The 141,251-nt window shown below is 42.9% G+C and overlaps 9 protein-coding genes across 13 annotated transcripts; 8 read left to right on the plus strand and 1 right to left on the minus strand.

Moving 5' to 3' along the window:
• The first annotated feature begins 5,789 nt into the window (after nt 1-5,789).
• Nucleotides 5,790-13,581, plus strand: notum1a (notum, palmitoleoyl-protein carboxylesterase a). The gene is made up of 11 exons (XM_041957093.1): nt 5,790-6,372; nt 9,251-9,303; nt 9,402-9,497; nt 9,856-9,916; nt 10,000-10,058; nt 10,156-10,258; nt 10,367-10,558; nt 10,668-10,765; nt 10,901-11,048; nt 11,136-11,183; nt 11,285-13,581. The coding sequence occupies exons 1-11, from the start codon at nt 6,044-6,046 to the stop codon at nt 11,586-11,588; spliced, it is 1,491 nt and encodes a 496-aa protein (XP_041813027.1). The 5' UTR covers nt 5,790-6,043; the 3' UTR covers nt 11,589-13,581.
• A 3,500-nt stretch (nt 13,582-17,081) lies between these two features.
• Nucleotides 17,082-17,993, plus strand: LOC121620541 (myeloid-associated differentiation marker-like protein 2). Its single transcript, XM_041956625.1, has one exon. The coding sequence runs from the start codon at nt 17,082-17,084 to the stop codon at nt 17,991-17,993; it is 912 nt and encodes a 303-aa protein (XP_041812559.1).
• A 1,516-nt stretch (nt 17,994-19,509) lies between these two features.
• LOC121620540 (pyrroline-5-carboxylate reductase 1, mitochondrial-like) lies at nt 19,510-23,102 on the plus strand. The gene is made up of 8 exons (XM_041956624.1): nt 19,510-19,645; nt 19,874-19,945; nt 20,054-20,124; nt 20,296-20,475; nt 21,528-21,749; nt 21,871-21,963; nt 22,333-22,496; nt 22,809-23,102. The coding sequence occupies exons 2-8, from the start codon at nt 19,879-19,881 to the stop codon at nt 22,975-22,977; spliced, it is 966 nt and encodes a 321-aa protein (XP_041812558.1). The 5' UTR covers nt 19,510-19,645; nt 19,874-19,878; the 3' UTR covers nt 22,978-23,102.
• A 1,065-nt stretch (nt 23,103-24,167) lies between these two features.
• Nucleotides 24,168-40,322, plus strand: LOC121620543 (transcription factor MafG). 2 transcript variants are annotated; one of them, XM_041956627.1, is made up of 3 exons: nt 24,168-24,320; nt 35,742-35,814; nt 35,914-40,322. In XM_041956627.1, exons 2-3 carry the CDS (start codon nt 35,779-35,781, stop codon nt 36,364-36,366), a joined length of 489 nt encoding a protein of 162 aa, XP_041812561.1. In that variant the 5' UTR covers nt 24,168-24,320; nt 35,742-35,778; the 3' UTR covers nt 36,367-40,322. The 2 variants fall into 2 exon arrangements, with proteins under 2 accessions (XP_041812561.1, XP_041812562.1); XM_041956628.1 differs by lacking the exon at nt 24,168-24,320 and adding an exon at nt 24,919-25,086.
• A 2,747-nt stretch (nt 40,323-43,069) lies between these two features.
• Nucleotides 43,070-51,253, plus strand: LOC121620866 (ethanolamine-phosphate cytidylyltransferase-like). 3 transcript variants are annotated; one of them, XM_041957108.1, is made up of 13 exons: nt 43,070-43,314; nt 47,942-48,030; nt 48,542-48,703; nt 48,845-48,911; nt 49,014-49,098; nt 49,177-49,218; nt 49,792-49,939; nt 50,078-50,160; nt 50,250-50,327; nt 50,405-50,470; nt 50,558-50,623; nt 50,720-50,808; nt 51,004-51,253. In XM_041957108.1, the coding sequence occupies exons 1-13, from the start codon at nt 43,184-43,186 to the stop codon at nt 51,116-51,118; spliced, it is 1,221 nt and encodes a 406-aa protein (XP_041813042.1). In that variant the 5' UTR covers nt 43,070-43,183; the 3' UTR covers nt 51,119-51,253. The 3 variants fall into 3 exon arrangements, with proteins under 3 accessions (XP_041813042.1, XP_041813043.1, XP_041813044.1); XM_041957109.1 differs by having other exon boundaries at nt 49,807-49,939; XM_041957110.1 differs by having other exon boundaries at nt 49,810-49,939.
• A 2,526-nt stretch (nt 51,254-53,779) lies between these two features.
• On the plus strand, nt 53,780-64,067 carry LOC121621262 (guanine nucleotide-binding protein G(o) subunit alpha-like). The gene is made up of 10 exons (XM_041957658.1): nt 53,780-53,818; nt 54,295-54,430; nt 54,514-54,605; nt 54,705-54,797; nt 55,654-55,814; nt 58,568-58,696; nt 61,552-61,681; nt 61,797-61,868; nt 63,152-63,239; nt 63,877-64,067. The coding sequence occupies exons 1-10, from the start codon at nt 53,780-53,782 to the stop codon at nt 64,065-64,067; spliced, it is 1,131 nt and encodes a 376-aa protein (XP_041813592.1).
• A 670-nt stretch (nt 64,068-64,737) lies between these two features.
• On the minus strand, nt 64,738-65,860 carry LOC121621350 (neuropeptide B-like). The gene is made up of 2 exons (XM_041957784.1): nt 65,594-65,860; nt 64,738-64,949 (listed from the first exon to the last, which is right to left on the minus strand). Exons 1-2 carry the CDS (start codon nt 65,849-65,851, stop codon nt 64,821-64,823), a joined length of 387 nt encoding a protein of 128 aa, XP_041813718.1. The 5' UTR covers nt 65,852-65,860; the 3' UTR covers nt 64,738-64,820.
• Nucleotides 65,861-71,198: 5,338 nt separating this feature from the next.
• On the plus strand, nt 71,199-77,011 carry LOC121621236 (B-cell receptor CD22-like). The gene is made up of 9 exons (XM_041957629.1): nt 71,199-71,317; nt 71,394-71,741; nt 71,834-72,091; nt 72,251-72,508; nt 74,412-74,499; nt 74,586-74,640; nt 74,833-74,954; nt 75,063-75,122; nt 75,213-77,011. The coding sequence occupies exons 1-9, from the start codon at nt 71,263-71,265 to the stop codon at nt 75,262-75,264; spliced, it is 1,296 nt and encodes a 431-aa protein (XP_041813563.1). The 5' UTR covers nt 71,199-71,262; the 3' UTR covers nt 75,265-77,011.
• A 1,016-nt stretch (nt 77,012-78,027) lies between these two features.
• rnf213a (ring finger protein 213a) lies at nt 78,028-107,393 on the plus strand. Of its 2 annotated transcripts, none has more exons than XM_041956208.1 (67): nt 78,028-78,164; nt 80,060-80,178; nt 81,230-81,384; nt 81,784-82,467; nt 82,574-82,752; nt 82,833-83,000; nt 83,157-83,359; nt 83,460-83,749; nt 83,835-84,091; nt 84,239-84,445; nt 84,530-84,728; nt 84,818-84,873; nt 85,122-85,296; nt 85,392-85,550; nt 85,662-85,760; nt 85,861-85,983; nt 86,150-86,327; nt 86,560-86,733; nt 86,846-86,998; nt 87,094-87,713; nt 87,955-88,114; nt 88,210-88,427; nt 88,645-88,782; nt 88,900-89,064; nt 89,544-90,828; nt 90,948-91,129; nt 91,248-91,403; nt 91,499-95,056; nt 95,153-95,277; nt 95,400-95,516; nt 95,596-95,720; nt 95,813-95,935; nt 96,042-96,103; nt 96,335-96,488; nt 96,570-96,711; nt 96,804-96,995; nt 97,114-97,244; nt 97,343-97,500; nt 97,611-97,817; nt 97,995-98,182; nt 98,283-98,403; nt 98,496-98,596; nt 98,689-98,871; nt 99,081-99,247; nt 99,347-99,449; nt 99,542-99,656; nt 99,803-100,004; nt 100,155-100,351; nt 100,468-100,590; nt 100,686-100,796; nt 101,008-101,250; nt 101,339-101,414; nt 101,525-101,559; nt 101,647-101,747; nt 101,854-102,010; nt 102,220-102,394; nt 102,790-102,884; nt 103,019-103,270; nt 103,490-103,622; nt 103,942-104,025; nt 104,103-104,283; nt 104,527-104,728; nt 104,832-104,909; nt 105,027-105,224; nt 105,420-105,509; nt 105,672-105,850; nt 106,491-107,393. In XM_041956208.1, exons 2-67 carry the CDS (start codon nt 80,079-80,081, stop codon nt 106,642-106,644), a joined length of 15,621 nt encoding a protein of 5,206 aa, XP_041812142.1. In that variant the 5' UTR covers nt 78,028-78,164; nt 80,060-80,078; the 3' UTR covers nt 106,645-107,393. The 2 variants fall into 2 exon arrangements, with proteins under 2 accessions (XP_041812142.1, XP_041812143.1); XM_041956209.1 differs by lacking the exon at nt 78,028-78,164 and adding an exon at nt 78,174-78,311.
• The last annotated feature ends 33,858 nt before the right edge of the window (nt 107,394-141,251 follow it).

Here is a 141,251-nt window from a genome sequence, read left to right on the forward strand (position 1 = left end):
TACTGGTGTTTGTAAGAGGATATGCATCCGATCACATCAAAGAGCAGCGCGGACTTGGCAGCCACATGAGTTATGTACGGTCTATCCCACTTCAGCCTCTTGAAGATATGCAGTCATTCTCTACATCCCCTCTGCTGAGAGTAAACAAACACGCTCTAATCCTTTGAAATGTTGTCTTCTTTTGAAAATCCTAAACTCTGGCTCCCAGTCAGAGGATGGTCAGGGGCCCGCAGACACGTCTTGATCCTCGGGGGCAACGACAGGAGAGTCTGTATGATGTGGGGAGGAGAGGCCGTCTGCTCCTGACCTCCAGGTGAAGACAGGCGGCGGTCCTGTGGAGCCGACGCTGGGCAGAGTGGCAACGCTGCCAGCCGGAGGAGCTGGTTATAAATATCCACCTCACACGGCAGTTTCCTCCAAAAGCAAACACTTCAGGTTCTGCCTTGTAATTTATCACTGCGCTCTCCCCCATGGAGGGAAAATCAAAGGAGGGGAAATGTTAAGTTGAAAGATCGCAGTGTGTACAGTCGCTTTTATTTTCCATGCTTCATTTCATCACTTCATGTTGCTTATTAATATTTATTGAGCTCTATCTGGTTTCACAAAGTGCGCTGGATTCAAGAATCTTCACCAAAAAAAAAAAATCTTGTCTTGAGATATGCCAGAGAAAATTTAAAAGCAAATACCTCGCAGCACCAAGCGTTGTGAGGTAGCTTTGAATACAGATACTGTATGTACGCCACACAAGCTTATGTGCGTCTCAGATGTGCTTCTTAGTTTGAGGCTAAGGGTGTAAAGGCGTGGGATGATGATTTCAGATTCCTGGGAGAAAATTCCCAGGCCTGGAAGAGCCCGTGGAAAGTAATCAAGTAGCAGAGTGATGTCACTTTGATGAAAGGCAGCCTGTCAGACAGTTGGCGACGATGGGTGCTCTTTGGCATGGGCCACAGCCCGCCATACACCAAAATATGACATCAAAGCAGGTACCAGGCCAGGCCAAGAGGCTGGCACTGATCATTGTCTTCTTTGATTACAGTAGCCTCATCTTCTTGCTGAGAGGATAAAAGAAAACGGCTGCTTGGTGTTAAGGGAGTGTCAGAAATAATGAGGCGCATACCTTACGCTAATGGTGTCCCAGTGGCTCGGTGGATGGAAGCGCATACCACGCGCTCGCAACACATGGGCTGGTTTCTCGGCCAAAAGATCCGCTTGGTCCGTAATTTTATTCAAGGAAAAGGTGCGTTTCAGTTGGTCGCCTTTCAATGGCGTCATATCCCCTTTACCACCTTTAGTTGTAAGGACTTCCAGAGAAACACAGGAAGCGCCGGGTGATACGTCAAAGAGCGAGGAAGGAAGTTAGCGAACTAGCTGGCTAGCCACGCTGTTGTTTGTATTGCTTGTGATGAAGCATGAATATTTGTTTCCATCTACAATGAAGACACCAACTCCCATGATCCCACGCGACATCAAACTCTGTCTCTTGTTAATGTTTTGATTCAGAGACCCCTAGTGGCAGAAATTCATGTTGTCCACAACTCTCTCTCCTTCATTTTTTGCATACTTAATAAAATCAAAATAAAACAAAAATATTTCAAAATAACTGCAATTCTCAACTCTTCCTACGTAGCTTCTTCCTGGGCTGCAGCCTCAAAAAACGTTTCACACACAGCTCTCACATAATTGAATAATGACCATGTTTTACAGCAGGGTGTGGACTTCAAAAGAATTTCCCCAAAGAGACTACCAGGTTAAAGGACAGAAAATGAATAATGTGTTGTGGCTCTACTGTCATGACCTGTAATAAGGGCTTTTCCATGTCCTTTGGCAAATCTGCGGCATAAATAAACATTTCCGAGACAAAAGAGCCCGATTCTCCTGCTGTCTCGGTGGAGATGAGAATAAGCGCAGGGGAAGGAGGGCTGTCGCCTCTCTGATGATAATAATAGCAGGTTTCGATGGTAATTGGTCTCTGCTCCCTCCTCCGTCTACCTGGCAGAGGGCATCGCAAAGGGTGATTCAAGCACCAGGCATGAATGGAAAACTCCGGGAGGAAGGCCGCGCACTCACGCGCCGGCACCTCCGAGACAGCCAGATCCACCTCGCTCGTCCTCCTGCACACCAGCACGCGCCGGGGAAAACATACACGTACCCGAAACACCCATCCCGGCCCCTATGAGCGATGTGACCGTTTACGGGCAGCAGCAGCTATTTTGTGACCATCACTCAAATGAAAGATGGACAACAAACAGCTGTCCTGTCAGCTGAGCTATTTGATTACCCCATGGTGCCAGAGAGACCCCTAATGCAAGCTGTCCTATCTTGAAAGAGTTCATTTTTATCAAACAGGGCATCATCTGTAACCAATAGACGGCCTTCTCTTACGAAATGAGAGCCTGCTTGACAGATGTCTCCTGCCTCTTGTTCTCCGTCTTACTCCCCATTTACATCCACATCTTAGATGGCACTTCTTGACTTAAGTCAGGATCAAGGCTGTTTACTGATTCTCTGGGTAGTATCAGGAACATGTGGGTGTGTGTGTGTGGGGGGGGGGGCACATGAAAGGGACTCCACGGTGTGTTAACACCTAAAAGCTCTGTACATGTTTGTTTTGGGTTTGAAACAATAGTTCCAACATGAAATTAAGGGGACCTGCTTCCGGAGGCTTGTCTCAGGGTGACACAGAACAGAAGCTGAAGCCGAAAATGTTCTCAGAGAGGCAGACGGCCTAAAACGTCAAAGCTCTCTAACATTACGGCCAGAACAGCTTGTTAATGAAATCTGTACGTCTGCATAAGCGCAATATCACAACTCAGCTCTTACCTATCAGTGACAAGCAATAAACAAAGCACCCGGCGCAGCAGAGAAGTGTTAACCACGGAACTACAATCTACACAAACCTCTGAAGGTTTCAACAACTTTTCCACTAATTCGTAGCACCTGAGTGTTGTGTTCCATGCATTTCCACTTCCCCGTTTGTCCTGGCTTTTAGCAGATTTGCACACTTAAACACTTTGTGGCCATAATGCCACTAAGTCTCAGGCTTTGCTGTTGTGACCTTTATGGGATTTAGTGCTGCAGCTGAGTCCGACCACCTCTAACCTGCTATCGTATGTTTTGTGCTGGTGCTGTGCCGTTTGCGCTCTCTGCGCAGGAGAGGGTGGCAATTTAAAGGAATTTAAAGAAACTCCTCTATGAAATATAAAAGTTTTATAGATGGTGATCTCTCCTTTGTTCTTCCAATGAGGACCTCCACCTGTTTCTGATGATGTGAGCCAGAGCCTGTCCCTTTCAAGAGGCTGATCCCTCCTGATCTCTTTGATGTAACCTGACCTAACAGTTCCAACTAGCGGGATTTGATGATCACGGATGGACCCTCGACAACAGCATGTGCAAATCAAAACTACCAGGCATGGGGAGACGGACGATGGGGATGTATGAGCAGAACTGGCAGGCTGCGCAGACGGAGAGCGCTCACAGAGCTATGATGTGTCTAAACGCCAGGCAGGCAACAGTCACATGATCAATGCTGCCAGCCCAGACTTAAGCAGTAAAACCTGTGGATCTGTGAGGGCACATGCAACTGATCGGAGATGAAAGACAGGCTTTGACTTTCACAGGAGGCCTGGAGTCGGGGTGGGGGCTACAGGGGCTACAGGAGCTACGGGGGCACTTCTGAGGGACTGCCATCAGAACAGCTGGGTCATTTTCAAATGACCTAAATCTAGGATTAATCCATTCGGACTTGCATGGTTAAATTTGTGTCCGTGCTACACACAGACGATGGGAGGCAAAGAAAAAAGGGAGAGAGAGAATTACCAGTGAAAGCCAGAAAGGCTTAACGCTTGGAGTTCAAACAAGGTGCACAGTAGAGAACAAACCACTGTGCAGCAGCAGCAGCAGCTCTCACACTGTCAGGTAAATTTAACGCGGAATCCTTCACGTTCACTCTCTGAATCCAGAGAGGTCGCTCGAAGCCGGAGCATCTGCGGCTCGCACCCCTAACTCCTCCGGGTCAGAGGACGTTTCGACACACCGCCGGGGCATCTCTTCATGGTAGTGTGTGTGTGTGTCAGAGGCCAGCGTCCATCTGCGAGTGATTTAAGGGTTACATTTCTGGGGATGACGTGTGATAAAACAGGGAGGTATGGGTCAAAGTGACTAGGCTCAATCTGTGACAGAGCCTCTCCTCCTGGGCTCGACCACATGTTTTAATCTATACAAGGATCTGTTTGAAGTTCCCAATGAATACCATCAGTCCCGCTGGTGACTTCATATCCATCTTACCTGGCCCAGAACAGCTCGACGTCCTTTAGGCACCCTGATTAACCACAGGGATGGAGGCTCTCTTTGTGAGAGGAAGTGGACCAGTTTGACAGATGATGTTGTGCAAGCATCATCTAAAATATCCAGATTTGCCCTTTCTGACTGAGTTATAGATACGATGAGGTGTGAATATATCCCTTAAAAACATGAACACCTAATCATGGGGGAGAGCTGATCAAACTAATCTTGATTTAATGGTAAATTAACTAATTGATTGACACAATCTTGTAAAAAAAAAAAAAAATCACAGTCCCCGAGGAGAAAGGTGTCAGACTGAATTTGTACAATGATGGTTTCCTTCAATGGTTCTCACAAAGACTTATATCTGAAAAAAAGGGGGCCCCAGTGTGAGGCCCCTGAGGCCACTCCAGTCTCATCACCAGAACTAATACTGCACCGGTTAGACCATATCAATAAGCTACCTGAGAGTAAGCTTTGGTATAAATGTGTACAGGTGTGAAAAGTTTAGTGCGCATTTGTAGTTATTTGCATCAGAATTACCATTCATCTCTGCAATGCCCATAAAACTACACTGAATTGCGATGTCGGACTGTTTCACGCGGTAAGAATGAGCTCAATCAAAGGGAAAAAAATTACCGAAACACCACCATGAAGTGTTACCTTGATGATTCATCACCGCTAAGCTGCAGGCTACACTTTGACTTAATCGTGTCCTCGAAATGAGAGGTTGTTGGAGGGAAGCCTCCCTCATCCGTAACGAGGCATTCCTGCGTTAAAAAGCTGGCTCCCCATCAGGATGCTCTGCTCGACTTAAAATATACAGTAGACCAGGAAAGTTTGGAAGAGACTAAAGAGGGACGGAGGAGGCGAGACGAAAGGGGGGGAGAAAGAGTGATGGTCGCTTTGATCTTTGGAGGCCCCCGTCTGGATTAAAAAAGTATCCAAGTCCCCGTTTCCTAAACCTTAAGAAAACATGAGCAACTCGGCCGAACTGAAAGTGATTTTAAAAGAGGCAAGTTTGTTTTTCCTGTGGGGAAAATTATGATCATATCATATCATACTTTAATTTGCAACAATAATAATATTAATAATAATCATCATAATAATAACCAAGTAACTTTTCCTGAGATTGAAATTTCTCCTCTTGGCCGAATATTGTTGGAGCTCTGCGCGAGTTTTGATGATGCTTTGTTTTTTTCCCCCACTTGATTTTCAAGCAAGTGTGTAACAAGATGCGCATTCTCACTTCATAAATTTGTGGCGGAATGGGAAATGGGCATTTCAAGGCCAATAAAAGCCACCACATCAAATAAAACTTCGCGGATCAAAAGAACCAACGCATGGACATTTTTTTCCCCTCTATAAATTAAAAAGGGGGGTAGTCTGCCACGCTTGATCATGCCCCGAGTCCTGCCCCGCTCCTGCGATTGGCTGGACGGACACACAAGGGGGGAAAGTTTGAATAAAATACAAGAGCATGGCACGAGTGTTGTCGTTCAGGCTTGTGCGCTTGGTCCAGCAGCGCTTGAGTTGTGTAGCAGAGAGGCTGAAAGTTTTGAAACACATCCAGAGAATTCAGCGGATGACTGTGACTGATCTCAAAGGACTTTTAATTTAGTTGACATTCAGTTTATGCGCTTCTGGGAGCGGGTGACAAGTGCTGCGGCGTCTTTTAAACCGTGCGTAATTTCTCCTTCAGATCCATCAGCAGCATTTAGTGTTTTTTTTGTGGAGAAAGGACATCTAACGCGAGGATACGATGACAGCGACCAGAATGGTTTCATCAGTGCTGCTGCTGGTGCTGATGCAGTCCGGAGCTCTTTGCGCACGGAGGTTCCGGGGTGGCCGCAACCCACAACCGCGACGCGCACCACCTCCTCCCACATACCGGGCGGACCGGGGTGACACCACGGAGAGCTTCCCTCTGGATTTCACCGCCGTGGAGGAGAACATGGATAACTTCATGACGCAAGTGAAGAATCTTGCGCAGTCCCTGTACCCGTGCTCGGCGCAGAAGCTCGACCACGACATGAGGCTGAACTTTTTGGAGAACACATCAGTCACCTGCAACGACGGCAGCGCCGCGGGGTATGTACCGACTGTGAATGCACATGCACGGTGTGATAAATCAGGATTCCCGTGTGATCGGATCACCGACAGGTCAGAGCAGGGTCAGCTGTGCAGCAGTGCACCCTGGAGCTGGTAGGAATTGTTTTTGTTTTTTCGCTTTAGCAGGGCGCACCCCGTCCTGCTGGTCATCCCGCTGCCCGAAGTAACCCACATGTATCTGGCCTGAGGACAACAATGCTCGGCTTAATGGAGGCTGCACGCGAAAGACTCAAGCCCTCGTGATCCGGGCTGCTTTATTGCAGAAAAAACGGGGCTCGATCCCAAAAATAATCAAAAGCTGCCAATGAAATAAAAACACGTAAATAAAGAAGAAAAATAAATGTGGCATTTTCGAAAGAGAGCAGTGCTCCGGGACACAGTAAGTCGGGGTAAGACAGACAGCTGCTTTGCGTCAGCGAAGCGTGAAATTTGCGGATAGCCACATGGCCTATGCTTCATTTCCTTTGCTCCAAATTAGAATGCAGGATTTGCTCTGCAGAAAGTTTAGTTTTAAAGTTTTCAGACCCCCGCCCATCTCTCTCCAGTGATTGCGCCCATGCTGCTGAATTGTGATTTTACAGCCGTTGAACAGTATGGATTCTCTACTTGGCTCCTGCAAAAAACGTGTACAATGTGCTGCCAGCTGCTCAAAAGAGTTTAGAGTTTGTTTCTGGCGGTATTACTTTTTTTTTTCTCTGAGGTAAAAACAGTGGATCACTAAATTTGTTTGCAATGATATTCACTGGTGACATTTTTCAGCAGAAATCCATTTGGCGCATGAGTTCTCCACTAAAGCGGGATAAGCCATGGCACTAAAATGTATAGACGGCAGACATTTATCATTCATTAGGTTGCAGGAAGTCAAATTGTGTACTGTAGCTTAAACAGATTCTCATACAAATAACTGAGTTCTGGCAGGTGTTACATTTAAAAAAGCTGTAAAAGGTGCAATTTGTCATATTTCTACATGTCTTTACATGATCTTTAAAAAGCCACAGCTTAAAGACCAGTGGATTTAACTTGTGTCACAAGTTTTAGTGTTAAAGTATTAATTTCATGCCTTTTATTTAGCAATATAGACACACTGAGAAGCACTGTTGAATCAAAATCATGTTGTGTAGCCATTATTATCTGGAGTTTCCAGTGTTGTATAAATGCTTTGCTGCTAATGCTGTTCGTGCCACATCAGGCGGCTTTGATGACTGTCTGCCATTGTGCATAAGAACTCATCTGGGACCAGTTCAGCGATGGGCAGACTCCACTGAAATGGGCTTTGCTATACATGTCTCTTTATGGATTTTCTATCCCGTCTAATTCCTGTTAAACCCCAAAGTGGTAGACAGAGCTGTCTGTTAGTGCCGTAAAGCTCTTTAGAGACGCAGCATGAGGACGAGAGCAGGGGACAGTTACTGGCAGATGGCCATTTCATTCATGACCGTGGCCGTTGTCAGTTGAGCTAATCCATCAGCTACTACCAGCATTTTCCAGAGAGGTGTTTGCTCCACTTACAGATAAAGGAGGGTGCAAATAGAAAAATCATTCGCCAGACAGGAAGGTGGAACAGTGTGATTCATCTTCTTGGGTTGCACTTGTTAGAGCGCCTTTCCCTCTTGGCTCGTTCAGCCTGCCAAGCCCGCCTTCGCTTTGTTGTTTGGAGGTAGTGAGCGGAGTGCACTGTCCTCAGCCTGCATCATTGACTGTGGCTTGCAATAATAGCACAAGACACTAACTGCAGCCAAAGTGTGATTCAGTGTCTGAGCAAACAGCTCAGAGCTTCAGCCAAGTCTGTTTTCTCTAAAGCCCCTGAAATGTTTTTGGCATTCTCTTGAGTTTAGTCATTGGTAAAGTCGGGTGGATACTGATTGGATTTGAAAAAAAAGAAAAAAAAGAAGCACATTTGAAGCATTTTGCTTCTGTGGCAAAAGCTATTTTACACACCAGCATTGTTTTTTATTTTCCTCCTCTGTGGTTTTTACTTGCTGGTACTGTACTGAATAAAAAAAGGATGATGATGCATCTGACATGAGCACGTCCTGCATCATGGGAGAATCACGATATCATTGCCCTCTTCTGGGCTGACGACACACAGCACACATCTACTCTAGCGTGCGTTCACTTCTTTCTAAAGTCTAGTCCAGGGTGCATTTAAGGGCCATTATCTTGGGCATATGTGGGTCCCATGCGGAAGACAGACTGTTTGTTTACATCTGCGCAGGCCAAATGCTGTTGTGTTATTTCACCTTATCTCTTATCATGTGATTCCTATTGGCGGGAGCCTCGATTTGATCCACATTTGATCCAGGTGTGAGGACACTGCTGAGGAATGATGAGCTCAGAGCGGAGAGACCACAATGCTACATTAACCACGGCGAACACCATCTCCTACTGGCATCTAGAGCACAAACAGGATAGGGGACAAGACGATGTTTATCTCCCGTTTGATCACTGTATCAGTTACTGTACACACAACCTCATTGTTCTCCCCGTGCGCGCTTGCTGAATTCAGGCTGGCCGGATTTCACTTTTGCTGTTTTCTGTCACCTTTCAGAGATAGGAATCAAGAGAGTAACAGGACATCCTTGTTTAGATGAAAGCGATGAGGCCATATGTGTTTATATTCCATGCTTGGACACCGTAGAAACAGTGAGGGTATTTCTTTTCAGTGTTTATCTCATCTTTCTCAAGAAAGAACACCATATCAAAATTGTGGTTGTATGTATCTGTTGTTTATATATGTTGTAATGCAGGTAGTGTACAATTCATTTGAAGGAATTTAACATCATGGTCACATATTTTGTAATATTTGCATGCAAGTCAAGCATATGATGTGTTGATTTTTTTTTATATCCTCTCGTAGGTATTACCTGAAAGAATCTCGAGGCAGCAGACGGTGGTTGATATTCTTAGAGGGTCAGTATTAAGGATTAATTCAACTTCATAATGTTCGTTTGTGCTCCTTTAATGCCAAAATTAAGACATGCTCCATGTTTTTGTGTGTCTCCGTCCAGGCGGCTGGTACTGCTTCAACAAGGAGAACTGTGACAGCCGATACGAGACCATGAGGAGGCTGATGAGTTCATCCAAGTGGCCCCAAACTAAAACAGGTCAGCCTCAGCTACTCTGTATAGTTCACTATGTGCACCTATAAGTACTGCTCCACCTGCAGCAATTCCTGCCCCCCTACCTTGGTGATAAAAGTACCCAGATCCCACTGCAATGCCTCAGTCATTAAAAGGATCGGATGTATCTGTGCTCATCTGCAGTGTTATTGCAACCGACGCCCCGTCATAATGTAGCTGCGGTGTAGGGTTACCTGGCGCCCGCTGCTGTAGGAACAGAGACGCCTCCCTCTCTCATTGCAGTGTAATAACTGTAATCCATGTGGTAATGATGATGAGGAAGAGGAGGATGTGTCTGGGAGTGCCAGGACGGCTAATGATACATGTTGATCTGTCTCTGCAGGCACGGGGATCCTGTCTCCGCTGCCCGAGGAAAACCCTCACTGGTGGAATGCCAACATGGTGTAAGTTGACTCACGTTTGCACGCTCATCCGAGCTCGACTTTTAATCATAGCTCGCGACTTTAACTTCATGTTGGTTGCGCAGGTTCATCCCGTACTGCTCGAGTGATGTGTGGAGCGGCGCTACAGCCAAAACAGAGCAGAGTAAGACATGACTTAACCATCAAAGCATACATTAAGGTGCAACCCTCTTTAAGGAAAGCGTTATTCTACAGCTCTGTTCTCTTTGTGTGGTGTGCAGGTGGCTACGCCTTCATGGGCTCGCTGATTATTCAGGAGGTTGTGAAGGACTTGCTGAACAAAGGTCTGGACAACGCCAAAGTCCTGCTATTAGCAGGAAGCAGGTATGTTCGTGTGTGAGCATTTTGCTTCTGACTTAAAATGCAAAATCTGCATTTCGTTCCTCTTCCTGTACTGAGACTCATAAGAATATGTTGTATTTCTGCGTGCAGCGCGGGCGGAACTGGAGTCCTTCTGAACGTGGACAGTGTGGCAGAGCTGCTGGAGGGACTGGGCCACACTGGGATACAAGTGCGAGGCCTGTCAGACTCTGGCTGGTTCCTGGACAACAAGCAATACCACTGCACAGACTGCGTGGACACGAACAGCCGCACTCCCACTGAAACAATCAAGAGAGGCATCAAGTATGGGAGCCAGTGAATATGCTCGTAAAATGTGTCAGGTGGACTGTTTTCATTAATGTGACGAGCTCATCGGTTTGCTAATATCTGTCCTGCTCACCTGTCCCGTCAGGTACTGGGGAGGAGTGGTTCCAGAGAGGTGCAGGCAAACCCACGAAGGAGAGGAGTGGAACTGTTTCTTTGGATATAGAGTGTTCCCGTCAATTAAAAGTGAGTTAGGGGTTTCTCACACTGTTCACGCTAATGTCAATATGCTTCCTCAACATGCAAACCCCAAGCACCTGCGTAGTACATGTTTGAGTACATATATACTATATATAATCTTCCATCATTCTCCCTGTGCAGGCCCTGTGTTTGTTGTACAGTGGCTGTTTGATGAGGCCCAGCTGACAGTGGACAACATCCAGCTAACAGGCCAGCCTGTGCAGGAAGGCCAGTGGCGCTACATCCAAAACTTGGGCATTGAGCTGAGGAACACACTCAAAGATGTCCCGTAAGGCCCGATCTCTGCGTAAACAGATGTTAATTTAAGTATGATTTTTTTCATGGATTCAGACTGATTATTAATTCCTAATTTCAGGGCCATGTTTGCTCCAGCGTGCCTATCACATGAAGTCATCACCAGAAAGTGAGTATGTCCAGTATATCTGAGTATTAGAAGCAGGGGACGGTTTGTGTTTGAGGCTCTCTGCTCGTGAGCTGACAGCGCCCTCTTGTGCTGTGTTGCAGTTACTGGATTGACGTGCAGGTTAAAGGCACCTCTCTGCCCCGAGCGCTGCACTGCTGGGACCGCAGCCTCCACGACAACAGGAACAACAAGGCGCCGCCCAAAGGCTGCCCTGTGCATCTGATTGACAGCTGCCCCTGGCCACACTGCAACCCCACCTGCCCCACCATCCGAGACCAGTTCACAGGACAAGAGATGAACGTCATTCAGTTCCTCATGCACATGGGCTTTGATGTGCAGAAGATGGCCCAGCAGCAGGGCATGGACCCCAGCAAGCTACTGGGCATGCTCAGCAGCGGCAGCTAAAGGGACACGAGTCACACACAGCATCTCCAAGCTAAGCCCACGCAGGGCTGGCTGGTCTCTCTGGCCAGTCTCCCATGCCTGATACCTCCAAGCACCCATCCACCCTCACAACCCATTCTACCTATAGTAGATTCCCCTCTGACCTCTTTACTTTAGTCCAAGCCTCGGTCAAACACAGGGGCATAAATTGGTTCCTCAATCCCTTTCCTCGCAACTGGTGACAAGTACAGGGGCAACACGCCACCGCGACAAGGCCCAACTCTCTGCTACTCTCCATTTGAATTATCTTTTGCTTTGAAAAAGAAAAAAAATCACGAATGTAATCCAGTTTTAAGGATGCTCTTTGATGTTTTGTTTTCGTTTTATATTATTTTCATCCTTCCATACAGATTCTATTTAGTCATTGTTAAAGAAAAAATGCCACAATGATGTAAGGATGCTGTCTTTGTTAAAGTAGCCACTATAGAGTATATAAGGGTATAGTTTGTTCAAGCTGTTTTGTAGGTGGGTTCCCACAACATCTCATCACACAAAAAACCGACATCAAGGCAGAAACAGGGACATCATACAATGAAAAGCACTGGATCAGGAAGGAAACTTTGTATTTATCGTTAAAGCAACAGTGTCACCAAATCTCCTCTAATCGACTCGTGGTACAGACCAGCCTCAGTGGTGGAATGTAACCAAGTACATTTACTCAAGTAAAGTATTTAAGTACACATTTGAGGTACTTGTACTTTACTTGAGTCTTTTCTTTTCATGCAACTTCTCCAGATATCCGAGGGAGCTTCACTTTCTTGTTACTTTACAAATTGAGAATTTTGCAGACAAAGTTTTAAAATATGGCGTTTCGTTATAAATGAAACTACCCAACAGTTTATCCAAGTACATCTGGAATGATTAGTCAATCAGCTGACTATTCAATCTGCTGATTGACATAAAATTAATTGGAAACTATCAGTTAAGTCATTAAAAAAAATCTGCATTGAATACTTTTACTATTAATGCTTTAAGTACATTTCCCTGATTATTCTTACATACTTTTACTTAAATACCATTTTGAATGCAGGAGTATTATTAGAGTGCGGTATAAGTACTTTTACCTGTAAAGGATCTGAATGCTTCCTCCACCACTGACCAGGCTGGATTAACACACTTGTTACAAAGTCAGGCTGCTGAAATTAAAGCTGCAAACAGACAAATATCAGATGTTTCTCCTTGCTAATGAAATGAAACAGTCAAAAAGAACAAAAGACACACTCTACATCACTGCTGTGATTGTCATCCCCGCAGAGGTAACTCATTCCCAACAGTGCTGAAATCTAGGCGGCGTATTTTCAGTCGTTGAGTCATTGCCTGAAGCTGATTGTGGTGCTAAAGTAAACCTGGAAACACTTCAAGGTCTATGAGTACCTACACACACACCACAGTGCCATTACATGTAGTCGATACCTCTTTCTCACAGGCCACATCGTCACACGAGGACTGTTAAAGCCCGAGCAGAGGGTACACGTTCATGTTAAATCACCTCAGTAGTCCTCAGATCAATGCAATGAACATTTAAAGGGAGAAAAATATCGTGTATTGTATATTTTTTTTAAGTATTTGTATAGGTTCTTTCAAGTGTTCACCATTGTAACTCCCTTCTTATATTTCATAATAGAGATCGCTTTTTAATATAATGACGATGTTGTATGTAATGATGTCTTTATAAATGTTTTTAAAGGACCTCTATTTCGCATCACACCAGAGAAGGAAAGGTATTACTAATTGTAATTTTATTCTGTAACATATTTTTTAACAGAAAAAAAAAACTCAAGCTACATTGGTAATTTACATATTTATTTTGTTATGTAAATCATATTTATAAGTGCATTTTTCACAGAGAAGTGATTCTTTGTAAATTGTAAATACATTGCTGTTTTTTCTCTTTGTGTTGATTGCATGTCTTTGTATCAGACCTAAAAGAAAAGTCCCATTACATATGCTACAAGGTAAATACGGCTGTACGGTCTTGTTATTATTATTGTTGTTATTAATAGTAGAATAGGTACCAGTGGTATCTGCACAGTTCTCATTCCTGTTTCACACTCACAGCACAAAAACCTTTAGCAGGAGGTAAGGTCAACTGCTCCCTCGGGGTCCTAACGTGGTTTGTCACTATTTTGACATATCTGATAATAGATATAAGGCTTAGTGTACACACACACACTGACAGTCAAAGGTTTCTGCAGCATCTCATATTGTAGCAGCTTTTCGTGAATATCAAGGAATGTGGTCAATCTCCTAAAATTGGAAAATATTTCAGAGAAGATAAAGTGAATTGAGGAATGTTGGCATTTTTATGTCATTGAAAGTGACCCATAACTAAATGATGTCTACAATACATTTTCCAGTTCTGCAGCACCAAAGGTCTTAAATTCACTAGCTAAAGCAAGTCTGTGTCTTTTTGTTTGGTGCACTCACTGGCTTTCTGATAAATAGGCTGCAGTTATTTGTCCAATACGATGTCCAGATTGCACTGTGTCGGCTCTGGACTCACCACGGGGTCAGGGTTCAGTTTCTGACTCGGGGACAGTTCGACATGTGGTGAGGAGGAGCCGGAGGTCGAGCCACGGCCATCTTTACAAACCCATATCAGCCTCTGATTTTGCTGTCGATCCAAGTACATACGTAATGTGCCACAGTGGTAAAAGAAGCCATATCACCACAATATCATCTGTTTATTTTTTCCACAAGAAAACCTTGGACAAGAATGTGTTTTGGAGTAGATTATGACTGAATGTCTCTTCTCATATATCCATAGCAAGACGAGAACAGGATGAGGCAAAAGCGCTGCCTGTAGCTCTGCCACAATACTGCAAATAACAGGAAGCAAAACATTTGAAAACCTCTTGATTTTTTTGTGGAAAAGAAACATAAATGATATCACATTCACATGGAACGGTAAGAGAGAAGAGCTGCCTGATTTCCTGAGATAAAATCCGCCATCGACTGCCTTTCTTTCACTGTGGAACGACATGATTCATCATATTTCACCTTGTAGATTTACCACTTCACAAGGGAAACAGCAGTATTATTGAGGGGCTGAGCGTAATCACCCAGAACAGCTGATCAATATTCCAGCTGGCTAATTCCTGAGACTGCGCAGAAGCTGCAGTACAGTTAGTTGCTGTCAGACGGCTTTTACAATAAAAAATGATGCTTTGTACACGGAGAACAAAAATGCGGTGCAATGGTTCAACCAGACTGACAAAAGAAAGGCCAAAAAGAGACAAAGATACCTGTGAACATTTACATAAGAATGTAAGAAATCACCAGTCATTTAGCTTAGCATCAGACTAGGAACAGGTTCCTGTTTCAGTGTCAACTGCACAATAATGCAGATAACATGCTGGAATTAACAGGTGTGTTGATCCAGCAAAGCTATTCTAAAAACTTCAGAATAGAAAGAGAAGGTTAGTCTGAGGTTAGCACTACTGGACCTGGATCGCTGGACATCAGCTGAATATACTGGACTGACAAATCACAGTGTAAACCTCTTCAATCAAAGCACTGAGAAGACTGCAGAGGCCCTCAAGAGAAGCAGGTTCCCAAATATTTAGGGCCCATTTACACCGTTGTCGTTCAACAATGATCGAGGGTCACTAACACTGTTCTGGACTGGATTTCAGACCCTGTTGTAACTAACTTAAGTCAGGTGAACTGTTGTTAAAACTGACTCAGTACTGCACTCCTGTAATACTGTCAGACTGACTATGGACAGTTTTTCAAAGAAAGGATAAAAATCATGCATTCTTCCTAGTCAAAACCTGGCAACTACATTACCCACAATGCAACTCCACCTCCACGCTAGTAGTAGCCACTGTAGCCTCAAGGTGCTGGCCTCAAGCAGAGATGAGGAGTGGGCTACAGAGGTCTGCTGGCCCAGTTTCTTTATACTCCTCAGCCCCGTATGTTTGTCACTTTCAGACTTGCAGTCTTCAGCCCCAAGGAATGCTGCCTCATATGACATCACTTGAGTCAATTTCAACACGTTTCACACAGCATCCTCTGGAACCACAGGAGGCTTTACACAGCTTTTTTTTTTTTTTTTTAAACATTCTGGTGTGTAATATCAGTGGAGTTCTCCTTTAAGAGAATATAGAAAGTGCCTGATGTGACCTTAGACAACGATAAGACAAACATTTTGATTGGCAGTGTACAATTACAACTACTTCAAAGACTATTTCAGGCAGCGGTTTTCTCTAAGAATCACCTTGCACACTGTAAATCAAAAATCACAGCACACTAATATCACAGGTTAAAGTATTTTAAGTAACTGGTAATCCATTTCCACTTCCCTCTGACTTACATCGCTCAGATCTGTCATCACTGATGCATAATCATCCCTCTGGACCTGTATGTAATTTCTGTCTCTAATGGGAGTCTTAGCCTCCCTCCCTGTCATTACACTGCGTATAAATGCCAGTTTCTTACTGAGGGAGCTCTGACTCAGCCTCTGTGGGTGCTCCCAAGAAATACGACTCCCCTACTGCCTGCCACATGTAGCCTCCCACCCCTCTGTGGAATATAGACCCCCTATTTATAGAGCTGGCGAGGCCTGTAACCCTGGGCTCGGCGCAAACTTTCATTTAAACAGCCAGCCCCAGCAATCCGCTGAGTGCACACTGACACACACAGGACATACAGGAGGGAGAGGGTGTGTGTTTGTGTGAGTACGAAACAGTGGCAGACTGAATCCAAGAAGCAACAGGAGACAGAAACAGGGAGACGAAGAGCAAGAGACGGAGCCAAACAGTTTGAATGATTTTGACGGCCACTTAAGGGCCTACAGTGAAAAAAAATTACGAGGATCGAGCCACTGAGTAATGGAACTTGACTGACAACAACAAACCAATCCACCTGTCCGGCGCCGAGGGCTATTGTTGGAAGACTGATCTCTGGATGCGACTTGTAGGGGACCTCACTTCAATTTGAACGTCTGATACACTGGACAACTCTGTGACTGAAGGGAACAAGCGAGGGACAACCAAGATTTCAGAGGACGTACACTACAGCTTTGAGTAAGACCAGGATCAAATTCTTAATCTCTAAAAACTTCTTAAAATCACAATAAATCCTTCATGTGATTTAATTTATAGACTTGTGCAGCCAAGTGGAGACGTTACTTGAAAAACAAATAAAAAACAAACAAACTTTTGTATTTCGACATCTGACTAAATATCCTTCACGATTGCAAGCTACTGTACACACTTGTACATAACAGTGTCTGAATGTAACTTGATCTTAAACACACCACTGTAATTACAAAGCAAGCTCAGGGAAAAATTACAGACATTTGTAATTAAGGGCCATCTATAAAAAGGCAACCGAGGAAAGGGTGAGGTCTGTGACGAAAGGAGAGTGGGCAGCAAGGACTTCAAGACTGACAACAGGGCATCAAGAGTCTCACCAAGGAAAACAGCTGCTTCTGGGGGGACCATACGAACCATGGATCCTCATGGAGAACACTACCTTAACAAAGAGGCTGTGTTGTCACCCTTAGGTGCAGCACGAATGTGCCAGTTGCTACTTGGTTGCACCATAATGGCCCTTGTGTCCCACAGTGCAGGCTACAGCGCCACCTATGGCACCTTCTGCATGTTCGTGTGGTGCTTCTGCTTCGCCGTTACACTGGTCGTGTTCACCTTGGACATTACGCGGCTCCACACGTGCATGCCCATATCCTGGGATAACTTCACTGTGGCCTTTGCCATGCTGGCAACACTCATGTACATCACTGCCTCCGTGGTCTACCCTGTGTACTTCCTCCACACAGACTGCCCTGATGAGGGCTGTGAAGTCCAGATATACCGCATTGCCGTCACTGTCTGCTCCAGCGTCTGCTGCTTCCCTTACGGTGCCGAGGTGTTCCTCACTCGAGCCAAGCCAGGGGCCGTGGTGGGTTACATGGCCACCGTGTCCGGCCTACTCAAGGTGGTCCAAGGTTTTGTGGCCTGCATTATTTTCGGGGCCCTGGCCAATGACAGCGAGTACAACCTCTACATTGCCACCCAGTACTGCGTGGTGGTGTACAGTCTGTGCTTCTCTGTCACTGTGATTGTGGTCATACTGACAGTTTCTGGGAGGACCTCTGCCCTGCGGTTCCCCTTTGACCGGTTTGTGGTTGTCTACACCTTCTTCGCTGTGATCCTCTACCTCAGCACTGCACTGATCTGGCCCATCTTCAGCTTTGACAAGAAGTACGGCACCATGACTCGTCCTGAGGACTGCCCACGTGGAGATTGTCCCTGGGACAGTAAGCTGGTGGTGGCAGTGTTCACAAACGTGAACCTGATCCTTTATTTTGTTGATCTTGTTTACTCCCAGAGGATTCGCTTTGTCTCCAGATCTGCTGTCTGAAAAAAAAAAAAAAAAAAACTTTCCCTCCTCTAGACTGTGGACACTCAGAGACAAATAAAGACAGTGTGAGGCCACAACCGCCATGCTCTCCACAGTCCTCTCTGTGAAGGACACATTTACTTGGATCCATCGATTCATGGTGTTGTTTGCATGTGTGACATTTTTTATTATCAGTATTTGTCTAGAATTGATTCTGTTGGTCACAAAACTGACAGTTCAGCGCATGCTACAAGCGTAAAGGCCTTTCTCCAGTTCTGCAGTGACCCACCAGGAAGAGCCTGCCAGGTGCGCCGATGAGCTGATCTCAGCAGCTTTGCCCACAGAGGACCCTGGGAAGCACCAAACACATCCCCCCACTCCAAATACCTTTGGTGGTCATATACAGGACAGATCTACGGGAGTGTGGGATAATGTTTAGAATATCAAAACAATGTCATGTCAGTCAATCTCATAGAGGTTGAACAATTTATTATTATAAGTATTATTGTGTGTATTTTGTATTGAAAGCCATGCTGAATATCTCATAGAGATGCATTGTATATGTTTAGTACAGTATGCAGTGAGCATAGCTTTTGGTTTTGGCTTTCAAGCCATTTTGCCATTTAATTTTTTCCAATCTGTTTTTCACATCCTCATATACGTATAATGCCTAATGATCAGGTTTATTGGGCTTTTCCTGTTATCCACCGAATGTTAAATGTATCTGATACATGAATTTTTAAGGCAAAATTTTGACAAAAGTATTAAAATGATTATTTTGGATAAGCCCAATCTTCTTTTGCTATGTTTCTAACATTTTCAATGTTTAATAAAATATCAAACTGGATGTTTTGCTGGTTGTTTTGATTCTTTGCTCGGGATGTCTTAACTGATATGTGAACCTTTGCTTTCAACTTTGAGCAGACAGAAGACTCCTCCATTTCACAGTGAAATCAGAAGTCTCATTTGTGTGTTGTTAAGGTTGTAATTAAAATTGAAATTGTCAGTTATGTTGATTGTTAGAGTTGATTCATGGATCAATTAAATCAAGTTAGGAGGATAGTTCAATATTTAAAAGTGTGCTATTGAGTATTCTGTTAAATTTTAAACCTTTGTCTGACTCCCGCTTTCAATGCAAGAGCTTGAGCTTTACAACCCCTGGTGAAACACTGAGCAGCTGAAATCAAAGCCAAGGCCTATGAGTTTAAAATAATGAAATGTAGTTGCTGAATGGAGCACTGAAAAAACAAATGTATTAGTTACTTCAGGCTGTTAATCAGCCTTCAAATTGACTTTCTGGGTCAGGATGTCTCCATTCCCAGGAAATAGTCACCACCATGCCTTTCAAGCTTTTCGCCAGCAGATGATAGTAAAGCACCGACACCCTGACCAACTTTTCTGCCCCGAGGCTCTACCTGATGCAACTGGCTTTCCTTCTCCGCAAAGCCCGCCCCAAAGCCACCCCAATGCCACTGTGATTGGCCCAGTGTGTTATTTGCGTCTAAAGCTGCAAGCTCATTGGCTTGCTCGCTTGCCAGTCAAATGTTCCTCCACAGGTACAGTAGAGCGCGAGGCAGCTGGGCCACGTTGACAGTGCTGTAAGTACAAAGTGTGTTTAGGAAGCGGTCGCTGAATGAGTCGGACGGTCAACTGAGGAGCTCTGAAGTCTTAACGTAAGTGTTTTCTCTGCGGATACATGGCTGCTGCCGCCATCTTTTCAGAAACGCTTGCCTCGCTAATAAGGAAGTAAGAGTTTGTTTAAAACCGCAGCGCAGCGGCCACGGAGCTGTAAAGAGGCTAAAAGCCGCGCACCGGTTGTCTTTGGCTTTGAAAATCATCAGCTTTTGTTGGGATAAAACGGATTAATCGCCGCTAAAGTTGTCCCCTCTGTGCACACGCAGGTAGGATGAGTGTGGGGTTCATAGGTGCGGGCCAGCTGGCCCACGCTCTGGTAAGAGGCTTCACAGCTGCAGGTGAGTTTTCAATCATACTTTGACCGTTCAGATGTGTGCTGTTGATGTATGTTGATTGCAATCAGACACTGAAATGATTTCTGGACCTGTTTATTTTCCCATTTTAAGGCGTGATTGCCACCCACAGAATCACAGCCAGTTCCCCAGACACAGATCTCCCTACTGTACAGGGACTGCGGGTGGGTAGGCAATTAGGGATGTCAGTGCTTTATTCCATCAGCGATTCTGTTTAATTGCAAATATGTTTTTGTTTGTGGGTTTTCAAGGTTTATAACATTGTTTTGCTTGCTTGTAATTGATTCCTATGTTTGTTTGTTGTTTTGTTGTTGTTGTTGTTGTTGTTTTTGCAGAAACTGGGTGTCAATTTCACCACCAGCAACAAAGAGACAGTGAACAAAAGCGATGTTCTCTTCCTGGCTGTGAAGCCACACATCATTCCGTTTGTGCTGGATGAGATTGGACCAGACATCGAAGATCGGCATCTCATTGTGTCGTGTTCTGCAGGCGTCACCATCAGCTCTATAGAGAAGGCAAGTCACAGCCCCCTGAACAGAAATCATTAATAGCAGAAATGGGCAAAATTGACAAAATCACTTTTTCTACACACTACTTACAATATCTTGGGTGAAACGTGTGGTATTTAAAGGTGATAGGGACCAATAATGTGGATATGATGGCCAGCAGGTAGATGCAGTCATGGCTTGTTTACTCATCTGCAAATGTCAAATAACTTCAGGAAACTGAATCAGTAAACTTTATACTACCTATTAAGACCCAGAAAATACATTATTTAAACTATGATGTTGCACAATTTTATGATGATCAATATCTGGGATGATTTGTAGTTTTATGACATCGCATTTGTTAATCATCAATCATGTTTTTGCATATCTCTCAGCACTAGATGATGGCTAACGCTTGCAAATGTCCAGTTTTGTTGTTCATTCTAACACGAGGGTCTTGCTGTATTTCTGTGCTCTGATCTCAGCAGACCCTCGGGCAAACAGTCACATGTTGTAGCATAACATCCGGTCGCTGCTTTGACTCCAAACACCCCTGCATTTCCTTTTAAGACTCGGAGATGTTGTCTTAAAAAGACAACACATCACATGGTGGACAAATGCAAATGAAAAGTCAACTACTCTGTCGGCTCAGTGTGTAAACTTTGATCCATGTTAGTTTTATGAAAGTTTTAAAACTTTAAATGAACTTTTGTTCCTACGATTGCAGGACAGTTCATCGTAGAGCTGCAACAATTAATCAATTAGTTGTCACCTTTCAAATTAATCGCAGACTCAGCATCAGTTTGAGTAATTTAAAAAAAAAAAGTCAAAATCCTCTGATTCCACTTTCTTAAATGTGGATATTTTCTAGTTTCTTTACACCTCTATGACAGTAAACTGAATATCTTTATGTTGTGGACCAAAACAAGACATTTTAGGACATCAACTTGGGCTTTAGGAAACACAGATCAACATTTTACAGACCAAACAACTTATCAATTAATCGAGATAATAATAATCAGATTAATCAAGCGTTAGATGCAGCCCTGATTCATTCAATACATTGCTATCCCTTACAGAAGCTGTACCAGTATCGCCCTGCTCCAAAGGTGATGCGTTGCATGACCAACACTCCAGTGGTGGTGCGTGAGGGGGCCACTGTGTACGCCACGGGCACCCACGCAGATGTAGAGGATGGCCAGCTACTGGAGCAGCTGATGGCCAGCGTAGGATACTGCACTGAGGTGGAAGAGGACCTGATTGACGCCGTCACCGGCCTCAGCGGCAGCGGTCCTGCTTACGTGAGTCTTTTACATAATGTTGAGTGTGTTTTGCAGTCTCGTCTCACCCATAGCAAATGTGAAAAATGCTTCTTTTGGATTGTTTTCCCTCATCTTTTCGATTCTGATTGCGGCGCCGCAGGCGTTTACAGCTGTAGATGCTCTCGCTGATGGTGGAGTGAAAATGGGCCTGCCCAGGAGACTGGCTGTACGCCTCGGAGCCCAAGCCCTGCTGGTATTACCTCCATCTTTTTAACAAACTCATGTGTGACATGTATCTGCTCTCTCTGCTTTTGTTCCAGTGTCATAAAGTTATTATTGGTTCGGTTGTTTTTAATTAAGGTTTTCAAGCTTTGCTGTGCTTTTGAAAAAAATCAGTTTTATCAGCTTTATTTTTGTACATAGGGTGATTGTAGTATCCTCATGGGAAAATATAAACAGTTTAATGTACAGTGTCCCTGTAGAATCTATAAATCTAGATAGAGTCTTGCCAGGTGTCAGCTGCAGACTGTCTTGGTTCTAGATACAAACTGAACACACAGTATCTGTGTACATAATCAGCACTGTTAGTCTAATGTGGATCCCCCTTTTTGTTCCTTTTAAGGGGGCTGCTCGAATGCTGTTGGACTCCCAGCAACACCCCGGGCAGCTCAAGGACAATGTGTGTTCACCAGGGGGCGCCACCATCCACGCCCTGCATGTCATGGAGAGCGGCGGTTTCCGCAGCCTCCTGATCAACGCTGTAGAGGCCTCCTGTGTTAGGACAAGGTGAGTTGAAGAAATGTGTGAGACAAAAGCAACAAATCATATTTCCTGTCAAAGGAACTAAAAAAGCTTTTAAGTTAATTGTGATACGCAAATGCCCAAAGGGTGATATATTTCTTTTGAAGTTTATAATTCAGACAGTAGATGGAGCTACATACAAATAATGGTACAATGACAGTTTTGCCTTTCTCTGGTTACTAATTACTTCGTGATGATTATGACGCTTCTGTACTATGCTTAACTATGTGTTCTGCTAAATATGCATATTTTATACTATGTTGTAAATATGTCTGTGCTCCACCCTCCTCTAAAAAGGGAACTTCAGTCTTTGGCCGACCAAGAGAAAATCTCCCCAGCAGCCATTAAGAAGACAACTCTGGACAAAGTGTTGCAGCAGCCAGGAGTGACTGCAGATGCTGTTGCAGTCAGATCTCATGGGATCAGTATGTTCAACAGCAAGAACCCGAGTACCAAGAAGAAGTGATCTTGGAAACAGCACATTTTAAAATGACCTGTGACATCAGTGAAGATGCAGTACATGCTGTAAATAAACCACTGCTTGCAGATTAGTGTTGAAAAATAAGATAACCTAGTGGATTACTTTCTATATAAAAAAAACAACTAAATTTGGGATAATATTGTAAAACCTAAGCAATATATTCTGTTTGTAATAAAATGTCTTTCTTTGTGAGGCTTTGTTTTATATTTCTAACTGGCTGCCTCTTTATTTAAGGTTTATAATCCCTTTGCTGTGACATCATTTCTCCCTGTCAGTAGTATTTTTATTTATTTTTTAAAGGTGCACAAAAAAAAGTGCCTTAGCACGGACAAGGGCAGGGAAATTGTGACGATTTTGACATGATACATAGATGTAAAACAAAACAAACACAACTGGAGTAGTAGTTGTACTAATAATAACATCATACAGCGACTGTCGGGTAATGTTTTAAGGGAAATGTGCATTTCTGTGCAAGATTGTATGTGTATGGGAGAGAAACAGAAAAGGTATTGCTAATAATTTGTGTTATAAATAATAAATAGGCAATAACAAGGAGATAGTAATTGATATATATGTCAGCTATTGTGGTATGAGGAGTCTGGCAGAGCTTGAGAGCTGTCTATTAAACAGGTGAAGTATGTGGAAGTGGGGGCAGTAATACCGCCGGCAGATTGCTACCTATCAGTTGAGGAAAGATCTCGCAGCAGACAAAGAGTAATAATTTCAACATGCAGTTGATGCGGATTTCTAAATCCTATTTCAGTCAGTCTCCGCTGATGGTAGCTGGCAAAGTTTTCTGAATAACTGTTCAATTCAGTGTTATGCAGTGAAGTGGTGAAGACCTGCACCATGTTATTACAGTTTATCTTGTAGTTATGCATGTTTTAAAATTATGTTTTAAAACAATGTGCTAAATGCTATATTTAGTGATGCAATGAAACCTTGCACTATAAAAAACAAAACAAAACACGTGGATGTGATTTATTTGTGCATATGCGCATCTGCTGGCAGTGCTGTTTTCTACTCACCTAATAGTCTTCGCGGCCACACTAACAATCGGTGGTACATTTTTGGTTAAAAGGTTTTTTTTCTTGTGAGGAAAGAAGATCCTTCATGAATGAAGACACGTGACCAAACACGATGACGTCTGGCTTCGATACAAGAGAAAGGAATCAACAAGGAGAGCACGAGCTGGCGTTTGGAAGCGCTGTCGCTTCTGTCGGTGAAACCGAAATTTATCCGCGCTGCTGATGTTCACTCACGGTCGCGACGGTCGAAGAAGAGGAAACTGACAGCAGCGACTTCAGACGGCGTCATTTTTAAGTCAGGTGGGTCTGCAAACCAAACAGAGTCGGTGTTGTTATGCTGAGTGTGCATGCCTTCGCCTCGCCGCTGACAAGCTGGCCGCGGCTAGCTTCGTGGGCTAGCACGCCTAGCTTCGCACAAACACGCTCGCCGACGTAGCCCGATTTGTAAAAGACGCGGTTTTCAAACTAAGAGTGTCCGCATTGCTTCAGCGACTAACACGCGTGTTCTCACTCGTCAGGGGTGTATTTTGAAAGCTCGTACCGGAAGCGCCGGTGTAGTCGCTGCGAGCTGACGACGGTCGCGCTGCTACTATGCTGAGATGGCAGCTAATCTTTTGTACACACTCATGATGTGCGACTAAAACATGTCAGTCAGATTTGCTGTTTGATGTCGCGCGACGGCCAACCGTTTGGCGCGCGAACGGCTATTTTTCCTCTCCCCCCACCTCCCCGGTTGAGGAATCGCTCCTTGCGGTGTAATGCCACAGTTATAGTAGGAAGGCTGAGCACGGGGATTTCCTCGCTTGCTTGTTTTGTAGGCGGGGAGTTGTTTGCCACTTTCACAAGCAGCCGTTGAGAGGTCGGAGACTCGCGGAATGTCACAACTGTGCAACTAGGCTGCTTTTGTGCTAAATAGTTTGCCAAGGCGTCGCGTGCCCGCCGGATCGCCGCGCTCCTTTGGTTGGTTTGTCAACTCATGCGCTTCTTGCTGCTCAAACCTGCTGCTTCATCACCTCGTTGTGAAAAGGAGCGAGCGCGAGCCGAGGCAGCGGTTTAGCGAGATCAGGTTGGTTTCTCAGTGTTTTTCCTCATGACATGTCTGTCAAAGATGAACGGGATCGCTGATTTTGAGCGATGTGTGGTGCTTTTGTGCGGCTCTGAATGCATGCATGGATTCCGTCTGTTAGGAAATGCGTCCAAGCCGTTTCGTTTTGAATTGGTTCACCTGAAGTGACAATTCATTTAACCAGTGGTTAAATTGTAACAATGGCAGAGCCAAACCTAACCCGCCGTCCTTGGCTTTGATATCATCCAGGCAGTTAACCACACTATTGTTTTATTATCACAGCCAACAAACAAGTAGCGGTATTTTTATCGTGCTGAATCATCACAATGATGTTTTTAGACGTTCTCAGAATCCACCCCGAAATATGGCACCACCGGACAAAGGTCTGCTCGGTGGATAAGGGTCGATGTTTATCACCAAGCCGCCGTTATTAAGGAGATGGATCGAAATGGTGCTGATCTGTCGCGCAAGTCAGTCATCAAGCCGTGAGCATCAAGTGATGACCATCATGCATTTATCAATAGCCTCATCTACATTCAGCTGAGAATGTGCGTTTTATTGCAGCGCTGTCATGGTGCACATCAACAAACACGGTGTGAGTACATTTAGACTAAGTGCTTAAGTGTCAACTGCGATGTCAAATCCATTTTAAAAATGCATGATAAGCAATATATTATGCCTGTGTTGTTATAATGGAGTCTTGCAACGAGTGGCTGTTTAAATTGGGTCATGTGTAATTATGGGATGTATGGGAAGTTGAAAACAACACATAATTTAGGTAGCGTTTGAAATAAAATCCTTGCATAGGAAATAAGTGTTTTGGTTTGTGCAGGGTGCTGTAAATGCCTCTTATTTTTTGTTATTGAATTGTATACTAAATATAAACACAGTGTGCTTGTGACATTATTTAATGTGGTATCACACTTCATTTCTTTTATTTTTGGTTGGCAGATGCTCTTGTTTCCCTGTGTGTGACATGATGAAATTTGCTGCCTATTAGAGTGCACGCTTATGGAGGGCAGGTAATGAATTATCCATGGAGAATCTCTGTGCAATTTGAAAAGTCACCTTGGAAACTGTTGAGCATATATAGGCAGCACTAAACCGATAGAAGTTACCCATTCTTGCTCAGATATCCAACTTATTTCATCATCTCTGTTCATGCGAGCAGGGCATTGAAGTGTGTTTAGCAGACAGGCCAGCCCTACATCAGAAGCTCAGCTTTGCAATAAAGCGTAATGCCCATCGCTGCCTTTCTCTGCAGGTAACCAGAACAGATGAGGGCCCGTATAAGAGCCCAATGGGGATGGCAATGGTGTGTGGATGGAGGCAGGGAGTGGTGGAGATCAGCTCTGAGATTTATCGCCTCTTACACTGAGGTAGCGAAGATAAAATAAGGCTGGATACCATAGAGGTGAACCGAGTGCACAACTCATACCCAGTGGCATTGCTTAGAATGGGCAGACGGTGGAGGGTAGAGGAGGATATTTGAGGTTGACGAAACAGGAGGCAAGACTTTGCACAGCATAGAGCACAGTCTGGCCACCAACACCTCTGTATGGCCAACACAGCTGTGCCTTGGGAGTAGTTACGCCTATTCAGGACAATTAATAGCCTCCAGAAAGGAACACAAATGTGGGATTTGTCCACAAAAGTGCTGCTTAAGCTGCACTGGGAAATGGGAATGCCTGGAAGGAAGGGAGAAAAAGATCAATATAGTTTTTTTTTCCCCCTTTTTTTGCAATAGGGAGGGAATGTTGGTGATGAAACCTCTTGCAAGTGTGGTGCGGATTATGATTGCTTAGCATTGCGATATGCCCGCTCCACTTCTCAAAGCAATACTTTCATCCAGACAGAGTAGCAAGTGTGTTTGATGAATTTCTGTTTGGAACTTGAGTTAGACTTGGCATGTTCATTACCGCTCTCTGTGTGTTCATAATTTAGATTAGCCAATATCGGACAGAACATGGAGAGCATAAGCGTAGCACCAGACACTCGCTGCTGTTTTTCATGTAACCTACTTTTATCTCGGCTGATGAATGTTTGGGACACATCAGTGGTGAACTGACATTAAAAACAAGTGATTAAACTGGACCCATGCTTGTGTAAGAAGCTGAGTCAAATGAAACTAGTGAATGACACTGTGAAGAAATCAAGAGTTTCTCCGGAGTTTATGGAGACAAAATTAGACTTTTCTCCCTTTGTTCTGACATGTCCTGGGCTAGATATGTATAAACAATTTTTAAGGAGGTTAAAGATAGTGAGACCCTGTTCTAAGATAAGTAGTGTGTAACCTACATTGAAAAGAAGCACAGGCAAATCATTAAACTGCCACTAGTACTGCCTGTATTGGTACTTAATAAACACCTACTATATTTGTGTTCTGCTTAATTATATTATGAGATATAAGCAGCAGGATATAGCATTAATATTTTTTGTAACTTGCTTTGTCTTTTTACCGACACAAACAGAGAAAATTACAATTAAGTTTTACAAATGTGAGGCACTTACTAATGTGAATGCTCACTTACAAAAGCAGAATCCCAAAGATCAATATATATCTATAAAAGCTATCCCTGGCATTCTCTATCAGTGAATACAACATTGAGGTATTTATTTGATATTTATTCAGCTATATATTTAGCCGTGGTACACAGGGTGAGTAGGTTGTAGTTCAGTTTCTTGCTCGGGAAAGAATATTTCTGCTCATCTCTGGATGGACTCACTGGCCGCTGTGGGGATCAAACTTGTGACCTTACTCTTACAAAATAATGTTTTTAACGATTAGACCAGTTCAGCATTTTTTTTCCTCCACTGCATCCTTTGATATGTGATTAAATTAGTTATTTGTTCCAGTACTCCGGCTAAACTTCAGGCTAAAATAAATGTGGCACTGAGAAGGGGGGTTACATTGAGGACTCCACATTGCATTCACATTCTTGGTACTGAAAGCATGATTATTAATTCAAACTGTATGCTGGAGTGACATATTTGTTTTTTTTTTTTTTTTTTTTAGTTTTTTTTTCTTTTGGACCACATTGAGTGTGAGGCTCCATCAAATATCCTGTAGGCAGACCTCATCAATCACTTGGCATAATTTGAACTGAGCGTTGGCAGTGTTATTAATAGAAATTAGCATCTATGCTACTTTCAGGTAATAAGTCTGGTAACTGGCTGCACTTGAATCAAAGCACTCCATGGGAGGAATAAGATGATAAATTTGTTTTTCTTTCTTTTTATCTTAAATTCAGTGATGCTGCTCCACTCTGCTTGTTTGATGGCATTATCACAGAGTGGTGTTTCAGTTGAAGAGAAATCATAGCTTTGCAGTGATACCTATCAAAGACGTGAATTAATCCCATATTATTTTGTATTCAGTAGCGTTAAAATGTGTTGAACTGCTCTAGTTTAGCCTTTTGTGCGGCAAATGTTCTGTTGTAGATGTTAGGTCAATGCAATATGCATTTAATATGTATGCAACCAGTGTAGTAAAGCTCCTGGATATTTTGCCAGTGTGTGGGTTGCCTGCAACCCTTACTTCCTCTGCCAGTGCAAGGCCGAAGTATCAAGAGCTATTCTCTTCCTGTTTAATCAAGTCCTCCAGGCAGATGCTGTGGAAGGCCAATGAAGTCTCTTCTCCTGTCATACTGCTTGTACTAACAGAGCAGCTACGAGAGTAAACAGCAGCTACTGAGCTTGGAAATAGACTCTCTATGTATCGAAACATTGGTTAATGCAAACCAGTCTAACCAGAGTCCCTTTAAATAAGCTTCACATTATCAGTGACTTCAGAAAATGCAAAATCCTTGAGGGCGGTGATTCATGTTTTCACTTTAAACCACATGAACTGGATGCAAATTTCAGACATACATGTATCACATGTTTTTCTGTATGGTATAACTTACTGGGCTCTGTATTGGACTCTTTCAGTGCCACAGTTTGTTATTGTACATCATCTTCTTGTGTCTGTTTTCACGTTATGACAAATCATCGGTGTGCAGTCAGTATGTAAACCTTCGTAGAAGAAATTATAATTATCAAATGTGGAATATTGTGCACCAGGAAGCTACATAAAGTTCAACAGATGTTAACTTTCATCACTTGCTGTTTGTCTCATCTTCCAGCCAGATATTAAATAGAGCAATATTGACAAATATCTTTGAAATTTTAACAAAAATTTGACAAGCACGAAGAGCAGACTTACCACATGTTTGACTAGATTGTTACCCTTAAACCATTTGCCTTTATCCTGAAAGGCTAGTCTAATCTTAGTTTAAGAATAATTGAAGTAGTTCACATTTTAAATGTAAATACCACAATTGTGATTATTTATTATCTCCTTACATTGACTTCTCTAAATGAAGCTATCAAAATAATTTTACATTAGACTGAACATTTACCCTGGTCCTAGTTAAAATGCAATGCTTTGTAAAATTAGAAACGTGTAGGCTACAAAAGGGACTGGCCCAGATTTAGGTACTAATAAATAAGATGACAGTCTAATCATAAGCACACATGCAATTTCCCCGACTTTTATTATGCAGCAGGTAGAAATTTGGTCTTTTTCAAATCTTCATTTACAGTATAAGGGGAAAGGGCACTTCTGAAGCAAAAATTCAGATCCTTGGATAATTGCAAGTTTCCTTTCAAAGCAAATTATTTCTATTAATGTTAATTATAGTATGTTTTAATCCAATCATTTATTAAGTAGGGGTGGGGAGGGGAAGCGATTCTTAGATGCATCTCAATTCTCCCTTATAAGATTATATCTCAATGCTGATAGGTCAATTGTCGGAAATGTATTTATTTAATTCATTTTAATTATGGATCATTATAAATCCATTATCTTTTAAAAGTAGCAAGTAGTCAGACAGTGAAAAAAAATTAACCCCATATAGAAACTTTGATGCATCAAGATGCATTGATAATCGTTTTATAATCACATTGTGGCCCTCTGAATCAGAATTGAATCGTGAGGTGGCGAGAAATCCCCACCCCTCGTATTCAGCATCTTTTTTTTTTTTTAATTTCCCTTGACTTGCAGGTGAGAACAACATTAGCTGCAATATTAGTACAGACTGTTGCTACCAACTGTTTAACCCTTCAGTTACAGTCAAGTGTACATACTTGTACGGGTCAGGCATAAGATTTTGGTGAACTGCTATTTTAGCATTGCCCTGAGCTTCCATTGGTCAAAAGTATCAGCTCAATATTTCCCCTCTGCTACAAGCGTATCACATTTCCCTCTGAAAGCTGCTGAATGATTTCCCCTCTCCCTCTTTTTGTCACTCTTATTTCACGCTCTGAATACTTAGTAGTTAATAGCTTCCCTCCCCTCTTCCCATTGTACCTTTCCCTGACACAAACACACACCGTTTTCTCCGTACGCAAGTTTACCAGTTTTCCAGTAACTCTTCCAGAGCTATCAGAGGAGTCTGATTTTTAATTTGCAGTTAAATGGCGCTCAACACATGCAGCGTGCTTGATAATTGACTTCACTCAGCTGAAGGGAGGAATGATTAGATCTGAATATCTACTGTAGGCGATCTCTTCAACTCCAAACTAGAAGGGAGTAAATGTAGTGGCTCTGATCAGGCATGAAGAATGGCTATTTATGGTGTACAGGGTGACTAGGTTGGCTGACTGCACTAACAATCTCAACCCCGACAGAGCAAGTGGACGACAGAACAAATAAGCGGAAAGTATAAATTAATGAGCCAAAGCTTAATGAGAAAGTGCTTTTCAGTATCTTTGTGGTCATCATTCTATTTCCTGCTGAAAGTCCATGATAATCGAGCGAGAGGCTACAAGTCTCATACATTATTGATCAGGGAAACTGAATAGGTGATCATACTGACTTCACATCTAGCTCTCTTCTTTTGTGTCGTGTTAATCACCTGAAGCCCTATTCGCACGGGACTACCATCTCCCCCCTCCCCCCGGGATTTTTTGTTTTTTTTGCGTCTTTTTTTCCTGCTTCTTTCCCGATCGAAAATTACGGAGATGCCAATTATAAATTTTGACGGCATTTTGGGTGCCATTTCAGGAGTCTCGTTGCTCTTGTCATTCAGAAAGTGGATGCTACGCTGAGCCTTGGCGTCATATCCGAGGAATAATGTTAGTATATTTAAGTGAGTACAAACTGCGGTTATCCCGTGTGAATTTGCTGCACAAAACACAGACGTGGGAGATAATTTCTAAATCATATAAGATCCCTCGCCCCCTGGCACTAGTCCCATGCGAAAAGGGCTTAAGATGTGCAGGTTTTGGAAAGACAATGGACAAGGATGCTAAGCTATTCCATCATCTAAGGCCTTATTTGTATTTGGGCCAAAGCTCATATGTCTCTTCTCTTGGCTGTACAAACCTTTACAAGTCTGGACTGGCCACAGCAGAAGAAAGAAATTTAAACTCGGCACACGAGCAAAACGAGCCGCGTTGTTTGCCCTCTCTTTTGGAGCGAAATGCATTGTTTGGTGTGAGATGATGTTCAGCTGTTAGTTTCACAGAACTGAGTTGCCATTGTCGGATGCTGCCTGTGCTTTCCTGAAAACAGTGCTTCATCAGCATGCACCTCCACTGTCGAGTTTTATTCACTTCATTAGCGAGCTGCCAGTGCCAAGTGCTCGGACGCTTCTTCTCAAGAATTGATCATGACAAGTCAAATTTATATGTGCTTGTGTAGTTTTGGTAATCTGTCTCGGTGTGGATACATGTGCATGTGATTAGTTATGTGATATACAATCCGCTGTCATGTCTCAGTAAAGCCTCCTCCCCAGCCGTGTTTAGTATTCAGAGAGCAGGCGCTGTCGTAATCTGGATTCTGAGGCAGGTTGCTGGGGTTTTTGTTTGCTCTTATGGCCCTGATAATCTTGTTACACTGCTGTCAAGTGGAGCTGGCTCTCCCTGCAGCCCTGAACCACCATGCGTGCCACCTCGAGTACCAGAAATCCAACCCCCCTCCCCCCCTCGCCGCCCCACCAGCCCACCGCCATTTTGAGACAGCCGTTGATGGAAGAGCCTTGGATGTATCCTTGAAGAATCACCTCCTGAGCATCTTTATTCAGCCTCCCACCCCCGCCTCTGTCTCCCACCCCCACCTTAGGCAGCGAACGACAGTGATAAATATTCATCAGGGGACGCAGTGCGTGGATGCTGTAGCCTCGGTTCCCCCTCAACAAAGGGTCCCCTAGCTAATGGTGTCCATCTTTGGCAGCCCCCCTGGAGAGATCCTGTGGAGGGGATGAGATCATTAAAGCATGACACGGGCTCAAGGCCGGACCTATCATGTCACATCAGCATTTATCCCACCAGAGCCCCCCCCCTCTCCTTTTGAGTCTCAACCCAAGCCAACCCCACCTTCGTGAGCTACCCTCTATAGATTCAGATGAACACAGACAGCTTTTGAAGGTTGGCCGGGGTTGTTCGCGTCGTGTTAGTTCAACTTCACAACTTCCTAATTGGCACCTTGGTTTTGGTCCTTGCTGAGATCAGTATCTTTTTTTTTTTCCCCTCAACCTGTTCTTCTCAAGCTCCTCCAAATGTGTCGAGCATGCATTTTTCACAAGGCTGTTTGCTCTCTCTCTCTTTTCTTCTCACCCTCTCTTTCCCGCTCTCTCCTTCTCTGTCCGTCTCTTTCACCATCCCCTCCTTCCCTTTCTCTGGGTGACCACACTCAGCGATTTCTATTTCCTGTGGGTGTGATGTCTCTCCTCCACAAGCAATCAGCTCTGATTTGTCAGCGTTCTTCCAGGCGATTCATAAAAATTCAGCAAGCACCTACAAAAGACGTCTGTGTCCCTGCTCTTGCTCCCTACCTCTGCTGCCCCTGTGCTCCAAGCTGCAGCTTTTGCCTCCTGTTCCTTTTGCTTGGCACACACAAAAGACCTGAAATCATTAATAGGAGGTAATACATGCGTGCAAGGAAGACACTGGTGTCTCGTTTGCGACTCATAAGAGGATGAACTTGTCAAATGCAAGGGCATTGTGTTGCAAATCAGTGCAGCAAGTCTGAAATTTTGCTGTCACTTTTTTTTTGTGAAAATTACAGGTGTGTTTTTCCCTTTCTTTTGCTGTGTGTGTTTGTGTGAGCAGGCCTCTTTGTCTCTGTGAGGTATGACATGCCTGGTAGTGGAAGGGAGCAGCTGTGCATTGGACCTTGTCTGTGTTGTGCTGCCATGCCCTGTCATTGGTAGCCGTCTGTTGGCAGCAGCCTGTGCTGGAGGGTTGCAGCCTGGGCGCAATCCTTCCACGGTGTCATATGGTGAGCTTTCAGCCATGCCAAGCCATGCCTACTGTGTTACCCTACACAGCTGTGTGACCGAATACGCCTCTTCAACCTGGACAATGTGCCATCTTTCTGCATTTTCAAGATTGTTGAAATGTTGGGTCTAGGTGGCTGAGGGGAAAATGATAGGCTTGTATGAAATTTGGAAGAAGCAGCCTTTTTTTTTCCTGCTCTCATCCTAGTAGCTATTAGCGGAGTACTTTCCTGTCTATTTGTCCATTATCTGTGCATCATCAGGCAGACCATTATCCCATTATGTTTTGCATCTGTGGTCCAAATGCTTACTGGAAATGAGTCACCACAAAGGCCAGTGAAAGGTAGGTGTTACTATCAGTCAGCTATTCATAGCCAGCCCAACGGGGATGAAAGTATCACATTTAAAAAGTCCTCCACAGAACGTGAAAGGCCTTTTTATATGGGCATCTGCAGCACAGGGAAACATTGCTGTTTTATGAGGAGCCAGAGGACTTTTTGAAGTGAAAGCATCAAGAATGCGAGTCACAATCTGACCCCATGTTTTGTCCCCAGCCTGTGTGATAGTGTCGTATTCAGGTCATTTTTAACAAGCGTCTGTCTCTCCCTGTTTGGCTCAGGTGACCGGTCCACCTGTAGCACCCTTTTGTTGCCATGGAAATATCCTGGCCATCTTAGTGCACCTCAGAGCTACATTTCATCTCTTATTTTTTTTCCCCCTTCCCTCTCTGAGCTTCTCTGCACACATCATACATGATTACTTGCTTAGCGGGCGTGTAGGCTGTAAAGACATGCACACACGACAGTCTTCGACAGTAGGTTTTTTTTTTGGTGTGTGTGTTTAGGGCTGGGCGATGTGACGGTATATACTGTGTTTCCACTGCAAGAGATAATCGCTTAGTGTCTCTGCTATATGTTCGAGGCAGGCTGTGTAATGAATCAGGGCTTGATTCTTGCATGATTTTGTGATTGTTGCGTGGTCTTGTAATGGAGAAAAAACACAGCATGACTGCTTACCAGGTTGTGATGTGACGTGAGAGCAATTGGTGGCCTCTCTAAGCTAGTTGAACACCACCAAAGAATAGAGTGACAAGAAAACATGCAAGTGGAGACTGGAATTGTAAATACAGAGCAGGAGGCAAACATTTTTCTCAGTTATATTGAAGCTGGAGTTACATGATTACCAGACATTTGCACACTGTGATAGACTTTAGTCAGCTTTCTGACATCCACAATGAAAAAATCTTTATATATATTACTCTAAAATACAAATACATTATATATATATATATATATGACTGAAGTCATATAAGTCATTTTGGCCTTATCACCCACCCCTGCGCTGTTTCCTGTTTTGATGCGAAAAAGTTGTAATAGCCCACATGTATTTGTTTATGTGCTCAGCACAAACACACTCTGTTGGGCTGTGTAAATCAGCTTACAGAGGCAATGTGCTGGCTGGGCTGATTGTGGTGGGTGCCTGTGTCGCTGACACAGCATTTACCGTGTGTAGTGTAAAGCACCCAGAGCCACAACTCTGTGTGCGTGTGTCCGTGTGTGCGTGTGCGTGTGTGTGTGTGTGTGTGTATCCTGAGACAGAGCTCACACCGTGGAAGGCACCCAACCTTCTTTCTGTCTTAACACCAGTAGGTTAGATTTCTTGCCTGCGCAGCTTCCCTTGGTGTTCCCCTCAGTACTGACATGACAGAATAAACTGCAGTGCAGCCCTGTTACTCTGGATGGTAGCTGAGGCTCTGCAGTAGTTACAGCATATCCCTCTTTCATTGATTTATGGGATTATAGTAGCACATCAGCCAAATCTAGACAGGTGTGACTGTCTAGACTGGATAGCTCCAATAGTAGACAAAAGCCTGCCCTGTGTCCCTCATGCGAATGTGTTTTAGCTGAGGTTGTATGTACAGTAGAAAGGTTGAAGGCTTTGTTTTAGTCCAGCCACGTCCTCTGCTGTTTCTGCTCTGAGAGGCTGCACTTAACGAAAGTGACTTGAGTTTTGTTTTCCAAGAAATCATTTGTGAATCGCTGCCAGCCAGCTAAATGTCATCCTCCTTGTGACTGGCCTCGCTGCAGTTTGAATTCAGTGCAGGATTCAAGCGCGAGTCCGATGTTGGAGGAGGAAGTGCTTGCCACCAAACTGTTTGTTCATAGTGACAGGTGCAGTAATAGTCCAGGTACCACTCGCTGAACAGACTTGCCATCGCTTACAAGGAAGTGTTAAGTCCTTGACCCACTTTGTGCTTTGTGTATTTGAAGGACTTAGTCATGCTGTAGCTTCTGTGCCAGAAAATGCTTGTGTATTTCAGTGAAATGTTCTTCCTCCAAGCTTTTTATCTGGTGGTATTGTTCTTGTATACTGACGGTGGCTTTTCTTACACAGACCAACCAGCAGTACAGGTGGACGCGGCTCTTGTGGCATGACTACCACAAACAAGGGAAACAAAGCCTTGAAGGTAATTAGCATGTATGACACAAAATGAAATTTGTCAAAGTGTGAAGAATTTTCCATGCTAAACGTTAAATGCCAACACTAACGAATCCCCCATCCCCAGGTGAAGCGGGAGCCAGGGGAAAATGGCACCAGCCTGACAGACGACGAGCTGGTGACCATGTCAGTGCGGGAGCTGAACCAGCATCTACGGGGCCTGACGAAGGAGGAAATCCTTCAGCTGAAGCAGCGGCGGCGTACCCTGAAGAACCGGGGCTACGCTGCCAGCTGCCGGGTGAAGCGTGTCACCCAGAAAGAGGAGCTGGAGAAGCAAAAGGCTCAGCTGCAGCAGGAAGTGGACAAGCTGGCCACAGAGAATGCCAGCATGAAGGTGGAGCTGGACGCTCTGCGTTCAAAGTATGAGGCCCTGCAGAGCTTTGCCAGGACTGTGGCCCGCAGCCCCGTCACCTCAGCCAGGGGACCTATGGCCTCTGTCATAGGGCCCCTCATCCCTGGTAAAGTAGGTGCCACCAGCGTCATCACCATCGTCAAATCCAAAACGGACGCTAGGTCGTAGTAGCAGAAAGGGGCGGGAGGAAGATTTTCAAGACTAAACTCTAGTCAGTGCATTGTAACACGGCGCAGGATCACCTATGTAAGTTCTCAGTTTCAACCCTCGTCACTAACACTAACAATATGCTTCCCAAATTCACTAAATACTTCTAGTATGCCTCAGCAGTCTGCACCTGTCAACAGACGCACCGTGCTTTAGGGCGACACAATCAAATTGTACGTTTGAGGAGATCAGTCGGTTATTGTAGAATGGCGACATATTGGCAGTACTGAAGCATTTCATTTACAAAGCAGATTATTGTTACAAATATCCAAGAAGGCAATATTGGGTTGTAAAAGTACAAGTGGCAGCAAATTCAGATTTAATAACTTGTTATTTTTGATGAGGTCCAGTATGCGACGCGTCTGTTCTTTAAGACTGAGCTCTGAAGTTATTTTTCCGTCCTGAGAATTGGCCCATGTAGAGTCTCACAACCACTGAAATCATAAACTGTAGACGTTACTCCTCACCCATTCCACAACATGAACAGAAAAAAGAGCCAGCACATATCTGACGGTGTATGAACCCCTTTGCTTGTTATTATGCACTGACTTAAATTGGGATGAATAACAAACGGTCACAAAGTCTTGGTGTGGATGCTACAGATGTCTTCAAAACAGCCTGACTAACCCAAAACTAGCAAATTAGTCCAATTTGTGATCTTGTTGGTCGTCTGTCAAGAATATAAGCGTGAAATAATGCTCCCAAATCTTGCATTCATTTCTGTTTATGCGTCTGTGACAGGCTTTAATGAACTTGTCATCATCGATATGACTGGTAGATGCAATAATATATGTATGCACTGAAAATACAAAGAGGTCTTGCATATTTATGGTTAAGTGGAAACGTTAAAAATGATCAGCAGTTCTTAATGATATTGTTCCAGAGCTGAGTGCCATTCCAATATGACAAGATTCTTCTACAATATCTGAAAACCTGAATGTTATAACAGTAATATCCTCGTGTTTTGTGGGGACAGTGAAATCCACAAACATTTTGAAACATCGTTTTTGCTCATAGAGAAAATATGTTCAAGTTGTTTTGTTTAAAAGATATATATTGCATTTTTTGTAATTACTTGTCGACAGGGCCGTCAGATATTTCCAAAAGAAAATCTTTACACAAGCTTTACTGTTTGAATTGTTAAGGTGTAGAAAACTTTGTCTAATGTTGAGTTCTTGGTTTTTATTACTAGGTAGATTACCTTCCATTGTTTATAGAAATACAGATAAAGAAAACATGAAAAAAAAAAATCCCGTGACATCTTTTTTGCAATTGTACCGAAAGTGGCTTACTATTGAAGTCTGATAGCTTTTTCTAGTGACTAGGCGCGTACTGTGGGGTAGCGCGTGATGTGATGTGTAAGTGACAAGTTGGCAGTGTCGTTCACTGTATAGATGTCAATGCTGTGCTATTTAAAACAAATCTGTAGAGCTAAACTAGGTGGTGTAAACAAGGTCAATTGTCTTTGTGCGTATTGGCATCTGTGATATCCTCCGCTTCCTTGGTGTTAGTTACGAATCATACTGTCATTAAGAGTTTACCACATTTGAGCCATGTAAGGCAGAATTGGGTGAAATGGCGTTCGTGGACGTTAACTCAAAAGACTTTTTACCTGAAGCTTAAAGTGATTCTGTCATCGCAGAATCTGAATAATGGTTGCACCTGGTGCTGGATGCCCTCAAAAAACGTCCTCTGTAACCTCAAAGTAAACGGCTTCATTGTTGAGAGGAAGATTTCATTATCGTATTCATTCCAGCCACTTAATTGGTCTGGATGAGATCGCAGGAATGGAAATTAATAACCCTTCAAATTTCGCTTTTGACAGACTAAATGAAATGTGAAGGTAGCAATTTTATAGTTTACCTGTGGGCTTTTTTTCTCTCTCTCTCCAAATGTTGAGAAAGTTTACAGTTTCTCAAGACGATAACGAAGAGATTGCATCAATGAACTTAAAGGGCAACCGCCAAACGGTGCAGCATCACTTGTGCAAATTTAGCCACTGGTTTTCAGATTTTCAGATTAAAAGCGGTAGGGTTTGTATGCACTAAGCTCCTGCTTGTTTTGCTCAGGACAAAACAGGTCACTCTAAAAATGAACAAACCATTCTAGACGAGAAGAAGGCAGGCAGGGATGGCAGCTCCGTTCATGTTTTGTTTCCTCTTCTTTCTTTTTTTTTTTCCTTTTGGTTTTATAATAAGCATGTCATAAAGGGCTTCAATCCACACTCAGAAAGAGACACAGCACCATCACGTAGAATTACAATCAGCAGCCGCTGCCAGCAGCGCTCCTTCTGTGCCAAGTGTCGCGTCGCTGTCCCGGTCCTCTAAAAGGAATCTAACAGTGAAGGAGTTTTACACCTCAAGGTGAAAGTAGTCGTGTCGTGACATTAACGGGATGCACTTCGTCCAGATCTCACTCTCCTGCTGGTCAGAATGTCTTATAGTGTCGGCGGTGTTAATCTACAGCCAAAAGTCCATGCCAGAGACCTGGGTGCTGGTTATACAGTCTGTGCGCAAGTATCCTATCCTCATTTTGTCAACATGCTTAGCTATCTACATTGACTGGTTAACTGTGGGAAAATATATATCTGACTCTTGACATAGCCCAGTATTGATGTTGGCGTCCTTATTGCTGTGGCAGTCTTGTGGAGTGAATCTTTTTTCGTGTCAAGTGTCTTTAAGGTGTTCGAGTGGCACCGTCAACCAATCTCTCAATCTCTCGCTCGAGACGACGAGTCTCTCTTTCTCACACATACAGGTGTATAATATGTAGCTACAGTAGGTATTAATGACCATTGTGAAAAAGTGACCCTTAATATGCAACTCAGTGGAAAGGTGTGAAAGAGTAGATGTAAGAGTAATCAATATTGTCAAAGTGACTATGGTCTGTTATTTAATGATTCTTGCTGTTTTGTAGTTTTTTTGTAAAGCGTGTTTTTATTTTGCCCTCAGATTTTTGAATCCCTCAATGGAAGAAGCAATTGGCCCTTGTTTATAGTAGCTAGCATGCTAACACTGTAAGAGTGTTTTTAAAGGAATCATGGGACAGTTGCACTCAAGCCTTACTCACTAATTACTCTGGTCTTAAATTAGCTGAATTACCGGATCCATAAATTGGACTTGGATATCTGACTGAAACATATTGCTAGAATATAAGTGTTTGTGCACTGAAACGGATGCTACGATAGATTCAGTCACAAGGGCCATTTGCAATATTTTATTGTCTTCGGTATGCGTGCGCGCGTGCGTGTTTGTATGTTCGAGGTTCCTCTGCTGCTACACCAGTCATTAATGCTCGTTGTTTGCTGTAGCATCATCCACAGCGTTTCTGTTGTCATCGTGTGTCGAGTGTGTGTTCGAAATTGATCTTAACACTGTAATTTGTTCTGCAGATTTCATTTTGAATTCGTTAATGGCTTTCTGTTCCCTTGTTTGTTTTTGTGTTGTTTTTACAAGCGACATGTTAGAGAGGATAAATAACAGCACTTGTTGAATTTAATAGCTCTCAAGACATTGGCTTTTTTTCATGATATTATGCTTTGTAAACAGGTGACTGTGCAGGTTTTTTCCTCTTACTCCATGGAGTGGGTCTGTGTTTCAAAGGTATAAAAATCTGACTAAAGCGAGTAATACAATGTTAATAATCTGTTTTGTTATTTTTCTGTATGGGTTGTAATAAAATATTGCAGTACTTTGTATGAAAACAGACAATAGTTAATTGTAACTATTTATAAATTAAATTATTGTACTTTTTGCAATCTGTAGATAAGTACTATGTATTCATATATACAGTAACAACTGTGGATTTAAACGTGATTCTCTGAGGTGTCTAAGTTATTGATGTATATATTGTATGTTTGTTGATACAGCTTACTTTATTTTCTATAAGACCAATAAAAATGTTTTGAAAAAGCACTACTATTCTGTCTTTGGTGGCGTTTAAGCACTGTTGAAATTGGGTTTTGTCATATTCTGTGGCGTCATTGACCCAGTTTGATACTTGCAAAAATAAACTGGCGGGGAAGGCTTTTTTACCGTCCAGGGTGGGTTTTAGAAGACAGCGATCATTTAGATGGCACGATTTCTTTTTCTGCGATCCAAAAAAAGCCGCTGGGCGACCCACTTTGGCTAACCTCGGTGGACATATTTTTGGCCCGACACGAGTAAAACATTAGAGTCATGAAGGATGTCTAGGTGTGCTTGTCCTAGATTAGGAGGAGTAGTGAGTTAGTCATCTGCGCTCCCTATGGGCCTCCTAAACCCCCTCTGTCTCAGCGCACCTCATCAAACATCACCCTCCTCAGCAGCGCTTCAACCCCGGCACATTCAAAACGCATCTCATGAGAGGCCGCGCAGAGACAAAGAGACAGATGGCTGAAGACAGGCTACATCTTACCACTCCATCCTGCAGGGCGAGTCTACACCCCAGTGCCTCTGCAGCGTTGCAGCGCGGTATTGTTCTCCTAAATGGAGGAGGCTCCTACAGGTCTGTGTGACCTGTGCCTTAAAACAGGCTCCTCGGATGCCTGCCCCAGACAAACCGGATGGCCTCTGAAGAGTTGATTAATTTGGCGGGTTGGGTTTAAGGTGAGCTGGTGGGCAATCTAGGACAGCATTCTTCATCTTCACCCACTTCTGCAGCAGGTGCCTGCCCCAGTTCTCGCGACCACAGCCTCGGTGTACAATTAATGTTGCCATCCCCATCAGCGAGGCCGTTCATTTAGCACGTCTTAACGCTGCCAGAGCTCGGCATGGGGCCTCCACTCTGCAAATGTCACCACGGCAGAGGACGTGCCTGTTTGTAAGAGATGCTACACGGGGGCGGCAGGTGTGCTTCTTCCTCACATCAGCACTTATTTTGAGTCACTTGAAGGAAGACAAGCTCTTATCCTCACATCCAGCGCCATGTTTTTTCACATAGTCCATCCCAGCAATGAGAAAAGGCCAATGTGCGTTCCTGCTGGATGAAGGAGACAGACAAGACTACAGATAGCAGGATATTAAATATTACTGCATGGGGGAGTTTACCTTGATTATGTGGGTCTGGGTTTCCCTCTGCTGGCACTTGTGTGTAAAGATTTTGTGTGCTTTAACAGGGTTTTTCCACAAGATGACGCCATAGCGTCATAGCAGGAGGATTTCCCCAACAGTACACAGAAAAGTCATTAAATTCTCATCACTTGTTGGAGTCTGAAATATTCCCCAAACTTCTGTCGACAATTATGTCAATTTGACAAGCTAAAAGTCCCACATTATAGGCTGTTGTTTTTAATAGTCCAGGGTAGGTCAGTAGTTTGGTTTATGACGGTGGTGGAAGATGCATAGTAAATGTACTAATACCACAGTGTTAAATTACTCTATTCCAAGTAAAAGTCCTGAATTCAAAATCTTGCTTCAGCAGAAACACAAAAGCGTTAGCATCAAAATAAAGTCAAAAAAGTAAAATATAATGGGCTTAGAATTACAGATGCATTCATGTGTCCATCGCTTTAATGTTGCAAGTAAAGGTGGAGTTCATTTCAATTACTTTTTTTATTGCTGGACAGCTTGACCTATAATAATACAACATCATTCATTATTTTTATTTGTATTTTGTTTTAATAATGTAAAAAAAAATTTGCCTCCAGAATGTTGTGGAGTAGAAGTATAAAGTGGCAATACTCAAGTAAAGTATAAATACCTCAAAAATTGTGCTTGAGTAAATGTACTTAGTTGCATTCCAACACTGCCATATACGTGCGAAAACACTAGGAACACCAGAAGAGTCTAATGCAAAGTGTCAGGAACCTAAAAATCACTAATGTCGGATTGCACGGTTAGACACACATTTCATTTATAACACAGTCAAAACAACACAAATGATCTCTGTTTACTGAACACAGTGAACTCCGATAAGAGTGTTCACAACAGGCCTTTCTCTCTCTATCTTTATGACGATGAAGATTTATTGCAAGGCAGTTGGACACTGAATGCACACCTGTTATTGAATCTGCCTAAAAGCAAGTACAGATCTGTTTTGCATTTTGATATCATGTTTGACATCTTAGATACATGGTAGACTGGCATTCAGATGGTGTAATGTCGCTGCTTCTGTATGTGTTAGAAATGTTTTACAGTCTGTATCTGTTTAACCTATAGCTTATTCTATCATCATCATTATTATATTATTGTTATTGATGCTTTTCCCTGAAGCATAAGGGAAGCACATCCCCATGAATTATTTTGGTTACGTTTAAAGTATCATATTTATTACAGTAAATTGAAGATAATGAACAGAAACTGGCTTGACATCAAAGGCAGCTCTGGCGGACAACCTGCTATTTCAATGGGGATCCAGATATGGTCACGTGACACTGGAAAACGCCGTTATTATGTAACAACATGTCGACTGCGTGCACCGGCACCTCATCGTACGATTTAACCTCCGTCAAGTCCTCTGTGGTAAAGAAACAATTTCTGGTTGTGGTTTTTCAGAATAAAACTGTCACCACGCGGATGTGTTGCGCTGAGTTTTACGCATAGCGCTCCTTTCCTTCACGGCGCATCTGCTTTCTTTGACCGACTTGACGCAGCGCGTCGTGCGTAGCTGACGCTGCGTCGCCGGCAGAGGAGGCGTTGGCGCATCGCACTGCTGCCGCTGATGCTGACATAGAAACCGGCTGTCCTGCACTGAAAGCGGGCACACAATTACCCGACACGGTCCGTTCGTCATCTCATTCGGAGGGAGTCCCTCTGCGGCTGTAGTTGCACTTTTTTTTCCCAACTCACCAGCTTTCAAAATGATCAAGAACGGACACCACCACCACCAAGTGATCACAGCAGCCGGGAAAGACGCAGGGACGACCCCCGGCGCCGCAGTTTGCAGTCCCGAGAAGAGGAGGCGAAGGATCCGGGTGTGGTGCGACGGCTGGTGAGTACCGGATGACTGAGGCGTGATGAAGATGCTGCAGCGTCGTTGCTCATCGTTCGCATCGAGCACGTTTGAATGAATGTATCAGCCTGACACCTACTGCCCCACCGGGACAGGCCTGCTGCAGGTCGCAGAGCTCCGGCAGGACCGCTGCTTTAATTCCCCAGTGACACACACAAAACTTTTAATTCAATATTCTCTTTCTGTTATTCTACCATTTAGAGTTTTAATGGCCAAACACATAACAACTTCAGTTCAGAAACTTCCTGCATCACATTACTTTTCCTTCCTAGTCTCAGTTTTCCATCTCAGTGCAGTGGACACACTATTACATAACATCAGAGCAGATTTACATTGATCTTTGCAGTTCATCATGACACACTGACATGTAGAGGAAGCGTCCCACCTTTGACCAGCCCCAAGTAGTAACGCTCACACTGGCTGTGACATCTTATTTTAAGCAAAGCGTCTCCCAAATGAATGTATTGTCATGTATTTTCAGGGCTTAAAGAAAGTTAGAGGCAAAAAACAATAGTTACAGTATCAGCAGTGATGCTTTTATATATAAAGATATCATGTTCAAGCAAGGCACAGGCTGAATGTTGAAATTAGGTGTGAAGTTTCACATTGGTCCTCCCAAAAATCAGTGGACGTGGCCACTAAACGCTGCATTTCAACCTTGAAACACTGTCTTTTACATCTTGTTTGTTCTAATTAAATGACCGACAACACAAAAACTACCTTCCTCATTCCTGACTAATATGAAACCAAAAGCAAAAGCGGTTTTCTAACCAGCTCTTTGAGACACAATCAAGAAGGTCCTACTGCCACGAAGATGTACATGATGTTTACATGTATACTGATCTTCATGAGACACAAACTAATTAGTCTTAATTACAGTCAAATGTGTGTGAACATATCCATTTTATAAGTAGGATTTTTTTTTAAAAGTCAAAATTATCGCTGAAATCTGCAGTATTTCAATCACTAAGATGAAAATGACCAAACACTATAAAATCATTCTAATCACTATAATGATTATATTTTAATGACATTTCTAAAACGAAATACACAAGCTTTCTTTATACAATAACTGTGCAGCCTCCTACACTGTCTCTTTCCTGTCTGCTGACAGAATGTGATAAGTGTGTAAAAACAGCACACATCCATCTGTGACCTTCTCCGTTTGGGCTTTTTCTCGCCATCGTGACAATTAGAAGAATGGACACTATAACCTGTGACAGGAAAACCAGCCATCCCTTCGGTTGCATGGCTCTTAAAGGAGGGAGAGGGAGGACAAAGATCCTCGTTCACATTCAGACCCAGAGCCTCATCCCAGTTCCACATAATGCACCTCAGGCCACTCTGAACACGCTTAGTCTGACTTGTCTTTGGATTGCTTTCACGATGCCATGATGACACCTCCGCGAACAGGGTGTCTTCTTTCGGCTTGATGTAATGGAAGACAGAACAATTATATTAGCGCTGGGCACGGCGCTCAAGGGGTGCCAGGCGCGGCCTTTAACGCCTGACAGGTGATGGATGCCTGTGAACACACAGCTACGGGAGGGCAAGGCTAATCGTGGAAAATTAGCACTTGTGTACACATCAGTTGGCTTGTTTATACTATGAGCCGTGACAGCCGAACTTAATTGTTAGTCTGTCTTCATGTGAGCGGCAAGTTTAATGACGCTGAACACACTGAACGGGTTTCATGAACTTGCCGAGGTGGATTTCACCAACAGCAACCTGTCTTTCCAGAAACACTGACCACAGACCTCGATGTGTTTCTATTATTTCCTGCTAAAGGCTAAAAATTTTCAAAAGCAAACAGGACATTGCTGAAGACGAGCATTCTTTTCTCTCCATGTTGCAGGAGAAATTTGGAACTGACCAGAGTTGCAAAGACGAGTCGATTAATCCATCGGCTGAACATTAATTGAACCATTTTGATCGCTGACTGATCGCTTGAGACGTTTTTCAAACAGAAATGCCAAATTTCCACCAGTTCCAGCTTCTCAAGTATGACGATTTGATGCATTTTGCCATCACACATGATAGCAAACTGACTGTCTTTGAGTTTTGGACTGTTTGTTCAATATAACAAGCTATTTGAAGAAGTCACCATTTGCTGCTACTATTTTCTGGCTTCTTATAGACAAAGTTAAATTATGACATGAATCGTTAGTTGCAGCCATAGAACTGACCCTTTAAGGTGCCACCAGCCTTGGTGGACTGGATTCTGGCTCCAGGGTGTCGCAGTATCAACATAAATGTTTTGAATTTCTGTGTCTGAAGGCCAGGATTATGGTCCCTTTCTCTAGTAGAATTACCGCCATTTAGGTGTGGCTGCCTATCCGTGGTTTGATGGAATGTTGCAGAATATTTGGGATGCCAGAATATTAACCGGTGGGGTGAGCATGCAAAGAGAGCCAATGTCAACAGAGCTCATGTCATTAACCCCTCTAACCCCTCCGGCCCACACCTGCCATGGCCGCTGTGGCTCGAGCGGCCGTGCCCCGTCACTGAGGGCATTGTTCCCCCCCGAAAGCCCCGCTGGACATCGCCGTGCTCTCTGACATCCAGCGGCGTCAGCAGCGCGAGAGGAAAATTCCAAGGAAAGAGCACGGCCGCATCATCTGCTGAGACGTCCCTGACCCGGCCCCCTTCTCTGCACACAGGCTGCTTTCTTTTCTTATTTGTCACCCTGAAATGAGGCGACGGGGGTTAAAGATCGGTTGTCAGAGAAGCATCATCAAGGAGGGGTGCAAAGTCCTCCTGCACTGTCTATCTGCTGAGGTCGTGTGTCCATGCAAGACTATAAACATGCTATTTAAAGCCTCATTGAGGTGTGCTCACATTCATTATCTGAGACCGTTGGTGTGCTGAGAATTAAACATTACAACAGCACAATGTCTCCCTTCAGTTTGACAAATCCAATCAAACAGTGTGGCACTGAATTCCATTCAATTTCCTACTTGTGTATTCTAACCCCGTGTGGACTGATGTCTGTCTGGTTTTGCTTTTGAGAAGCTTAGGTGTGCCGTTTGGGTGTCCGCTAACAGGCTACGCTAATTAATGTTTCATGCTTCCACGGTGATACTGTCGTGATCTGTCCCTGCTAAAAAATACAACAGGAATACAGTGACACATGTATGGACATATAGGTAGTATAACCCCCAAAAGAAGCCTCCGGCTCTTATGTAACTCTGTCTGGGTCTCAGAGTTTTCTTCTCTGTTCATTCACCTCCAAATGCCCCCCACTCCACCCCACCCTCGCTTTGCTGCATTCTTCTGGCCCTCAGAGCCTGCACATGTGCATCCCATTCCAGCAGGCCGACAGCTCGAGACACGCAGGAAATCTCTTGGTTTCCGATGAGCTTCCTCGACAGCGAGCCTCTTCTCGCGGGTTCACCTTCGTGTCTCGCCACGGTCGTGTTTTCAGTGCAGTCCAGCCTGTTTTCCGTCCAGGCCGTGTGCAGTGACACCGCAGCCAAGGCGCAGATGCCGTCTTTCATTAGCGTTGCCTGGGGCTGAAAACAACATGGGATACTGTTACTGTTGTGGCGGCGTGCATGCTGTGGTTCTGGCAGTGCACTTCTGTGTTCTTATTGATTTTTGCAGATGCTATTCATAGTGCCGTTTAACACCTGACTCCTGAGAGTGCTGATGTGTAATATAATGTATTAAAGAGCGAACAATTTAGCCAATTCTGATGTCTTTTCATCACTTGGGTCACCATTATGACCATTATCACCATTATGTTGCTGTTACTGATGCTTATTGCAGCTACTGTCATTTAATAGATAGGAGCAGTTACTCCTGATATACTCAGGTTGCTTGCACCAGTCAGAGCACATTCTTCTCTTTTTTGTGCACATTAGACGTCAATATCTTGTTCAAAGTAGAGCAGAAAGACAAATGATCAGACTGATGTCAGCTGTTGGCAGTAGTAATAGTGACTGAAGGCTAATGCCCATCTGTTCTCTATTACTGTGCCAGATTACCCTGTTACAATCTCAGGCTCCAATCTGTGCTAATCTAATTATCTACAGATGGTATCATAGCCGGGGTGGAGTGAAGAGGGACGGAACAACACCCTCCGCTGTTGACTTTTTTAATGTTGAGACTTTGCTCAGATATCTAGCAGATCACACGAAGCGATTATCGATGATATCACTGTGACTTTTTAAGGGCTGCGCTGGCACTTGTTTTAGCACATGAGCTAAAAATTAATCCATCTCCTACATCCAAGGAGAGTTTTAATACATTTTTTGCTTTTTTTTTTGTTTGGCTGAAGTAAAAAAAAACACCTTGTTGGTGCGTTTAAGAACACTCAGACATTTGAGCGTTAATGAGGGGCTGCCTTTTCTAACTTTGCCGCACAACTCGCATCACCATGCTTTCTTCACCAGCATGCTGTACTGGAGAAGAGATGTGGGTTGTGTTTTAATTTCTGCCACACCTTATCACAGTTATTAAAGAAATGACCAAATTCACATGATTCTTTATCTTTGTTTTATTCCCCAGCAGAGTTCAAATCAGTCCTTTCCTGCAGCGACTGTACGTCACTAACATAACCTTTACAAATGTTCATATTCATTCTTTTTATGTTTTTTCCTCCCAGCTACGACATGGTCCATTATGGCCACTCCAACCAGCTGCGACAGGCCAAGGCCATGGGAGATTACCTCATCGTTGGAGTGCACACAGACAGTAAGAACAAGCGATTGTCATTGCACGAACATGGTCCCTGCCAAACCTGCTTGTGGAAACCCTCTCATGGCTGCTTTATCAGGTCCAGCTCATCTGTGCATGACTTTTTTTTCCTTCCCCTCCTTCCTTCACCCTGCATGACTCAGCCTGGACCTGCTGGGCTGTCACCTGTAGCCTCTGTTTACTTACTCAGTTCTTTCATTACCAGTCAGACACCACATGTGTCTTACACACTTCAGAGGAGTCACTGTAACAATAGTGCAGCGATGTAGCAATTGTGCCCCAGCCTCTTATGGCACACAGGGGCATTCTGACCAATTATGATAACCAGAATGACTTCACAGTCAGGGTCAGCACAGATATCAGCAACCTCTCCCTCAGCTGTGATGATAAAATATCTCAGTGACGAAAGCTGCAGATGGAGAGTTCTGTCTCTGTGTCTTGTAATCTCAGTTGATGTTATTCGCGTGTGCCAGCGGTATCGCTCCACTGTACATGTTTTACTTTCAAGGTGAGATCGCGAAGCACAAGGGTCCGCCAGTCTTCACTCAGGAAGAAAGATACAAGATGGTGCGGGCCATAAAATGGGTGGATGAGGTCGTGGAAGGAGCGCCTTACGTCACCACCCTCGGGACCCTCGACAAGTACAACTGTGACTTCTGTGTGCACGGAGGTACAGTATATCACTACCTCGTGTCCTTATTTAGACATAGATAAGTAGCCACAAACAGTCCTGATCAGCTCCACTCATCAAGATCAGATCACTGATTCTGGGTCTGTTTACCTAGTTATGCCATGTGTGCTGTTGTTCCAGATGATATAACACTAACAGTGGATGGGAAGGACACATATGAGGAGGTGAAGAAGTCGGGGCGGTACAGGTGAGTTTCCTTTTGCAATATGCAGAAGATAATAACAACAGCCAGGATGGGATGTTGTGTTTGTGTGTGTGTTTCTTAAGCTGTTGAATTATGTTGTTACAGGGAGTGTAAGAGAACCCAGGGAGTCTCAACCACGGACCTGGTCGGCAGGATGCTACTGATGACCAAAGCACACCACAGTAACATTGTGAGTGCAGCCTGATTTTCTCTATATGCCCTCAGTACACAGTGCAAGCCCTAATTCGCCCCTCTCTTCTCCCTTTAGGATAGTTCAGACTATCAGCAGCACACAGACAACTTTGGAAAGGTAGGCACCAAACACATTTCCAGAGTATTTTAACGGTTTGGTCGTCACCTTGTCAATATCAAGTCCTCAGCTTACTGCCAGACTCTTAATGGGCGTATGCTGGAAGCCAAATTTAGCTTCCTCTTCCTTGACTGTTTTTTTTATCATTCAAGTAGTCAAACTTGCAGTGTGGGCCAGATGTCAACCATTATTAAGCAAAAGCCTTTACTGTGAACCCACTTTATAATCGAGATGCAGGCCTTGCCAGTGAACAGTGAATGGCGCTTCTGTTCCTGGATGGAGAAAGTAACTCTGAGTTAACACGCTGGGCTTTTAAATAGTGTGAAAGCGGTAGAGGGCCTCATGTGAGGCTGGAAGAGTAATGCTGTGAATTTGGCGAGGGTTGAATGCATGTGCTGGGGCTTTGTGGACAGCATTGAGTTAGCTGTTGACTGCATATGGCAGGCAGACCACAAGGTGGCGATGATGCAGCGCTCTGGTCTCGTACTCCATTGTGTCTATACTGAAGTCCATCTGGCTTATAGCTGGCTACACTGTCATTTTGTACTCATTGTGCCTTTTTCTGGATTACGGGGGTCACATGGTCAGAAGGGCCACAGTCCCTGGACGGGGGTGTCTCAGTTCCTGCAGACCTCACAGAAGATCATCCAGTTCGCTTCAGGCCAGGAGCCTCAACCCGGAGACACTATCATCTATGTGGCAGGAGCCTTTGACCTCTTCCGTATCCTTTTACAGCCTCGCCAAAGAACAACATTTGAATCGAAAAGTTTAGTAAACTGAGTAGTTTCTGTGACTGCCATTAGCGCCATAGTCGGCTTTCCTGACACGCTCTGTCGCCCTTGACCATTCTCCTGTCCAGACATTGGCCATGTGGACTTCCTGGAAGCGGTGCATAAGCTCGCAGAAAAGCCATACATTATAGTGGGGTTGCACTTTGATCAGGTGAGTGCGCCCGTGTGAGGCGTTCACTGCCTCCCTGAGTCGAACCTGGCTGCCTTACGACACATTTCTTCTTTGTTCATATTTGTCAGGAGGTGAATCGCTACAAAGGGAAAAACTACCCCATCATGAATGTCCACGAGAGAACGCTCAGCGTCCTGGCTTGTCGAGTAGGTTCTCCTTCCTGATCTTTCCCCATCGACACAGTGCATCGAGTGTATATCTTATGTGCTTTTTCCCCTTACAGTATGTTTCAGAAGTGGTGATTGGTGCCCCCTTTGCTGTCACAAAAGATTTGCTGGACCATTTTAAGGTACAGGCACCACATTTATCTCTAATCGCTAGATAATAATTCCCTCCAATTAAAGATAAATAAAATAGCACATGTTTTTGTCCACAGGTGGATCTTGTATGCCATGGAAAGACAGAAATATATCCTGACAAGGATGGATCCGACCCTTACGCTGTAAGACTCTGAACACGCTCCACCTCCACCGTGAAATGCTGTAATCCGCAGAGATGATAAATCACATTCACTTGGCAATGTTTTATTCATGTGCAGGAGCCGAGGAGGAAAGGAATCCTGCGTACTGTTGACAGTGGGAACAGCCTCACTACAGATGCCATTGTGCAGAGGATAATCAAAAACAGGTAAAGAAAAGGGCAAAGTTCCTGTCAACTCCAAGAAAAAGGGCTGGCAGCAGAAAGAGCCAAATAAAAAAAATAAAGTAAATAAAGTAAAACAGTATTTTTAAGGTTAATTAAATGGGACACCATTTGCTTACTGCTGTAATAAGTACTGTATTAGATTATCCTACCATATACTTTCCTTCCTGTTTGATTCAGGTTGCTATTTGAAGCAAGGAACCAGAAGAAAGAGGCCAAAGAGATTGCTGTGATCCAGGCCATGAAGCGACAAGAGGAGGAAAAGACTAAAGAAAGACCCCAGGCTGTGCTGTAGAGAGGCCCCAAACAAGCACCATCAACCCGAGTGTCAGCAAAACACTGACGAGATCAATTAATCTCATGTACAGTGAAAAAAAAACAAAAAAAAAAAATCAACCCTTTTCTATGTGTTATGACACCCTCCACACACGATCCTGGCTAATTACAGCAGTCCTTACGGCAGCCCGTTTATCGCCAGGGCGGCTTAGTCTGCTGTGGGATCATCAGGTATACAGCGCGTGTGTGCGCATGTGTGAGTGTGTGTGCGAGTGTGTGCGCGTGTCCTCAGTGTATTAATATATTCTGCATATGCAACTACATGTCCACATCAGTCAACGATCACCCATACAGAAGTCCTCTTGAGTCATGGACACAACAATAGAAGAAAGATGGAGCAAGGAAGATATCACTACATCTCCAAATGTCTGTTTTATGTCTTCAGATATTTTGAATTCCTTTAGTTTTTTTTTTTTTTGCCTTCAAAAAATGCATTTTTAAGTATTATATCATGGGCTTTGGACATATGAAGGGCGAGTGTGGGGACCTGAGGTGTTGGTCAGGCATTGAACTGTAACAAGGACGTGATGTGTCATTTCTGTGGGGTCGTTGCTGCTTCCTGCCCACCTCTGGGCGTAGCCCCTCAACTGATCTGTCTTTGTTTAATACTGTATGTTCTGTATGTATGTATTATACAGTGATCACAGGAGGATGCTAAAACCACTAGAGAATTAGGGGAGAAAAATCCTCCCCCCGCTTCTCTGCATCTACCTTGGGTTGTTCGGACGTGAGAAGGTGTTGACGGACTCTTTCGGGACCTCATGTACATATCAGACCTTGCTCCTATCAGACTGCACTGACTGCTCGGAAATCATCAGAACTGTTTTCTTGGTAGAGCAGGTTTTTAACTCAAAAATGCACACTGTTGAGACCTGCACGCCTGGCCTTTTTAGTGCAATTTTTTTTAAACCAACACTCCTTTGATTTATCTTAACATAGAGAACACAACAGAGTTTTAACGGACCGCTTTTAACCTTTAGTTTTCTGAGTGTAACTAGAGAACTATGGCAGTTGCTCAGTGTTGTTGACTTGATCATGAAATAGACCTCTTACTGTCATTGAGCCCTGAACAATTTAACCTCTGTCTCTATATCAAATGGGATTAAATAATATATTTTTTGTAGATGTATATTTTACTCACCTCCTCTCCATTAACTACTGTATAGATGGTTACATATTGTTTAAAAAAAAAGCATCATAATATGTCTGTATGTCAAGTTGGAATGTATTCAGTGTATAGGCTATAATCTATGTAATTGACAACTCCCAGTTGACAAATACTGTAGAAACTGATTGGACTACAGTAAACTATTGCTGATAATAACATTTAAATCTGAAAGGCTATTTGTCATCTTTTCACTAAAACGGAGAAAAGTCTGGGTTTACAAGGATTTTAATGGTTTTTTTTAAAGTAATCATAATTTATATTAATGACAGTAAATTTCTAAATAGCCCAGAATCTTTGGCTCATGTTTGCCAGTGCAGTTGATGAAATGAATCGTGAGTAATTCACCGATTTATGTAAACTAAAAGCAGCAAAACCACACTAAAACAATACTTCATTAAAAGTAAAAGTCCTGCATTTTCGTTTCAGATCCAAATCATACAACATACAAACATACAAGTAAAAATTCAGCAACGAAATGTTCTTAAAGTATCAAAAGTAAAAGTACTAAAAATGCAAAATGGCCCCAACCAGTGTTACATTTACCATCTATATATATTATCGGAATATTGTTACTGATTCATTAACATAAACAAGTGAGCAGCATTTTAACACTGTCATGGTAGAGATGACGATAATTTTTATTATATTTTTGGGTCGTTTGGTTGATAACAATCCATATTCTGTAAACTGTTGTTCATATAAAATTAATTTGCAAGGTAAATATAGCTGTCAGATAAATATAAGGGAGTAAAGAGTACAATCTTTCTCTGAAATGTGGTGGAGGAAATGTATAAAGCATTAAATCACCAGTGGTGGTAAAAGCTAAAATACCACACTGTGAAAAAGTACAAAAAGTATCCAAGTATTAGTAACAAAATGTAATCAAAAGTATTCATTATGTAGAATGGCTGGATTGATGCATTCATATGCACACCACTTCAACGTTGCAGCTGGTGGAGGTGAAGTTAATTTCAGCCACTTTACACACTGTTGGATAAGTTAATGTCTGACAGTACATCATAATTTATCAGTTGGTTTTTAATAGTAATCTGAGTCTGCAAAGTAACTATAGCTGTCACATAAATGTAATGGAGTAAAAAGTACAATATTTGCCTATTTGTGGAGCAAAAGTATAAAGTAGCAAAAAATGGAAATACCTACATAAGTGAAGTAGTTCCAAATGTGTAAATGTACTCAGTTTCATTCCAGCACTGAAAGCGGATAAACATCACGTACTCCCATTATCTTAACGATTCAATCGCACGTGCTGAGTAAGGATAGCGTCAGACGTCATCGCGCAACTTTTTTTCCTCGTTGTCCCAGAAACTAGCGCCGAATCAGCACACGTGCCCCTAATTAAGCGAATTAGCTCTTCCGGTCCCTGCTAACGCCGTTTGTCGGCAGTTTGGCTGTGAATCGAACGACACCGGCGCGCAGAAAAACAGCAGAGAGATGTTTTGCTGTCTCAATATACTGCCAGTCCCACTGCAGGTACTTCATTCACTAAATGAACAATTTAAAGTCGGGTCAAAACGACGATGTTTTGCTTCTAGTAACACCAAAACCAAAGTGTAAGAGGTGCATTCTCGTAACAATTTTGGTCACTCACGAATTGTAAATATGCAAAATTTGGTTGTCATTTAGTTTAAATTGATATATATATAAAATCAGTTGTAGCCAAAAGAAAAACAACCAAACCGTAGCAGGACTTCATTTAGTCAGAATATAACAGAACTGACAATAAAATTACTTTCTTCTAGTCTAAATTACACTTGTATGATACATTTGAGTGCTGTAGGAAAATGTGGTTTGGCAGATGCATTTCTAGTCAGCTTTATTTTTAATAGCTAGTAATAAAACACATCCTAAACCTGTGTTTTAATATGAAATGTTGTTAGCCGTGTAGGAATAATTAGCCACAGTCCCAGACCATCCGGGTTGCATGTAAAAACTGAATTCCTCCGTAGGTCTGCATGGGAATGTGTCTTCACCAGGATATCACAGAAGAGAGTAAAAAGGCTAAACTCCAGAGCTCTCAAATAGAGAAAGACCTTTGTGAACATGCCAGGAGTGAGATGAATGTGGTGAAAATCCTCATGCTTGGTAAGTTCACCTGCAGCAATGTAAATGCCTGTTGCCACTGAAGTCTTGACATTTTGACGTGTTGTCTCTGTTTTGTGTGTCAGGAGCTGCAGAGAGTGGAAAGAGCACCCTGATCAAACAGATTAAGATAATCCACAGTCACGGCTTCTCCAAACAGGAGCTCGTCACTTTCAAGGTATTGGACAGATGTTAAGCAAATGGAGCATTTGTTTCCTAACCTCAGATATTAAAGCTCTCTGAACCGAGTTTGACTGAAACTGTCGACTACCAACAGCCTGCAGTACTCGACAACCTGCTGACCTCCATGAAGTTTGTTCTCCGAGGAATGGGCATGCTGAGGATTAACCTTGCTAACAAGAAGAACAAGGTGACGGGAGACGGTGACGGGTTTCTCTGGAAGCGCAGTTTTAGAACTTTAATCACATCTGCTTTTCTATCAGTTTTATCTGGTGGGTCACTTTTCAGTGCAGCCCCTCTTCATCACACTAGATGTCAGTCTTCATCTGCAGTAGATACTGTGTGATTCATGGAGATGGTGCAGTGGTGGAATGTAAATAAGTACATTTACTCAAGTACTGTACTTAAGTACAGACTTGAAGTACTTGTACTGTTCTTGAGTCATCTTTTTATACAACATTAATAATCGGTTGTCATTCTTCATGCAAAAACAGTTAATAGTTCCAACTTCAAAAATGTAAAGATTTGCTGCTTTTCCTTATTTTCAAAATTATTTTCATTAATTTTTAATGATTTTGAGGTTTGCTGTATTGGTGGGACAAATCATAAAGGTGTCGCTTTGGTCTCTGCATAATTATGACACCATTTCTTATAATTTTCAATTTGCAAACCAAACAAATCAGTTTAATGGAGAATATAATCAGCAGATTAATCCATAATGAAAAAATTTAATTGTAGTCCTATGATGATGTGAAATCCTGCTTTTACATTAATGCGTGAGTAGTAATCTAATGACATATAATAGTACAACAGCCACTGCATTGAGTACTTTTACTTTAATATTCTAAGTACGTTTTTGCTGTTTTTCTTTTAATGCATTACTTGTAACAATATTTTTACAGTGTGGTATTAGTACTTTAACTTAAGTGAAGGATCGCACAATCTGCGGTGCATTACCTCAGAGAAAACCTCATATTTACTCTTCATTTACTTTGGATAAAAACACAGTGTCCTGCCCTGATCATATTTTGTCCCTTTGACTGCAGGTGCACGCCCGCTCCATCCTGTCGTGCAGTCAGTGTTTGGGGGTCGACCAGGAGCTGCTTCCTTTCGTGGCCCATGCTTTCTGCGCACTCTGGGCCGACCAAGGAGTGCGAGCAGCCGCGGCCAGAGGTTACGAGTTTGAGCTGAATGACTCTGCGCTCTAGTGAGTAGAATGACCTTAAGTGATCTACGCCAACCAATTATGACTGACTGACGGTGGAAATGTCAGGGGAAATTGCCCAGTAAGAAGCATGTCGTCACATCTTATCAATACAGAGCAGTGATAGAGCGAGTGCTTAGAATAACTCATCTTCAGGAAATGATTCCTGTGACATTTGTGAAATGAGAGGCTTAATTGGGACCAAATTATAAAGCACTGTTTGTAGATATACAGGAAGGTGGGAATTAGGGTGTAGATGAAAGACACATTATTAATGACCCGTTTTCTTGTTTAATAAGTAAGAAGTCAAACAACATTATCTGTGTGAAGCTAATAAATTAGAGGGAACTATGGGCTTTTTGTTGAATCTGTAGCATTAGCCTTTATACTTAAAACTTGATTTAACTGTATTTTACCACAATATATCTCACTCCAAGTCATCTCTATGTATTATGAAACACAGCTTATTGGAGCCCCCCCCCACACACACACACACATCTTTATAGGGGACATATTATATCAATGTGGGCAGAACTGTCCGGTAGCTGTCCTTCAGCAACTGTGCCCTTTCAATTGTTCGGCAAAAAAAGCAGCACTCTGCATAGATCATTTGTTGAGTGTGTGTTGCATCATCAGCTGAAGTGTGGATCATTAACTGAAGTGTTGTGTGGAATACATTTTGCTAAATGGCGTTATTGTTTTTTGCGCTGTTGGGCAAGTTAAATGTGATTTTTTTTTTTTTATTTAAAAAATCACCCCTAACACATGTGCATATATATATGTGTGTGTGTGTGTGTGTGTGTGTGTGTGTGTGTGTGTGTGTGTGTGTGTGCGCGCACGTGTGTATATACGGACATGCATATATATACACACACATATGCATGCATACATGCATGTACATATGTACATATATATGAGTGTGTATATGTATATATGTGTGTCGTCATGTTCATAAAGAAGCACAGTCGACAGGTGTGTGCAAGTCTTTCTCAAATGGAAAGCTCAATGCATGAGAGGCAATCCGGGAAATGTAGGAAATTAGAAGATGGAAATCGACACGTTAACCACAAAGTTTTTATCACAAACGGCACTGCTGAACATCAGTCGGTGAGGGCAGAGTCCAGGCAGCAGCTGTGTGCTGTACCTCCCTTTTAAAAATGGTGATCGTCAGACCTCTTTAAAGCTCGCTGCTGCTGTTTGGATTTTTTTAATGCCCTGCTTGCATTGCATATATTAACATGCCTTTGGTATGTGTGGTATAGTTCCTTGCAAACGCCACAAAATAATGTGTTGTGAACAATGCTGGTTGTTGCATATAGTGTTTAAAATGAAGGTGGGGTTTTTTTTCTGCAAGTTATCTTTTAAATAAACTTTGAATGAATGGACTGAGTGGAAGTCCTTATCTCTGAGGCAACAGGGAGGTCTGCCAAGTCAAAATGTGCTCCAGCCGGCCAGACTGAGAGAGATGAAGATGTGACAGCTTCATTATCGGAACTCGATAAAGTTGGAGCTGGAAGATGATATGAAACTCAGCTTGCTCTCTTTCAGTCTTCTCACTCTGTTGGACCCGACATTGATTTCTCCCTCCAGAAATATTGGATTAGACTCGAGTCGTGACACACTTGACTTCCCCAGGACCTGAGGGGCACCTCAACGTGTAAAATGACTTCTCGGACATTAGCTTTTTTTTTTTTTTTGGGCAGTGACAGGAAACTAACTATTAATGTGACCTGTGTTTAGATGTTTGAGAAAATATATTCATATCAGCACTGATGCATTGGCAGCGCATTTACATTTATACATACATACATATATATATATATATATATATATATATATATATATATATATATATATATATACATACATATATACACATTATGTAAGTTTAGTGTGCAGAGCCAAGGCTCAGCACAAATTACACAACTGGTCATGTCTCACTTTGCTTAGCTGATGCAGCAAACACTTTCGCTGACTCACACACTGACATTACAGTCATTGTTCAAAGGTTTGTGTATTCTGCAGCAACACGAGTCAAATCTGCAGTCAGGGTTATAGGTAAAAATATTCTCGAAGTAGAGTTCATGTGCTGCTGCTCGAGCCACACATCTGGTGCACAGAGCTCAGGTAACAGCAGATGTTGATGACAGCAGCTTTTGTGAGTGTACAAGGTCAAACTTGAAAGGGCACCCTACCAATTTAGCATTGCACTCCACTGACACTGTCAGACTCATGATGGACAGTTAAAAAACCCTCTTTTTTGATTCCACTCTTTCTCCCTGGCGTCTACAGTGCAGTGCAGCTCGGCTCGATTCACTCCGCGATATGTATTTGTTTGTGTTAAGCTAGAAGCAGCTGCTTTAGCCTCAAGCAGAGATGAGGAGCAAGGTCTGAGGTCTGGTCTTTCTTATCCCACACTCTGAGATTTATGGCTAAATCAACACAGCTAAATCACAAAACCCACTAAATCAGCTTCAGTCAAGTGAACATTATACCCCTCTTGGAGGTAGGGTTTGCTATGGTGCTGTTGTACTAGACTGTGTTAGTTTTGTACCTAATAAACTGGCAGCTCGGTCTAAAGGTTGTAGCTGAGTAATAGCCAGTGAGAAATTAAGTTTCACTGCCATTAGAGAGATCAGATTTCCATACTTTGAAGCCTAAACCATGATGTCACAACTTCTTTCAAAAAGCCCAAATGTTTGCTCACAACTGACTTTTTGAAATGTGAACGTTTTCTCTTCCTATTCCCTCTCCAGTTTCTTTGAGAACATGAATCGAATCATCGCTCCCAAATACGTTCCCGCCGAGGCAGATGTTCTGAGGGTGAGAGTGAGGACCTGTGGAATCATTGAGACGCAGTTTGAACTTAATGAAATGATCTTTCGGTAAGAATTATTAAACTGGCAGTGCAAATTCAGCAGTGGTTGCAACATGATACAAAGCTGTGCAAAGATATATATGCCAACATAATGCTGTATGTTGGGTTCACAAAGATAAAAGCTTTAACAATTCACAATGGGCTCCCTGGAAATCATATTATACATTTATTGTTAGAGGGAAAATTGAATTCCTGAATATTGAGGGTTAATATTAAAAGAATATTTCACCTTGCTTCAGTTTCAAGGGACAATAGAGCTGCTTGCATCTTCTACATGTAAACGAACAGTCAAGCTATTGATGTTTTATGTCACAGCGAAAGTCATGTTACCTTGAAACAACAGTTCTAATGAGGAAATCTTGATTATAAACTGGAGACTCAAAACTCGAGATGTATTACATGACATATATAATGAATGCATTTCATTATGTACCTGCAGATAAAGATATTCTGTATAACGTGTGTAGATCATAGACTGTGTAAATGGTGGATGGAGCTTCCGGGTCAGAAAAGTGAAGCCCGTGCTGCAGTGTATTAACCATGCATTCTTTCTAGTGGCCAACAGGGGGCGACAAAAGAAGTCTCATTGTATGTAAGCTTATAAAGTAAATGGCCATACTTTTCATTTTTTATCACCTCAGTAAACATTTTCTTAACGAGTTCATGGTCTTAATCACTAGTGTCAAGTCTTCTCCAATACAGCATCATGTTGATTTAGTAAATTATGGTCCCGTTTTGATTTAAACAGACTATGAAACAGGGTTTACAGCTTTAAGGTGTGGCCGCAAGTCGCTATCACAGCTTGACCTCAGGTTCTCAGGGAAGCTCCACCCTCTCATCTAAATTAGGTCCATTCTGGCTCCAGAGCCAAAATGGCAACAACCACAATGACGAACTCAAGGCACAAACGAATGGCTGACGTGCTGCTATGCCCACTATTCATTATACAGTCTATGGCGTAGAAATAATAAGTAGAAGAGTTGATCGTTTAGCGTGATTGAGTAGATAGTTGTCAAGGTTTTTTGCAATGAGTTGTCATGAGCTTGATGGTGACATTCGGATGTGTTTGTGATTAGCTTCCTTATTAACGAGGCACAGCCTGTACATAAGATGGCTTTTGAGTTGTTGGGTCATTGTTGTGCATTTTTGTCCTTTTTATTGGACAGTTGATAGCATATAGACAGTTAGGAGACGATGGGAGAGAGAGCACAACATGTAACAAGAGAGCTGCCGCCACATGACACCTGAATAAATGTGTGAATTGCTTGCAAGCACATGCACAACTGTCTAAATTGATCTTCACTGAAACTGGTGGCAACTGAGAGGGTATGGAATTAATCAGCAATAAATGATTAAAAAATTAGATGTAGCTTAGACTGTGCTTGGCAGTTGCTGTTCATGGAGTCGTTATACACACGTTAACATGCTGATGTCCTAGAAAGCAGCTTGTGGAGCCTTTGGAGACTCAGCATCACCATCAGGTCTTGAAGGGCCCCTGACGAAAGCTCAACTCTTCTGAGCGGAGGGAGGCAGCTGCCTGATCGTGACTCAGACATGAAATATTGATGTTTTCTCTCCACCTGGTTATTCCAGGAACAATAACACAAATGTGGAGGAAGCATAGCATAGCAGCAACACTGAAAGCCCACCGCCCCTTCCCCTTTTTTGACGTGTGTTTTCAGAGTAAGCAACCATTCGTGATGCTCCCTACGCCCCGTCCCTGTGCTGCGACACCAGCGTGTGAGTCACAAGAAACTGAATCCATACAGACCAGGACTTCATGAATACTGCATAAACTGTAGCTTCTTCAATGTTGCATCAACATGCATAACTTTATGCAATATTAAAGAATTTGACAATTTTGCAGCACGTTTTAAGATATTAAAATGAATTACAGAGATATATTTGCACAAACCCTTTTTGGTTACTGTTGGTGTCCCTCACTTTTGCACCGAATTGTAAAATCACAGTTTGATGGTGGTTTAAGTTAGTCGAGCAAGATTTCCATTCAGGCACCAACGAGAACAACAAACCTGCAACACAACAACCATTGAAGACCATCTAACTAGCGTAGCACAGTGTCTTTATGCAATCTGTTTCGCTGTTCCCTGCAGTAGATATATTTTTATCTGCCTGTTTTTACCGTGTATCTGTTTACAGTTCAGATGATCTGTCCTTTCTTTCTAAACTTCCTCAGAGTGAGTTAGTCTCGCATCTCTTGGGCTGATTCCGCTAATTCAAAAACATGGCTCCCTCTGGTCTCGTAGGAGTTGGATCAGTTTACAGTTATGGTCTTGCCCTTCCACTAAATCTGGAAACAACATAAAGCCTTCTTGTGGTCATGAGTGACTCTTTTCTTCTCTGTGGCTCAGAAGCTACCGCTGTCAAATGCTACAGTTGATGCTCATTGTCCCCCGGCTTGTTAAAACTGACTCTTGACCCAGGGGATAAACGCTTCATTGCCTCTGACATGAGTACCGCAATCATGCACCTGGAGACGGTCTGGCCCAAATTGGAACTCATTACCTGTGTCACCAAGACCCCTCGGCTTCACTTAGTGCCAGATGATATTTTGAAATAGATTGCTCCAATAGTTTAAATTGGTTTGAATGTCTCGGTGTAATACTTTTTCCTAATACTGCCCTATTGCTTATGAATAAGACAGTTTATCTGTAGTTTAACAAAAAGGCTTAAACTGTCTAAACACCAGTGGCACCAGTAAAGCTATTTATGAGGGAATATATTTGGATTGAACGTGCACATGATATTTCTACAATCGGCACGGGTTTCTCCGTGTGATCACTTGTAAGCAGCTCATTGGGTGAATACAGCTTGCATGGATTTTGTTTGGCTTATTGACAGGCTGTACGACGTCGGGGGCCAGCGGAGTGAGAGGAGGAAGTGGCTCAGCTGCTTTGACTGCATTCAGGCCGTGCTGTTCGTCGTGGCCCTCAGCAGCTATGATATGACGCTGATGCAGGACCCTTCCAGGGTATGTCATGAAACAGACACAGTCAGATCAAATGTAACGCCATGTCTTTTCTCTCTTGAGTTTTGATGAACTTCATGCCAGCCTTTCCCTGCTCTTCTGTATATTCTCTCATTAGAATCGGCTGCAGGAAAGTCTTGAACTTTTTTCATCCACGTGCACCAGCACGGTCTTCAGGAGCACCACGCTGGTGAGTTTATTTGCACTCCTTTCAGTTGGTTTTCTTGAAGATGAATATGAATGTGCTTTAGAATACAACAAGGTATAACTGGAGGTTTGTTTTTAGGGTGTCTGCCTGTGTGTTGTGCACAGGCCATGTCTCGTTTAAATGTGTGCAGGTGACTGTAGCACTGAGTGGCTTTCTTTGATTATCACTTATGCCGAGCACACAGGACACAAACTGGCTATGATTGCGTCTGACGTACATAATTAGCATCCAAGGCCTAATTGAGATGTGGGGCAATTTAGTAAGTTGGCTGTGAACACTGTTAAACACTCTGTGTGATTTGATTTCTTATTGTCAATGTGTGGGGATATTTATATGAACACGAATGACTCACTTGTCAGCCAGTAGCCTTTATATTTGCTCTTGGTTATCTGGAGGCATTCAGAGGTGAGATTTATGTTACAGCCACTTCCTCATGCGTCATTTTTAGAAGGTTGATTGTGTTTTACAGTAAATGCTGGTTTGTCAGTTCTTTATTAGTATGAACAGATTCTATAGAAAGCGGCTCAAGTAAATATTGACTGGAGATGCCCTGGAATACCACATGAAGCAGCTTCTCAACCTATAATGGAGATGATGTCCGTAACAGTGCATCCAAGGCAAGGCTGCTGGAAAGTATTCACACTCTCAGAGCACAGAAGCCATAATCAATAATTACAAAAGTGGAAAGGTCAGCAGGGTTTTCCTCTTCCTGTTTCTCGGCTAACCGAACTGATATTTTGTGAGTCCTGTAAAATCCCAGAAAAATGTTCTTGAAGGGACTTTCGTGTTTTGTTTTTGTTTTTTTCTTTTATTAGACCGACTCCAACTTTCACTGTGTCAGTGCCAGCAGTTTATGGGTTGCACCATGAACTAGTCTGATCCACAATCAGTGTCTTTCTGTTTTGAGATGCACCGTTTGAGCCGATGGCTCACAGCAGAGCAGAATACCTGCTGTATGGTGTGTAGATAAACAGCATCTTCAGTCTTTATGTACAGCAGTATGGAGATAATATTCATGAGGCTGGTGCTGGCATTTCACACTACGAAACGTCAGTATGTAATATCACAATATCACTGATGTCAGACCAAAGATATCACCTGCTGCTCAGGTAGAAACAGTTCAGGTAGATGGAGCATGTCTCTGCAGATACTGAAGTGTTGTGAGGTGAGAAACCACTGAAAGGCATCAACTGGAGGGTTTTTTGAAAATGTCATTGTTGGTTTTATTTTAAATTCACAATTCTGGTGCCATCTCTCTACTTAAGATTCTGCTTATGAACAAAACTGACCTTTTCCGGGAGAAGATCCTACACTCTGGAAGACACTTGAGGTTTTACCTTTCTAGTTATAAAGGTAAGAAAAAACTACACATTGTAAATTTTACTTTTTGTCCTCTTTGAGCTGTATGTTCTTTTTTATTATGCAAGTGCATTGAGTGCAATGTTTAAACTGGAGTCAAATTGCTTGTATGCACACACGTTTTATTTGGCCGATAAAGCCGATTCTGATTCTGAAAGCAGCTTAAACAATATCAATCTATTGGTCCTCGGAATCTCCTGTTTATGCTGCAGCTGCTCCAATGTTGGCAAACTTGAGAAACTACTCTTACGATTCAGAAGTTGACATCTCTGAACTCCATAGTATCTTAAATCCCTCGAGGCGTTGCTTACATATGCATCCGTTCATTTTTTGCCGGATGGTTCACTGCATCGCTCCTGTCCGCTGGGTAATCACAATTCCTCCTGGTCAGAGATCGTCACAGTGTTCACATACAGTCCTCTGTTTGTGTATGTCTCATTCATTCTGGCCAGATCTGGGTCATACATATTTCATACTCATTCACAGCACTGACAAGCAAACTCTGTCATGTTTTATTTCTGTTTTTCCAGATTAAGTAGGAAAACTTGCGCGCACATTCTCACTGGAAGCCAGCGTATTGTTTTATGAATATTTAATGAGTTAGTCATTCTTCTCCTTCATCCCCATCCAGGAGCAGATGGTGACGTGGATGCTGCAGCCCACCACATCACTGCCATGTTCGCATCATGTAACGGCAGTGCTGGGAAGCCCGTGTACCACCACTTCACCACAGCCACAGACACCGCTAATGTACAGGTGGTCTTCCACATGGTCATAGATCAGATCATCAAGGAGAACCTGGCAGCTGTCCAGCTGCTATAAAAGTCTCCTGAACACTGTGTAGACTGTGTTTTTAGTCATCCCACACTGGAATTTTATTTTTGTAACAATGTTTTTAATGTGGTCAAATGTTTCTTTTATTTAAGCAGCAAATAAGGTTAATATGATGTTATTTTAGCTGCACTTCCTCCAATTTATTTTAAAACATTTTAAATAAAATATTTATTGGTAAGCATGCCTGGTACTGGTAAAGCTGTGTATTCATTATATCTTTTCCACTTTAAACAACAGTTACCCATGCAACACCTTTCTCCAGTTTGAAGGAAATCTCACCTTCCTCTTTATTCTATCAGTGAGCTGTTTTTAATACATGCATGTTAACTATAACTTGGAAAAATGCACCAATTGTTAGAGGTTTTTCCTGCTTTTAATCTTTTGATGCATTTTATGATTCCAAATCATCCATATGTGAACTACCAAAATGATGCAAGTTGTGTGTTTATGCAAAAAATGCAGCAGCTATCTCCACTATAGATGAGAAGTGTTTTGCAGTCAGTCACTTCAACAAGGGGCTGCGATATGATTCATTTATTAATGAAAACCCAGATCAATATGTACATTAATACATACAGTTTTAAGACAGGTTTATCATAAAATCAATAAATAAATTGGTGAAATGATAAATGAAAAGTAGCATATATTCCACCTTGTGCAACACCAGCCTTAAACTTGAAATTGTGCAGTTTTTAAATGTGACGCCTCCAACGAGTAGGCTTCATCATCCAGCCCGGCTGTTCAGTCTGCTGCACAGTCTGACGAGTCCAGAGAGAGGAAGACGTCCGCTTTGCACTTAAATGAACCTTTGACTTCCTGGAGGAGTTCACAGCTCCGCAGGTTTGGTGTAATGTCTTTGATGCAAACAGGCTGTGCGGAGAGAAATAAACAGATGATGCTGTTAGATTAGAGGGTGCTTCAGAAACACTTTAAATTCTGTGCTCTTGAATCTAACGTTGAGATATCCCAACAAATATCCCTGCAGAGAATTAATACATGAATCAATGGTAAGTTTATATGGACTTCATGCCCTGTCACATAACAGCATTATGACAAGTACATTTACTCAAGTACTGTACATGAGTATAAATCTGAAGTACCTCTGTGTTTGTTTTATGCTGCTTTAGTACATTTCAGAGGTAAATGTTGCACATTGCACTACATTTGAGACTGCCAAGAACTGCATAAATTAGTTAAAATTAGCCTTACGTCCAACCCCAAGACCAGTCACAAATGCTGCTTTCTTTACAATCTCTTGCAGTTTCAGTGATGCTGGAAGTGATTGGAAACTCACTATCGAGGCGTGTCGTTGCCTCAAATTTAAAATCTGAAATGTTCTTTCAGTAATTAAAAAAAAAATCAAGACAGCCAGGAGCTGACGTTTTGTAATTAAAAAAAAATGCGACACTCAAGTTAAACAATAAAACTTAGAAATGTGGATAATTCACTTTTGCGCTCATGCGTAATGGCGATCCTATCCAACGCGTAACACCTTGATAAAAACGAGCACTGACCATCGTCTTCAGGATGAAATTCTGCGGAGTTAAATCGGAAAACACGCTGTTGGTCGCACTTTCTCCGCTGTCTGACGGCTCCGGCTCGCCTCTCCTGACGTACGGCGACCTCCGGATACCGGACAGCAAGCCGGACGCCCTGCCCACCGAGTAGTAGCTCGGACCGGCCACCTGTTTGTACCACGCCTGCGTCGGACTGCAGGCGACCAGCACGGAGATGATCACGATGGGGAACACGAGTTTAGCGAGCATCTCCATGTCGAGCAAGGATGCGTGGTCCCTCTGTCCTCTGCGACTGGATCCTGGTTTTCAGAGTCTACTTATAGGGACCCCGTGATCATCCCGGCAGTTTCGTCAACGAAAAGTGCACCGGAGTGGGCACACACACACACACACACACACACACACACACACAGTCCATAACCTGGTAGGAAATTTACTTTCAGCATAAGAGATAAAACGTGAACTGATCAAATTCAGTTTAGCAGTTGTGAATTACTCCATTAAAGGTTTGATTGTCCTGAAGTTAGTTAAAGGAGAAAAAAACAGACATAAAAAAAAGGATTTATGGAATAAAGTAAAACGATTCTTGAGCTGTTTTTTGAGATTCATAGAGATTTGCTGAAAAGCTGAAGTACTCAGACACCTTCTAAACTGTGTGCAGAGGTGACTCATACAATGCACTACCTGAATGTCTCATTATGGCTCATTGATGTGATTATACTTAATATTGACACCAGCTTTTCCTGTGTGTACATCGCTGTCAGCCCAAATCAAACCCTAAATCCACAGTATTTTACTTTATCTTTTAACAGTGAACAGTTGTTGACCATACATTTAATCAAATGGCACAAATGGCTCGAACACTTCTTCATCAGTGATAGTAACACTTGGTCTGCAGCTCGTCTCTTCGTGCCAGCCCTGGCGATGCTTTGTGTGACTTCGGCCACAACAAAGCATCGCCAGGCTGCACAGGATGCAGGCTTTGTACTTACATTCAAGCAGAAAAAGCTGAAGTGGTGCACTGAGTCTGTGGTGACTGTGACCTGAATTCACAGGCTGAGAACTTTCAACCTGAGAACATATTTTTTTTTAATTACAGGCAGCTGTACTTAGATTGTGTGGTTAGAAAGCAGATAAAGACGAGAAAACGCTCATTCACTGCGTATTTTGAGTAGAAAACCATCAACAACAGCATCATCTTAGAATCGAGCACAATCTTGATTTGACTTGATAGTGACAGGAAACGTGCACTGACCACAGAAACCTGACTCAGGCACTGATGCCGCTGTTTCTGGCACAACGCTGACATGCAATTTAATTCTTAATAATAATGATAAAATCTTGAATCTGTTTACCTGATCTGCAGCAGGCGTGCAAACCCGACATTGACATTATGGCTGCTGGACACCAGCTCTTGTTCTTTTCCAGTGATGGAGCCCAGTGTTTATGCCGTGCCACCAACAAACATGGAAGTCAGAACTCCTCTGTTGTGACCGTAAAGGTTAAACAGAAACAGGTTAAAATGGCTGTCATTACCAGTTGTTTGTGAGTGATTCAATCGTGGAGAACTGCTTGGAAAAGTTGGTATTTTGGTTTGAATTCTTTACAAGGATCATTAACGCTGATCTCTTTTGTACACTTTACTTTCACCAGCAAAGACCACACCAATAAGATACAGATCTATAATGGTTTAATGCGTATTACGGATGGAGGAGAGCAAAGATGATGGAGGAGGATGTATTAGGATGAGGGTCGAGGGTTGAAGGGAAGGTGGGATATGAATGGATGAGGGGATGAGGAGAAGGAGCGAGCGATGGTGGGTGAAGGGAAGGCGGGATGAAGATTGTGGGATGAAGAAACGAGGGGATGAGGAGCGAAAAACAACATCTTTTCTTACATTTACAGATTTCTTTACAGTTTACACAGCGGGGTTGTACCAAATAAGGAAATATTGAATGAGTTTAAGAGGATGTGCATGAGCAAATTTATATTTATTTTGTCTGCCAAACTCATTGACAGACAAATAAATGTACAGTATTTTATCGTGATGTTCCTTATGTTTGGGGCGAGTTAGACCTCTTGTTACCGAAGCGTTCTAAAACAGAAGATTTGTTCTGACTGAATTTATCACTTTTGTGCTGCGTTTTGAGATTGATTGAAGAAACAAAGCATTAAAGCAGTCGCTCTCACAGAGCTAACACACTGCCTTTGTTTCACATCACACTACTGGGCAACATTTACCACAGACGCTGCTTATCATTCTCACACTGCTGTGCTTCTGATTGTGAACCCAGTTGTGGCAGTCAGGAGGTAAACTGTATCTGACAGAGACGTATTCCATCTCTGAAGGGGTCTCATCATCTGCTGCTGTCACAGAAATGTAGTTGAGGAAAAAGGGGCAGCTTCTTCTCTTTTTATAAGTGTGGGGCCATTAGGGTCGAGAGGAAGCATCCTAATTGGCTGAGCACATACATGCGACTTCACGGGAAGATGACACGAAGCCTTCAGATACTCAAAAATCAAAAGTAAAAGAACTCGTTCATACTGATGCATCTGCTCATAAGTATACTTCACTGTTGTAGCAGTTAGAGGTGAAGCTATTTGTAGCTACTTTATACACAGTCAGAGTTTAGTCCAGTGGTTCCCAACCTCAGGGTCGGCCCCTCCAAGAGGTCACAAGATAAATCCAAGGGGTCATGAGACGATCAATGGGAGAAGAAGTTCTTATCTGTTTGAAGTTTTTGGACTTTTCTCAAATCTTTTCTCCGTTTTTGTAAAGTATTGGAGCGTTTTACCTCTGCAGTCCTCCATCTCCAAATAAATATAAAGTTTTGAGGGGAAAATATCTTTTGTGGAACTGAAATATACTGAAAGTAGATGCTGCTCCAGACGTTAAAGCCTGGGAGCCACTAGTTCAGTCCTAAACTGTGCTTTGCATTTTATGAGCTAATATGTTTTTTTTAATGTAAAATCTTAACCTGAAAAATCTTTATTTCATCAAATGCATGTAGTGAAATAAAAAAAACTATGATATCTATTTCTGAATTGTAGTGGAGTAAAGGTATAAAGTACCACAACACAGTACTTACATTACAATACATTTACTTTCACTGCTCAGGGCTCTGCTCAGGACTATGATTAAGAGCAATGATTCTGTTTCTTCGTTTCGGCTCAACAGAAAGAGGAAGTGGGCACTGAAGGCAGACTGTGGAGAGGGCGTACAGGTGGCTCTATTATTTCTGACAGTTTTAGCTCATCACTCCTCCACGTTTTTTCTGTAGTCTGACTTTTTTGTGGCCCACATTATTTGCAGAACTCTGCAATTAGGGCTGTCAGTTGCACTGAGGTCGTCTGCAACTGAGTTAGGTATGCGAAAGGCAAGTGGAACCCACATCCTAAGCCTCGGCTAAATAACAAACACATGATCGGCATCAGATAAGAGAACACAGAGGTTGTTTTTGTTGTGTGGGTAGAGGAGGAACACATCAGCTCATAGCCCAAATATAAAGGTAGGCGTAAGAGGAGGACTTTTTTCGACACTAGTTAATCTTGTTATTTCTTTATGATTGTGCACAGAATACGGAGCATGTCAATTGGCCCATCTGTGACAATTATCACAGGGGGGAAGCCGGAGTGAGGGAAGAACAGCAAGCATGGGGTGTTTTTACAGTTGTTATGCATTTTTGTCACATTTGTTGCCGCGGAGGCACACGCACTGATTTACTGTATCACCTGCAGGAAGCACCAGATGGTCTCCCAAGACGTGATTTACAGCACAGTGTGACGATAAAGCTGAGGAAAGTTATTTGCATACGGAAGACTCCATGCAAAACATTTTCATTCTCTTTTTCAGGAACCAACCATTGAGCCCTTCACTCATCCCTGATTTGACAACAAAAACAAGACATTTCTGCAGGTGTGCAGACATAATGTTTAGGATTTTTTAGGTTTTATTTCTTTATATTTTACAAACCCATAAGATGTACTGCACTGCATTGCAGTGAATATTATAATCCAGACAACAATAAAATACGGGGAAATATCAAAAACAGCACACTGGAACACATCTTCCCCATAACAGTTAGAATTGTAACTGAAAGAAAAGACCCCAGCAAGAGTCACAAACGTGATGCACATCTTGGCATCAAAACATAACCTGGTGGTAAATTTACTCAGACATGCTTTTCAGGGAATAAATGCTTTGTTTATCATTTTCCCCACTGTTGCAATGATTCTGTTGACCGTGTGTTTTATAAAACTTCTTTTTGTGTTTCTTTGGTCATGCCTCTGGGTCAAACGCGTGTGCATGTGCAGGCACTTGCTGGCTGTGAAGTTGCTTTCTGGTGTTGAGTGTTTTCAAAATCACTTGAGCTCCTGTTTTGCGGTTTTGGCACTGGGAAAGTTCATTGGCTTTGAGGAGTCTGTAGATCCTGAGCCTCTTAAGAGTTGTCTAAATTATGTTCCCGACTGTAAATCATGCTACTGACACACATTCAACAGACTTGAAATATGTGAAGAAAATAAACAGATAATTATGTGAGATACTTATTATTATATTGGGCAAATAAAAGGAAAATAAAAATAGTCTAAGAGAGTGAAAGAGTGCTCACATCTGTTTGGTGGTCTCTCTTTTTATTGATGCAACAATGTTTTTTAATTTTTTTAAAAACTTTATTTGTATTGCATGTCCCTTTAGGGGCTCCGTACACCTTTCAGACACCTTAGTGCAGATCAAAGTGCTTCACACATGACTAACGAGCCCACAATAAGACAAAACAAGTGTAGGCTGTAACAGAGTGAAAAGTAGATAAAAGAAAAAAAAAACTACATAAAAAAGATTAAAAAGGCAACACAAAACAAAAATGAGGACGATTAAAAAAAAATAAATTAAATAGCTATAATAATAATGATAATGATACCATGTAAAAAAATTGTTCAATCTAAGCTAGACTAAAAAATAGAGTAAAAATGACAAATCAAAATAAAAATAATAAAACAGATTTGGGCCATATAATGATAAATTGAGATATAAAATAAAATAAAATAGAATACATTTTTGTATTTTGCATGAAAATACCAAAGAGGATGAACTCATACTGTATGCATATACATAGAGAAATATTCCCCTTACAAAGTCAAGCATGCAGCTCTGCATAAAGCTTTAAATGAGGTGATTTTCTGTATTGTGTCTTTAGATAGTTAGAGACCTGCACTGATTTAGCATTGCTAGCTGATGATCAGTTATGATGCATCCTGCCAAAACCTGGTGCCTGCATTAACCATGATGCAACTTGACCGGCGACAGTTTGATCAGAGACTCAGGTTTGTTATGCAGCCTCAAGGTGATAGCCGCAAGCAAGAGTGCAGTCACTGCTCCGCATACTGTAGCACAGAGTCAGTATTATCACATTGTCACAGTACCTCTGATTCTGCTTTGCCCACAAAAAAGCACCATCATTATTGGTGTGGCATATTTCCTGTGTGCAGGGCCTTGTTTCAAATGTATACCACAAAAATGGTGTGCGTGACCTGATTTCAGGGGCTGAGCTGAGAACAATCCAAACCTTTACATTACAGGAAGCTTTGCTTAGTCGATGAAGAAGAGAGAAGACACACTATCTGTGCACTTTGAGTGAGCTTTGTGATTACCTGGAAAGAGTTTCAACATGTGTGTTGGACACAGAAACCTAACGTGGACACTGACGCTCCTGTTTCTATCTGGTAAGTACAACATTTCAATCTTATTTAAGGTAACATTAAAGGGATGAAATAATTTATGCATCAATATTTGTTCCAGGTGCTCTTTGCAGTCAGTGGAAAGTGGAATATCAACAACAGCATATCTGCGCTGTAAAAGGCTCGTCCGTGGTCATTCCGTGTTCATTTTACTATCCTGACAAACTGAGAGTGAAGACAGTTATGTGGGGTCATGGAAAGAATGATATTTTTAAAGGTCCCTTCATACTGGACAGCGAGGTGCCTGACAAGTCCTCAAGATTTCAGTATATAGGCAACAAACGACACAATTGCTCTTTAAAAATAAACCAAGTAGAGCATAATGATGCAGGAGAATACACCTTTAGATTTATAACTGACAAAGAGGGGAAATGGACTGGTGTAGATGGCTCAACACTAAAGGTTGCTGGTAAGTTTTATTTTTCATAACTGTAACTACCAACTGTAGTCGTGAATCTTCTCTGCACTTCAATCAGCTGAAGCTCTACTTTGCTCTTCTAGATTTGAACGTTTCGGTGTCAAAGCATAATGTGAATGGAGCAACGAAAGAAGGCGACTCTGTGAAACTGACCTGCAGAAACGGCTGTGATGGCGATCACCTTTCATCTGCTTTCTCCTGGTTGAAGAACGGAGAGATCATAAACAAAGGACCTGTACTTTATTTAAGCAACATGTCCTCCACAAACTCTGGAAACTACACTTGTTCTCTAAAGACACACACAGGAACAACTTCCGAAATCATAAATATTGATGTTGAATGTAAGTACTGGACACAAGTTATACAATTCAGAAAATGATGATTAAGATTTAGAAAATTAAATCTACAGTATAGTGTCTCTGAATGCACTAAACCTTTGTTAATCACCATCTTGATTTGCACAATGCAGTCATTCCGGTTTCTGTGACCGTTTCTTTCAGATGCACCTAAGAACACAACTGTGTCTGTCAGCCCATCGATGGAGGTGGACGCCGGCGGCAGCACCACCCTGATCTGCAGCAGCCATGCGAACCCCCCAGTGGAGAATTATACTTGGTTTAAAATAAATGAAAATGATGGCATTGTGGCTGTTGGACCCCAGCCTGTGTTCTTCCCTCGTGACGGGGGCCAGTATTTATGCCGTGCCACCAACAAACATGGAAGTCAGAACTCCTCTGTTGTGACTGTGAAGGTTGAAGGTAAGTTGATTTAAATGCTCATACTACTGGTCCTTTAGCAGTGGCGGACTCTGAGAGACAGGAGCGAATGCATTGGGGCATCAGTGTGCAGAAAGTTACGATGCATTTAGGGTGAACCAGCTACAAACTGGTTTTCTAGCATGTGGGATCGTTTGTGCTCTCCCCATTTTAAAGGAGTCAAGAAATAAAAACAGGACAGATGATGGATAAAATATAGAACAAATACATGAATGAGAGCAATGTAATTTAAAAAAAAATACGTTTAAAAAGAAGGCAAGAAGAGGAAGTCCATTCCAGTGATAATGAGTTCCAGTAATCCAGATGGCTGGAGACAAAAGCATGAATTAGAGTTTGTGCATCACTGAATGAAAAGAATAATCTATATCTCTATCTGATTTGACAAATAACTGATTTGTTGATATTACTAAAATGTTCAAAGAAGTTGAGATCCAAATCAAAGGTCAGTCCCAGATTTCTCGCCTCATGGATGCACTGTAAACTCTGGGAAAACATGTCACTTCCACTATCAATGCGTGCTTTGGGTCCAAACACCATCACTTCAGGTTTGTCATTGTTTGGTATTTGGAAGCTTCTGGACATCCAGGACCTTATGGCTGTAAGACAGGTGCTGAGTGAGGCAGCTGAGACGAGGTCTGGACAAATAGATTTGTGTATCGACAGCATAAAATTAGAAAGAAATACTGGAGTTGTGGATAACTTGACCCAGGGCTAGCATGTGGATAAGAAACAGTAAAGGGCCGAGGATCGACCCTTGGGGAACTTCGCATTTGATCTGCATTGATAGAAGAGACATTCCGAACTGATACAGAGACTTAAACCAGTCTTGAGCAGTCCCAGTCATGTGTAGCCAGTTTTCTAGTCGATCATTAATATGCTGTGATCAACTGTATCCACACCAAAACAATACAACAGCTGGTATCTGAATGCATCCTCATGCCATTTAGAACTTTTAGTGGTTTAGTTTCTGTGCTACAATGAACTCACAAACCAGACTCAAACTTTTCAAAGAGGCGTCATTCTTAAAGTATACAAGCTGAGAATATACCACTTTCTCTGGTGGCTTGGCACAAAAGACTAATTTAGACATGGATTTCAAATTATTTAGATTGTCGGTGTCAAGGTTACATTGCTTCTCAGTAGAGATTGAAGACTCCTGAAGATAAAGACTAAATATTGCTAAAATATCGGAAGATTAAAAAGCAGGAACCTCTTTTAAAAATATTGTGGGTAAAAACATCTAAAGGAGAAGAGGAAGATTTCGTGCCATTAATCATCTTCAGTAAGTCAGACTGAGATGCCAGATAAAATGAATTGAAAATCTGATCCACCGCACTGTGTGGAGGAATAGCCGGTGGCGGCATGATTTGGGCTCTGATGTGGGAAATTTCATCGACAAGAGTTCTCAGATTCCTCAAAAGAAGAGGGACGTTGGAATCAGGAGGCCGGTGGATAGCAAGTTGCGGCTACAGTCTTCCTTTACAGTGTTGCTAAACTCTTTTTTTAAAAGATCTTTGCACTGTATTTTAGAAGTTTTGCATTTCCGTTCAGCACGTCTGTGTCATGGTCATTAACCTGCAGTGGTAGTTTTGTTAAAGCCATGCAGGCCGTAGACACTTGAGTTATTGATGAGTTATTGTGTCCACATTGTTGCATGAATCCAGTAGCCTGCTCCTCATCAGAACATGATAAATCTAGCGGATTAAGCTCCTGGAAAACCAGTGTGGGTAGACAGTCTTGAGATTTACCAGACTGAAGCTAAAAGTAATAATTAGATTGAGAGGTAGGGCCAGAGGCAAGCTGAGCACAGTCGAAAGTGTGGATAAGATCGTGGGAGTTTATTCTCGTGCTCTCGCAAATCTAACACTCTGCCTTCGTGACACAGGACATTGGGCGACACTCATCACAGGCGTACTTATCATTCTCACTGCTGCCGCGGTTCTGATCGTGACTACTGTCATGGCTGTCACAAGGTAAGCTGTATTTACACTGTGTTGCTCTCATATCTCATATGCAATCATCGTGTGATGATGCTCCAATGTCTGTTTATGTGTTTCAGACTCAAGAGAAAAAGGACAAGAGCACCAGAGGCTGACTGTGAGGGGGACACCCAGGTGGCGCTGTCATTATATTGACTATTTAAAGTTTATTATGGTTCAAATGTGCCTCTTATTTTTTTTTACAATGATTAAAGCTGGTTGTCCGCAAACATGTTCAGCTACTTATCATAGCAAGTAAAAACCTCATCCTTAATGGAAGCCCTGCATGCTGTCCAGCACTAATTCGTCATGTGTTATTACATTCAGAATGAACACTATGTCAACTGGCCTTTTTCTGACGACAACCTATCACAAGAGAGCAATCGGCGTGACGGAGCCTCAGTAGAAGTCATCTACGCAACTGTTGAGTTTCACACCCAGAGAAAGCTGTGAGTTAAGTTTACTGTTTATATTTTTACACCTGTTCCCCATTCCTTAAATAATCTTTTCTAATGTTGCATGACGGGCGGTGTGTTCATGAACTGTATCGCCTGCAGGGAGCAGCAGCTTGACTCCCGTCACAGTGACGTCAGTGTGATTTACAGCACGGTGTGCCGGTAAAGCTCTACGAGAACTTACTCATTTCACCAGTAATGGTTTCTGTAATTCATCTTTTAAGTGCAAATATGTTTTTCTTCCTTTTTCAGGAAGCAGCCGTTGAACCCTTCATACCTCGAGACTCTCGACACGAAGTCTTGAGGGCATTTGCTTTATGATTTTTTCTTGATCTGTAAGATCTACTGCACATGCATTGCGGTGAAGATAAGCATCACATCCTCTCCTTGACACTAATTCTTTTAACTGAAAAGAAAAGACAGGGTCCAGAACCAAACGAGAGTTCAGCAGGATCCTGTTAAATGCTTGTCTGAGGTTGCAGTCGACACATTTTAAAGATCAGCACTCAGGCTATCAATGAACAGAAACTTAAAGGAAATACGAAACTGACTTCTGGAACATGTGAAATCAGCTTCTGCTCTCACACTGTTTGCTTGGTCTGTAACGGTGACGCACATACTGCCCATCAAAACATAATCTAGCGGGAAATTTAGCTAAACATGCCGGTCAGGGAATAAATGTTGTGATATGCATCATTTCTACTGTTGTAGTGAGGTGCACTTTGAGAGCCCATAAAACTTCTTCAGCGCGGAGTGTGCCATTTCATTTTCTCCTTGCGCTTGATTCAACACAAGCGTCTGTGAAGCTCAGTCCCTGCTGACACTCCCTCCACCCATCTGTGAGGTGAAAATGATCCAAAATATTTGTATCTTTATTTATATTTTAATGCATCTTATTGTATATTAATAACTTATATCATGCCCCTGGATCAAATGTGCACCGGCTGGCTGTAAAGTTGCTTTCTGGTGCTCCATGTTTTATAGACGCTCTTGTTTTGTGGTTCTGGCACTGGGCTAAAGTTAATTTGCTTGCTGTAGTCTTCAGTTCCTGAGGTTCCCAAGAGCAGCTTCTTAATTGAATGATACACCCAACCTTGGCTGCAGACAATCACAGCAGGTGCAATACTCTGGAAACAATGGAAATATGTGAAAGACTTTTTTGCGAGTTAGAAACTATTACAAACTACTAGACGGATGAGGGCAAAACAACGAAACTGTGCAACTTTTCAGCAGGAAAACTGCACTTAGAGAGAATGTGAAATAATTTCACTCTAAACTCTCTTCAAGATTCAGAAGCCTGTCCTTCACACTGAAGTTTGCATCTGCATCTTTCAGAGCTTCAGTGATGGATGTGGGTGAAACAACACACCTGCACATTCAATATGCAAACATCCATCATGAGTAACGACACATGAGCTCTTATTTGCAGCACAGTGGGCAAAATGGTGCTTTTTCTCTAGTGTATCTGAGACATTATACATGTTGCATGGTGAAGACAGATTTCAGTACCTGTAGATCTGACAGCCCGATTGTAATACCAGTGCAGCCCAAGTTGGCATGGTAACGTTCATGGAAAAAATGAAACTGAAATACCAATCTTGGCTGTTTTAGCAAGTTAACTTTTTCCCCCCAGATAAGCTGACGTCTACGTGTGAAATCCTTCAGTTCAGACAAAAATTGCATGGTCCTTGCACTCCATGGTACACAGTTACCCAAACCCTGTTCAAATTCCAGGTTATTGTGCCCTCTGCTGGCAATGTAAGGGCATAGCATCTTAAGATAAGCAAATTATGTGATCCAATACATTCAACTCACAACTCTCCTCAGTGGATGAGTGGGTTTTCGTGTGAGAGCTGTAGAGAGGTACAGCTCATAACGCGATAAAAGGTCATCAGACCGGCATCACGGGACGCTTGATATAACAGTAAACACCTGCAGGTTGAGCAGGTTTCCATTACTGTGAATTTACAGAAGTAGAAGCAGCAGCATCAGGATCAATTCTTTGTCTTTGTTACTTGTAAAAGACTTCCGTATTCATAGTATTTACTTTTCTTCCAATGTGGGTTATTTGTTGAATGTTTTAAATTAAATTGATCCAGTGAAAGTGAAAGTGATTTTCTTGCTTCTTACTGACACGCTTAATAACCTCATCTGGAAATTTCCAGTATTGGCAAATGAACAACAACCAGCTGGGTGTGCTTTGCTCATAGCAAAAGAGGCAGTAAAACTCAGCCACAAGAAGGCAAGTTTCCCTCACGGCCTGAAACCTTTGACACCATAACTAATGACTGATATCACTGAACAATGTTTCAGTTCTGCAAGCTTGAGTGGAATAAAACATGTACTAACTTGTATCACAATCCTTATTTAAGACAGAACGCCAAAGCTTTAAAATATGAAAAGTAGCATTTAAATTGCAGCTAAACAGACATGCATTTGTGCCACAAGCTGTCAAGCTGCGTGAAAATGTTACTCTATGGAAGGAGAATACATGTAGACTTAGAAACATATGCACTTATGTTTTATGATGGCTTGACTGTAAGAAATAGAAAAATGACTTGTAATGAATATAACAATACACAAAATAACCCACAATCCATAAATGTGCAACTAAATCATTCTAATGCACCACTAATGCCAATCACGCATTCCAGGGCTGACCTTTATTTCATTATGTGGCTTCATTCATGTGGGTTTAACTTGCTCCTAATATCCTGCTGAACATGTTTGCAGACAACCTCAGTGCAACTGCACTGCACCGTCACCCAGCTCTGCAAAATCAAACATATTAACTTGAAATTGGCATATTTTTAATCCAATAATGCAAATATTCCCTCTTGGAAAGCCACGACAGATAGATAATCTGTTCTTCTGTTTTAAAGTAATTGTGCATCACTTAGAAAATGAAAAAATTGAATTACTGAGTGTCAGAAGAGGAGGTCGATGAGGCACCATGTGACAGTACTGAGTGTACTTATTAGTCACTTTCCAACACCGCAGCATGGAAACTTCAGACGAAACCAAAGTGATAAGAAAGTTAACGTTATTAGATGACGCCCATTTCTGACAAAACGAAACTTTACAGGGCATGCGGAAAGGAAAATACAAGCATGTGACTCTGTGCCGGCTCATCGCAGTGCCAGCAGAGATGACTTCTGGGCTTCTCCGCTTATGAAGCAGAAGAAAAGGTCGCGGTCAGCTCGGGTAAGGCTCCGGAAACGTTTTGTTATTGCTCTGCACAAAGCTGCGGGTCGTAACGTCAGACATTACGTTATGACAAACAGGGAATAAACTAATCCTACTAGCCGGAGTGGCAGTCAGTCAGACCTCGGTGTCACAGGACTCTTCTGAGTAAGTCTGGCTTTAACGGGGTCTTAATGTGATTTGGTTGACACCTGTCCCTGCACCTGCACATTTTCTTGTTGTTTTTTTTTAAGCGAGTCAGGAGCAAACTGACCCAGCTAATGTTAGCTAGCTAACGTACGCAGCTCAGTAACACAAAGGTTGGCTATAGAGCGAATCAGTAAGCTAGTTAGCTAATTCACCGCTAACATGTAGCAAGGACACTTTTTTAGTGTAGCACAGGGCTGTTCCTGCAGTTTGTAAATGTGTCGTACATACAACGGTAACAGTAGCAGCTACTGCTTGTTTGTTTAGTTAGTATTGTCAGTTTTGGTTGTTGTCAAACGAGTTCATACGCTGAGATCGAAACAGGAAGTGAGCTAACAACGTTTTTCGAAAAAAACATGTGATTGGCTAAAGATGTAGCCAAAGATCTTTTCATTGACAAGAGGAATCACTCAATACTTACAGTACGTTGTCTCATCTTCTAGTCTGTAAAATATGAAAACTTCTTTGCAGTGTTTCCTGCTCACTAGTTTTATCACCGATGTATGGATGGGGATGTTTTTACAGTGCTGTTTTACAAGTTTACAAGAGTTTTAATAGTTTGAATTGCAAATGAATTGCCTCCCAAGCCTATTTCCTGCAATTCTCTTTGTATTTTTCAGCAGTCATGATTTGAAGACATTAATGATATTTTAAGGCATTTTCATAAAAAAATAGAAAAATTAATGATTCACAGTGTGAACGAAAGTTGGGTGTCATAAACGTTAACATGTAAAGTGTGCTCGGAGTGAAATGCATTTGTCTACTGTACGTCTGTCCCTGATGGACCAGTAAGATGAGACAGGACATGTTTGGACAAGTGGCTGAAACAAGTCGCAAGGGTTTTGACAAAGGTCTCTGTCCCAAAAAGGAAATACATTATGTATAAGAAGTGACAGGCCACTGCAAGTGATGTCACTGAATCCCTTCTCATAATTATCACTAATGATTCCTAACAAATGTGTTGCACTCTCAATCCATTACATCAAAACTCTAATTAGTAGTTATGTGTACTTATGCATTTCATAGTTTGAACTCGTGTTTGAAAATTTTCTCTTTGAAGACATTTTCTTATTTGCTCATTTGCTTTTTAACCTGCTATATAGTGATGTCCGCCAGCTATGACCAAGGAGCAAAGATAAAACCTTTCTTCTTATCTTAAGAAATACACTGCTTTGCCTCATGTATCTATTATCCTTTGCACCTGAAAAAGATAATTTGGTACAGCAACACCAGTTGAATATTTCATTATAGACAAGCTTAAAAAAAGCTCTTTATTTTTTGTAGAGAGGATAACTTGGATTTTTCTTCTTTTAACTAGTTTTGACCACTGTTATCTTTTCTTAAGTGTATTTTTGGAGGAACTTTGCACATTCTAGTGCTCAGTGAGCCCTCTAAGTTTTTCCTCCTCTTTGGCTGAAGCATGCCACTTGCATTATTAGCGGGACTGAAGGTGGGTTGGCAGTGGCTCACTGCCACTGTAGCGTTGTTATTTCCGTTTGAATCAGTTAACGAAATGTTCATTGTTCTATTGGTTGAGTAAGACTGCTCAAAGTCCAAACGAAAGAAACAGCTTCGTTCCAGGAGGATGTTTTGCAACGCTGAGCACTGTCTCATGAGGCCTCAACTGGCAGAATTGAAAGTGAAAGGATTGTGCTACAGGGTTGGACCTTAATGTACATTCCAGTTTACACTTGCTTCTTCCTTTGCAGAGATCACTGCAGTCTGAAGATGAAGTGCCCAAATTGTGGCCACAATGTTACGGAGAAGACAGCCAAGTTCTGCAGTCAGTGTGGCCAGAAGCTGTCTGTCCAACCTGCAAACACACAGGGTAAGTAGATTCATTTAGAAATTCGGTTCAATATAATACTTTTTTACAGGATTTGATTAATCCACGCAATGTATAAAACGTTTTTGTGTTTGTTAATACAGCATCCAGAATATAGTTTGTTGGACATATGAAGTTTCCTCTTACATTAACACTGATTAACAGTGTGCCATAGAGGGCTGAGTGTATGTTTATCACCTGCACCAATTATTTTGCTTGAACATAAACTGTCCAGACATTATTAAATGTCACTTTCTCCCTAAATGATAAATGTATCAACTTGCATGTAAATGAGAGATGAAAAGTGTGCTCAGCTGCCCAGAACCTTCATTTGGTATATTGCCATGACGTGTTAAGTGGTTGTTAAGTGTCAGTGTTATTCTCTTACCTTAAGATGGCAACATCTCTGCATTATCTGTCCACACCTTCTGCAGACAGTAGGACAGGTTGGGTCTAAGCAAACAGCGTCTTTTCATGCCGAGTAAGACATTTGAGATCAAGGTCTATATTGCGACCGACTTTATAAAGAGCACATGGGGAAAATGCAAACTTGAGCCACGTGACATAATGTTCAAGCTTAGGTGTTTTGTTTTTAACTGGTAATTAAAACAAAAGTACAATTATAGACCACCTTGTAATGGGATCAAACCAGCAGCGACACCCGTCAGCAGTACTTAGCAGTCATGAGTATTCAGGACTGGGCCGGACCGGTTTCGTGTCTGCATCTTCACGGCTGTGACGGTACTGCAGTGACAAAATCTGACCACAGAGAGACAACCAGACATAAATACACCTGGCAAAGTATTCAGAACCACTGCTGTGGTAGTTCCTGCAGGGTTTTGATACATTATTCAAATCTTAGTCCTGATAATTTTGGCCTTTATACCGGCTACATGATATGATTTGGTTTTAGTTGGAATGCAAATTAACCCACAGCAATAGACTACTGTTGATAACTCCCAGAGCACACAGCGCTGTGTCTTTCTCATTCATTCCAATCATCACAGGGATTTTCACACTTCTCTGATTTGTATACAATGTATTTTAAATCCAGGTAACGTAGAACAGCCCAAATCCTTGGTATCTGACTCAGAAGGTACAGCTGAGAAATCAGTGTCACAGAAAAACAACCCTCCTGTTGACAACAACGAATTCAGTAAATTCCCCAAACGACCGAACGATGAGACCATCGTCAACCCAAAGAAAAAGGTGAGTGTAACTGTCACTGCGTTGGCTCGCTTCTCAATTTTTAGCCTGGAAAGCTTCATATAGTGACTTTTTGATTGTTGATCTCAATTCTCAGACGTGTTTTTCTAATGTTAGGGTAACTTTAAAACATCTAATATCTGTTTGTAATTGCTGCACCTTTAATTAACATGTTCAGGACACTTGTTCTGTGAAAACGAAAGTTCAGAAGAGTCCGTCAGTTCTAATAATCACATGTTAATTATCATACACTTGCAGAATTTGGAACAACTTTTAATATAAGTGCTTTAGATCTTTAGAAAACCAACATGTTAATCATACTTAGAATATGCTGACTCTATATTAAGATAGTAGCAGTAAAGGGGTTTGTAGCACTGATCCTCTACCTTCTGGTCGTCATAGAAAAAAAAGAAGAAGAAGAACAAAAAGAAGAAAGATGGCACCTTGTCATCAGACCACAATCAAAGCCACTCTGACCTGTCCCTGGTAGACAACCAGGGGCAGAAGACGAAGGGTGGAAGTGAGTCCTCTGACAGTGAAAGCTCAGCTAATGCAATGGATGAAACACCAGACTCACTGCAAGATGAGCTCAGCTCACTAGAGAGCCAGCCGAGCTCACTAGTAGCAAACATTCCTGCTGCACCGTCTGAAGACACACAAGGCATTCAGAGAGAAACCGCCGCCACAGCAGAGGCAAGAGGTTCAGAGGAAGCTCCAGGTAGACCTGATGAGAGAGAGAATGATGCACTGGCATCAACTCAGGATCAGACGCTGAAGACACCAACGTCGGACACGCCGACTCAGCAGCCCAGCTCAGAGGACAGCAAGGGTACAACTCCTCATTCAGGTTCAGGAAAAGGGACAAAGGCCTTTAAACCTAAAGACCAAGAGACAGACAGGAAAAACTCAAAGAACAAGACAGACACGGCCACCACCAGACAGCCTGCACTGGACCAGAATGCCAACGTGAAGCCGGATGAGAAACAGACAGCACGAAGCAAACAGAAGGGAAAGAATCAGCAGGACCCCAAACAGAAGCCTGCAGCTGAACAACAGATGGTTTTTGGCCCTCAAAGACCATCAAAGGTAATGCTGACTAAAATGTATGAAAAGTAATCATTGTTGACATAATTGGTCATTTCATTCTTTTAGTTCAAGAGTTTAAGGTGTATATTTAATGCTGCTTGACCAGGCTGACAGCACAGGCTCCAGTGTGGACCCGGGGGGGACAGTAGAGCCCATGGTGGTTCAGCAGTCTGGCAGCGGGCAGGACTCGACCACAGGTCAAACCTCAGACACTGACAAGGGAAGTAAAGATGACAGAAAGGATAACAAAGAATCCAGCACCCCAGCTATGCCTCCGCCCAAAAGGTGATGACGTTCAGCCAGTTTTATGTCTATAAGTTATATTTGCTATATGTGTATTTACTGCAATCGTTTTTGCTTCGTAGGCTGACCAGGAACAACACCATCGCTGCACATGACAGGCTCACAATTTACTTCCATGCAGTTCTCTCAAAGGATTTCAAATTTGATCCAGGTGCAGATCGTATCTTCATCCAGGCTGGGAGATACATTGGGTCATGGGACAAAAATGTGGTCGAGCTGTTCGTTAGCAGGTACTTATTCTTCAATGAAGCTCAGATGGTGGTGAAAAAATATTCTCCGTGGCTTTGGCTGGAATTTGGCTTCGCTGTTTAATTCCCTGCCCCAGCAATTCAGAGAGCACTCTCTGATTTAACACCACATTTGAATTTCTTTTCCTCTTCTTGCAGGGATCTTGGAGAACATGGTTTTCTGGTGGTGGGCAGTCTGCTGACAGAAAAAAGTAAAGCTGAGTCTGTGTCAATACCGTACAAATATGTTGTCTATCACGCTGAAAAGAACAAATACGAGTATGAGTACATATACAAACTGGATTCTACACAATACACCAACAGATGTTTGTTTGTGAAGCCCCACCTCCTCAATGAAGAAGGTAAATGCAACCTTCACAGAGGCCATCTGTAATTACATCTGCCTGCTTGGTAACAGCATTCTAATTATTAATCTGAAATCTCATATTTTTTTTCTGACAGGTGACTGGCATCAATATGATGACATCATCTGTGCAGAGCCGTCAAAGAACGTGCTCAAACGCCTTAAAGAAAAGTTCTGGCCTGAAGAAAGGAAGAATCTGATTCAAGGCAGAGAGATTGCAGGGAATGTCATGCTGGAGACCATATTTGATCTGCTCAGGAGCTGGACCGATGCCAATTTGAGTAGTTTTCTGATCCAGCTGAATCAGTTCTTTCAGGTTTATGGGGAGCCTTTTGTGTATGAGGAAAAACAGAAGAAGTGGTCCTCCTTAGACTATGGAAAAGATGATGTAAGTTCATGGCCTTCTCACAGTAGCATTATGCTTTGTCTAGAAACACCCAGGTAAGGTAATCTCAAATGCCTTCATGTCCTAGGTGAGGGAGATGCTAAAGGAATTCATGCTGACAAGGGTGATTCCTCAGTTGAAGGACAGAGACGGCACGATGCACTACATTCAGGATCCCATGAGGGCGGCTGTGATCATGCTCCGTGTCCATCGTCAGTACGGTATCAGGCTGAATGATGGTGAACTTCATCGTCTCTGCACAGCACTGTGCCTGCCCAAACTAAGCAAAGAGGGTTTCGTAGAGTACTGGACGAATTTTACACAGGATGTGTCTCCTCTCAAAAAGTAAGTATCTTTTCAGTAATCCAGTAGTTGTCAGTAAATTTAAGTGGCAGTCATAATCTACTGACTCAAGAGTAATAACCTACTGTTTATATTTGTTGTAATAATGATTTGTCTGCTCAGATGTTCATAAGATGATCTTTTTTGTAGTCTGCCAGAAATGTTGGTGTCTCTGATAAATGCTGTGAAAAAGGCCAAGATGCCCCGATGGATTCTGGTACTTCCGCTCCTTCACCTCCTCAAAGGCACCACGAGACCATTTGAGGTGACAACTCCTGGAAACTTGAAGTACAGCCTATCCTGGGCAGGTTTGCAAGGCCTTGAAATGGCAACGACGATGAACAGTCAAGACAGGAAGTAAGTACAGCTTAAACAAAGTGCATTGATTTGAGAATAGATTAATATTGCTCTACATATGTTTACTTGCTTTTCTGTTGTCAGGGCACTGGTGAATGTGATAAAAAACCACAGTTACCTGATGGAAGTGGATGCACTTATAGTGCGATCCTGCTTGTGCTTGATGCCGTTTGATGAACTGATGGAGTGTGTTGTCAACATTAACGTCAACATTGAGCTTTTGGACATGCTTCACATTTTCATCAACAAGGCTCCTCAGGATGTTACCGCCAGTTCAGTTATAGTAAGTGCGAACCAAAATAAAATGGTGTGATTTGAAGTTGTAGTACTTTTCATTAAATTGATTGATGTTGTTGGATTTCTGTTCTACAGACAGTATCTGAGATTCTCTCACATATCCAAGGACACCTCATTGAGGACAAATACAGGTGATTTGCTCTTCTAAAACGAGCAGATTTTCAACAGAATTATAAAAGACATGAAGTGGCAGACAAAGGCAGATGATTTCTATTTGTTGGCTGAGCTGCTGTTGTACAGATAGTTCCTATTTTAAGTGTTTCGTTCTGTCCATATTCTTTTATGACTGTTTTGTTGTGCAGATCATGAAATCACATTTCTGCATGGAATGTAACATGTTTATCAATGCTTTTGTCTTCTATTCTTGTTTTGTTCATAGTCATTTTACTCAGGCTTACAGGAGAGGGTGCCTAGCAACAGCAGTGAAACTGTTGGAGCAGCTCTGCAGAGGAGTCAGACCAGGATCATATACCCAGAACTACCCTAATATTCCTGTAGCTTGTATGAATCTGGTTGCATCAGTGTCAGACTTTGTTCACTGTGACCAGCAACAGGTATGTGAAGTGAATCTCTCAAGGCAAGCTGTTAGCATTTCAGACACAATTAAGTCCTGCTAATCTCAAATACTATGTGAATAATTCTCATTTAGGAAACTCAAGAAGGGGAAACAGAGCAGCGATATGCAAAAGACTTGATCTTTCAGGCGTTGGCCATTATGAGAGACTGGATCAGTCATTCCTTCATACAGCCGTTGCTCTACAGGGGTTGGTCATCCCTGTTACAAGTTGAGACCACAGTCGAGATTGAAGTGAGCAGTTTTGTTGAATTTTGCAAATAAACCAAAATATACATGTGGATGATTACAACCCATCAATAGTAGAGAAAGATGGAAAGGCTTTGTTTTTGTCGGTTGTTTCAGATGTGGAACAACATAATCTCCATCTGCTTCAAAGATGAAGAGTTCACAAAACAATGGAGACAGACATTCACAATGGATTTTGAGGGCAAGTACAAAAAGGTATGTGATGCACCTTTTTTCTGATCCCTGGGAGATTTCTTTTGTTTAAATAAGACACTATAAAACGTTGGATAAATTCCATGTGTCCGTCTGGCTTTAGGGATCTGCTCTGGATCAAATTGAATTCTACTGCACAAAGATAGAGGAACTCCATGAATCCCAACCACACATTGCTGCTAGTATTGAGAAGTGTGCTCTTGAGGCTGTTACATCCATGTGCCAGGTATGAAGACTTCTCATCCACTTCTAAAATCTATGTATATTAATCCAGGCCGTATTTAAAAACAATAACAACTTTATTCTATAGACAAAAATAAGTGAATAACAAATGAAACCTCTCTTTAAAAGATGCACAGTAATGTTTATGGCTGTTTTTACCTCGTATGCAGAGCAAGTCTGAGGGAAAACTCTTTGAGAGGTTAAAAATAAATTGGAAATTCGGGAAACTCATCTCAGCAATCATTGAGAAATCCTGGCCAAGAGAACGTCAAGGAAAAAAAGAAGAAGAAGTGGTCCTTCAGCACCTCCTCTCCTGGACTGCCGCCAAAAACATTTTCCAGCTACACGGTATCTCCTCAGTAAAAGATAAACCATTAAGACATGCCCACACACCAAATAACACAACACACAAATTCTCTTGGGCGGGAAGATAGAATATAAGAATGAAAAAAGTGTGCCACCATGTCATGATCTCTAATTTATAAGAGCAAACACCCTCCAAGAGTGCGACACTGGGCCTCAGTTTAATTTAAACCTTGCAGTCATTGAAAACACTGACATTAAATTTTGGTCATTGCAGGCTCAGATGAAAAATTGATTGAGAAGCTCTCTCAGGATGCCAGGGACAGAATTGCTATAGCCATATCAGCATTCACAGCCATCAGCAATCAGCTGGTCGATGGAAACATTAAGACCAGCCTGCTCAATATCATTTTGGAGAGGAGAAACGCCTTCTTGGATCTGCTGAGGATCGGTAAGTCTGCTTGTCATGACGAAGTAACCCCAGAATGCGTTTGTTTCATATGATGGCATACATTGGCCTACTAGAAATACTGACATGTGTGTATGTGTGTGTGATTTAACAGATTGCCTCTCTGAGAATGAGCAGTACAAGGATAATGTCAAAATGAGGAGGCTGTTACAGTGCAGACAAGACGAAGTGAAAGCTGTATACCATGAGAAGGAGCTTGTGGACGTCTTCTTAACAATGAGCCACAAACTTGAGGAACACATGACAGGTATGATGCTTGAGTCTGGAGAATGAAAGCGATGACACGGTTTTATCACACTCTTGCAGCAAATTTGACGTATTTGTATTTGATTTCCATCACAGTTGATGTTGCCGACATGGAAGAGAGAAACCAGGTTAACATTGAGGCCATGCCCCTGAACGATTTCATGGAGGTCCATCAAATTGATCGAATGCCCTCTCCCATTGCTGGGGTTGTCACCTACTTCAGTCTGGATGAAGACGTCAGAAACATGGCAGAGGTCCTGTACACCTTCAGAGACAGTTATATATTCAAAGTGTGTTGGGAGAAACACGCCAAACTCCTGGCATATGATGAAATGGAAGACGACAATCCTGACCAACATGAAGTCGCGGACATCATGGCAACACCGCAGATTATACATGATGACATTTTCCAGCCTTGCTTTGCTGAATACAGAGACATCTACACTTTTCTGAAGAATGGCAGTATAACGCTTGAGGAGGTAAACCTGCTCTTTGGTGCGTACAAGGGCAAGTATGAAGAGCTTGCAAAGGACCTCGACATCATGTGTGGAGTTGATAAATCGACCGACAAACAGTGGATCCACAGCAGGGTCCATCAGATAGAGCAGTACCATGAGCTTCATCTAGCTGTGGCTTCAGCTCAAATTATCATGAAGGTCAAAGAAACACTTTGCCTTCAAGGGGACTTCAGGGTTATGGAGACACTCACAGAAGTTGTAAGTGGAAATATTTTGACCTACATACGTATATTGCACCCAGAAATATAAGACATTATGTGAAAACTCTTCTGCATAAGACATGCTTTAATTTACTGTATTTGAAGATGTATCCAAGCAATACATAGAAGTACGGTGATTATACTGAGTCAGAACAACAGAATATAAACTGGTGTTGAGTGTTTCTCATACCAACTCAAAAGTAAGTTAACTCTACCTTTTGACTGTCATCTCGCTTCAGAATCATGAAGACTTTCAGAGAAAACAGCTCAGTTTGATTGACAATCAGTTGATGCAGGCAAAGAAGGTTCTGGTGGACATCACTGAGTCCCGCAGGCTGTGCCTAAAGGAGGTGGGACTCAGAGGGCACTTTGTAAAATGGGTTAAAGATGCACTTGAAGGTAAGATTAGTTATTATCTGCTGTAGTCACAACACCAATGTCTTTTGGTGCTCATTCAGGCAAATGACTAAATTAAACATGCCATTTCTCTTCAGATATCAATGAGCTGAAGGTGTTCGTTGACCTGGCTTCCATTTCTGCGGGGGAGAATGACATGGAGGTGGATCGTGTTGCTTGCTTCCATGACGCTGTCCTCGGCTACTCTTCAGTGCTATACGAGCTCAAACCAGACTCTGGTTTTCAGGACTTCAAAGAAGTGCTCCAGAAGCTCTGGAGAGCTTTGGAGAATGACACCAACCTACCAAAAAAACTGGTAAAAGGACCTAAAAAGAATTTACCAATTCCCTGCGTGTTAACATTTTGCTGAAAGAATGCATCTCTGATATACATTGCTAATAGTCAATGCAAGTAGTAAATAAACTACAAACACTCATATGAATGATATTATCATACAGATAGAGTACTTGGATTAACCCTAACCCTTAGTTTATATTCAACAGCACAATCAAGAATGTTATCATCTTTTCTAGCGGGACAGTGCACGCCATTTGGACTGGTTGAAGACTGTGAAGGACAGTCATGGGTCAGTGGAGCTGTCATCTCTCTCTTTAGCATCAGCCATCAACAACAAGGGGACCTACCTGATCAGTGCACGAAGTGTAAAAAAGGTAAATAATAAAATAAGATAATGGCCTCTCTATGTCCGTGCAGCATAGGGTTTGTCTCTGAGAACAAAACTTCCTGCAAAACGATGTGTAACAGTGTGTTTCTGATTTTCAATCCAGTTGAGTCTTGACACCGTCCTGAAGCTGCAGATTCCAGAGGAGCACGATGAGGGTCAGCAAATGCGCTGCTATTCTCTTGAGGATGTGCGGGAGCTGCAGAACAAACTCATGCTCATGTCTGGGAAAGGAGATCAAGGCCAGAATGAAGTTGATCACTTTGTAGAGGTATATTGAAATGTTTCCTTTTTATTTAATGAAAATAGGTTATTTTGTTTGGCATTGAAACTGAAATTGTGCTTGTACTTGATACTACCAGTGCTTTTCCTACTACTTCTATAATGTACTATTGATGATAATTATTTACATATAATTATTAGAATTTTTTGTTCAGTGCAAAATAATAATAACCATACTAATAATAATTTATGTCAAGACAGTGTTTTTTATGAAGTTCAAAAGGGACAGAGCTAATAATATCTATTGGCATCAACAGTGTTGACTTACTTATAATTAACAATGCACTACGTTTGGAGTTATCCTCATTAGCTCATTGTCCGATGGCTAGTTCCATCATTGTCTCCAGTCGTCTCTTTTGGATTTTACAAATCCAAAACATTTAAGATTAGATTAGATTACAAAATTGCTTTCCCTCTTGTTAAAGATAAGCAGTTGCATGTGACTGTAGGTTTGTATTTGTTTTTCAGGTTTTTGCCAGTGTTCAAAGATTAGCTGAGGCATTCATTGCCCTCTATACTGCTGGAAATCCCCTGTTCAGGCACTGGGAAGCACAAATCAACTGCTGTTTAAGCAGTGAGGAACCCAGCATTAAGATGGACTTCAACCTGGGTAGTGTTGTCAGTGTTGTCATTGTGGAGGGCAGCATAGAAGAGCAACTTCCTGAATTTTGCCGGAAAATGGAGAAATGCCTGGACTATTGGATGGATTTTGTGGACAAACAGAGATCTCTGCATTACTATCTGAACTACTACACAGCTGAACAGATTGTTTACCTGTGCAGCAAGCTGACTCAGAAAAATGTGACCAATGTGGAAGACCAAGTTCTCATGATGCTCTCCTTCATTAAGCCCAATTGCACAGCCTCAGACTTGAGGCAGGTCAGACATGCACTCCAGTATGAAATCCTCACCAAACCAGAAGAGCAAAATGAAGACATTAAGTTCCAGACTTTTGCTGTGGTGCCAAGAAGTGAGCTGGCAGACCCAGATTTCACCATTGAATTGGATCCTCTGCAAAGTCCTGTGGAGTCAAATGGTTCTCAAAAATTTGATCTGATATGGAATGCTTATATGAATGACATGAAGAATTTTCTTCCACATATTCTTGATATAAAAAGTCTTGGAAGACTGTTGGAAATACTGGCCAACAAAGACGATGAGAGTGAAGAGGATGAGAGTGAAGAAGACATTTCTGATGACAACATGGGAAACCTCATAAAGAGGCAACTGCCTCAAGGCCTGGCCACCGGAAATCCAAACCTCATTATTTGCCCGCACGAAGAGGTCTTGACATCTTGCGTCTCTATTTACATGAGTAGCGAAGACGAGACACTTCCCACCTATGATGAAGTCCTCCTTTGCAACTCTTCAACACCGTATGAACAGGTTGAGCTATTCCTCAGACGCTGTCTCAGCAGGGGCTACAGGGGACAGAAGATATACTCTCTACTGTATGGAGATCTGCTGACTTATGATGTGAGCTCTAAAGTTGAGAACTTTTTTCAGCGAATGAAAAAGCAAAGCAGGAAAGACTATAGACTTGTTATCATCTGCAGCTCAGAAAGAGAACATGCGTACCTTCCTTCAGCCTTCAGCCAGTACAGGTTGCACATGATTCCCCAAGGGTCACTGTTGAGGATCCAGGGTTACCTCCACAAACACTTTGTTGTCCCAGAAGACCAATGCAGTGCTGCAGCTGCATTCAAAGACAGACTCTGCGTTGGTGTTGTCTCATCCAAGAGGGCTGGTGTTGGTGTGTATATATTTAAAGCACACTGCTGTTTCAAATTGCTAATTTTACAGATGGTGAATATTTCATTCCTAAGATTATTGATACCTGCCATAATGACCTTTTTGTTTTTACAATTGCAGGTAAATCACTCTACATTAAGAGGCTATATGAAAAGCTGGAGCAGTCAACCAAAAAGTCAACAATGATGAAATGCATTCGCTTGATTGAACCTAATGTTGATGAGAATGTCGTCCTTCAGTCTCTTTTGAACATCCCCGAGAGGAAAGAACTCATGATTTTCCATTTTGACATCACATCCTCGGTAATAATGAGTGATGAAAGTGCTTAGCTTAGTGCAATATATTATAGCCTTATTAATAGGCTATGTCTTGACAGTTTACGTATGATATTAATGGACGGTGTTTTATGTGATTGAAAAGGTGCAGAAAGGTCTCCATGAGTTTCTTTTCAAATTGCTGATTCTTCGCTATTTGATGGACGCTGAAGGGAACATGTGGAAGTGCAATGACAAGCATCTGTATGTCATAGAGATTTTAGAGCCCACTGTCAAGTCGACCAGAAATGCTTCACGGCAGGTAAGAGTTTTAACAAGTGGCACAATTGGCACTCATTTGTCATCTGATTTTAAATCATTGCTCAGCCTATGTTTTCATCTCTGGTTTCATCATAGGCTCAAACTGTGAACAGCACATTCACAGAAGTGTTTCCAAACATTTTCTGCCGACCACCCAAAGAGGTGCTAATGCTAGAGATGAGGAAGCGAGAAGACCCCACCATTGAGAGCATGGACGACCCACTGATGGATGATGAAGAATTCAGGAGTGCAGCCTTCCAGCGTCCATACCAGTATCTCACACGGTTTTATAACCACATCAATCTTGATGTGTTCACATATCGGGGTGTTGAAGGGTCCCACGTGGAATGTCTTCAGATGCTTCTCATGTACTGTGGAATTGTGGACCCATCCTGGGCAGAGCTGAGGAATTTTGCATGGTTTCTTAGCCTTCAGCTGCAAGACTGTGAGACATCTGTATTTTGTGATGCCACTGTCACAGAAGACACGCTAACTGGATTCAAAACCTTTGTGGTGGACTTCATGATTCTGATGGCAAAGGACTTTGCCAGTCCATCGCTCAGCATCTCTGACCAGAGTCCTGGCAGGGAGCAGATGGACATGACTGATGTCCGAGATGAGGACTTGGCTCCTTTTCTGATCAGAAAGAGATGGGAAACAGAACCACATCCATACATTTTCTTTAATGATGACCATAATTCCATGACCTTCATTGGCTTCCATCTTCAGCTCAATGAACAGAAGTCTGTTGATGCGATTGAGCCCATCTCTGGAAGGGTGATAAAAAAGAATGTCATGACAAGGGCATTGTATGAAGGCCTCAAGCTACAGAGAGTCCCTTTCAACATCAACTTTGATGACCTTCCAAGAGGGGAGAAAATAGAACGAGTCTGCAATGTTCTTGGTGTCCAGTGGCCTCTTGACCCTGATGAAACATATGAGCTCACAACTGACAACATACTGAAGATGCTGGCAATCCATATGCGGTTCAGGTGTGGCATCCCAGTCATTATCATGGGAGAGACAGGATGTGGTAAAACAAGGCTCATCAAATACCTTTGTGAGTTAAGGAGGGGTGGAGTGGCCACTGAGAACATGAAACTGGTCAAAGTTCATGGAGGGACAACTTCAGAGATGATTTACACCAAAGTCAGAGAAGCAGAAGACACTGCTTGTTTTAACAAGCAAAACTATGGATTTGACTCGGTACTTTTCTTTGATGAGGCCAACACTACAGAGGCCATCAGCAGTATCAAGGAGGTCCTCTGCGACAAGACAGTCAAGGGGGTAAGTTTGACACCAGACTCTGGGTTGCATATTATTGCAGCATGCAACCCTTACCGAAAGCATACAGATGAGATGATTCAGAGGTTAGAATCTGCTGGCCTTGGATACAGAGTTCGAGCTGAAGAGACAGATGAAAAGCTTGGGTCCATCCCTCTTCGCCAGTTGGTCTATAGAGTTCAAGCATTGCCACCAAGCATGATCCCTCTGGTTTGGGACTTTGGACAATTAAATGACCACACAGAGAAAATATACATCCAACAGATTGTCAAAAGAGTGGTTGAAAACAAAGCAATCAATCAAAGTTACATCAAGTGGATCACTGATGTCCTCTCAGCTTCACAGAAGTATATGCGGACAAGAAAGGATGAATGCAGCTTTGTCAGCCTGAGAGATGTAGAACGCTGCATGCAGTTTTTTGTTTGGTTCCATGACAACCACGTCAAGTTGTTTGCAGAGCTTGAAGAATTTGAGGGTTTGAGAGAGCCTGAGGTCAGAGACCCTGTGTTTTGGTCTCTTGTCATGGCCATTGGACTGTGCTACCATGCCTGCCTAGAAAATAAGGATGAATACAGACAGACAGTCAGTAAAAGCCTACCACCCGCATACAGTCCGGCAAAAGTAATACAAGAAATCTCAGTCATCCAGGATTTGCTTTTGAGCGGTGTGCCAATGGGGGACACTATTGCAAGAAACAGTGCCCTCAAAGAGAACGTCTTCATGATGGTTCTCTGCATTGAGCTAAGAATCCCTCTCTTCTTAGTTGGAAAACCTGGAAGTTCAAAATCTCTGTCTAAAACTCTGGTGGCAGATGCAATGCAGGGCCAAACTGCTCACTCTGACCTCTACAAAATGCTGAAACAGATCCATTTAGTGTCCTTCCAGTGCAGCCCTCACTCAACACCAGAAGGCATCATAAACACATTCAAGCAATGCGGACGATTCCAGGAGGGAAAGAACCTAGATGAGTACATTTCAGTTGTGGTTCTTGATGAGATTGGGCTGGCTGAGGACTCTCCAAAGATGCCACTGAAAACCCTTCATCCACTGCTCGAGGAAGGATGCATTGATGATGAGCCACTACCACACAAAAAGGTTGGATTTATTGGAATCTCCAACTGGGCTTTAGACCCTGCAAAAATGAACAGAGGCATTTTTGTCTCCCGTGGGGACCCTGATGAGAGGGAACTCATCGAGAGCGCTAAAGGCATATGCAGATCTGATGCAATGGTTTTGGAGAAGGTCAGGGATTTCTTCCAGCCCTTTGCAAAAGCCTACTTGGACATCTGTCACAAACAAGGCAAAGGATTTTTTGGCCTACGTGACTATTACAGCTTAATTAAAATGATTTTTGCAGTGGCCAAGGCTTCTCAGCGGAAACCCACTGCAGAGGAAACCATGAAGGCAGTGTTGAGAAATTTCAGTGGCAGAGACGATGTAGATGCCGTTACCGTCTTCACCAAAACACTGCACATTGCACCAAACCTGGAGAGCATCAGTGCCATTGAGTTTGTGAGAGAAAACATTCAGGCCGTTGGACAGGAAGAAGAATGTCGGTACCTGCTAGTGTTAACAAAAAACTATGCAGCCCTACAAATCCTGCAGCAAAGCTTCTTTTCAGAAAGCGGTCAGCCAGAAATAATCTTTGGATCCAGTTTTCCAAAAGACCAAGAGTATACCCAAATCTGCCGCAACATCAACAGAGTAAAGATCTGCATGGAGACAGGTCAGACAGTTGTGCTTCTAAACTTGCAGAACCTCTATGAAAGTCTCTACGATGCCCTCAACCAATACTATGTCAGCTTGGGAGGGCAGAAATATGTGGACCTTGGACTGGGAACCCACCGTGTGAAATGCAGGGTGCATGAAGACTTCCGGCTAATTGTCATTGAGGAAAGAGAGGTTGTCTACAAACAGTTCCCAATACCTCTCATCAACAGACTGGAGAAACACTACCTGGACATCCACACTGTCCTTAAAACTGAACAGAAGAGCATGGTGGAAGAATTGGAGAGATGGGTGAGACTTTTTGTGTGTCTGAGCAGTCAAAACAAGTACCAACCAGCAGATGTCTTCATCGGCTACCACTCAGACACATGTGCTTCTGTGGTACTTCAAGTAATAGAGAAACAAAAGGACAGTGCTGAGATCTCAGATCCTGAGAGGAGAATACTGGATGAAGCTAAACTCATACTGCTCAAATGTGCTACACCAGACTCGGTGGTGCGACTAGACTCCACAGGCCTTCCCAAAGTGGAGAGCGAATATCTGGCCAGGGTCTACTTTGAAGAGCAGAGTAGCAGCTGCTTGGCTGACTTCATTCTTGCTCACACAAGGCAGGAAGTCAACTGCTACTCCTCCTTCACAGAGGTACTGTTCAAGTTGTCATACAATACCAGTTTCAAATACTGTATACTGAAGTTGTAAGTCCTCATAAGGTCTCAATAATTGTAATTTAAACCGTAGGTGACAACATTCTCCAGGCTTTTGACAGCATCTGACTTGAAACCGCTGCAGCAAATGTTGCATAGTGTTGAGCTTCTGTCACTCCAGCAGTTTGACACAGAGCACTCATTTCTGAAGAAGATCAGGTTAGTAAGGATATAGTGTATGTTCAGAAAAGCACTGAAGAATTATTAGCAAAAGTATACTCAACCCCTATGTGCTTGAAGTGTGATCACAGTTTAAAGATCAAATCCCTGTTCTCTTGTAGGAACTTCCTCACTGCTGAAAATGGAAGCAGTAACACTGGACCCTGCAACAAGATCCTCATTATTCAGTGTGATTTTGATGAAGCCTCTCATAGTGCCAATCTCATTGCATCTGCAAAGTAGGTCCAACATTTCCTCTCTCTTGGGTATCTACCAATATGTGGTTATGCCATATTGAGTTTTGCTGCTCATTTTTAGGTATTCCTCCATAAATGAAATCAACAAGATAACTCAGGAGAGCATGGGGAACAAGGTGTTTGTCTACTTCATCACCAGACTGCCAAGAATAGAGGGAGGGACCTCCTATATTGGTTTTCATGGAGGTGAGGGTTCTACAACTTGTGATTATTATATTTTGTTTTTTCCACATTGTTTGAAGAATAGAGAATAATCAAAGACATGTTTATATTTACAGGCCCCTGGAGATCAGCTCACATTGATGACCTCAGACGGTCAAAAGACATTGTCTCAGACATCAAAGCCTTGCAAAACATGACAATCAGTCAAATGTTTGAACCGAGGGCGAATCAGCCGGAAGGTAACTGACTTATAAATGATTGATAGCAAATGATCATTTCCTGTATAGAAAATTTCTTCATGTTCAAATCTTTTGTAGCATTAAAATGCAAAATATTTTTCTACAGCTATGGAGGTGGATGACATGCAGCCTGAGAATGAGCATGAGGAAGTGGAGTTAGAGCAAAGTGTGAGTACAGACCAAATATTTTTCAGACAATTGCTGCTGTGGCAAAACCACAAATTGACAGTATATTTTTTCTGCCTTAAATTGAAAATCAACACTTTTAACATTGGACATTTGTGCATCAAGTGTTTTCTTTCTGTCCTTCCCAAACCGATGTCTAACAGCAATGGCATGGCACTTTATTCTGGGGTAGCTGTGGCACTAGTTTTTGAACAGTGTGTCCTCCTGCTGCAGGTCTGTGATAATGTTGTGGACACTACAGCACTGTTGCGGAGCTGTGTGCAGAGTGCAGTAGGCATGCTGAGGGACCAGGTGCAAAGTGGCTTCCGCAGTACTCGGAGAGTTGAGATCCTGCTGACACTCCTCAGTGACCATGACAATATAAAAGGTGCTAACAACAACTTTGTTTCAATATTTGCTTTTTGTTACAGCAGTTACAGTGCTCATCATGCTGTCTAACTCTTGTCAGGTGAATTTCTGCAAACTGTGAAGAGACATCTTCACTCACTTCTGGCGACTCATGATGGCAACACCTTCTCATCCATCAAAAGCAACTGGGTCATTAAGGAGGCCTCAAACATTGATGCCTTGCAAGAAGGAGGCACCTTCAGGTAAGTGCTTCAGCAGCAGAACATCTGTGTTTTTGTACATATGTATTCCTACCTTTTGGAACAGTACTGTTAACTTTTTGGGGTTATGACAGGCACACGTTATGGAAGCGTGTTCAGGCTGTGGTCGTTCCCTTCTTGGCGCAGCTGATTTCTGTCATTGACCGTGACCAAAACCTGGACATCCTGCTGGATCCAAGCTGTGGTGAATCTGTCAAGAGGCTGTGGTTAGATATCTTCAGCAATGATAAGCTGCTGGAAATCCCTCAACTAACACTTGACCACCAGTAAGTAGTGGTAATAATGCAGTTTGCATTCAGGACACCAAATTCCTACCACTAACAATGTTTAACACACTGTTTACTTTGCATATTTTTACGTCTTGTTATTTTTTCTTTTTCACAGCTCTGAGACAAGAACAATCCTTGTACAGAACTACATTGTCCAAGACAGGAACATGAGCTGTAGCATGCCCTTCAGTTGGAGGATCAAGAACTACCTGGAGGAACTCTGGGTTCATGCACTTCAGCATGAAGGTAATGGTCTGTTTTCAGGTGCTCTCCATAATTGGTATGTCACTGCTTTTGTGATGTTGTGACTTTTTGCGTTTACATTAAATGTATGTGTCTGTTAGGCCACACTCAACAAGAGTTTGATGAGTTCTTTTGGAAGACACCACTTGGACGATACATTGCGAAAACAGACCCAGAGATGCAGATGGAGCTTTTTCACCGCTACCTTCAGGATTTCATTTGCATGACAATGAACATGACACGTCAGGAAGATCTGCAGGTTGTGTTGCTGTAACATTTAAGCTAAATACTTAAGCCCTTAAATTTAAGGCAACATCTGTATGATGGTGTGTGCCAGAACATACTAATGTACATTATTTGCCTTTCTAGGTTCTGTGTAGTGCCTTGAATTGTTGCGTCAACGAGCTGCGCTTGCAGCTCAATGCCATGGAAACAGCAACATCTCTTCCATGGATCCATGCTGCTTATCATGAGTTCAAGAACCGACTGCAGAACCTCTACAGAATGATCTGCATTGAGCCTCAGGTGACCCAGCACCTCTTGGAGAATCATCATTCCAGACACGGGGAAGAACTGGTGAGCTTCTAAAGACTATTTAAATATTTTAAGCAATATGTTTCTTTCTATACTTCACTACATTTGGCATGCATGATATTGACTTTAAGATGAAATTATTTTTGGTAGTATTTAATGTTTTTTATGTTGCCTTATGGGCCTGCGATTTGTAGTGATCATATTCTCCCTATCTCCAAGGTGCTCGATGTATACGCTGCTTTTGCATGTGTGGAGTACCTGGAGCCTAGAGTTCTGGACACAGATGCCCAAAGACAAGCCTGGCTCAGACAGGTCAAGAAATTCCAGGTTCCCATTGAGCTGATCTGCTCAGAGGACAGTGTGAGACACTATGGAGACAGGAGCAAGGCGATTGTCTGTAGAGTCCAGTAAGTCCATCTTAACTAAAAATATTCAAGTTGTCTAAGTGGGACAGTTGTATAGTTTTTTTTCCGAGTTTAATGGTTATTTGGGTTTCTTTGTTCTTAGAGCTGGATGGAATCGGATATTTTCTCTCTCTCTATTTGTGGAGCGCATGCTGTTAGGCATTGAGGAGATAGAGAATAAGTTGACACCTTTAGTCTTGGAACATACAAGAAGGTTTGGCCAGGTTGGTTCTTTGCACTTACCTGAATTTCCATGAGATTAATTCAAAGAGTTACCATAAAACTGTGACTGAATTTTGTCTGCTCTCGTGTCAAGGTACTGGAAAAAAACTCAGACCTTAAAACTCGTCACGCATTCGAGGCAGTAGTCACTTTGCTCAAAACCTGCAAAGATGGAGCTGTTGAACGCATCTTCAGGTAGAAATTCACTTTTCTACCTTTTGCATTTTTGCAGCTACTATACTTTGCCTCCACCCTTGTTTTTCACCTGTTGTTTATGCTTTATCCAGGTTTGGTCTTAGGCTGTGCCCCGTGTGTATGGGAGATCCCAAAGATCCACTCTGCCTGCCATGTGAACACATCTATTGTGTAGCCTGTATCAGACAGTGGTTGTGCCCCGGTCAGATGTACTGTCCTCTCTGCATACAGCCAGTTAACGACGACTTCCCCATGGTTCCTTCAGATGCCATAAGGTTGGTAACTGCATGTGGATTAGAACAATAGGAACTGATTTTAATTTGTCTTGTTGCCACATAAAGAGACCAGTTCTTTACACTGATCCTGATCCAAATACTTTGATGAACCCTGTGCTGTTATTAGTCCCTTCATGGAATCTAGGTAAGGCCATGCTGCACAAATCTGGCTTGTGATACACTGTAATTCTGTCTCTTGTTTTGTGTAGGATTCAAATCCAACAACATGCTCGGTTCAGGAAGCAGTGCAATGCTTTCTTCATAGACCTGGTGTCCACTGTGTGCTTCAAGGACAACTCTCCCCCCTGTCCGGATATCATTCTCCATTTGCTGTCCTTTCTCATGGTGGAGGCACCGACTGTCCCCATTCTCAGAGGTAGGACATTGTTGTACCCCATGTCACTTGTCTGTGTGCGCAACCATATTTATACAGGTTTTGTCAGCTCTGACTATCCTTTTTTGGTTTATTTGCTAGGTAATCGTCAAATGCTGACAAAGGTGCTCTCTCCGTTTGATGACTCTGTGGATAAAAATCCAGTGATTCGTTCAGTAGTGCTCAAACTCCTGCTGAAATACAGGTGAGGTGCTATGCAGATTGCACAAGACCAACTTGTTCTAGCATTTTTAGCAGTGTTGCTCATTTCCTATTTAAATTGTACCCTTTCTGAAGCTTCGATGAAGTTAAAGGATACCTGCAGCAGCATCTGGTGGCAGTTGAGCAGAGCAACATCTTGGAGGAGACGGACAAAACTGAGCTCTACTTGTTGTACATTAACTGCCTGGAGGTACACAAAATAAAGCATTCCCTTTGTTCAGCAACACTTGTTAAGATAATAAAATGCAAATATGCCGATCACTCATGTGGATTGTCATCTCTATGTTGATTTACGTTGATAGGGCATATTCTCTTTTTGCGTTTTCACTTCTGTAGGATTCCATGTATGAAAGGTTGCAGTTCAGGTCCGTTGCAGACCAGCAGTTGTGTCTGCAGGATGAAAGTGCATTTTTGACTGACTACCTACAGTCACAGTCTGCTGAGACAGCCACTGTGGAGTATCTGCAGCAAGTGGCCAGAGTGCGTATGGACCTGGATATGGCTGCTAGCCTCATTGTGGAAAAACTGAGAGCCAAAGGTGTGTAATTTTGATGAATTACAGTATTGGTTTCTCACATAAGGTACACTTGTCAGTGACTGAAAAATATAAAGACATATGTAATCAATCCATGTTTTTAGGCTGATCATTTTACTAAAAAGTTATTCTTTCTGTTTTTAATCAAACCAGGGGCTCAGAAGAGTGGTCGAAGTGGAACCACAGCCTTCCTGAACAGTGTGGTGAACTTGTGTGGGTGCAGTGGGAACAACTGGTATCGCGTCTACTTGATCCGTAAGATCTGCAGCCAACATGGAGTCGAGTTTGTCTTGAAACTCCTCAAAGTGGATGCAATGCGATGGCTCTTCCCTGAAGAAGTTCTGCAAAAGGTTCAGTTATCCACATTGTGGTTTTCAGTGTTAGTGCCCAAATGAAGACACATTTGTGATCTAAATGTAATGCTAGCAGTAATTAAATAATCTGGTTAAATTTTCATAACACCCAGAGTGAAGAAGCCACTCCAATAGACCAGTATCTTGTGTACGGGGAGCACTACAAAGCCATCAGAAACGCTGTGGCAAAGGTCGTTATGGAAGGAAAAGTGGACGGACTGGACGAGACCTGTGAGGTAATGTTCCATCTCTTTCTTGTGGTGACTCATGTCAGGCTTTTATGTTTGTGTCTACACTGCTGTCTTATTGCTCTTTTGCTTTTTCTTCATAGGAGTGTGGATGTTCACCCCAGAGGACAACAGTTTATCTCCTGTTGGCATTGTACAGAGAAGTCACCACTCTCTACAGAGACGCCAATACTAGCTTCCACCCCAAGCCTGAGGTAGACCCTTATATTAAGACCCAATGAGCTGCCCTTATGTATGACCTATTGTCATATTTCAAGTTTCTTTCAAATTATAGTTTTCTTGCAGTTGTGAAATGTAAATTAAATCTACCAAATACAAGTTGTGGAGTTCTTTAGTGGACTTTCCTGTCTGTGTCAGTATTGTACATACATATCTATATATATCTGTATACCTTTGTACGTACAGCAAGTGGAAGCCCTGGTGACCTACATCCAGACCTGCCGATTCCTTGCCGGCCCTGACCTGAAGGCCTTTGCCCAGGCTCTGGTGACCAACGAGCTCAAGCTGTTGGCTGTTCGTCCCGGGACCTCCGGTGACCAGTGTGTGCTGGTGGACATAACTATTCACCTGGCTGCTGTCCTGCTCTGTGGGAACCAGGGGATTTTAGCTCCCCTGCGGCAGCTGGCAATGGCACCTGCCAACATGCAGGTATGTACTATTGTCAGCTGCTTTCAGTGCTGGCATGTAGCCCCTCTCTTCTTTGAAGTGAATTGAATGCTATAATCTGTTGATACAGGCAGCCTTCTTGCCCACCATGGCAGACGACATGTTAGCAGTGGCTCAACAAGCTCTGGGACCATTGCAGTGGTACCGTAAGTCAGAGACAGAAAAAATTGTACTCTCATATTAAGAATATTGTTTAAGAGTCTATACAGCAACGCTAAACACTTTCATAGTAATCTTTGTTTAAATCTTGCCATAGATTGTCCAAATGGTCACCCCTGCACCATTGGAGAGGTAAGTTATGTTCTGACTCATAATAAGTCCGTAATGGGCGTCTTTTTTGTAGTATTCTTTTCATGCTTTGCGTTTCTTTTCCTTTAGTGTGGGCAGCCCATGCAAACAAGCCATTGTTTGGACTGTGGTGTTGTGATTGGAGGAGCCAACCACCAGCCTGTGCAGGGATTTCGAGCTGTTCAGCTGCAGTAAGTGGTATATAAATTGATTTGGGCGGTGGGAAATGTAATGCAGAAGACGATAAGTGTTTTGTTTCTTTCAATTTGTATTTATTTGAGAATTGTCTTCTGACAGGGGTGACCGCACTCAGTCAGGCCACATCCTCGGCGACCCCAGACGCAGGGACAATCCAGACATGCTGGACACAAAGAGCATTTCCCCTGTTCCTTTCACTGTTGTCCGCATGCTCACTCACATGACCATGCTGCTTGGTGCCTGCAGCCACCTACAGGTATCTTGGACAAAATAATAAGTACAGTTCTAATGGAGATTATTTCTTCCTGCAATATAGTCTTGACTATTTAAAGGTGCAGTTTACTGTAAAAAAATAAAAATAAAAACTGCTCACAAACCCCATCATTCTGGGGTTACAGCACTGTTGATGCTCTGCTGTTTGTGTTTAAAAGTCTGGTTAGTCATTCTCTTTCTTTTTGTTTCTAGTCTATCTCTGACATCATCAAGCCCCCAGTCACCGAGCCAGGTGCATTTCTACTTGGTCACCTGCGCAAGGACTTGCAGCATCTTATCAGATCCCTGGGTAAGGGGACGGACGACACAGTCAGCACTGTTCACCTGCTCATCAGCAGCCTCCTGGAACTCCACCAGCAACAACAATGTAAGGAACAACTTACAACAAATGTATTGGAAAGGCATAATGATACCAAGAATAATGAATACCGACCTGCTTCCACCAGTGTCGTGCAGCTATGTTAGTGTTCGTTTCTGAGACATTTGTTCACTGTAAATTTGTAGGCTGCAGGACAGTGACACAAAAGTAGGAAAGAGAGTAAGGGGTGCCCTCTAGAAATTGTGACGCTATTTTTTAATTTATGCCTACACCTGTCAGGATAATTTACAACTGATTGCATTCTTTTCTTATTTGCGTTTTACACAGTGTACTATAGTGGCTTCCTACAACACCATACCTAAGTTACATTTTGGCCCTCTTCTTAAACAGCAGATTCACTGGATCACCTTCTAGTATTAAACACAGCAGATCTTTCCTTCCAGGGCCTGTTCCTTTTGACAATCTGCTCTCCACTAAAGAAGCTAGAAATGGATGGGAGATGGAAATGAGCAACGCCATCATCGCACCTCAGCTGAAGGTAGAAACACGTTTGACTTTGCATTCATTCTGAAAGGGAACAAAAAAAAGTCTTATTTCAGCAAATAATCCTGCCTGCTTGGAAGAGATGTGCATAAAACACCTTTTTTTCGTCTGTCATCTTCTCCTCCACAGCACTTGGAAAGACAGCTTAAGGAAGTGAACACAGTCATCCGGGCTGACTCTCGCATCTCTGCCAATCCAATCATGAAGCTCTTGTTTGGCGACCCTCGTCTCTTCTTGGCCTCAATTCCCCCAAATTCTCTGATCCATGGCTCTGCCGTGTGGAGCTGCAGGGAGAAAGTGTCTCTGCGGAGCCTCACCTACATCGTAGAGCAGAATGACGGCAAAGACACCCTGCCTGTGCTCTGGAGATTTCTGCATAAAGTAAGAAAATGGTGACTGATATGCAAGTCCGCTGTGTCCTCCTCATAGCAGGTTTTTGGAGAAGTTACTCCTAAATTGAACCGTAGAAAATATCATATTTCCCTTAAAATCAGGTCATAATACCAGTTGACTGCAGTGTTGCAGCACTGAAAGTTTCGGGTTGATGAATTCACTAAAAGAGCACTGAAGAAAAGCATTTTTTTGTCTTTTTTTTTTAAGGAAGCAGAGCTGCGACTGGTGAAGCACCTTCCTGATATCCTCACACTCCAGAGAGATCTGGTCAAGAAGTTTCAAAACGTCACCGAGCTGACCTGCAACACCATCGACGAATTCCTCCGCAGCCAGAAAGCCGGTACTGAAACTAACTGTCTGCACCAGCAGCTCTCAACTTTTTTTTTTAACTGTATGACTCACTTACACATGAGATGCAATGTTCCACGCAGCTCCTAATTACCCCTTTCTCGGAAATGTCATAGTAAAATAGCTGGCAGCGTACAGCTTGAAAACCTGCCTGCCAAGGAGTGAGTTGTTTTAACCTGGAAGGAGACAATGATTGAGTATTCTTTAGAGAGCAAAATCTCTTCCACACGTGAGAGCCGCTGATGTGAACAGCTATGTCTTATTATGCGCGTGCACTTTGGATGAAGTTTTTGTTTCCTTCATGTGTGCAGTTTCGCTGAAAGCCTGGTATGAGAAACACATCAAAATCTTCCTGACAACCTGGAATCAGCTCAGAGTGTCTCTGGAAACTAACGGTAAATAGCGCTGACTGTACGTACAGCACACGCCAGCCGGCATGATCTGACTTTGATTGAAATACTTTGTCTTGCAGGTGAGATTAAGATCCCGGTTGAGTTCTGCAAGATGGACCTAGGCCTCAACAGTGACTTCAAGGTGCTGTTACCACGGCGACAAGGCCCAGGGCTGTGCTCTACAGCCCTTGTCAACTACCTCATTGCCCTGCACAATGACCTGGTCTACTGTGTGGATAAACACACTGGAGAGGAGACCAGGTGGGGGCGCTCATGCCACACTTTACTCACTTGTTTGGCTGTTGGACGACAGTGTGTGAACTTCTTCCACCAAATGCACACTGTTGTTCATTTGTGTATTAGGTTTTCTGACATGTTGTTACAGCATAGAAAGGTAATGTTTTAATTAATAAGCCACAGCCAGTAAGGGGTGAAAACAGAAAAAACATATAACACAGAGATACTGTCTTGCGGCTGACTGGTCTGTTTATCCCCCCTCCCCAGCTACAAAGTGAGCCCTGCGGATCTGACTGATCTGCACGTGATTCGGTATGAGCTGGAGAGGGACCTGATGCCGCTGGTTCTGTCCAACACCCAGTACAGCATTGAGAGAGGCCAGGAGACCCTTCACGAGTATGATTTGCCCAAGATCCAGCAGCAGATCGTGTCCCGATTCTTGCTGGGCAAACCTCTCATCACTCTCAATGTGAGCAAGTTAAAAAGAAAAAGAAGTGTGTTTTACCCAAAAATGGCTCCTGTTTGTTCAGGAATGTTAAATTACCATGTACCCCCTGTCCCTTTTCAAACAGGGCATTCCAACACTAGTGAACAGGCATGACCGCAACTACGAGATTATCCTGAAGGATGTAAAAGCAAAAGTCCAGCAAGTAAGTGATATCCAGTGCAGTAGGTCGCCCATCGGAGCTGTCACTCATTTATACTGTACAGTACATTAAACATGTTGCCTTCATGAGATGACACGACATGTGTCTGCATGCCAACAGGAGCCTCTCCAGGCTCTCACCCTGTTTGCCGTGGCTGGGGAGCTGCAGTCCTACAGTGAGGTGTGTGAGGCCTTGTCCACGCTGGAAGTGGCCCTCGGTTTCCTCGCCATGGCCGGGGGAGAGCCTCACATGCAGCTGTCCTCATACCTGAAGGAGGTGCTGCAGATGGAAAACCAGATGGCTCCGCACATCCTCAAGGTCAGCCTATCTGAGAGTTATTTTATCGTGCTGCGCGGCCTCTCTCTCGGCCAAATGTGTCTGCGAGAATAGCTCTTTTGTTATTTGATTGAGCTGACCTGAGGATTGAAAGATTGAAAGATCTTAAATGTTGTGGGTGTTTTTTGCGCGCTAGACATGAGGTAGAACTTAATTTCCTCCCTGTTTTGCCCACAGACCCTGAGCATGTGCTATCTGAAGCACTGTGTGGCTCTGTGGCAGCTGCTGGCCTCGCTCAAATCAGAAAATATGCTGCGGCTAAAGAGGGTAAGGCATCACGCCGTGCTGCTGGTATACAGATACAGAGATGGAAATTATTAGTGTTGGTAGTAGCAGTATTACAGATGGCTTAATTAATTCTATGTATGTATATTTTTAAAAGTGCAATATATTATTCTACCTATTCCATCCTTTCCCTGTGTTATTCAGGATCCCTTTGTGGGAGTCTCAGAGAAGTACAAAGTGGCCCTGGGTGAGGACGAGCACAGGCTGCTGACTGACTTCTTTTCTAAAAGCAGCGCTGACACTTTTCTGCTGGAGATGCACGAGTTCCTGGTGCTGGTCCTTAAAAAGCCCAACGCACTTGATACCTTCCGGCCTGAATGGGGGTAAAATGAAATGTTTTTTTTTTTTTTTTTTTATTTAATCATTTGTGATTTTCTGACCTTTACACCTTTCTATTAATTCTTAAAAAATAAAGCCTCACATGATGTTATTCTATTCGTAATTGTAGGAATCATGTGAAACCGTGATTCAAAACCAAAGTACAGTTCAATTAAGGATAAATCCTTCAAAATGAAATTTGAAACATGGCGTGCCGTGTCAGTGCTCTTAGTTGAAACAAAGTGGCTGCTGTTCCACTCCCAATTTGAGTCACCTTGGCGGGATTTAGCGTGTTGCTTGCAGCAAACCCGAAGGTAACTTTGGTCAGAGTTGGCGCTCTACATGTGGGAGTTGGATGTCCTGGAAAACGTAATTTCTTTTATTTGATTTATTCTGGTACAAAAACAATTTCTATCCTGATGAACCCATGACATCGAAACACTATGCCACAGTACATTCTGTGCTATTAAAAAGCATGGCCATTAACTTAGCATTTCCTGTATTGATCATTCTTCAAAACTGACCTCTAGTCAGCCTCATTGAAGGTACTTTAGCTAGAGAATTATTACATTTAAGTAAAACAGAATAGAAATATTAGATTTGATTATGTGTGATGTATAAAGTGCATATTTTGTCTCTTAAAAGCCTCAAAGACACGTTGGTGTCTTACATGGAACGCAAATACCTGGACGTGCCCCCTGACGTGGAGGAGCTCTTCCCAGAGGAGATCCTGCTGTCCCACTATGTGGAAGCCTGGAAGTTCATTGTGGCCTTCAAGCAGGAGCGTCAGAGACAATGAAGACAAGAAGGAGGGGTTGTTTCTTGTCTACTTCCCTTTTTTGACATCTTTAAAAGAAATCCCTCTTAAGTTTACAATCATGATGAAACAACACCCGTGAAGCAGTATGGATGTGTGATATAATCTGTATTTTACACATATTTATGCAGAGCAGATGTGCCTTTTTAAGAGCACTAATGTTGAGCTTCTTAGTGCTGCAGAATAAGTGTACAGTTCACATTTACAGATCAACTGTATGGAAATGTGAACTTTAAAAAAAAACATTTTGATTCTATTTTTGTTTGTATTATTTTCTCTTCCTGTTTTCCATCAACATGTACAGAGTTTCCGTACAGTTGAAAATCTTCTGTCTTGCACTTTACTTGTAATGTGAATTTGTCTGTCCCAAAAAAGGCAGAAAAAAATCTTAATTCTACTCAGGTACAAAATGTAGAATAACTCTGGGGACTTTAAAATCAAACTGACCAAAATAATTTTCTCACGTAGAACGTGTCATTTTCATTTATATTTTGTATCGCTGTTGCTATGATGATGTGTCATATATTTGTTAAAGTTCCACTTGCCTTTCTTCCACTTTTTAAATCCACTGTCTTAAACGACTGCAGAGTATTTCCATTTTGTTTTGACGTTGTTTCATATCATTGTCTTTGACTTTATCTTAATTTTTGTCATCGTCTTAACTTTCCTCATTAGTTATTTTTTGTGTGTGCCTGGCAAAACAAACTGCCTTCAGTAAAGCAGAAATGTCACCTCCGTGTCAGTGCTGGTTCCTCCCCTTGCTGGCTAAACACTGAGTCATTTCACCAAAATTTGTCTTTGTATTTGTTATTATTGTTATTATTTCCTCAATCAGCTGCATATTGGACTCAATGAAGTGTGGATGCCGTGTTTAGATTCAGCTCCTCTGAGGCTAAAATCATTTATGGGCGTAAGCAGGGTGAAAACAGAGCCCATACAAATAAATTTAGCTTTGACTTTGTCAGATTTTGACTTGTCCATCTCTGACATTTCTGTTGCCACCCTTATACAGTCGGGATGAATGAAATCAAATTTTTGGAGCTCAGCAGGACCTTTTTCTGCTCAGCAGAAAAGTGGCGGCTGAGTGATCCGTCACAGCGCCCTCTATGTATGTGTAGTTGTAAACAAAGTGTTGCACATCAGATTCTCAACTGCAACACTACTGTAGGTCACAAAGTACATTACTCCTTATTTACATGTTACGTCACTGCCGAATGCCAACAGAGGCTCTCCATGATGGAGTGCTCAGGAAATGGCTGCCTGCCTAAGGTTATGTGACTTTCTGACCCTCTGTTGGTGGGAGCTCAATGTGTTTCTGATCAGCCTGATGAAAATGATAAGGACAAGACAGCCGCAAGACTGCTGCTGGACGGCTCCTTAATTCAATTTCCTCTATACCAAAGCAGTGTTTAGCATAACAGTGACAAATGGAAGCATGCGCCTGTGAACGTAAACCACGCCAGCGACCACCCTCTGGGAGTCTGCAGCAAAGCTGTATCCAGAAAAGTAGTCGTAGACTGTAGGGTTTCCAGATTTCAGCCAAATACCATTAAGTTTTTGCTGTATCTCAGTGGCATGACAGTGCATCTCTTAAGCAAAGAATCTAATCTATAAATCCTGATGAAAAGACCCCAGTTGACAGACTGAAAACCGGAGCTGGAAGCCAGGAGATTCCACCAGGCTAAGGTGAAGCCGGTCTGTGTAGCCACGTCGCTGCTCACTGCTCATTAGCAAACCCAAATGTGGAAGAACCGCACATGGGGTTTATGCACACACCAACAAATGGGTCACGAGGCATGATTTGCGCAACTCCGGTCCTCTAGAACAAGCCTCACTGAGCAAGTTCAATCACTTTCACTTCCACTTCTGTAGGCTTCAAAGCCACCATGCCAACGGCACAATGGAAGGGATACAAAAGGGGCCAAATTCTTTTCCCTGCTCTCTGTTTCTTGTCTTTGTCTCTTGATGAGGAGGAATTAGGGGCAAAATCACTGTGCATCTTGGCTCACATTTAATGATATTCATGGGTGATGGACAGTTGGGATCAGGTCGCAAGCATAAGGGTATTATAATTAACAAAGCAGGATAATGATGTGCAGGAATTTCCTCCTTTGCTTTTGCAGCTACAGTATGTTGAAGGATGTGATTGAACTTTCAGTGCTTTGTTTAATAATACGAAAGTATTCCGCAAACTTTCTGAGTAGAACTGGTTTGTTGGCCAGTAACAGATTACACTATATACCCTCGTCCTTCTAAAACTTGTTATGCAAGAGTCTGAATGATGGAAGTGAGGGGTCATTTTGTATAAGAAGCTCTGTTGTGCCGTCAACGTACTGGTAATCAGGACTTCAGTCAGAGTTGTCCATTTTTTAAAACTGTGGTTTTGCTTGAAATTTGACCGCTCTATTTAAAATGATCTGGTTTTGTTTCAAACCACATTTAAAGCAAAATCAGGTTTCCTGGTAGCCTGACGGTTGGGTTTGAACGTGTCCAGCAAACCTTGCTGCACGTGAGCCCACACTCTTCCTCTTCTGTGAGCTTTTAAGGAGAGGCAGATGATGCAACAATATAATAATTCAAAAATCAGCAATGTTAAATCTGGGTCAGCAGTCTTAATCAGTTCTCCCTTTTCTGCTTGTCTTGGGTTACCCCTGTGTCTCTATTAACCCCTCAGAGATGCCCCATGAACTTTGCAATCCAGTTAAAATAATAGCTTTGAATCGTCATTGTGCCTTGATCTGTGGAGGAGCTTCGGACTTAACCCTTTGCAAAACAGCCTCAGATATTCATCAAGTTTACACCTCGGGGATCCAATATCATTCACAGGCGCCGTCGCCAGTCGGGCGTTCTCAGCCAAGAGAGAGCTAAGATTTTAATGATTGCGGTATGAAATCGGTCCCCTGGAATACCCCAGAGACCTCCGAAGGCACACCAGCAGGCTACTGTATTTGCTATGGGGCATAACATATGCTTTACTGGCGGACTGGGAAAATGTTTTCTTTAAATTAGCCCTTCAGGGTGCTGCTGTTATTGCATTATTATCAAATTAGTGTATTTTAATTACTACGTCATCTGAAATGTATGTGCCAGTAGGTCACAGTGAGGTGAGAGCAGAGACCGTGTCCAAACTCTCAGGTCAACCAGCCTGCAGTGCTGAGACGAGGGCGCGAGAGAGAGAGAGAGAGCAGCTCAGCGAACACATCTGTGAATTATATTAGCTAATTGTGTGCACTTCTCCTTGCACTCAACACTTGGGTTGTCCTCCAAGCACAAGGAAGAAATTAAGAGCACCGCTGCCATGTTGTTCTATTAAATACGTGAAGAGAAAATACAATTACTAGTTAAGTGGGAACATACCACATGGGATTATGAGAGGCACAGCGTTTCGAGACTTCAGAGTGAGTTCATTTTTTGCCATGCACATGAGCAGGTTTCCCCAGCAACGCCGCTGTAAGATGCAATCAGACGACAGAAAACATGCATTACAGATTTACATGCATCTAAAACTCACGTGCTTCAAACTATATGCGAACAAAACGGTGCAGGCGAGAGGAGATCGTCAGCTAATCTGAAGCGTGAAGGCAGGATGGGTGCTCATTCTGAACATGCCTCTCTCTGTCTATGTTTGGTGGAAAATGAAGATCTCAAAAGCAGCAGTTACCTGCAAAAATGATTCTCCTCAGTGGAAAACAGCTCTCTTTGTGTAACACTGGGTCCCCAGTCCAGGTGGAGCCGGCTGCAAAACTCACCTTGGGCAGAGAAATCTTAACTGTACCCGATTCATTGCTACAGCTTGAATTTCAATACCAAACTGTCTGCTACAGGCAGACAGCTCAGCCTTTGCGTTCCATAACAATAAAACCACATATTGAATCAGATTGTTATGGTAAGATGAGAGTGTGTGTGAGAAGCCCAGAAATGTGTCTTGCATTTCCCAAATAATAAGAAGGAGCAAAGGCGAAACAGGGTTATGTGTCAGGCACCGACACAGGCGGGTGCTCTCGCAGACTTTTGTTTTGGGAAAAAGGCGAAACAGGTACAGGCACTGGATGCAAGTCGGAACTGCCCATTAGGGCAGTTTCTTTGGAGGGAAACACTTTGGAGCTCTGTCTCAAGGCTGGGAGACAGATATGCTAATGTTACAGAATGGTTTCTGTGTCTTTTTGTTGCCGACGGTCATGTTTGAGCTATAACAAAGAGAGATACACTACATAAAGGTGCTTTTGTTCTGCAAAGGTAGTTGTAAATCTTGCAAAGGGCAGTATCTCAAGAAGGTAGACACATTTCTTCACTTGTCTCTACTCTGCATCACACAAGCAAGTGGTGTCCATCCTTGGCCAGCTGGGGCCATATGACTGACACCAAAGAGAGCGCAACCATCCTGCTGCTACTCTTGCTGCCATGTTTTTCCACCGGTGTGAGTTCTGGCCTACATGATATCTTGTTTTTGCTGACCTCTAGTGGTTTAAGTGGGTTGGGTCTGTTCAGGTGCAGCGAAGCATTCGCACCACACTCAACCACAGCAATGAACCAGATGAGGCAGGGTGTAGCGACACTGATTAGCTTTGGGTCAATTATGCCTCATCAAGACTGATCAACATGACGATGGATGGCAGCCGCTGTTCATTGTGAAATCCTAAATCCCCATCACCCAAGCCAAATTAATTGGAGGCGTAGTTGCTATTAATCTGGATGTTTTTAATGTCTTGTTGGTTTTTGCATCCCGAGACAATTTTTCATTCAGCTGTATTTTTTTATGGCCCACGTTACAAATAAATTTGAACATCTATACGTCTCAGCTGAGCACTTCATCGCCCACCACCCTGCAGGGTTGGCTGCTGAGCTGGTAGGCAGACGTTAGCGTTCTGCTACTCTTCAGCAGTTTCCCAGCAGATACCGCATGAGGAATTATTATGTCGCCTTCAATGTATACTGTAGGTGGTGTTTAAAGTGGGGCTTTTCTAGCCTTTGGCAAACATGTCCAAATTTGACTGAGGAGGACTAAGCAGACCTGTCAGGTTCCCACCCAGATCCACTTTGTGTGTATGTGTTTGTCCCCAAAAGACCTGACTCTGTTTCTCTTTTCTGCCCAGTGAAGGATGGCTGCTCTCTAAAAAGACTGAACTGCTCGCCACTTCTAGGTTTTAAGTCATAAATGTCACTAAATGGCTATTATGTAAGATTTCCAGAAATCTGACAGTGTAGAGTTTTTCATTCTTGGAGGGGTTTTGGATCGCGTAACATAAATCAAACAGCAGAGTATCGGTTTACATCGAGGCTGAGAAATGCCTGGAGCTCTTACAACAGAAAACTCTCCTTTGAAAGAGAGAAAACAGTTGCTGCCTGGCACACAGCAAAGAGCGTTATATAATACAATTAAATACTGTTCTCTCTCTCTCTCCCCCCTTTGTCCCCTTGTCTTTTTTTCTCATTTGCTTTCCCTCACACTCTTCTATCTTTCTCTCTAGCTTTCTCGCATCTCCCTTCATTCATTCTCTTCTCCCTGATGCGCTTTGTTATCTGACGGCCTTTGGCTGTGAATAGATAATGACTGTGCAAGAGGTTTTGTTTACCATGGATACCAAAGGATTAGAGTGATTACTGCTGGTGCCACTGTTGTAACAGGCCGGGGAAGCCTTCAACGGTGTATGGAGGTGCTGACAGTTATCCTGTACAAGATTAGAGAACTTGGATTATGGGCTGTTTTTCTCCACCTGGTGATGAGAGACTAAAAGGAGAGGCTGAACGTCGCGGTGCCAAGACCCAGAGGAACAGGGCTGTCCTGGGTGAAAGTAATCCACAGCCTCCGTATTTGTTTTGAACACTGGCTTGTTCATTCTTCAGAGTTGTGTCAGCTGCGGCCCACGATTCGCAGCCTTAGTTGTGGAAATGACGTCACTGTTCTACCTTGACCTTTCACCTTGGTATTCCCTGATGCCTGTGGTGGCCCACAGAGGAATACGGTTCCTCTGCCTCCAACTAAGCTTTCCTGCGGTCAGGGCCCAGGCCAGTGTTCAGTTTCAGAGCTTCTTGGCCCCAGCACAAATACACAACACCCTCTCCGATTGCACTTGATAATATTTATCCTCAATTATAATTCCACAGATATGGATTCTTGAGTGGAGTACAGTGGCTGTAGACAAAAGCAGAGCGGCCTTGAGCCCCCGACGAGGCCTTGCTGAGGTCGGTTCCCGCCTGAACCCCAGACAATACATGTTCTTTTCAGCAGTGGGGCAAAATAAGCAGTGTAGCCATTAAGAGCTCCAATGCAATGGGGAAACACTCGGCTGTATATTTGTCCTTGCGATGAGTGCATGCATTGCTATAGTGAAATGTGAAACCAGCAAGAATACACGCTAAGTGTTGCACGTGAGGGGTGGTCATAGTTTAAATAAATGAATTCTTGTGAGCCTCTGCTGCATTAACCTACAAAACCAGGCAATGTCAAAGATAAGTTTACTCATGATTCCAGCTGAACAGCACTGTTAGAACTGTTTTTTTTCTGTTTCTGTTAACTGAATCTTGGATTGAATCTTGACACCATGAAATGATAAGTTGGTCAAAGGCATATATAGATTTATCAGAGCTACCCCTGAATGGAGAGACTCGCCTCAGTCAGTCAACATCACATGACTTATTTGCGTGTCTTTCTTGCCAGAGTTACTTCCTGTTACTTTTTACAACTGATGATGGTGTTTGGATGGACACTGAAACTTCTTGTTGATGGCTCCAACCCAGCATATATGATCAGCTTTTCAGTGTAAATGTTGAACATGTTAGCAAACAGTTGCTTGTTTACACATCCAACACATACAGAGCAGCATTGTGGTCTTGTGGATTTGTGTTTCTGTCCACCTGGCAAATGTGAGTCCAATATTCACTCTCTGAGCTCTGTTTTTGGTCTTCACCATCTCCTGAGGGAAATAGATGGATCTTTAGCTGTTAAACACTCCACTATGTTTATCAGCTAGTCGCTATCTGTCTACCATTTGGTGGTGAACAGTGAGCTGAAGACACTGCAACACTCCGTACCTGAGGGGAACTTCAGAGCCAGGTGAGTAGTCATGTGACCCATTGTCAATATAAAACTATTAATTGTAGCTGATATGAGGTTTGGCATTTTAATGTGGTGATGAATACGTCAAGTGAAAAATCTATGCTAAAAGTGCTCCATTAATCTCAATGTAAAAATATACGGTTAGCCAGCAGCTCCTTAATACATGACATCAGGCTAACCTGTGATTGTGTGGGAGACTCATAACATTTCATATATTTTTGGGTAAAAATCCCATTTGTGTACATAAAGAGCAATATTTAACTTGGCCAATCACAGACTATATGCATCCCATTACCTATGAACCCTATTGGCTCAAACCGTGGCACCCCATATGTCTTGAGATCATCCGTCTCATTTCTGGTCCGCCGGCATCCACTATAAGCTGGAGCTCTTACTGAGGATCAGCCCGTGATTTGTTGATTGTCTTGGCTATTAGAGATGGCATCAGAGGATTGAGGATTTTCGAGCAGGGGAAGTAGATGGAAATAATGAGGGGAAGGAACGGCTGCCAGCCTCTGCTTTTTTAACCTGCGCACACATAGAGAGATCTGTGTGTAATATTGTTGTTACTGGCAGGGCCTATTTTGGGCAAGTCAGCACTACCCTGTGATGCCCAGGAACGACATGCGTGTAATTTCCTGCCAGGGGCAGTCATTTGGTTATTACTGCTGCTCACTGGCAGCCCCCTCGTGTTCTGACTCTGATTTCCAAAATGAAACATGTATATTTTTCTTTTGTCGACAGCAGCAATATTTCCAGACAAATCAAGATTGCGGATCGAGAAGGTTTGAGGTCTCAGAAAACTTCGCTTAATAATGAAATGTAGGAAATGTCTGAATCGGACCATTTATAAATACGCTCCAGAAGTGCTCTTGGCTTTGAAAAATAGCCTGTTTACTCTACCTCGTAATGCCCCTTAGTATGGATTTCCAAACTGTATACATAAAGCTTGCACAAACAATACAGACTAATTACAAGTATCTTGAATTACATCATGTTTAGCTGGTGATAACAGGAAGGTCACATGTAATTAAGTGTTATTAATGAGCATACTGACTAAAATGAATGTTGTTTGAACGTTCAGTATCTAAAGCGAATGAGCTCCACCTTTCGTTTCTATGTGATTTGTCGAATTCACCAGCCTGTCAGAACCACTGTCTGCTTGGATTACATTTAACCTTTAAAGAAAGAGTCTGACGCTCATTCTCAGGGAGATCAACTCCTTGTGACACATTATTTAATTGGAAATTTAACTTTAAAGAGTTGGTTCTTCTTTGAGAATTCAGATTTTGAACAAGTAAGTACATTTTGTGTAAAGAAAATGTAATTTTCTATCATTAAGCCACATTTCCAATACCAAAATTGGTAATAAAGCTTTCCATGAAACTGCAAAGGAATTAAAAAAAGATCAAACTCAGAGTTTGAAAGCAGCTCCATCCACTAAACAATGTGCAAGCCTCAACTTATTCCACCCAGTTTACTGGCAACTTATTTCGCTTTGGTCTCCCATTATTAAGAAAAAAGGCAAAACAAAAGCGACTGGCACAAGAAAAAGAGCCTTGAAGTTTCTTAAAGGCGAGAGGTTCGCCCTCACGGGGCCCCACAGCTGAGCATCAGTATTCCACAGCCATCAGATCGTTGGCTTGGTAGATAGCACAGCCGGCGGTGTGGGCTGTTAGCCAACAAAGGACTAATGGCTGAATTACTGGCCACAAGCAGCTGGGCCCATCAACCAATAGACGTGATCACATGAGGGTATATGTGTTTGAACTCTGTGCACTTTCAGAATCACGAAGATGGAAGGAGTGAACGGCGCAACGATTACGTGGCGTGAAAGGAGACACATTTGGAGAGCAGCCATGAGACGTCACAATACACTCTTAAGTGTTCACAAAGGGGAGGAAGGATCATGCTAACCCCTCGACCTCATGAGTCCTAGGCTCTGCTGTGAGGTTCCGCAGTTGCTAATGACGATAAGCTCTAGAGAACAGAAGATATATGTAAAGTATACAGCCTCATACCGTGCAAAAAGGGTTTTCAAGCAAATCAAAAAAGACATGAATTCTGCAACTTCTGCAAGTTCCACTCAACGCTACAGCAACTACATACTGTGCATTAGAAACACACTCACAGCTAAACAAATTCACCCAGTTACACACACGTCAGAGCCGTGAATTATCTGGACGCAGGAGGAAGCGCAGGTCATGCTGCAGTTCGTGCCTTTGCCGCCACCGACAAATTGAATGTGACTTTATCAGTCGTTCAGCGGCTCGGCGCAAACTGTTAAACTTCTGGAGGCGTAGAGGAGGAGCAGCGGTGGAAGGAGGCGCAGGTGATAACCTGGGATGGCCTCCCGCCCACGCAGATATCACATAGCTGCCTCCGAACTGTGAGATAACCAAGGTCAGCTCAGCCTGAGGAAGACAGTGTGCTGTTTAAATGCTTGCTTAAGCAAAAATGAGCAACTTTGACTGAGGATTAAATAGGGATTGATTGTTGTGTGATTCATTTCAGCCCATGCACACAGGTTAACACCTGCCTTTGAATTAGCATTACACCATAAGAAATATGGAATGTCTAGACTGATCATCATAGCCAGTAATTATTTTCTAGTTGTGGCAAATCCAGATATTGATAACTGCTTTGCAAGAGGATGTAATCTGCAGTTCATGAACAAAGAGCGAATAATCTCACTCTTTATGACCATTTGCGTTTCCACTCATGCCCTCACAATGTCCACAGCTTCACACATGGTCAGATTGAAGGAGACTGGAAAAAATGTATTCCAACAGAGTACAGTTTCTTCAATAGGTATCAGAGTGATGTAGTTCAGATTACTGGCACATGTGTATGAGCTGAAGTTCTCATCAGGAGGAGGGCGGGACGGCGGTGGCGTGGCTGCGAGGCGAGGCGACTGCCAGGCAGCAGACAGGACATTTTCTATCCTTTCCAAACCTTAACCAAGTGGATTTTGTGCCTAAACCTAACCAGACCGTAACCACAGCACTGTCACAACATGAAACTCAAAACTGAAATGATTGATGATTGAAGAAATGTAAAGTGTCAACGCTTGTTCTGCCGATGGGGTTGTTGGTTTATATTGATGGTGTGTTCAAATCCTGATCCTCTTAACTGTGTGAATACATATTGATCTGACTTCGTGCAATGTTTCAAGAGGTTGGAGAATGGCCTGAGAAACATGTGCATGCATCGTTGAGTGAAAAATCCACTTTGATTGACCGCAGACTTTTTGTCATTGCATGAATGCAAGATACCGTATTAATACCTCAATAAGACTCCATATTAGCAATCGTAATCATCACATGAATGATCATGAGACTTTTAGAATATATTGGCCGATAACATTTTGTGCACCACTTTGAAAACAAGTCTAAGATTCTGCAGGGAGGGCACGAGCAGTTTGTCATTTTAAGGACATTTAGACATGTCAGGAGATCCTTTTCAATCCTCTGGGTCAAACTAAGGGCTCTCTTCATGTCAGGCTCACTCTGTCAGACCTTGACACCGGACCAAAACCTGGCCAACCATGTAAATCTCTGACACACATTACGCAGACGATCTCAGGAAAAACATTCATAAATCTGGTAATGGGCAGGATGGAAGGGAAGCCGGCTGCTTGGGGGGAGGAAAAAAAAATCAAATAAGTATTTCATTTCCTTTTGAACTCGCGGAGAAGCCTCAGCGTGCGCCTGCTTTACATCACGGTGTGATGACTTTACCACACAGCCTTCGTCCCCCCTCTTTGGACTCATCCATCTGTAGGTCTTTAGTGCAGATAAGCAGACAACGAGGGATCAGAGTTCATGCCGGAGAGGTGTTTAACATGCTGCCTCCCTCACTGTAGGGCAAGAGCTGCCAGACCCGGAGAGGCACACGGGCAGCGTCGCTCAGTTTGGGTCTGCATAGGATTTATGTCCACCCTGGCCCTCGGTGCTTGAAGAAGATATTCTGTTGATCTGTTCCTACGTTGCGACCGCGTAAATCTGTCAGTTGAATAAAGACGTGAGATCTTAATATTTCAACACAACGTTCCCCGAGTTCAGAGGAGCAGGAGATTTACGCCTATCCATACCTACACATCTTCTCTCTGCACTCCTCATGATCTTCATCTGCGATAACAGGCAATTTATCTCCCCATTTCTCACCAGTGACAGGACCCGTTCCTCCCAGCGCTTTAAACAAACCTCGCAGCTCTGTTAAGTTTCAGCGACTTATACGAAAACAAACAAATGGTATACGTATGGCTCTGTTACGAGCAGCAAAAAGAGGGACTCTAGCTGTTTTTGAAGCTACTGCAATGTGTAGAACATCATTTTTGGCAGTGATCAGTTTTCCTTTGAATCGTTGTGTTCTTAAACAACAAACCTGAGAATTTCTGGCCTTAGATCTATGGAGCACACACCAGAAATCTGAAAAACATAAAAGAAAAAAAAAAAGAAAATCTACTACTACCTAAAGTACAATTCTTTTTTTTTCTTCTGTTCTTCTATTTTTTACAGCTTTATTTCCAAGCTGTAAAAAATAGAGGAAACAACACTGTGGAGGTGGTGCAACCAAGCCAACTGTAAGCCTCCTCTTAATGCTCAAGGCCACAAATCAGACAATCCTAACTTCCTGGTTCCTCCACACATACAACAGTTTCGCTCACACACAGGCAGCAAACACACACATATAACAAAACAGCAGTAATTTGTGTCCTATCGCACACACACACACACACACACACACGCCCAGTTCTTTCCAGCCGGTGGCTCAGATTCCGGTAAGCGAGCTCCCATTAACAAACAAAGGTGACATTTTCTCTTGTTTTTTTGCCTTGCCTTTGTCCAGCAATCAGCAGAGATGTGGAAAGGTTGTTGATGCTAATGCTGCGCGGCGCGGCCTTTCCGACGCGCCGCTGATGGACTGTTTGCTTGGACAGTTCTCCTGCGATTGAGAGGCGATGACGGCCGGGGGGGAAGCTGTCAGTCAGTGTTGGCCCGGTGCCGCCGGCGCAAACAGGTGTGAATGTGTCGCCGTCTCTGCGTCTTTAGCTGAGCCGCTTGGAAACGCACATGTCCGACAGCTGCGGGGAGCGTGTGTGTGCACATGTGTGTATCCTAACGGTTGGGTGGTGGGATTGATCTCAGAGGGAGGAAGCCCTGCACCCCTCCCTGTATTTTCTGTGCGTCTGTCAGCGCTGCAGCTCCTCAGGGTCTCGCTGCTCCAATGTCGGTTAAATTCCGCTCCTAAAGGTGAAGGCATCAGAGTCTTGGTCCAGACGTGGCCCAGAGAGCAACAGGAAGTCAGAGCGCCGGTTCTGAACTCCGGTGTCACCCTGTACTGTACGCCCCCCTTTAAAAGCCACCTCTGAAGTCCTCAAGCTGCGACGGCGGCTGTGTCTCTGGCTACTGGGAAAGCCAGCCTGACTTCCTCTGTGTCAGCCGCAAGGAGCTCTGGGTTTTCAGCACATTTTTGTAATATGGCTGAAAGCTGTGGTTTTGGAACGGCCAGCAGTTATTATCTACTGCACTGGCTGAGCTCACAGGAACAGCAACTTGAGCTTTATTCTGCGCAGTTTGTGGTCCGTGGCCCTTAGCTTGTTAGTCTAACATCCAGTGTGGTGGTATTTATGACGGGCTATATATACAGGCTAGTGGTCTAAATAGAATAACAAGTAAAGCAGCGGTTGAAAAGCTAGGTTAGGCAGATGTAAGACAAGTTTTCTGTCTTATCTAATTTAATCTAATGACAAAGCATTTTTTTGCTGGGTTTTGCAGTGTTTTAGCAAAGGTGACCCTCCATACTGCAGCCAGAGGGTGTGTGTTCAGACCACTCGGCGCGGTAACACGTACAGTAATAGCTTTTGCGCCGTGTTTACCGCAGAAGCTGCCAGCGGTGTACTGACACAGCATTTCACATACCCAGCGGTCTGCAGCGTGACTCTGGGTGCCTGTCCGATCCCGGAGACGTCAGCCTCTGCAGTCATCACGTCCTGAGCAAGACGGAGGACGCCAGGGGACGATGACAGGCCCGCTGTCACAGCATGGGACAGCATGAGCTCATCTGTGCTCTGGGGAACTCCTCCCTGTGCTCTGCCCTATAGGGCTTGGCAGGAACCGTTTTTTTTTCTGCTCATGTGCAAACCGCTTTCATTTCTGCCCAGGCGTCATCAGCGGCGTCTGCCAATTCTTGCATCTTTGACGTCAATATTTGGTTTTCTCTTTGATACTATTAATGGCCCAGTTGGGTTTTGCCAGGACTATTGAAATTCACGCATTATGCTCGGTCACATCCAAGACAGTCGGGCTGGGACACACAAACTGTATAGTTTCGGTTGCTTGAAATAAGCATGTTTGACAGAAGGAGACATTTGTCTAGTTTCATAACATATTGGCCGGCCAAAAGCCCGATCAGTAAATTGCACGGTGGGTAGATTTACTCTCTAAGCTCCCCAAAGGCTGTATCCTCCAATCCATTCCCGACAGCTAACCTGTTGTTCTCAAACTATTGAATAAGACACAGTTACTTACACAGAAAAGCTCTATTTGTCTATCTGATGTTTTAATCTTAATTTTCCACGGAGCTTGAAATTCCAAAGGCTTTTCACTGGCAGAAAGTACTCAGCTTTTTTCCCCCGAACATCTGTTAAAATTAACCTTGGTGAAAGTATTGGCTGCACATTTAGCCATTGTTATTTCTCGAGCTTTTCTGCGGAGGATACAATGACCCGTGCAAGCAAGCAAGCGCTGCGTGCCCGGCGAAAATTAATGGCATTGTTAAAGCATCAATTAAACACCTCTCAGAAAAGAGAAATGCAGGGGGCGTTCAGGAACCTCAGTTGTATTGTTGTTGTTTCAGGAATGTGTGAGACGGAGAGAAAGAATGTAGGAAATTGGGCCTCGGGGGCCAAACTGTAACACCACAACTTTCATCTACAGGCTGGAAAAGCCAAACTCTCACCTTTATCCTGCATCCAAACCAACTGAAGAAATAATGGCCACATTTTTTTTTTTTTTTTTTTGTAAAGCGCAAACACAAAGGCAAAGCAAAGTTTTTTACATGAAGCATTAAACACACTGAAACAACACTGTGATGCTGCAGACCTCCCCCACACCTACAACACCAACATATCATCCTATGCATAGTTCTTTATATACTTTGCACTGATTTATTTATTCATGAAATCATCTATTTCTTCATTTATTGCTTAGCAGTAGTTGTGCTGTGCCTCTTGCACCATTACGTCTTGTTGGATTTTACTTGGAAGCAAAGAACTTTTCATGCTTTTCATGTTTAGAAACGGCCTATACAGGCAGAAAATGAATCCTCAACAATTATAGTGACACATTCATATAAATGAAATGTCAGTAAGCATCCATTTGGTGATTCGGAGGCCAAAACCCAGACAAATTTGCCTGTCAAGTGAAAATTAATGAGGCGTCCAAGTTTGCACTCAACCCTTGTTTTGACGGCTTTTCAATAAGGACGTTTCACTTCAGAAATATATTCCTTTAACCAGCCTGATTCTGGGTCAGGGCTGTTCAATGAACATAGGAAATATTGCAACTGTAACCGTCTAGTTTCACTTTTCCACCACATTTTGATCTCAGTTAGGGTGTCCCCAACACCTGATGAAACTGCTGACATCATCATCTGCGACTGTAGATGTGTCATTTGCCCACAGTGGTGCACAGGTTTCCCTCAGTTTATGAATATCTTTATTATCTGTATTAACACACAAACGCTCAACCCACAGTTTATGATTAATAGGATTATTTTTAAGCTTTGGTTAGTATCCACATTACACTACACCCAGGTGTACCAATAGCTGTTTAAGTGCACAAAACACTTCCTGTCCCACTGCTTATACAATTTAAATGTGTCTCTTTCCTCACATAGAAGGTGTGATTTTTAACTATGATAAAAAGTTGAGTCTCAGCTTTACTGCCTTGTTCCAAGATAAAAAAAAATGAAAGTAATTTTTCTCTCCTGCAGTACCCTTGCTGATCTAGTGATGGCAATCTGGCTCCATTCAAACAGGTACACTCCAACCGCTTGACAGGTTTTTAAATGGGCCTCTGTCCCAGCATGTTCAGTCCAGGAAAAGGTGAATTACAATAAGTTATTAAGATGTATTGACACCAGATGTGCCCTGCCCCTGTTCTCGAGATGGAGCAGAACGGGTTCAAGCACTAATTGGCCATCTGACCAGCCAACATGGTTCACAAGCAGTCAATTAACACATGCACGTACGAATACATACATGTATGCACACATGCCGCCCCGTAGCCTCACGCTTGCAGGTTTCACTCATACACACTGATTTCATAGCCGTCATGATGATGCATGGAACAATGAAGAATATAACACACACGTACTGTTTTCTATAGATTCCTGCTCACATTTGCTAGTAAAGCACAAGAGAAATGGCTATAATCAGCACATTCTTGTTATAATATATATAATTTTCCCCCATATTTCTCACAGAATGACAGCGCATATATAAATTGTGTACTCGCATTTGATTTACATGATGCAAGGATGTCTTCCAATAATACCGAGTCCAACAACACAACTACAAAGTGCAGCCTCAAACAAACCACAGCCCTGTTTGACGTAGTTTAACAAGGTGTTTTTTTGGAGGAGCTTTAAATCGGGTTGCATTACATAGTACAAGTTTCTATTTTTCTGGTTACTGAGTGTGGTTTGCTCACCAGTGAGTGCTGCATGTTTGAGTATGTTACCTGCCCCCCGCGCTCAGTTGTAAACCTTCACTGTTTCTATAACTGACAGCAGCGCGGAGTCAAAGGTTATCAGCAAGAGTCCTCTCCCTCAGATGATGTCCCAGATAGCTGCGAACTGTTTATGTTGAAAGAGATCCCCTCAACCCAGCGCTAGCTGAAAACAAATTTACCTGCCGTGACACACGCTCGAACATCTCCCCAGGCTGTTTATGTAGTTCCTGCACGTGTGTTTGTGTTTAGGATGTGCTCATTTTGCATAATGGTCGCCGGGGTTGTCCCTCACACTACAGTGTCTGTCTTTAAATGCCACTGAAGTAACACATGTCAAAGCGTCCTTTCACAGGATAGCTAAGCACCAGCCACTCAATCACTTCTCCAACCGCCTGACCTTCAACATCAAAACCCTTTATTGTCCAAGACCTGTAATTCTCCTGCAGTTGCAAACTGTCAGAATACTGGAAACACACAGATGAACAGTGGATGTCTGACTATTATCAACTGACTGATCAACATCTGACACCACACTTTTGCCATAGATTGTGTGTACAGCTGTGCACATTTTTGAAACTTAAGGTGTTGTAGGTAAATAAAAGTAAACTGAATTTTTTTTTCTTTTTTACTTTAAACAGTTGAGGACACACAAACCAGCACTTATACAAAGACGTCTTTTGTGCTTTCTGATTTGCCCATCTTTAAATTGTGTATGCCTATTATAATATAGTCCTCTGGGCAGTCGATCTGAAGACAAGCAGAAATTGTACAAGTGACCAAAGAAGAAAGTAGGCTGAAGGATATGCTTCACTGCAGCTGTAGGTTTAGTTAAGTATTAAACTGAGTGTTGGACATTTGCACTATTTCTGAAAGAATTACCAAAGGCTTTCATTTGATTATTGAATGTATTTGTGGATTTCCTCAGACCTATAGAAGTGGCGTGATTTGAAAAGAGAGCATTTTGAACTGCTGTTAACATACTGTAGGATCTGCTCATGTGCACGAACACAACGTTCAGGACACTCAGCAGGACGTCTTTTTATTGCTCGTAATATGGGCTAAAATCATTTGTTCAACAGTAGTTGAAAACCTCCTTAGCTTCTAGCGGGCAGGAGGGGGCTGAGACTTGGCCGGCGTTGAAACGGCAGTGTGGGCCCAAGGTGCCATTAGTGGCTGTGGAGCAGCTGGAAGTGATTCCAAAAACATGGCGAGAAGGAGGCAGTTTAAAACCACATGGTTTCAACTGGGTTTTCACACTGTTCTTGGCAATTTACAACTAATGGCTTCACGCAGCCTCAATGTGACTTGTTGTTTGTGTTCAACAAGGAAGACAACAGTGATGACCGGATTACAGATGTGCAGTCGTGGTTTAATGCACAGCACAGCAGCGTGGCTACTGTATCGTAGGTGTTAATGGGCTTATGGAGGGTATATGATCCCACATGGAGAGTGAAGGAAGGCCATCTGCTTCCTGTCTTTGACCCAAAGAGAGTCTGTTTGCGGTGTCCACAAGTGCTGCCTTGATTTTGTTGCAGATTTAGCTCCAGCCAGATGTTTGGTTTTTTTTTATCATATATCTTTTTCTGTGTAAACTTCAACTGATAAAAGCTAGTGAAGAAATAGTCTGTCATAAGTAAAGGAAGTAACTTGGCAGCAGTGGAAGCAAACATCTTAGCTCCACAGATTTTTCTTCATATTTGCATATCACGTGTTTGTGTGACGACAGATTGGGCCTCAGAAGAAATCAACACAACAGATTTCCAGAAGCCGTTATCAAAGAGTTAAATCCACGCAGCTGGTTTTGGTGACGCGTAAACACGCCTTAAACATGTGTCGCCTAATGCAACCAGGCAGCCAGACTTCAACCAGCGAAAACGCAGTTTCTCTGATGGGATTCTTGCGCATTATCTTGCCGTCTTGTACCAGCGGAAAGCACCTAAACAGTCTCTCATTTCGAGGCTTTTGTGCTCGGCTCGCCTCTCTAGTACAGTAGAGTAGGTAGGCAGGCCTGTTTAAAAAGCCCACCTGAATAAACTTCCTGTGCTATCTGCTCTAATTATGGGATTATCCCTCAGGAATTCTTATGAACGCAGCAACACATCGAGATACACCCATGCACACAAAGGAACAGACACATTCACACACACACACAGTGTTAGTTTTGTTTGGAATTTCCAACATGTTGTAACAGTAAGTAGGTGGTATAATGTGATTAATAACAGTTTGATGTCTGTTTTCTTATAATTTGTCATTCAGAAGAGCAACAAGTCTGCAAAATACAGCCTCTGCAATGGAAAATAAGATTCGGCTCATCTTTTGAACCACTTTGTACAACCTCTGCATGCACCCCAATCTGCTGGTCAAAACTAAATGACCATTATTCGGTGTTAAATTCACCACATCTAATAGGCTATGAGTTAGATTGAATTTATCAGATTTGCAATGTTATTATCCAATCTAAAGCGAGCATATTTTCCTCTCAGTTTGGACAAACAGGCTCTCACTGTGGACTGAAAGTGAGGGCGGTGCGATGTCAGCCTAATCAGCTTGTTGTTTCCATCTCTTTGAAAATAAATGGTCCTAATAGCACATAAATGTAGCCTGTTTTGTTAATGGCTGAACTGGCCATTTCATCCACAGATCAGAGAACTTGCTCGGTATCTCCTTGATGTCTATCTTGCATGCTTGCAGTCCATTTGCACAAGGTTACAGTGGATAAGATCCCGAGTCGTACGTTTTAAACATTGTTCTCTGGACCCTCAAACAGTGCCAGCAGCTGCGTCACAAACTATAACGATCAGATCTTAGATTCCAAATACCTCAGCGAATTCAACTCAGGCCATTATGAATGAGCATATGCAAAAATATGAACTCAAAACTAGTGGCAATTTTATCGACTGCTTGAAGCAGACAATAAAGAAACAAGATGTATTTATTTGCTACGGGAACATGCCCGCACATGTACATGCGCAACACAAACACACATGCACGTAGGTTTCTGGTTCATTTCTTCCAGCCCTCGGTCCACTGTGAACACTTTTCGTTTCCTCTGAGTCTTTCGAGCATTAAAATGGCTGTGATGCATTGCTTCAGGGGTGCCTCTGGTGAGGGCGAGGAACCAGTGAGCTTCCGTAAGAAAGCACTCTCAGCCAGAACCAAAACTGCTGAAAAGATCCATTTGAAATGATTTAAAAACAGATTTCTTTTATTGGGCCTTTTGTCTTAGCGAAGCCGTGGACCGCCAGCGGTGTATGACTGCTGACCTGTTGCATCATCTTGAGGGATGCTGCTAGAGTAAGACTAATCCCCGGAGGCCTCGGCTCTAACCAGACTGTATATTTCTTTCTCAGAAAAAGCCATGCTGATTTACATTTATGGACCATGGCAGCCTTACTGTATACAGTCCCACTGCATCAGTAAAAAAACAGACCGCTTCTCAAAACGTGCAAATGTCTGTATCTCTGGCTTCAACCCCTTTATTGTATCCCTCTCTGCACATATGAAACAGAAACATACACAAGATCTTATAGTGAAATACAAACGTGTCATTTTTAGGATTTTCAAATACATACATTCACACTGTATGTGCTTCTATATATGCTTGTTTCCGTAACTGGAACTACGTCTCCTGTGCAAAATTCAAACACATGCGTACATTCACTTGCTTGTTGCTGCTGCAGCTTGCATATTAATGGAAAAGCCACCCAGCATGGTTACAAGCTGTGGGCAGTCTTGTGTCTGCTGTGCTTCCTAGAAAAAACATTAACTCTTCATTATCAAATGCTGTGTATCTGACTTAATTTGTCATGTACCTGTGTTCAATCTGTATTTTCTTTATTTTATTGTTTAGTCACAAGACAACCACGATCACCAGATTTCTCTTAACAAAATTGTCCAGTCCATAATATGAAAGTGTTTTCCTCGTTTTTTATATTCCAGCATAAAATGCGTTGACAACTTTCCAGATTAAGTAATTTTCTCAGTGTAATGTTCAATTTTGGGCTTTTAAAGGAAATACTTTGTTGCCTGGTAATATATTTTTAAATGATTATGCAGCTTCATCATACTCTTTGTCTTTTTGGTACATTACGTTATAAATGTTGTCCTTGTGGTAATGGTTGAGGGAATAGTAATTATTATTGAGGGTCAGTGAAATTGAGGGTTCGAGTTACTTTGTTCTACATTTATGAACTTTTATAGTGGCTGCCAGGAAATGAACCACTTCAGATTTGAACCGCTTGCAGAAATTGTGAACTCGTGCTCCCGTTCTGTTTGCGTGGCCGCTGTGTTTTTCAAATGTACAATACGGTATGTTTCCTAAAAGGCAGTCGTTCACCCAAAATATAGATAATAGAAAGCGTTACGCCCAAATGATGCAACCAACTTAAAGTCCGCCAACATGGCTGTTGCTGGGCGGCACTTTGTTTCTGTGCTTTTGTCCTGAGTGCACGCAAAGTTAGCATGACCCACAGAGACACAAAGGCAACGTCTGTGGGAAATACGCCAGGTTGAAAAATACCAGTATTTCAGTTTAATTATCCTCCCATGTATCTGTACCAGCTGAGTATCTGGTGACTGAGGATGGGGGTCTGCAGTATTGCTTGTGTAGAGGCAAGCAGTGTAAGACATGTGTCCGTCACGCTGGCAGTTTCCTGGCCTTGACTTGTGTCTCCACCACCTGGGGATGATGGGATATTTACAGAGCGTGTGGGGGCGGGTGGAGCGAGACGAGAGGGTGGCCAGGCGCCCTGGCTCCTGCGTCCCGCACGCATGTGCAGGAACCTCTGTATTTTTAACATGTGATGTGTTCGGGGGAGCGTATGCGCGTCCAAATATTTTCCTAGCTGATTTTCTGTCAGCAGCTTTCTCCAAATTGTGCATCGGATTCATTCTGTCATGGATGAAAAGGTCCTTTCAGTGTAAGTGCAGGCTGGTCCTGCCCAACCTGAGCTTCAGACACAAACACAAAAGACTTCTTACTAAAGCCTAACAGATACTTATGATTTCAGCTCTGGTTGGTTGCATCTAGTGGCCAATAAATACGCTTTAAACAGCAACCTGAAGTCCTTGACCCCACTTTTCTGGCATTAACATGGATTGCCGATTGTTGAACACACACCAAGCCACATTTTTTTTCTTTTACTGCCTGCAACGCTATCCGCATTTGATCGCCGTTGCTATAGATCTCAAATATTTAAACACTGATTTATTCGGCCACATGAAAAATCTCCTTAAACGATGTGTAGGCCATAAAGATGACAATCGCAGAGAAGTGCTTTATGGGCGTGTGAAGTGCAAGAGCCAGACAGGGAGATGTATTTCACTTTAATTTCCTCCACAGACGGCTGCTGCCGCCCCGGCAGGGCACACGCAAGGATGTTATTGCTCCGCTTTCACAGTCTGATACTGTACAAGATAAGAAAAATAGCAGGAGTCTCATGGCGGCGAGAGTACAGTGTATGAAATACACGAGCTGCTGAAAGTGGCACTTAAACAGGTATTTTAACTTGAAACATTATATCTCAGAAAGTGTTCATCATGTGCTGTACATCTAATCAAAATATTTCAATCTTCCCCCAAAAAAAGAGAGGATTTTTCAGGAAATTATTAAGAACATAACACATCAATTTTAATTTATTGATTATTTTTTTTATCGTTGCTGACGGGGCTCTCATGGGATGTCCTTGCAGGCCGCTAATGTTTAGGGTCTCTGTGTGATTTGACAATTAATGATGCTTTCAGCGGCCTGCATTCCTCCGTTAGAGGAGAATATGAGGGGTCACAGCCTTGCGTCTCCTCCACGGATGACTGAACCGTCGATTTACACAACAGGCCAACCTTTCGCGCCGCAGGAGGACAGCTCAGCCTTTTTTAATGTAGCTGTCGTGATGATTAGCTGAAGAAATCAAAATGTTTTCACGTGAAATGGATATCAGCAATATCAGCAACATTTTCTGATTTTTTTGTATAAATAAGCCAGTTTGACCGTTCCTTCCCATGTTTTTCGATTTATTAAGTCAAATTTCAAACCTTATCGAGCCCCTCTGATATTGGCACAATGGCCGCTTTCACGCTTGATGGCTAATTTCCCACCAAGTTGTTCCCAAGCAAAAGGAAACAAACAATATATTGTGTTTTCTCCTGAGAAAAGTTTTACAAGCCGTTAGCAGTCAGTAACTGATTCTGTTGAGCTAACCTGGAAATCTGTTTTTTTTTCTTCTCTCAATAGAAAAGAGGTGTTTAGAGCATAGGTGCTGGGAAAATGATCACATCTGCTGCCGTCGACTCTAACACAGAGATACTAGTTGTGCCGCCGGTTTAATGCGAGGGCACGGTGGAGTGGTGTTGTCAATGTTATGAGGTGAGTGACATGAGGCAGACCGTGACTATAACAGGTGGAAGCAAAGGTCAGGCGGGAGCAGGTTTCTGGAAGAGGCCATTATCAGACATGTAGAGCGGGAAAGGAAATTTAATTTCCTCACCGGCCACTGTTAAACTCATGTCGGCTTCTTGCACAGTAGCCAGAAATGACCAGACTACGAGGGCAAGTTTGGAGTGATGGAGCTCCGCCGCTGCAGATTGTAGTGTGGCTTCTCCTGCACGTTCCCCTCTTAGAAAAACTTTGTTAAGACCTTTCGAACCACTGGCTGGTTGTAAACATGGTAAGCAGCTTCTTTCACTTCTCCAACCCAGGTCAGAGAAGTCTAAGATGTCAGATTGGTCTTCACAGTCCTCCAGAGACCTGTATGGCTCTTTTGTCCAGTATGTAAGCTGCGGTCCTGCCCTGCGTGTCTAGACAGAGGAAAAGGGAGAAATATCCGCCAGCATGTACTGTAAAAGGACTCATTCTGAGGGGAGGGAGTTTAATTACTTTTTCCTTCCCGATAACCTCTTATTAACTCTGACATTTACTCTCTCTTGCCAGAAATTAAACTGAAGACATACAGTAAATACTTCATCTTCTCGGAAAATAAAACAATTGCGGGCAAATTTTGATGAATGCGCTAGACGTTTGTCGACATGCCGCAGCTACGCCGGGCACCGACAGTGACTAAGCTCGCTTGTTTGGAAGTGGAGACAGCGAATGTGTCATCTAAACACGGTGTCTTAGAAAGTGACATGAAATAAAGAGCCTTGTTAAAACTTTTTTTTGCTTTTTGGCCAATAAAAGTACGAGGTGTTACTATTTTAGCCGATTGAACATTTCCAATGTTTTCAAGAGCTAACGGTCAACGCGGCTCTATTTTTCCTCTCCGTTTAGCCGCTGTTACACTAAAATTAGCCCGTATGTGCAGTTTTTTTTAAACGTGGGTTAACCCACTAAAAATAGGCGATTGACTCCTCTCTCACTGCCAGCAGATGAGTTTGTCTTTCTGTGTTTTTTCTGGTGTGTCCGGCACTCGATGTCTCAAACGCACCAGAAAACAGGGAACGGTAGAAAGCAGCATGTGAGAACATCATGGTTGTTCTGTCTTCCATGCGATGAGGATGATGATGAGATGGAAACAGAGCATAAGGAGTTGACAGTTCTGTCTGATATCAGGCAACATTTAAGCATCCGGAACCTCGATCATCATCATCATCGTGTCGGCAAAGGAAAAACAGAGAAAAACAATAAAAACCTGTGACTGCTACGTTTGACCTGGGAATGAATGCCGATTGTACCCCTTCCCACTGAAGACACAAGCCAGATGTTAGTAGGTGTTAGTGGGTTTTTGGTCCAGCGTGACAGCGGTAATAGAGAATGCATAAAATCAACAGTGGAGTCCTCTCACTGTGTGGCCTCAAGTGCAAAATGCACCTGAAAATAAGACACAAATCATAGCTGATACAGTAAATGATCAGACCTGATGTGATCTGAACGTATCAGTGTTTTCTTCGTCCCTGTCAGTAGCCGAGCCCCCGCTCAGCCAAACCTAGACGGCTCAACTTTCAGTCGTTACAGCATTTTCGATGACTGACAGACTGAGCGGACCTTGTCCAGCCTCCTCCCTCCGTCTCACAGGCCACTGAGCATCTCCTGTCACCGGGCCTCGCGGTGCAAAACCGCCGGCTCAGCCGACGCGCCGTGACTGGCAGCGGAGAAAAAATAAACAGCCCTGGATTATGATAATTGGTTGGTCAGCTCCAGCTCGAGTGCGGCGGTGAAGACACGCTCAATTAATCAACCGCTCTGCTGAAGCCTTTTATAACGAACACAACAATAACCTTTTAACAGATGGGAATCATTTTCCCTAATTAAAAACAGAAATAAATACTGCCTTATGACAACAAAACCACTCTGGTTGTTATACTCACTTCAGCCGTCCCCTCATGATTTTTCTAGCTAAGCCAGGGCTAATCATGCCAATTGCAGAGTGTCTTTTCTATGACCTTGCTGCTTTTATCTTAATTGGACCTTAAATCTCACTACACTACCTCGCCATTGACATAGAGGAAAAAGTTATGAAAAAAAAAAACATTTCACTGTGATATAACTGAAGCATTTACATTAAAGAATCAATTTTATACTAATTCAAAAGTGATCATATGTGTGCTGCAGTCGGTTTCTATGAACAGTTCATTAATACGAACAGCACTTTCTGTAATTATGTATAGAGTCTTATGTAATGATGTGTCCGTTGCATAGTTTTGTGAACTGACAAGAAGCCTAAACTGTCATGTTTAATGAAGCATTAAACATGACAGCATAGTTTTTTTGGGTGTCATTTAGTTAGATTAGACTGAGCTTCATTGTCTTGCACCCAGTACAGTACAGAGACATAAATCAATGGGGTAGTGTTGACAAGGAGGATGTGACTGTGATACATACAAAATAAACAAAGGAGAGTGATGTGTCTTATGAATACAAAACTGGGCAAAATGAATGAAGAGCATGCAGCATTTTTAGCTCAGTTTGTTTGCACTACAAAAACCTTTAATCTCACTCTCAGGGCGGAGCCGCTGGCACTGAATCATACTGTACATACCAGCAAATCAGCAACAATGATCTGACTATATCTAAAAGCTGCGCGGAGCTTAAGAGTGGGATTAGGACAACATAGCAACTCCTTCATATTAACCCATCAGAAGTGGCATTTGGTGGAGCTCTGGTGTGCAACGTTGAATAAAGGTGGGTGGTGGGATCTTGTCGGCCATGCTATCGGCTGTAGGGATGGTAATCTTTGTCCGATGGTCTACTTTGGTCCAGACTGCAGTTTATTTTAACAGCAGTTGGATGGGTTGCCATGAAATTTTGTATTTTCCCAGGCAGGGTAAACATTGCCTATAGCATGTTAACGTCATTGTGAACCTGTATTTTAGCGTTTAACTCAAAGCTCGCATGGCTGAAGGCTCTTAATCATGTTACGTTTAACCTTCATTCATCCTTTCATGAATGAACATCGTGGAGTTTATTCACTGACGGAGCTCCTCCATCAATGTCACGGCTGTTTTGGCTTCGTACGCATGAACTTGTTCCAGCAGAGATGTGAAAACAGTCTTTTCAGGCCTGTGAGGACCGGTCACCGCAGCCACACGGCCCACAAACTGGACTGGTCAGTCTGAGTTCCCAGGCACATGTTGATGGCCTCTGTCTGGGTGTCATGTATCACTACTCTTCTATCTCACCAAGTCTCACCCTCTTTTCACTCTGCAGCCTCCTCTCTCAATCAGCCCCTCTCCCTCCTGTGGTCCACTAAAAAAGAAAAAGCCACTGTGTCACTGAAACCACACTCAGCCAGACAGACTGCGGGGCTCGTTTGAAAGGGCCTCTCTCACTGAGTCTATTTCTCTTCAGAGTGACCTGGACTGCTGGCGCTGGGCTAGTTTAGAGCGGACTTTGGGAGGAGACAGACCGTAATCTCACCCTTAATCCATTTTAATCAACAATAACACACTACCTCCAGTCCCAGGGCGAGGCCGCAGAGCCTTTCTGAGCCCCAGATTTACATCTCAGTGAGGCAACGCTGAAATATGGCTTTGATTTATTCAGGTTTTATTTGGCACAAATTGTCTGAGTTACAGATCACATAGCTCAGCCCTTTTTCCCCAGGCGTTAATAGAAAGTGCTTTGAGCTGCGCTTAATTGCAAAGAAGGTTGATGTCACAGGAGCATTTCAGCTATTATAGCGTGCTTTTCTCTGGTGGCTGCTTCACGTTTTCTAAAATGGCACAAAATAAATTACTTCTGAGAACTTTAACAGACTTAGACTAACTTTGGCTTCCAGCTAACAGGTATTAAGGAATTTGGGGAGACGTGCAGACCTGAGTGATGCTTCACGGACATTTTCCGTTGTCACAGGGAGATTCATGCTGTATTTACTCTAATGAACATACTTCAAAATTCCCAGTTACATGAATCTTAGTTATTATTACTGCTAGACCTTTTTTGTGTATTGCCTGTTAAAGAAAAAAAAGACCTCTTTCTTTGGATTTTGATCTTTAAATCAGATCACATCACGTTTGTGGCCAGTAACACTCAATTCAACGTACAACTTACAATTTAGGATCAGATAATTAGTTTATGCAACTCTGCAAACTAATATTTCTGTTCAGTCCTTGATTTTAGAGAAATCTGCAGTGCTTGCATTTATTTCTTGACCCCATTGAGGCTTTAACAGCCCAAACACTCAGATTAATCAGTAATTACAGACTGATGCTCAATCAGTGCAGAAATAAAGGAAAATGGCTCCATGTTGTTGGTGGGGTCAGTGCATTCTGCAGCATAGTGCAGTCTGGTGCAAAATGTAAATAGCTATACACAAGAAGCCTAGATGTGCTGTGACACATTGGACACACTAGACGTTGTTACACATCTGGTGAAACACTGTTGTGCTACACGTCAGGCCTTTTTTGCTTCCCCTGGCAGTATTGCGAGATTAGTTTAGGCAGCCCTCTTATGCTTCAAAGCAACGTTAAGCAAGAATTTATGTTTTTTATGATTTGGTGACCCCACCGGCGTCTTGCAGCCACTTATTTCACAAAGCTCTCACCAGCGACTAACAGTCAGTCCAAGATTTAGTCTTGTCCGGCCTCTTCCTCCATCAACGTCCTCTTCAGTTGCCTCTACGTGGTGTAGCTACGCTTCTTGCAGGAGATCGTACCGATCAACCCGAGTTACATAGTGCAAGAACAGGCATTTGGGGCACAGAGTGGAAATGAAAGAGGTGCCATTCGTTCCCTCCTTTGACTTTTTCAGGTTTTCTTTTTTACAACTTTGTTTCAAACGTTTGAATTATGGAAGCATTCATTGACCCTTGTTTTAACTACTGAACGCCAAAGTGAAAACAACCTTGAGATGTGGTTCCACTCTCCAGAAAAGTTTAGTTGAGATTATTTTGTCACACAAAGTTAATTGAAACCACAAGAAGTTCTCACCCTCTTTACGGTGACCACCCCCCCACTGTATTTTTAGACCAGACACAGCATGACTCTCTCAACAGTACACAGGTAATTACGCTTGCTGAAGTTGTATCCTTCCCCATTAGACCTGTATTACTGGTCCCATCCAACCCTGACAAGCACCTTCTTTGTTCAGCAAGTCTCCTCCAAGTGACAGGATGTGTTAATATCACTTGGTTGATTGGATGCGATAAGTCTTGCGCATGTGTATCCAAGCCCGGTGTCCATCAGAAAGCACTGCTTGCATCCAGATCCCTCGGGTGGCTCTGAATTGGCCTCTTTGTCCGTCCCTGCAGATCCAGATCATCAAGGCCAACGCTGTGCCCTTGTGCGCTATGGGAACAGGGACTGCGGCTGCCAGCAGGTTTGCTGTTTGCTTTGGCTGGAAATCAAAGCGCGAGTGGAGGTGGGGATGCTTGGGCTAGAGTGGGAGGCGATGTGGCTTGACGTGGGATGGTAGAGGTGATAGAGCGTCGTGAGGCACACCGTGGCTTTGTCCCCCTAAACAGGAAGCCACAGTACACTGCTCCTCCCTAAGGGACGGGATCAGGTTTTCTTGACCACCTCTGCCTTGTCGTCAACCCACCATGCTCCTCCTGATCCTGACAAGATCCGCGTGTGTCACAACCTACAACATGACCCCACCCCCTGCGAACCCTACCATACCCCCCTCGCTCAATTTGTTTGCTTTGGCGCACACGGCTGAACTCCTTGAAAACAGACACGACGCGCTGCTCTAAATGTGACAATATCAACCGCCTCCGCAAAAAAAAATCAATAAAGCTGCTGTTCACAGCCCATCGGCTCAGCAGATCGTGTTTCGCGACTGTGGCATGATTCCGTCGCGCGTGACAGGTACGCTTTTGTTATCGTCGAGAGGGCTAATCACTCTTGAAGCTACTGAAAGCAAACAGGCTATTATATACCAGAAAACCACACTGTTGCTCTTTTATTCCCCGCAGGATCTCCGGGAGATTTTTCTTACAGAGCACAGATCACTTATGTGCCAATTCATCAGGTGTTGAATTTGAATTTGTATTTATCGTCAGCCCCGTTGTGCAAATAAAGTTATCTTGGTTTGTAATTTTTGTGGGCGCAAATTCATATTCGATGGACAAGGCCATTTATCACTGTCAGAGCCAGAACTCACTTAAAGCCCCTCCACCAAAAGAAATCCCTGTTTTGACAGGCGTTCTGGAGGCAGGCACAGCTGAGGCTGGGACCGGCGCTGTAGGGGGTCTTCTGGCATACCAGGCTCTGACGTCCCCAGGCCCTCTCACATTCAGGTGTAAAACCCCTCGAGATGCACAGGCAGGCTAACATTGCCCGAGACTCGCAGCGCCACAGTGTCTGCTGCAGCCCCCGAGCCTCCCTGCTTGCTACTAAAATAGAAGCAACCTCACACCAAGACATGGCTTCACATCTAGCATATAAAAATCTGAATATTCAAAGGACTTGCAGCACATCCATCATTTTCTCATACTGAAATAAACCTGATTTGGCCTTTTTTTTTCAATTTTAAAGTTCTGTGGTGAATTTAAGTATTTGGGGCAAACTCAATGACACATTATCTATGTTCTCGGTGTGTTTAAACTTTTCCTTCTCTTTTTTTTTTGATGGATTTGTTCTGTTGGTGAAGGCCTCACACAGATGTCACAGTCGCAAAGTTACAGTAGGACTGTTGTAAATCTTGCATTTGAAATGTTCTTTTTCACACGCTTGTTCTTCTATAGGGTACAGTTGACGCCCTTTCGGGCCCAATATCCCAGATGATCAACAGATGATTCCCCATGCCATTCACCTCAGTTTCCTGCTCTGCAGCACAGCGGATATCAAAACCACATATGTTCCTTCAGCGCTCTACATTCCCTGTCTGGGAATGGCCCCCTGAGGGTCAAACCTCTGCTTCTTCCTCCCCTTCCTGCTATTTGCAGGTCAAAGGCGACGGCCTGCTGCCGAGCCGTTTCCCACTACAACTCCTCTGGATTCACACTGAAGCCGACACGAAGAAGAGAGCAGCGGCAGCTTTTGTGCATCAGGATACCGAAGCAGATAAAATCTTATGAGCTGATGCAAAGTCGGCTGTGTTTGCTAAAGCAAGCCGAGACACAGGCAGAGAATTTATAATCAACTGACCCCAGGAGGAGCACATGTGAAGGAGAAACAGGCCAGTTTGGAGGGAAGGCAGCAAGATGCCTGACTGGGCCTAATGAGAAGTTACAGCATGCAATAGAAAGGATACAGCACGTGATTGTTGTCCGGACAAAATACTGTACGTTTCGAGTGCAGAACATTCTCTGAAGATGACTTGAGTAGATTGTTTGACAGATGAAATCAATCTGAAAATCAACCCACCCCACAGAATATTATGAATAAGGAGAACTTGACAGGATCTCAGAGCATTTTTCTTGGGCCTCATTAGTGTCACAAATGATTTCCCTTCCGATATTGAGCAAGGGTCTCCTTGAGGGACCCCAGTACCATGGAAGCGGATCTGTCGAGTGGAGTGATGATGATGGGAGCCTTGTGACACATGTGTACTTTTACAGTGAGGGGGCATGCATAATGCATGCGGCTTTAACCAAACACTTGCGCCCGACTCTACTGGGGTGTTATCTGGTGTGTGACTTGGGCTCTCTTCCTGAGTGGGATGCTGTATCGAATTCCTGGAGGCCCTGCTTCCTCCAGCGTACGCATGTAAATACTCACAGGCTGCAGAGCGTGTGCACACAAACACTCACACACACGCATGCAGAAAAACACACACACATAATCATACATCTCCCAGCTGATCACCACCAGCACCAGATGTTGTGTTGCAACATCCCGATCTGAGTTTAATTGGAGGGAGAATTTATCTTGGATTCACCACGGATTAATGCAGGATAAGTGGTTTTCTTCACGAACAAATGTAGCGAAGGTCACTAATAAGTTATTTTCCACTGCATAATAGCGCCTTGGCAAGCCAACCAACTACTCTGAAAGATATCAGCTGGTATGGAGGATGTATTCACGCCACACTCTAGCTCTCCTTAGATGAACTAGAAAGATGTTCATGGAAAGAAGAAGGGATTTAGGAGCCTCGCAAGCTTCTTCCTTCTGGCCTTCACACAGCCATGTCTGGCCTCTCCCAGGAGCCCCAGCGGAGGCTGCGTGGGCTAACTCCAAGACATCTGGCATGATACAGTGTGTCTGCACTGTCGGGCCTGGTTTGCAGACAGAAACGCACGTAGTTAAAGGCTTATTGTTGTTGTCATCTACTATGAAAACATGTAAAATACGAGGCTCCCATAGACGGAGGAGCAGACAGAATTGACATGTTATGTAATAACTGAGGCAGCTGGAGGCATCTGATTCATGCAATAACAAGCAGCAACATGTTAATGATGCTTACCAAGCCCAACGTTTGCTTTGCATTTCATATTCGCACAGCATGCCAGAGAATGTGTGTATGTGAGTGGGTAGCTTTTGGAAGGTCTTTTTTAGCCTTCTAACTATGGACTTCATACATTAAATAGCAGTTTCTGCCTATAAATATTTGTGCAACATTTTCAAGAGTTCTCCTCATCTTAACTTAACCATACAACTTCATGTCAACATTACTATCAACCTTAATCACAGTGAAATCTTGTTGAAGCGTTGAATACATATGTTTGAAGAGTGTGGCTGTACTAGAGGTCTTGTAAGACCAGCTTGGCCCCGCAGTCTTCCTGATTACCAGGGACTGTAGTTTTCTAAGCTTCAGCTGAGAGGGAACCGTACCCACGGTGCCTTCTAGGGCCCATTTGAGCGGCTTTTACACTCTATGTGCATTATATGACCGCTTTGTGGTTTCAGCTCACTGTGGGCCTTCCCTGAAAAGAACAGCTGCCTGTGAGGAGCCGACTTATATCTCCGTGTTTATACCTGTCGGAAAAAGGCCAGACTGAGGCTCCTCTGCCGACGTCGAAGTTTTGATACTCCTGTGATGCGTGGAAGTGCCCTCCAGCTAGCTTGCTCTGTTTGGGTCCAGGGGAGTATGGATCTTAAGGTTGCACAAGTGTGCTTATGGTGTCAAAAATGACGAATGAAATTTCTGTAGCTTAATGATCTCTGAAAAAAAAAAGGATCAAACCCGCAATTTATGCTGCAGTAATGTGTAAATGTAATAAATCCAGAAGGCAGGATTTTCTCATGCAGCTGTTACTTGCTGTTACGTCTGACTATATTTTGTTTGATTCGGGGCTCTTTCTGTTATAGGAACCTTTCCAGAAACTGTTTTTGAGGCTTCAAATCCCACATCTACTGTCTGTAATAATCCCCATTACTTTAATATCACGAATTACATCAGAGTTCATTGGAATCTAATTCTTAATTCTACTCATTTTCTGTTCAAATCATCACCATCATTTTAGCATTTAATGGCAAGGACAGGCTTTAAACATTAGATCTCATCAAATAGACTTTCTTAAAAGTTTTAAATTTGCCTTGACTGTTCACATTTACCGTAGCCTGTTGTAAACACAAAGATGTGGACAGGCAACACTGAAAAGCAGGCTATTGGAAGAGAGGAAAGTATATGATATACACACACAGAATATAGAAAGCCTGATGCTGGCTTCATCCAGTGTTGTGTAACACAGTAAGTGTGGCAGGCTGTAAGTGTGTGAAGTGCCGGGGCTGGGGCAGCTTTCCCTCTCATTTACAGTTGGTTGTGTGAGAATATGCAGAGCGCGGGTCCAGGCCTACAGCTGCTTATTTACTATGGAGCACTCCCGGCAAGCAGACAGGAGCGAGAGCGGCAGCCAGGAGGGGTCCTCCAGGGGCCTGGCCCGGGGGCCAACACAGTGTCTGACAAAAGCATAAACACGGGGGACCTCCAAACCCACAACGCTGCACCTCTGCCAAACACCGCCCACCATACTCACCGCCACCGTCACACCCGTTACATTCACCACCGTTTCGAAAACCTCCCTTTCCCAGCAACAGTTTGTTTTAGAAACGAGCATTTTGGGCTGCAGGAACCTGACACTGCTTATGTTATGATTTTGTAGTCATGCACTAATTAAGCATAACAGGAACTGTGCAGTATTGGCCCTGATGAAACACTGAGGACGATGGACAGAAAAGAGGTCCAGTTATTCAGGGTAAGGCTTGGTGTGTTCATTCAAGCCTTACCTGTCAGCAACAGACTTGGTTTAAACATATACATACTGCATGAGCATGCCAATGTACACTAGAGAGTGAATACATACTGTACTATTACATAAATACATGTTTTGACTTTTGACAGTAACTTTTACCCATTTGAAAAACATCTGACCTCACTGAATTAGCTGAAATTGAAGGGATGCAATCTGAGCAGGTCTCCAGAGCTGTTTGTACTGATAGGAAAACAGCCTTATTGAGGAAGGCGATGGGGACATCGGACGTCTTATCACTAAGCTGTTCCTATGAGTGTCACTGGTGCAGCCTGTGCCGAGGTGGCGTGGGCGGACAGACAGAGGCCTGCAACTTCTCTTTATTTAGTACGCTTGGTGTTTCCAGAGTTGAGCCCTGCACAAGCTCAGACAGCATTTCAACACCGTGGAGCCCGTCTCTGCTGCCGGTCAGACTAGCAGCTTCCACCCCCTCCTTCCCCTATCGCTTCCCTAGAAAGAAAAAGAGATGTCTCAGCTGGACTCACATCAGAGGAAAAGGAAAAGAGAAGTGGAAGAGCACCTCATGTGGAATCACTTCAAAGACAGACCTGCAGAGATAGCTGCAAAAGGCTCCGCTTAATGTATTTCTGTACCCCGAAGTGACTTATATACACGTTCTCCGATGGAGCATCTTCAAGCCATTTGCCGCCATCTGTTTTTGACCGGTGTTTGACCACAGCGCTGTCTTGTGGCTCTTTCCTCACAGGCCTGAACTGACTTGGATCTGGTTTTAGCCTTTCAATGTTGAGTCATTGCCCACTTTAGAAACAATAGACGGTGGTGTTTAGTCTGAGGTGCCCAGCCTTGGGATGTTGCACTATTAAAATACAGTCAGGCAATGAAACATATGGCGTTACAGCCATTGCAGGCATCTCATTTGTTCTCTGTTGTCAGTGAGGTCCAGTAAGGGAATAGATGGAGTTTTGAAAAAAAAAAATGTCAGCCCGTTCTATTCCTGCAGACTTTTTTCCTTGCTTTAAATTAATTTTGAGGACTAGAAGCCAATACAGTACACAGCACACTGAAAAAGGATCCCTTCAAAATAAATATACTGTAAGATTTCTGCCCTCCATGAGCCACCACACTGTGTGCAGGAGCATCCCTCTTGTCAGTCACGTCATATTGGGACGTTTGCGTTACTCCCTCCCTACTCTGGTGGCCTGGTCACGCTTTAACAATGGCTGAGGGCTGACTGACTCCAAGACATACAAACGCATGTGGTGGAATGTGTCTCATGTTGTGGAGGGTTTCCTACGGCGAGCGAGCAGTCTGAGAGGTGTCACGTTATTTAATTACATACAGCTTAAAACTCCTGTCTGCCAACAGGGCCACCCCTGGCCTTCATCTGGTTTAATATGGTTACCTTTGCAGAGAAAATATGAATATGAGCTTTTGTTTGCATAACTTTAATTAGGCCTTAATTAATATTGTCATCTCAAGAACAGGCCTCAAATCAGGCTGGCAAATTAAGGAGACAGTGTGTGTGGAATGCGGCTCCATTTCAAGACAAACTGAAGTGAGAGACGGCGGACAGAGAGGGAGAAATCCTCTCATTATGAAAACAGAATGAAATAGATCCCGGCCTCACGCGTGGTATTGCTAACATGACAAGACAACATCTGTTTTCGTTGGGCCTCCGGGCTCAGCCTCCAGACAAAATTATGTTTTATTAAGGAACTAATATTTCCTCCTCAGTGGTGCTCAAGTTGGAGGGAGGTTTTGTATATCAGAAATCGAAACCGTTACTTGTTGAAATTTAGAGTTGCCTTGGTGATGGCCTTGTCTTTGTCATTATAGAATTTACTGAAAACTGAAACCATGTCCCACTGTGGGAAATCAGTATTTGCTCGTTGGAGAAATCACACTACGCCTTTGCTCCTTTGCAATTATCCCATCCTAAATTGAAAGGATAGGAGATATATACATGCATAATATGCTGGAGCAGCAGTGGGAAAGAAAGACAGCATAAACTGTAAATGTAAGAGTGTAAATAACCCCTGTGCTCGATTTTGGGCCGATGGAGTCTCACTGCCACCTCACATTCTCATTTCCAGACACACAAAACCAGAAGTAGTCTCCAGGGCTGAGTGAACACCACATGAAGGCTGTCTTTGTCCTCTGTGGCTGTGGCACCGTGGCTTGCTAACACTGCAGCCCTGGCCTGCAAACAGCAGCGTGTCACCCAGGAGGTGTCGGCCCGAACGTGCCGGTGACTCTGACATCAGCTGTTTT

This window comes from Chelmon rostratus, chromosome 17 (genome assembly GCF_017976325.1).
Source record: "Chelmon rostratus isolate fCheRos1 chromosome 17, fCheRos1.pri, whole genome shotgun sequence".
NCBI classification, from domain to species: Eukaryota; Metazoa; Chordata; class Actinopteri; order Chaetodontiformes; family Chaetodontidae; genus Chelmon; species Chelmon rostratus.

Excerpts from the sequence above, each read along its gene's own strand:
- notum1a (XM_041957093.1), top strand. The coding sequence starts at position 6,044 with ATGACAGCGACCAGAATGGTTTCATCAGTGCTGCTGCTGGTGCTGATG. Across the intron at positions 10,059-10,155 it reads TACAGCCAAAACAGAGCAGA|GTGGCTACGCCTTCATGGGC; the intron begins GTAAGACATGAC and ends TGTGGTGTGCAG. Across the intron at positions 11,049-11,135 it reads AACACACTCAAAGATGTCCC|GGCCATGTTTGCTCCAGCGT; the intron begins GTAAGGCCCGAT and ends TCCTAATTTCAG.
- LOC121620541 (XM_041956625.1), top strand. The coding sequence starts at position 17,082 with ATGGATCCTCATGGAGAACACTACCTTAACAAAGAGGCTGTGTTGTCA.
- LOC121621350 (XM_041957784.1), bottom strand. The coding sequence starts at position 65,851 with ATGGAGATGCTCGCTAAACTCGTGTTCCCCATCGTGATCATCTCCGTG. Across the intron at positions 64,950-65,593 it reads ATTTCATCCTGAAGACGATG|CCTGTTTGCATCAAAGACAT; the intron begins GTCAGTGCTCGT and ends CTCTCCGCACAG.
- LOC121621236 (XM_041957629.1), top strand. The coding sequence starts at position 71,263 with ATGTGTGTTGGACACAGAAACCTAACGTGGACACTGACGCTCCTGTTT. Across the intron at positions 72,509-74,411 it reads TGTGACTGTGAAGGTTGAAG|GACATTGGGCGACACTCATC; the intron begins GTAAGTTGATTT and ends TTCGTGACACAG. Across the intron at positions 74,955-75,062 it reads TTTCACACCCAGAGAAAGCT|GGAGCAGCAGCTTGACTCCC; the intron begins GTGAGTTAAGTT and ends TATCGCCTGCAG.
- LOC121620543 (XM_041956627.1), top strand. The coding sequence starts at position 35,779 with ATGACTACCACAAACAAGGGAAACAAAGCCTTGAAG. Across the intron at positions 35,815-35,913 it reads AGGGAAACAAAGCCTTGAAG|GTGAAGCGGGAGCCAGGGGA; the intron begins GTAATTAGCATG and ends CCCCATCCCCAG.
- LOC121621262 (XM_041957658.1), top strand. The coding sequence starts at position 53,780 with ATGTTTTGCTGTCTCAATATACTGCCAGTCCCACTGCAG. Across the intron at positions 54,606-54,704 it reads AGGAGCTCGTCACTTTCAAG|CCTGCAGTACTCGACAACCT; the intron begins GTATTGGACAGA and ends GACTACCAACAG. Across the intron at positions 61,682-61,796 it reads TGATGCAGGACCCTTCCAGG|AATCGGCTGCAGGAAAGTCT; the intron begins GTATGTCATGAA and ends TTCTCTCATTAG.
- rnf213a (XM_041956208.1), top strand. The coding sequence starts at position 80,079 with ATGAAGTGCCCAAATTGTGGCCACAATGTTACGGAGAAGACAGCCAAG. Across the intron at positions 81,385-81,783 it reads TCGTCAACCCAAAGAAAAAG|AAAAAAAAGAAGAAGAAGAA; the intron begins GTGAGTGTAACT and ends TGGTCGTCATAG. Across the intron at positions 86,328-86,559 it reads AAACATTTTCCAGCTACACG|GCTCAGATGAAAAATTGATT; the intron begins GTATCTCCTCAG and ends TGGTCATTGCAG.
- LOC121620540 (XM_041956624.1), top strand. The coding sequence starts at position 19,879 with ATGAGTGTGGGGTTCATAGGTGCGGGCCAGCTGGCCCACGCTCTGGTA. Across the intron at positions 19,946-20,053 it reads AAGAGGCTTCACAGCTGCAG|GCGTGATTGCCACCCACAGA; the intron begins GTGAGTTTTCAA and ends TCCCATTTTAAG. Across the intron at positions 21,964-22,332 it reads TCGGAGCCCAAGCCCTGCTG|GGGGCTGCTCGAATGCTGTT; the intron begins GTATTACCTCCA and ends GTTCCTTTTAAG.
- LOC121620866 (XM_041957108.1), top strand. The coding sequence starts at position 43,184 with ATGATCAAGAACGGACACCACCACCACCAAGTGATCACAGCAGCCGGG. Across the intron at positions 48,704-48,844 it reads TGACTTCTGTGTGCACGGAG|ATGATATAACACTAACAGTG; the intron begins GTACAGTATATC and ends CTGTTGTTCCAG. Across the intron at positions 50,328-50,404 it reads TCAGCGTCCTGGCTTGTCGA|TATGTTTCAGAAGTGGTGAT; the intron begins GTAGGTTCTCCT and ends TTCCCCTTACAG.